The following is a 121,896-nucleotide window of genomic DNA, read 5'->3' on the forward strand; positions in this document are numbered from 1 at the left end:
TCGATTCCCCCATAAAGAAACACTCAGTCTCCCTGTCTCTCCTGCACATCAGCACCAGCCTGTTATTAGTATAAGAACCGGCTGAAACGACTGAGCAGGAAACTGTGTTTATCTAGAATAAAGAGCCAGACGGACTCAGAGGAAACTGTCTGTCTGTGTTGTTGAAGGAGAATCTCAGGCAGGGTGGTCTACGCAGCTATCGGGGGCTACATCTCCCCCCATTCAAAGAGGGCATGAAGTTTCACAGACAGTGAGAATGATGATCAAAATGATCCACGAAGAGACAGGAGTGAGTACAACTTTTTTTCTCGAAATATTACGACTTTATTCTCGAAGTCTACTATTTTTATTTTTATTAACAATGGCCCTAAAACGCCATCGTTGTATGGTGCTGATGCATTTAAAACATACAATTTTTCAGGTTGATCTGCATTGATGGTTAAAGATCCCTGTGCTGAAGAAGAGAGAACTTCCTATGTACCTACACCGGCCCGACTACTTTGGAAACAGCTTTACACTTTATTCTTAAAGATTTTATTTCGAGATCTGGTTAAAGATTTTATTTCAACATCTGGCTAGTTTCTGGGTTTTCAGACAGAATCAGCCATTCATAATTCTAATCAGCATAACCGACTGTGTATTTAGAGTGAGCACAGGGATAATAACAGGCTTTTTAAATTATGTTTACTGTGATTGACTATTACTTCTTAAGTAACTTACTGAAATGACTATCCTTATATTTTCCAGTTGGTACAGGTTTTTAGACTGTAACTTCAAAGTAAAGTATGGAGTAATGAGACCCATCAGTACTCAGTAATCAGTACTCTCATTACAGTTTGTACTGAGGTAATGGGTAACTTGTAATGGATTACTTTTCTGAGTAATTAGTTCAGCAACAAATAATAATAAATAATAAATAAAATAAAATAATGCATAAAAAACAAAACAAACAACATAAGAATGTTTAAATAGCTGGTGATTGACACTCTAGTGGGGTTCGATTCCCAACAATGGGCCAGGAACGTCTCAGCAGAGCGCCAATCACCAGCTATTTAAACACTTTTATTTTATTTGTATTTATTCATGTCTACGTATACATACAATGTAATTGTTTAAATATTGAACTGATCCTGCATACAGTTTTTTTGCTTTATTGTGTCCTTAAGCATGTGCAGCATTTAAGCTTTTTCAAGATCAAAACAAATGAATTATTAATTATGTATCATAATTACAAGCAAAATAATACGATCGGATGGGGGTGTTTGGTGAGCCCCTAAGTGGGAACTCATTCAGGGCTCAGAAACAGCTCTGCCTTTCACCTGGAATGAATGCAGCCAGAAATGCTAATATTGGTAATAATGAATGAAAGCTTTGACTTGCATTAGTTGCTAGTCACATTAGCATTTTGGGTGAAACACCCCCCACCCACACTGTTAAGTCACACTGCAGAGGACTGACACAAGAGACTAAGGCCCAGATTTAATTTATGATTACACTTATTGCTGAGCTTCTCCAGCCACCACTATTATGCTAAAGCTAGCCAGAATTAAGATTCATCCAAGCACATCACTATCAGTCATTTTCTCAGCTCCTCAAATGAATGTGGACCTGAGGGCCAGCGTTTCAGCGGTGAAGGCCTAGACTCATCTGGGAGACGTCGCCTTGGAGGCTAATTCTGCTCTGCACTCTGTCTTTCTCCATTCACCTATTAGCATGGCTGCGCTGTCGCCTTTGACAAGAGCCGGGGATGTGCTGACTAATGAATTCCTGACACATTGCCCATTTTACTCTCCAATTAGCCCCAGACCTTGGATCAGCTGTTTAAATCCAATTCTAATATGTGACTGAACCGTCTCCCCCCCCCCAACACACACATTCATGAGTCCAGTACGGTTTGAGTATCTTACAGAGTTTGATGATCAGTCGGGGCTCACGAAATGGCTGCAGTTCTTTCCTAGAAACCATTGCTGGTTATCTCCACAACGACAGAGCAGTTTTATCCCAGAATTATGTGCCTCTGTGGTGGAACAAAAGGATCAGTTCCACAGCTGTATGTCACGCTGTAGGGAGAAATATGAACCATAGGAAATATTGCCTCTTGAACCAGCTGTACAGTCTTTCCTTTAAGCATGTACATACACCATATAATTGCTACCATCAAAAAAACTTCCTTTTTTCCTGCTTTTATTTTGTACTACCTTTTACATGGTGTGAAGATTCCATGGAGGATGAACCAACAGAAATGGTCTAAAATTAATAAAATTAGAATTTCATTCGATCGAGCAGTTTTCTCTTTCAGAAAGGAGAGAGCTTGGCAAGGGCTACAAGCTTTGCTTTGGAAAAATAACCTGCATAATTACAAGAGTAAGGCTAGTAAGGCTAGGGTGACCATAGTGGGGTGGCCAGCAGCCTTGTGGAGCCAGCAACCGGAAGGTTGTGGGTTCAGATCCCGAAAATAACTGATTATTTCTGGTTGTGCCATTGGTCAAAGCCCTTGGCGACGCTGTACTGTTACCAGACTGGGCAGAGTTAGGCACCAAAATGTCAAACATATCTTATAGGGTCAATGTTGTTTACATGTGAGTTTTAAGCTGGTGTTCTTTAGCATTTATTCACTGGGTTTTTTTTTTTGCTAAGGACTTTTATTGTAGAGGGCGGGGCTGGGAGCTGCCCTGGAGTGTGCGTGAGTGGCGAGATGTGAGGACGGTAGCGAACAAGATGATAGAGAAAGAAAACTCTGCTTATGTACAGTGTAGCTGTGGCCAACAACAACTGGAAAATAAAGCACCACAACCCGTGCAAAAGCTGTGTCTCTAGCTTTTCTCTACAGGAACACTGCAGGTCAAATTCTGGCTTTCAAAATGAAGAGAAGACTGGGGGCAGGAAGGAGCAGACTGTAGAAAAAAATGTCAACTTCAAAGCAAAACCAAATCCGGGACATTTAGTCAGTCAAGTCAAATTTATTTATATAGCGCCTTTTACAACAAATGTTGTCACAAAGCAGCTTTACAGAGAATCCGGGTCCCCCAGTGAGCAAGCCTTGGCGACAGTGGCAAGGAAAAACTCCCTCAACAGGAGGAAGAAACCTTGAGAGGAACCAGACTCAAATAGGGGAACCCATCCTCCTCTGGTCAACACCGGATAACAGCACAGACACAAAACAGTATAAGTGGATAGAGTTTTACACCACTGTGCAGTGCGCCGGCCGCATCAGTCACGTCAGACCCTCTTAGGACAGGCAGCCGCTCAGCTCAGGGAAAGAGAGGGGGAGGGGGAAAGAGGGGGAGATAGGGGGTGATAAGAGGGACATAGTTAGGAAAACAAGTTAACCAAAGGCTCGACTAAACAGGTAAGTTTTTAGCCTAGACTTAAAGATACAGGCTGTGTCTGAGTCCCGAACACAGACTGGTAGGGCTATTCCAAAGCTGGGGGGCTTTGTATGAAAAGGCTCCTCCCCCTGACGTAACTTTATTTATTCTGGGTACTAATAATGAGCAGCACCTTGTGATCTAAGTGGGCGTGTCGGTCGATAATAGGAAATAAGGTCACTGAGGAACTGAGGATCAAGGCCATTCAGAGCTTTATACGTCAGTAGAAGAATTTTGTACTCAATGCGGAATTTAACTGGCAACCAATGTAAGGTACACAAAATTGGGCTAATGTGGACAAATTTCCTGGTTTTGCTGAGAACTCTGGCTGCAGCGTTCTGGACTAACTGAAGCTTGTTAAGGTTTTGGCTGGAACAACCAGAAAGCAGAGCGTTACAGTAATCTAACCTGGACGTGATGAAGGCGAGAACTAACGTTTCTGCGTCCTGTAGCGACAGTGCATTTCTTAATTTAGCGACGTTACGCAGGTGGAGGAAAGCTATTCTGGTAATATTGGTAATATGCTCATCGAAGGCCAGATCAATTTTAGGCAGTTTAGAAAGAAGAAGGAGGACATGTCCTGGAAAGAGTGAACGTATGGTCAGGATAAAGGATCACTTGACAAGTAATCTGACAAGGTCAGCTAATGTCATCTGCTAATGTTTACAAGAATATAGTTAACGTTGTGCAGTTTGGGTGTGAAGTTAACATACTCAGTTGACCTCATTGTCTTTTTGGTTTTTTGACTTTGCATATTTAAATTTTTTCCATGTCTAATGTTAATGTTATTTTGTAAAGTGTCCAGCGTTAAAGGTCAGGGCGTGGTCAGAGCTCGGTGCTTACAGATCGATTAAGCGAGAGGAGCCCCACAGCTTCAAGGGTTATTAGAAGCTCATAAGATGCAAACATTTGTCCTTGAATTTCATTTCTTTACTAACTACAGTTGCAGATTTTCTTTATTTTGTGTTTGCTGCTGTTCACAGCTGTTCTGTATCCTGTATTCAACTCTGTTGTCAACCAGCGCCAAATGTCACTGCAAGGAATTTGAACTTATCTCTAGGTCTGAGAGTTGATCCCAAAAAAACATTCCTCGATTCCAGGCATTCAGGAATTAAGAATTGACTCCAAAGTGTTGGATTTCACACATCGACATTCAGGCTTGCCTGCGCCGGCCTGCACACGATACTGAGATATTCTGCTGTCACTGTTCTAGACTGTCTGTCTGAAAAATACATCCTTCCTCAGCACAAACATCAACAATCCAGCTGTATTTTACTTTAGACACAGTGGAAAACGAAGTAAAACGTGAAACTTGTAACAGAAAATTGGCTTACCATTAAACAACACTGCCAATGCCAAAACAGCTACCCGCCTCAAGGAGCATCTGGTACAACTTAGCCAGCCCTCGTTAGGCAGCAAGTTAATTTAGCTGGCGTTAGCACACCAAATTTCCTCATTAAAGTCAAATATGATTTATATTGTTCTCTATTTTTGCCAGATGTCCTTCCTTATGTTTTGGGTTTTGGAATTGAGATTATTTTGTGGAATCAACTTGATTCCTTTCACTTAGATTTGTAGTCAGAGTTGGCAGTTCTGGAATTGAACAGCTCTTCTAATCTCTACTGACCCTACAGACTCATTAGCTGACCCACTGCAATCAGCAAACCGGGGCTGTGGCACTTGAAGAGGGGGCTGCTTTATGTGTTGTGTTATGTGTTATGGTGTAGTGGGTATCACGTCTGCCCCCTGTGCTGTAGACTGGGGTTCAATTCCCCGCCTGGGTAAGCACCCTACACTATACCAATAAGAGTCCTTGGGCAAGACTCCTAACAGTTGCCCTGGAAAGGGTGTCTGCTAAATGCTGCAAATGTAGCCCAAAATGTTACTGGCCTGACTCTCCTGATTACCAACTCTGGCACTGGTCATTCATGAACACCACCACTGATGTTTTCCCCATGATGACATCCACTGAGCTGAATATGGAGTTGTAGAAGGGTCTATTAGTTGTGGTCAAGGGTGTAACATATATTAATGATCAGCTTGGCTAAAAACAGTTGCCTCACAGTGGTTTCTGAACTTGGCGTTTGTCTGTCTGTAAACATCACTTAAAGCCTTTGATTTCGCCATTAGCCTCAAGGGCCCTTTGCACAACCCGACAATCACGACTCAGAAAACGTACTGTGTCCTTAGAAAACATGGCTAACGACCGAAGGTGCACACCCAAAAAGTTAATCAAGCTAATGAAAAACATGACTATGTTTCATTTCAGTTTAATTCCTCTGTCACTAATGGTTTTTATTATGAATTCTGGCTGCGTCAGTGTTGGGTTTGGAAGGAAAAGTGGTGTGTAAGAAGATAAACAACACTCGATTATGAAAGAACTTCAGTCACTCAAATATATAAATTGCGGTCCGCTCATAGCTCACTAACCCAGAGCAAACAAACCCAAACAAAATTAAACTTTAATTTGGTCGACATGCACTAATGAGGGTCAACGTCTGTTTGTATGATGGCTGTGTTTGTGCAACAATAATCAAACAAACATCATATTATTTTCTCGTCTACAATCTTATTGGAGTAGTTTTAAAAAGGTGCAGTTTTTCCCAGGCCATGGCTTTAGTGAAAGCTAAAAACAACAAAAAGAGAAAGATAAATAGCCAAAAAGGATCAAGCCTTCAGCAGAATGTCATTAAAATACACAAATATGCCAGGTGTGACAGGTGCCACAGGGTTGGGTGAACTCAAAAGACCCAAACATGCATGCATAATCATGCATATTAAAAAAAAACAAAACAAAACAAACAAAAAAAAAAAACAGATTAACCAACATTTGTTGATCAACAGACTCGAAAATGTGCTGTTTGCTTTGCAGGTGATCTATGATTAATCCTCCACATAAATTGAACAGCTTTGATAGCTGTATTCAGACTAAACAGAAAAAGTTAATTAGACATTCATGCGGTTCAAAGAAAAACATTTCGCTATTTTATATTGATTCCGTTGAGAGTTTTTAAGCTGTGCTCATGCCAGTTTATTTAAAGAAGCTGCTCACTTAACGCAGGATCTTTCACTGAGCCAGACAGGATGTGCCTCACTCTCTGCAAGAGATAAACTCCAGCTGATTGAAGAAACGCTGACCTCCGGAAAAAAAGAAAGTTTCTGAGCTGTTTGGATGAAGTGAATAGATCTGCTGATTTAAGGTAAGTGAGATTTATGTGGCACCCCTGCAGTTGCAGTTTCATGTTAACCCTCTTTGTAGCATTCGGAGAGACCCCCCCCCCACACACATGCCAGATTCTAATGAAAACAAACAGCCTTATAGAACAGATCAATGATGGCTGCATTACTCAGAGGATGATTAATATTCGTGTCCATCTCGACTGCACAGCCTTTTGCCACAGAACACTCGTTAGTTCTCCCAAAGCTGATGACATGAAGTCTCTTAACGATGAAGTAATCAGGATGGGTGAGAGGGCCCCAAATCTGCCCAAGTGAATTTTCATAATTTGGTAGCGACACAAATGTGCGTGTAATGTCCTGTTTATGATGGGTGTACCTCAAACATTAATTCTGCAGTAACAGCACTCAGGCTAAAGAGCACTCGGAGGAAAAAACAGGCCTGGAAATGAATGTGCTGATGGATCACAGTCTGTACTCCCTCCCAGTGACAAATGCTGAGAGCAGTAATATTCGGGATCATTGCTTTGTCTGCTCTGGGAAAACTGACAGATTCGATTAGACTTTGTATAAATCTGGACCTGAGCACACGGCCTGCCTTTCCTTTAGGTCTCTGTATAACCCACGGCTATGGATTTGCATGTGGGATGTGCTAAGTAGGGCCTGTAAGTCAGGTTTGTGACTGATATTTCTGAGAGCTAAATAATTTGCCAGTGTCTATTTACACTAAGTGAAAATAGAATTAACCACACAGCCTGGATATTAACTTCGGCTAGTAAATCATAAGACTATATGTCACCTAAATGCTTGTTTTTGCCACCATTTTATGCTTTCCATGAACAAAAATGAGGCAGGATTGCAAGAAAGTGTTCAGTCAATGCTGGACAATCCAAACTGTGGTTGAATTTGTGGTAACACACATGGCCACATTCAAATAGGCAATTCATTTAACCCCTTAAACTCTAAGGGCCTGTATGTAGAACCATACTTCTGTTCCTCACTCTGATAATAAATAACTTGCATATTAGTTTCATAGTAGTTACTGAATAATCTCCAATATACTGAAATCAAATTTGCTGAGAAATGAATAAAAAGTCCACCCAAGGGAGCCTGCAGATTGAGAGGGTTAATACAAAAATAATTGGCTACATAATAAACCTAGATAAGACAAAAACAGAGGTTTTAAAATGAGGCAGGATTGGAAGAAGCTGTGTTCAAGGGAGAAGTGAAGAGTATGGATATTTAGGATTAACCAGAAAATAAATCACTGCAGTTTTCTATTCACTACTCAATTAAAATTCAATGTAAAATATCAATCTAACAAATGCTGAAGGGTAAACAGTGGTGTCTAAGATGGTAGTGTTCTGCTAGGTGCTGTAGTGTAGTGGATAACACCACTGCTTTATACATGTGAGACTGGGGTTCAGTCCCCTGCCTAGGCAAAATGGGAGATATATATATATATATATATATATATATGTGTGTAGCTCCATATGCATATGCATAGCGTAAGGACTTCATAGGCAATGAACCAATAGAAATGATCTAAAATTACCTGGGATGATTGAAACATTTTTTACTCCTCCTACAGGTAACCATATAAATACTTGGCCAAATATATGTGGACACCCCTCCTAATTACTGAGTTCAGGTGTTTCAGCCACACCTATTTCTAACAGGTGTATAAAATCAAGCACATAACAACGCAATCTCCATTAACAAACATTGGCAGTAAAATGGTTTGTACTGAAGAACTCAGTGACTTTAAACATGGCACTGTCACAGGACGCCACTTCTGCCACAAGTTTGAAATTTCTGCCCTGCTAGATCTGCTCCTGTCAACTGTCAGTGCTTTTATTGTGAAACAGAAGCATGTAGTGGCAACAACAACTCATGTAGACCACACAAAGCGCATAAAAATCACCTGTCCTCTGTTCCATCATCAGCACAAGAATGGTCCATCAGGAGCTTCATGAAATGGGTTTCTGTGGCTGAGCAGTGGCACATAAGCCTAAGATCACTAAGCGCAATGCCAAGTGTCGGCTGGAGGAGTGTAAAGCACACTGTGGCAACAGGTTGGGGAAGTCCCTTTCCTGTTCCAGCTGGACTGTGCCCCCATGCACAAAGCGAGGGCCATAAAGACATGGTTTGACAAGTTTGGTGTGGAAAATCTCCAGCGGCCTGCACAGAGCCCTGACCTCAACCCCACTGAGCACCTTTGGGATGAACTGGAATGTTAACTGAGAGCCAGGCCCTCTCATCCAACATCAGTGCCTCACCTTACAAATGCGCTTTTGACTGAATGGGCACAAATTCCCACAGACACACTCCAAAATCTTGTGGAAAGCTTCCCAGAAGAGTGGAGGCTGTTATAGCAGGGTGGTCAACTCCATATTAATGCCCATGGTTATTGAATGGGATGTCCAACAAACTCATATAGATGTGAAGGTCAGTGTACAATATAAAGCTTAAGCCACTAAATATAAATGCTTTATTAGAGGGATTTTTGATGATACTGGTTAATCCACTGGACCTCAATATTGGCCATTTTATTGGATCATTAATATATCAGTTAAGTTCTAGTGCTAAGACATGCAAAAAAAAAAGCATAATGGCACTGACTGCGCGCTCCTGCACAACTCCCTTATCTCCATTAAGCAAAAAGCTTGATCGAGGACTGGCTTTTTTGGTGGCCCAATGTGCTGTTTTACATCTACCCAAGCAAGCCTGCGGTAAATTAGCTGTGCCATTAATGCATTTGAGGAGAAAAGCTGGAAAAAAACTGCCATTTTGACCCATTTCACTGATTAGCGACAGGCTCAGCAGGAAAGTTCATTTCATTAAGTTTTTAATAACGGGGCCTTCATGCCTATGTGTGTGGGCAAGATTAGGAACATTAAACTGGGGCAATATCCACTCACCTGTCTATTCCGTCGTCCCTATTTAATGAAGTGAGTCTGCTCGATCAGCAGTGACCCATGGGTGCATCTCTTCCAACATAATAACTACGAGGACGTGGCGGGACGTCCCTGCTGCCGCAAGGCAATCAGTCTAAATGGCACAGAAGTGTATTAGCGACATTGGGAAATCACAAGTAACTGAACGTCTCAGTATCTTGTGGAAGTTTAAGGAAGTGTTTCATCTAAAGTTTGATGGGAGATTCTATTCAGTCGATGCTGGACAATCCAAATTACGGTTGAATTTGTGGTAACGTGAGGGCATGGGCAATTAATTTAACCCTTTAAGCTCTAAGGGCCTGTATGTACTTCTGTTCCTCACTCTGATAGGTAAATAACCTGCATATTAGTTTCATAGTGTTTACTGAATAATCTGTAATATACTGAAAATAATCATTTTTGCTGAAAAATTAATAAAAAAGTCCCAAGGGAGCCTGCAGATTAATAGGTTTAATATAAAATTATAAATAATTATTTAGGTTTATGGGGCGTCACAGTGGCGCAGTGGGTAGCGCTGTCGCCTCACTGCAAGAATGGCCTGGGTTCGATTCCTGGCTGGGCGACCAGGGTCATTTCTGTGTGGAGTTTGCCTGTTCTCCCCGTGTCTGCGTGGGTTTCCTCCGGGTACTCCGGTTTCCACAGTCCAAAAACATGCAGACGTGCTAAATAGCCCCTAGGTGTGAATGTGTATGTCTGTCTGTCTGCCCTGCGATGGACTGGCGACCTGTCCAGGGTGTGTCCTGCCTTCTGCCCAATGACAGCTGGCATAGGCTCCAGCGACCCCAGAAGGATAAGCAGTTTAGATGATGATGTATTTATGTTTATTACAAATAATAAACCTAAATAAGTCAAAAGAGGCTTCAAAGGGACTGAGGTCCAGTTCTGACTTCTGTGTAGGTTTATGTACTTAAACATAATCTAAAAATTCAGGTAATTTGTTTTTGACCCTCTCTTTATCATTAGAATTAAACAGACTGTTTTTGTTACTGTGCCTTTAAGACCAATATATGCAAATAAGCTTTGTTCTGATTGACCTCATTCAAAAAGCAGTCCAGGCTGAAACACTCCTTGTAACTTCAGTGTGAATAGGTGTGGCTAAACTGATGTAGGCTAGACAGACAAATATTTGTAAACGAGTTGTTTTTCGTGACATCACGAAAAAAGACTTTAGACTAGGCTGTTTTCTGTTGTTCTGCTGTTTATTTTTGATATATGGACCGAGAAAGGAATGGTACATTTTAAAACTGGGTCAAAATCAAACTCTTTTTACTTTGCAAGGAAAATTCATTTTGTCATGGGCCTTTTAATATGTTAAATAGACCCAGCTCTACCTAATAAGCAACATAAGCAGCAAGTTAGCAACTTGTACTGTAAGTTACCATTATGTTGTCTAACAAGATGCTAGAATAAGGGAAAAAGTGACTGGCTAATCTTGTCTTAAAAAAGAGAAGATGAGGAGAGAAAGCTAAAGATGGTTTGTTTTCGTTTCATTTTGAGGTGTTAACGTTACACCGTTCTTTTTTTTTGTGGCTTTTGGTCAGAAAACAAGAAGTGGTCACTCTGGACGGAGAATGCTGAGACGCTGTTAGAACCCTGTTAGCATTCAATCATCAGCAATACACAAAATGACCATTTTTTTTCATTTGCACCACTTGTTTTAGTCCTTGTTTTTAGTTAGCCTCTAATTTCACAGCATATCAGCTAGCAAGCTAATTGATCTGCGAAATAAAGTTTGTATTTCTAACTTAGGAACATTTACTGAAGACTATATACAATATATATATATATATATATATATATATATATATATATATATATATGTATAAATATTTAGATCAGTAAGACTGATCCTTATACACAGTGATTCAGTCTTTTCCATATCAACCACATAAATGTGAAAATAAATCTGAAAATAAATAAACATGACTGGATAGTATTCAGTCAGTTTATGACCAAATACGAATAGGACACATCAAATAAGTGACTAACATTGAAAATTCAAAACGAAAGCTTGAGGCCTCAGAAGAAATATGACTCGCTCCACTTTCATATTAAACCCCTTACAAAGTATAGTTCTGGGGGAGTGCTTAGGCAGATGGGAGGGACCCCAAAAATCCTCCTTAGGGCCCCCAAAATGCTAAAACAAAAGACCCCAAACTAAACCAATATTAATATGTGTAGAAACTCTGGAATTATTTTGAACAATAATGTGTGGGAAACGTCGAACAACAGAGATCGTGAGACTGTTTGCGTTGAGTCCGTCAATAAGTCGCAAAGCAAAATGTGTAATGCCGAAAGGTCAGAAATGAATGCTGTATGAGGGGAACGTTGTCTTGTTTGAGAGTCTTGTTTGAGAGCTCGTACATCATACCATGCCTTGGGGTGTCTAAGAAATCTCTGACTCAAGCCTAGTAACCATGGGAACATGAGGAAAAGCCCTCTCGGCTCTGAGGAGACGGGGTGAAGGTAATCTGGAGATTAATACCGACTGACAGTGACGTTTAACTACTCCGCATTCGGGATTTATCTCCACAAATCTGGCCGAGCAAACCTGCCACGAAGACTGGAGCGTGGTCGGGGGGGGGGTGGAGGGGGTGGGTTCTGCAGAGGAAATTAAATAATAGATTAAAGAAAAATACCGCAAAGCCGTTGGCTCTTCTGTGACGGTTCTAGATGTTTGCTCCTTGGCAGATCTCTACATGCTCCAAACTGCCGAGTCCCTGGTGCACCTGTATCTCCCACGCGGCGTCCGGTCCCTCTGAGGTGGACTGTAGCACCTGTGGCATACCTGCAGAATGCAAAACAAAGAGGGGCTCTCTTCTGCTCCGGTGGAGCTGGAGAGTCTAGTGGGAGGCACGTTCGTTCTCAATTCAGCTTAGCTGTTGTCTTTCTCCATATGCTGGCCCAACCTCATCTGTTCCCCTGCTCATACTGAACTTGTTTTGTGCCAGAAATATCTTTTTTTTTTCCTTTTTCGTTTCTTTTTTTGCTGTTATATTGCTGCGCAGGGGCAGTGCTGCCTGTGTGAGTGTGTACCTGCGTGTGTATGTGTGTGTTCCACTCTTTCATTGCCATTGTCCCCAGAGAGGGACACCTGAATAATAGATATAGGCAGGGGCAGAGACAGGGGAGGGACAGTGGTGCTCTATCGGGCTTATTGCCTGTGTTTTTTTTCCTCCTCACACTGATTTCCAAAGGAGAAAAGAGAAAAAAAGCCCCGCAAGCATGAATCTTGAAAGCCAAGTGCCCTCACACTGAGGAAATGAAAGTATTTCAGACAATAAACCGGCACACGATGGTCGCTACTTCTGGCAATTTAGATACTCAAGCTTCTCTTTTCTCACTTTTCATGCTGATTTTTTTCTTCGTCTTCCTAAGAATGAACTTGCACATGCTTAGAAAAAGGGTTCTGTATAGCTTTGGTCAGATTACATGTTCTGTTGATTTGTGAACACATCCATCCATCATCTAAACCGCTTATCCTTCTGGGTCGCAGTGGGGTGCTGGAGCCTATCCCAGCTGTCATTGGGCAGAAGGCAGGATACACCCTGGACAGGTCGCCAGTCCATCGCACCTAGGGGCAATTTAGCACGTCCAATTGGCCTGACTGCATGTTTTCGGACAGTGGGAGGAAACCGGAGTACCTGGAGGAAACCCACACAAACTCCACACAGAAATGACCCTGGTCACCCAGCCGGGAATCGAACCCAGGCCCTTCTTGCTGTGAGGCGACAGTGCTACCCACCGCGCCACTGTGTCGCCCATTTGTGAACACATCTTCCACAGAAAGTAAATCTAAATATGGCACTTCTCCTGCAAATTTTAGTGCAAGAGTTCTATTTATTTGCTGAGTTTAACATTGCATATACATGTGTGTGTGTGTGTATACCCTGGCAGCCTGTCCAGGGTGTATCCTGCCTCATATACCTCGCATACCTCGTATCTCCATTTTTTAAGTTTGAAAATGCATGTTGCCCTTTACGTTATGTGTGAATTTCATGATGAATGGACCAAAAGAAACGACCCAAAATGACCTGGAAAAAGTCTGGTTCCACTGACTTACATTAAAAGTAAAGTAGGTTTTTCCTTCTCCTGTTACGAGGTTTTGTTCTGACAACAGTGATATACGGGTTCTGCATCGTTGCATGGTTGTACATATAAGCACAAATATTTGGCCAAATAGTAACAATATTAATATTACTACTACAATTACTTATGATGACCCTGTGGAGGGGGTATAATTATAATGGGACACAAAAAGAACCATTTTCAGAACTGCAAAAAAAAACAAGTTAACCTAAAATCAATAATGACTCTTTTCACCCTCGTTAATCACATCAATGAAAAGACAAAATGATTGGGCCTCATTCACCAATATCTTCCTAAGTTTGTTCTTAAATTTGTTCTTGATAAAGGTCCTCAGAAAAAGTCTACGTCGATTCATGACATGTTTTTGAACCACAGAATTGTTCTTACCTGTGTGTTTTTGACTGTGTGTAGATTCTGGGAAAAAATAATATTAACCAGTAACATCATGTTTCATAAGTATCATGTTTAGCAACCACCTGGGTTAGCATAGCAACGGCCTAGCAACACCTCAGCAGCCACTTTGGATAGCATAGCAACAACAATAACAGGCAAAAGCGTTCTGCAGCCGCTTTAACTGTTGGAGTGTTTTTTAACTGGCTTTGTCAACTTAAAGTTTGTTCAGAACTTTTTCCTTTCTAGTTTATTTGAGGTTTTCCATATTAAATAATTTCCTTTACTAACAAAAAACTCCTGAATAACAATGCAGGGGTCTGTGTGATCATTAGAATAGTAATCAATATCAAATAAACTGATCAGGCATAACATTCTGACCACCTCCTTGTTTCTACGCTCATTGTCCATTTTATCAGCTCCACTTACTATATAGGTGCACTTTGTAGTTCTACAGTTACAGACTGTAGTCCATCTGTTTCTCTGATACTTTGTTAGCCCCCCTTTACCCTGTTTTTCAGTGGTCAGGACCCCCATAGACCCTCACAGAGCAGGTACTATTTGGGTGGTGGATCATTCTCAGCACTGCAGTAACACTGACGTGGTGGTGGTGTGTTAGTGTGTGTTGTGGATCAGACACAGCAGTGCTGCTGGAGTTTTTAAACACTGTGTCCACTCACTGTCCACTCTATTAGACACTCCTACCTTGTTGGTCCACCTTGTAGATGTAAAGTCAGAGACGGTAGCTCATCTGCTGTTGCACAGTTTGTGTTGGTCATCCTCTAGTGCTTCATCAGTGGTCACAGGACGCTGCCCACAGGACGCTGTTGGCTGGATATTTTTGGTTGGTGGACTTTTCTCAGTCCAGCAGTGACACTGAGGTGATTAAAAACTCCAGCAGCACTGCTGTGTCTGATCCACTCAGACCAGCGCAACACACACTAACACACCACCACCACATCAGTGTTACTGCAGTGCTGAGAATGATCCACCACCCAAATAGTACCTGCTCTGTGAGGGTCCATGGGGGTCCTGACCACTGAAGAACAGGGTAAACGGGGGCCAACAAAGTATGCAGAGAAACAGATGGACTACAGTTTGTAATGCACCTATATAGTAAGTGGAGCTGATAAAATGGACAATGAGCATAGAAACAAGGAGGTGGTCATAATGTTCTGCCTGATCGGTGTAATTATATATTGATTATTAATTTACCAACATATCTTAACACTGCAATTGCAGTATGTAGTAATTTAACTGCAATAGTAGTATCTTGCCCATATTGTGCTGCCTTAACTCAGAGGGAGGCACATCAGGGTAACTTCTAGTCCAATAAGCATGCCTGCACTACAAGAGCTTACGTAGTGGAGGAGGACACTTCAGATTACAGGCTCATCTTTTTTCCACAAGGGCACTGCAAGATGAATGGCTGAATGAAATATTGATTCCACACGTCTCCTTTAAAACAAATAGTTCATAGATGACTGCTGACGCCGTTCTGCCGCCCTGGGTCGTGGCAGTAAAAACTGAAGCTTCGCGGCGCTCCTTCATCTTCAGAGCAAGATCATGAAAAATTCAATTTTTTTTTTTCTCAACGATCTTGTCTTTAACCGAAACACTTTCAAAGGCACAAAAGGGACACAAGCTAATTACGGATCAAAAGGCATATATGATTCGGTGGAGGGCCGAGCTGAGAAATAAAAGGAAGCATGTTTTTCCAGGCGCGGTTATGCTGTTTCTTGAAAATATCATTAGCCAAGCCCCAGACAAAGTTGCTAAAACTTTGAAAATCCTTCCTTTGCTAAAAAGCTACAACATAAAACAGTCGCGGATGCGTGTAGCTCCCTGACTGTTCTGGCGATGTAAGGCTGGTGGAAATGAATGTGCATGTATATTTAATGGCAAAAGTCCCACTGGCCCAGCAGGAGTGTAGATGGTAATGAGGACTGGCAAGTTGAAAACTGAAAGTGCCACTTGTCTCCTCCCTCAATACACACAAGGGAGAGAGAGAGAGAGAGAGGGAGAGAGAGTGAGAGAGTGAGAAAGAGAGAGCGAGCAAGGTTTAAGACAAACAAGAAGCTAAATCTGAGCACACTATTTGTGCCATGTAAAAGTGTGAGTGTGCTATCCGAGACAAAAGCCTGAAACATTTAAAAAATAGATGACATGTAGGAGAACATGAGAGACGGTGTAGCGACTCCACAACTGATACATCCATCTTGCATCATGCGCGTATTTCTGAGACAGAGCCGAACCTTTCCAGGCAGTACACATGCTAACATGACTGTAATAATTGCTCACCGAACTTGACTTTGAGGAGGATGATACATTATGCTAAACAGCATGGCATTTTGCCAAGTACGTAGCGAGGCACACGAGGGAGAGCGCATCTGATGGCACTGAAGTGCCGCAAAGAACTTACTCACCTTTCAGCTGCCAACTACCGTGATGAGTGTTTTTATTAAGATAACGGCTTAAGGTCGCATTCTTTACGGAATAAACAGACATGGCTTGTTTTTCTCACCACCTGTTCCTTTAATGCCATATATTATAAATACTGAGAATATTTACACGGAGATAGAAAATAGTCGATTGTATCTAGATATATTCCAACGTGTTGGCATGTCCCCAAAATGTACAGCTTGATTTCAAAATAATCTCAACCTACAAACCTGAGACACTAGAAGGAAAGGAATACAGCAAGAAACGTTGCCAAAGCTTGCTACACGGTAGCAAAAATATGGGCCGAATACATAAAAATCATTGCTATGGGCCCAATAAAACCTTCAAGTCAACACAAATCCGAGAATACCTTGCACAAAATAGAACAGTGTGGAACTTCATCGATGCACAATGCGGTATCTGCCCGACGTGGCCGACGCATATGCACACGTACAGTAGCTAGAGAAAAAATGTGTAACATTTATCATATGATGTCAAGTTCAAATACAGACATCCGGGTGCATCGTGCTCTCCTCGTCAGCCAAGCCTCGCGGCGGCATCCAGTGTACTGTAGCTTTGGCTCTTCTTCACTCCGAAGGTTCCATCACAAGGCGCTACCAGGCAGTACATTGGTGATAGTCCATTTCTGTCCAGTGCATTTTTGGAGAGCCAGCTGATATCCGAACTCATTGTCACTGCTCTCCACAAGCTCAAGGCATCGCTTTGACTTCCTGTTCTGTATGGAGCCTCCCTGGAAGGAAAAAGAAGAGAAAAGACTGAATACGTGTTTTGTTCTGGTGCTGTCTCCATCATTTCCTACTGCGCCGATTCAAAGAGTTTGAGGCTCTTGAGCTCAGATTCTCTTCGCAACTCCGGCACGCGGACTCGCTACGGGAGAACAAACATCCTTCACCAAACATCTTTCACAGTGCATTGGAAGAGGCGAGAGTCTGAGACGGGCAGTGTTCAGAAAACAATACTGACAAAAGAAATGGAAAAGTTTGGGGGAAAAATATTGCGCCAGTAGACTTTCAGACAAAACCTTCAAGGGAGGTGACATGTCTAACAAATCAAATTCATCTTCATCTCCCTTCATCTTTCGCCTGCTTTCCTTGGGGGGGGATACTGGCACTTTCTCCAAACGAGGGGTAAAGGAGAGAGAGAGAGCAGCGGTTTGAAACTCAGACATGAAAGTGAAGGCCGAGAGCCTGAGGCAGGGACAGCACAGATCTCAGGCCTGTGGAGGAGAGATTACAGAACCACAAGACACTGCCTGACTCTCTCTCTCTGCCAGTTCTCAGGTCAGGCTGTACAGTGGAGGAGGCCTACAGTGCTAACACTAGGGCTCATGACAGACACCATGACTGTTTGCTGGTGGCTAGCAGGACTTCTATAGAAATAGATCAGACAAAAAACAGATTTACACCGTTTTCCCTTTAGCCCAGATGTAGTCAATCAGCCAAGACACATTTGGCTAATACAGTGAAAAAGTAAGAGAGGCAGGCCTGTGGCAGTAACAGTAAGAGTCGTCTTATTCGCATAACTGTTCAGTTCAAGTTTAAGTGTAGCAGTACTGCTGTCTTCCTGCGCTTTATGTGAAACAAGTGACGGTAAATGAGTGCAGTATACTGTAAAAAACTTTTTGGTGTCCTAACTTAAAAAAATCAACAAAAAATCAAGTTGACAGAACATAAGATGCAGGTTTCTGTCCTATTAATTTACTATTAGAAATTCAATGAACTCAAAATTTTAATGCAGCTAGTTTATTTACTTTTTTCTGTTAAGACACCAAAACGTTTTACAGTGTAACTCGATTTACTGTCACCAGGCATTGGCCTAAATGGAAGCCTATTAATAGTGGCAAAGTTGACATGATAAATTAATAAAAGCACATTTTTTTTAATGCCATTAACACATTTTCCTAGTTTGACCCTTCAAACCATCTGTAGTTCCAGCCTGAAGTCCAGCGCACTGCACGATGCTATGATAGAATGATAGAATATTTGGAAGCCCTGTTTTTCAAATACAGTTTTCAATAGGTAAGTCCCATTGATAGCTCTCTGGATAAACAAGGCATTAGCCGGAAATTAATGCCAACAATATCAGTAATCAGTGCTTGCAGGAGAACTATTGATAAACCAACAATCAGCAAAGTAACAAAAGCTGCAGCAAAGTGGAAACCAGATGAAGTGTATGAGAACAAAAGGGCTATTATTACAGAGGGTTCATAAACACCGACTGTATTTATGATACATACAATCACTGGGTAAAACAGAGACTCACTGCTGCTCTCATGAGTTGAAAATTAAAAATGATTTATTCTAAGGAAATTGTGTGATTTAAATGTGAAACCCGCATTTACATGATGAAAGTAAAGCTACTGAATTACTGAAAGTAATAAAGTATTGAGAGTTTTGTTCTATAATGCATTTGTAGACCAGTATACATTGCTGGTAGAGGGCTTTGTACATAGAACAAATATCAATTATAACACCAGCTTTAGTGAGTAAATAAAAATGTGTTTTCTGTCATACATCAGCTGTAATTCTTCATATCCAAAATTGTTACAAATGGATGTACAGAATTTTGGAATAAAAATCTTCAAATATACTCTGATGAAACTTATTTTGACCACTTATACAGCTACAACAGAATGTTTTGCTTTTTAAAAGGAAAAATATATCTAAGGTCAAATTTAAGCAGATAAGATCAATACGATTTATCACTATTAATTACACAAAATAATGCTATTAATTCTGATTAATTCATAACTAAATGAATTATATTAATCGTTTGACAGCCCTAAATGTCGTATATAAAGTTCAGCAAAAGTAAAGACTAAATTCAGTCTTGGCGGCTACTTTTTTCTTTAGCTATGCTGATTTGGCTGATTGACTGAATTGAGTCACCTTAAAGAGCAGAAGGGGTTTTGCGTTGAGCTGAGCCTTATTTCAAGCCTCAGTTCAGACCCACAGTACACAATACACTCACAGGACGATAATGAGTGCAACGTTGCATTACAGAAACATACTGGAGGTAATTCTGTTTAGCTGCTCATTAATGCCTGTTCTAAATTGTAGAACTAGTTTACTAGTGTAGCTGTCCAAGTTCACCGCCAGGGTAATTAATTACGTTTCTGCCAAAGAAGAGGGGTTCAAAGCTTCCTGGTGAGTGGTATATACAGTAGCTGTTGTACAGTTGTACTGTTGTTTTGCATTTTATTTGTTGTTTTTATCTCTCCTTCAGGCGACTGAACAAAATAATTGCCTGCTTCAATGCATTGTATACAGCGCTAGGATGATAAAGCTCATCACGTCGATGTGTAATCTGCTCCTAATCGTCCTCACTGTGTACGTCTACACGAAGCAAGATGAATCACTCTGAGAAACAAAATGAAAGAGTCATTCATTTGAGATTTTGGGATACAGTTCAAACCCAACGTGTTTATCCGAGTAGGTTAAAAAAAAAAATAGGAGAGAAAGTATCAATAATTACTCAAAGACATCTCGACAAAGACAACAAGGATGAAACAAGAAAAACAAACACGGAACAAAGAAAATGCTTCCTGAGGCAGAGATTCTGGAGGTCTCATATGGAAATCTGTTTGTTGCCGTTTGTTTCTTTTTCTAGAAAAGACTGTTGAGCTCATCTCCTGTTAAGGATGTGTCTAGACTCATGAAATAAAAAGCAGAACAACCAAACCAGGCAGAGATGCAGTGTTCTGCGCTTTGCTATCAGCCTATTTCGCCCAAAGCAGTGTCAGAAATATTCTCTGCTCATTGCAAACACTCACAAGCACATTTATTTCCCTAGAAATACTCCTCACCTCAACCTAATTTCACTCTGATTCGCCATGCTGCACGGAACATTTCACATTATAAGCCAGGCAAAATCGCCTAAGGCGAAATGTTTCCACCTGTACACACAGTGAGCATGGATAAGAATTCTAACTTTCGGGTGTGTTGCACTGACCCTTTGAAACGGCTCCAGTCGAGCCTATAAAGAAGCTGTCTAAGAAGAGCCTATAAAAATTCTGCTTGTTGCATAACAATTGACCTATCCCTGCTCTGCCTACAAATGCAATCTTTCATAACAACTCTTGCTAAGCAGGACAAGCTTTGCAGAGCTAAGCCGAAAATTACAGTCAACAATATGAGAAACTGTGGCACCCAACTTTTGTCAAAATGAGGACAGATTACAGAACCATAAGGCGCTCCTTCACTCTCCTCCGCCAGCCTCAGATTAGGCGATGAGCCTAATGATGTGACGAGCACATCAATTTAAACTTGAATCTCAACTTTTTGTGGTGTCTCTGAATCAGAGCTTGCATATTTATCTGACTGGACTCGTTCAGGGTTTGGACATAATATCCCAAATATATGTTGGGTTTGGGTTGATTTCAAATTTCAAGTTTGCGTTCTCACCTTCCGCTTTTAACAGTTTCTACAGCGCACTCCTTTATTTTTCTTCCTTACTTCCATAACCTTAAAATATTTTTTTAATCTGGCACACCAGAGTCACCCACTTGTGTAGCACCAAGGTCCAAGAGTTGCGAGAAAACTGATGCTCGAAGAAATAACAGCAAAATACGAACTCAAGAAAATACAGTTTAGTGCAGCCAAGAGATGTTTAATTAGTTTAGATCAGAGGTTAAGAAGAGCCATTTTGTCCCTTCAACAAAAATCAAACCACTTTTGGAGTCATTTTATGTCCATTTTACCATCCTGGCTGTAAATGTTTCAGTATGTGCTGATGTCCTAGTATAGGCAAAAAATATAACCAAAACACAGACGTACTTTGCTCTGCTTTAAGCTTTAGCTCAGCTGTAGCCACATTTCTCACATCTCTGGCAGGAAACTTGTAAAATGTCTCTCAACGTTTGACTTTTTACGAGGCTGAAGTCGCTTCTTATTCACCAGTTTTTTGTTCGAATCTTCCCGTTCCACCTTAAATGGTGCCTCAGGCGGCAGAATGTAATTGCTGCACCATTTAAGGTGGAACGGGAAAAAAGAAGCTGACTTCAGCTTTGCGACTTTTTATTGTTTGACAGGTTCTCGTTGCAGATTATCAGGAAACCAGCTGGAGTGCTTATAAAAAGTCCATTCGTCTCCAAATAATCGATGTTCGACTTCTATCTTTCTCTTTGCATTTTTGTTGTCTGTGTTGCTATGGTGGGTTAAAGGTTGGTGAATAAGCAGTTACACATATAACTCCAGGGTTTCTTTAAACTGTGTTGAACGATCAGCAGAGACTTATTTTACTGCAAAGAAGGATTTATTTATTTATTTTTACGTAAAAAGTCCAATTCTGCTGTGGAAAAAGAGCTGCAGGCTCCGGAGCCGCATATTGCCGACCCCTGATATAGATAAACACTTTTTATTATGTTGTATGTTACATATGTCCTATGTAACACTGATTAGCTAGCATCTTGCTATAATAGCACCACTGTGACAGACTCTCTTTAAAGCTCAGGCTTTCCTTTTGGATCGTCACCATCCACTCCACTTCCATCAGCTATTAGATTACTTCACGCATAATGGGTTTGTGTGTGTGTGTGTGTGTGTGTGTGTTTATGTGGGCTGCACTGTATTATCTTAGTACTGTGTGTTGTACATGTTTTAAAACATTTTCTGTTGCAAATGAACTGCCTTCTGTGGATTATAATAAATTAAACTTGCAGTACGACAACCATAATGTCTGACGCTATGGCATATAAGTACAGTTTTAAGGGCTACACTCACCGCATACTTCACACCTTCCTGTAATTACATCTCGAAGTAGACACTTTCCGTTTATGAAAACTTTCACACTCTTGCAGATTCTCCTACTAGGTTAAAGAAAAACCTTTCTCCAGATTTAAGGAAATTACTGTGCTGAGTTTGGGGGTATGTAACTATTTGTTATGCTCTTTTTGGGAAATAAATAACTTGAGCAGTGCTCACTGCTGGTGTGGTACCTGAGATGGACCTTAAGTTGGCAGAACACCAGGCTCCTTTCAGCTGGCTCCTGACTGAGAGTGTGTGGGAGAGTGCCAGACCAACACATTGATTTGCTATAAAGAATCGGCCGGGTGGCTGTTATGATAATTGCTCTAGGTTCAGCTTCAGGGTCAAGGGGTGAACTAACCTGAGAGCACTCTACCGCTGCATTGATCCACTGCACTGATATATAGAGGTGTATGTGTATGCAACTGAAAAGGTGAGAGTGTGTGTGTGTGTGTGTGTGTGTGGGGACCGGTACAACACTGCAATTTATCAGCAGCAGAGGGCCAAACCTTAAGAAATAGTTAAGAGACCATAATTTCACTGAAATAAATCATCATGAAATAAAATAAAGCATTTGGCTGGGCAAAATCTAATTAATGATTTCACACAAAAAAAACAAAAAAAAACAAAGGTGCCATCATTATTCTTTCTCTTAAATAACACAAGCTTAATCAACAGGCACCAAATCCCTTGTCTAACTCATGCCAGACGGTGTAATCAATGGCGTTAAAAGTCTTTATCTTCTGTTAGTTCTATTTCCAGAATCCCTTTTCTTCATCCTCTTTTTTCTGTTTTGTAGCAAAGTCACAAACACTGGCTGTTCAAAAGCTCATTGTTTTAAAAAACTGCTTTAATTGCATCTACGCTTGGCACCTTCCTTCAGCCAACTAATTTGATGTGGCCTTCATTATACTGCAATGTTCAGGGGCCCAGGAACATAATGGGGACAGGGATACTCATTATGATGCATTTACAGTTCACAAATGAATGAAGATGAGGAATGTGTAAGTCTGTGTGCATGTGTGTGTGTGTGTGTGAAGTGGAAAGCTCTTCTGTATCCCGCTGCCCTTCGTGCGCTCTAATGAGAGGTCTGGATTAGCAAACAGAACAAAACCCCTCCCAGCGGCTACACGACCGGTCAGCCTTCTACCTCACACGATGCTCCTCTTTGCTCATTTGCAGCATTTTTTGTCCTCTCTGAGTCCTGCATCTTTTGTCCTGGTATGTGCTCTCTTATCTCTTGTTTTGCTCTAGTGCTGTCTTGCGAGGGGTCCTCACCTGAGTAAAAAGCCAGTGGAGCTTCATGCGCTTTGCCATGGCATAGCTGCACTCAATCAGCCTCGGCCGGCTGTTCACGTCCACCAGGCACTTGTTGTCATCATCATCGATGGTGGGGCTGAGAATGCCCACGTAGAGCTGCTGAGTACTGGTGTAGTACACGTTCTGAAAAGACAAGCAGCCGAGTTTAGAAACCGAGCGTGTGGCAGAGAGAATAATAAAAAGGGATTTACAGAAAGCTTGCTGCTTGTTAGGCAACCTATTCCATGGGCAAAGTGAGAAAGGAGAACCGAGAGTGCATGTTGGTGGAGATTGGATTTGCGGAGTGCTGCAAATTACAAAGGCAGAGCGGAGCAATTAGTCACTTTTATACTTTCCGCTCCAGTAAGAAACCACGTTAACAGATAAATACATCCAGTGTATGAGATGTTAAACTGCCTGTGAACGTGGTGTAGCAGCAAACTTGTCCATGTAAACGGAAGGAAACACTGGAAACAGAACATGATTACATGGAGGCTAAGAACAAAAACACTTAACAACTGGAACCTGCCATCAGTGGGCGTGCAGTCACTGAGCAACATAATATGGAGTGAATTTAAGAGCAGTAACATGCGACACAGTAAGATGTTTAAGTAATGTGACGACTTTATCCTGTCATTAACAGCCTAATGCATTACACTTCAAATTCCTGTAATCACACTAGGCCAGGGACACGTTTGGATGTTGTCAGGCCGCTCATAGCCAGAGCGCGTGTATATCATCATTGGCTGAAGTTTGTCCTTATCTGTGCTTTTTTACTGATTGAGCATGTTGAAATAGCATCTGTGGTTGGCCTTGAGAGAGGGCAAACGAGGACAGAAAGGACAGAAAGAAAAAAAGCTACCCAAGAAAACGTCACTCTCAAGAGGACCCACACAGAGAATACCTTGGTTTTTCAAAGCCAGTGTAAGCAGCAAGGTTTTTGCACTAGGAACAGGCATTTTAACAATTTTTGCTATTTGGATGTTAAAATATTTAAAAGAATAATATGTGATTATTACGGAAGCCTTGAAGGGTGAGATGAAGATAACTGAATAAAATTAATTAATAAAATAAACATTAAATGTGCATTCCTGAGTCTATTTACTTACACAGTTTCACCCATTAAAAATCTCAATTTTATCTCCTTCTTTTTTTCTCCACTTCTATGTGAAAGGAAAGTTGACGAACACTTAGCATGTTACACCAGCTTTGACCAGCAGGGGTCGACTGATTTTTTTTTCTCTTCACCTTTCATGAACCATGTGAAAACAATCCTGGAGAGCTAACTGACTAACAGTTATCATTCTAATGCCAAGGCTTTTTTCACCTGCTTCCTGAGGAGTAAGGGGAAAAAAAACGCCGTCCCCTTTAAGGCCCAGACTGGTATAACGTTAATTATTAGCAACTTTGTTTCCCAGTAATGTTCAGTTTTTTTCAGCTGTTTTTCCTACGTTACCCGTTGGCGCACCACAGTAGTGGAAAGAAAAAAACAAACAAACAAACAAACAAAAAAAATTACTTTCACTGAATAAACACATTCACAAGAGGTGAAGGTGATCTGCTAACACACTAACATAAAATAATGCAGGGGACAATCACTCATTTCATGGATTTGTTTATGTTTTGTCACATAATTATGAACATGTGACCATGCATTTTACTTTACTGCTCACTTTAATTCACAAATGTTCACTTTTAAGTAGCTTTTTTACCCACTCAGCGCAGCTAACGTTGGTTTGCTTACCTAGATTTAGCTTAAAGAAGGACATAAGAAGCTTATAACACATTTCATCTATACAGTCTTTGTTTTGTACACTGCAGTTTTACAGTTTTAGACTATTGCCAACTCCGGGGCCACAGAGAGTTGCAGGCGCATGAAATATTTGCGTGTCAGTCGTCACATACACTTCCTCTATATAGATTATTTGATAATAATTTGTGTGCTTGTGTGCTAGCTGCTGCTGCTGAATTCTCATATGCTGAATATAAGTTAGCGCAGCACAAGCGCAGGAAGCACAGTAAACTCTGTGAGCAATCTGTCAAAGCATCTAATTATGCCAATACGAAACTGATGGCTACAGATCTGACGAAAAAGAAAGCGCCCCAACTGACCAGACTTGATTTTCATCCAGGAACTACTCAATAAACTTTACATTTTATTCACAGAGACTGGGCAGCTGTTTATGAACTGTTTCTTGTGGCTCGTTTCTTCGTTTACAAACAGAAAGAGTCGTTGATGACTTTAATCAAGGATACCTTTCTGATTTGTACTGTGATTGGCTATTTCTTTCTAAATAAAATACTGATAATGACTACTGGGTATATGTGGGACAGATTTGGATGGGCTTAGACGGTGTAGTAGAAGTAAAAGAATGAGGAAAGACATTACATTTTCCAGGAATCCCATTACAGTTTAAGAGAAGTATTAAGGTAGTTTGTATTGAATTCTTTTAAATAACTACTCCAACATTGTTCAAGAGCATGCAGGACAATCATTTCTAAAGCGAGGCTATTCACATTAGAAAGCACTGCAACTGCACATTAGAAAGACACAACAGTCTGTTCTGATGACGGACTGTTGCGATACAAACAGCTCAATTCAAAGCTTAAAAATAACAGCGAAAATCTGATGCCTTTCAAGCAAAAATGTGCACAAGCTCTCACAGGTTAATTGAAGAAGCCACGTCACTGCTGCCCAAAATACAGCACCCAAAAAGTGGAGCAGATCACTCCTTAAATCTGTAACCATGACAACATCCATCAGAAAGAACAAACATTCACAGACGACACGTCCACAAACACAATCTCTCTCCCAGTTTCAGCGCCGGGCTGTGGCATGCTTCGAAAGAAGACACGAGCCAGAATTTCGTTTCTAATGCGTGACTCGCATGCTAAAAATACCAACACGTCAAAGAAAGGTAGATGTTTTATTTGTGCTCTGAATGTCTCCTTAGCAGGATTAGACATAACGGGATGTGACATCTGTGCAATGGAAGAAGAAGAATGAGTCACAAAACTGTAACTGTGTTCTTGATGTTATTTCCTGTGATTGCAGCGTTTCAAGGGCACACATTTGGGAGCAAAAAGTGCACCAGGAACACCGGCGTCGTCTGTTCAAAGCAGGCAAACACTGCAGATGGCACTGGAGTCCAACTGAAGTTGAATGGCATGCTGGAAGAACCTGAGATGCAGTGCATGTTTTTGTGTGTATGTACATGTTGAGAGGGGATGAGCATAAGGGGGCACAACCCAGAGGCTGAGTAACATCTGGCAGGCATGTCTTTCACTCTATGCCTGGGGCAAGTAACTGCTGAAGTCACGAGCACACTTGCGACATAACTGCAGAAAGAAATGTCCGTCTATTTGATCTTCAGGGTGTAGGTTTTATCTATGTAGAGCTTTAAATTAACCCTGTCAAACAGAACATCTTGTCAGCATTCAGAGACTTTGCCTGAGTTCCCTTCAATTAATCTAAATCTGCTTCCAGAGGAATTATGGTGCCTACATGTCCACTTGTCCTATTAATACATATATATATAATATATATATATAATGATATATATATAATAAAACGTGCCTACTATGTTGTCTATCACTACATAAAGACGACATCTTTATTGGTGGCACTATTGAGTTTATATGCTGGGCGTTTTAGGGCCACTAAAATAAATAAATAAAAATAAGAATAGTAGAGAATAAAGTCATAATATTTCGACAAAAAAGTCATAATATTTTGAGAAAAATAAGTAACAAAGTTGTAAGATTTCGAGAAAAAAGTCGTAGAATTATGACATTAAAGTCGCATTAATACCAGGAAAGGTCGCAATATTGCGGCCAAAGGCTTTGCAAAGGGAAGGCAGCACCTCTTCGTGTTAAATGAGGGGAGTTGAGTTGGTGGAGTTCTACTTTCATATCGATTCACCCATAAAGAAACACTCAGTCTCCCTGTCTCTCCTGCACATCAGCACCAGCCTGTTATTAGTATAAGAACCGGCTGAAACGACTGAGCAGGAAACTGTGTTTATCTAGAAAAAAGAGCCAGACGGACTCAGAGGAAACTGTCTGCCTGTGTTGTTGAAGGAGAATCGCAGGCAGGGTCGTCTACACGGCTATCGGGGGCTACATCTCTCGGGGGCATGAAGTTTCACAGACAGTGAGAATAATGATCAAAATGATCGATCCACGAAGAGACCAGGAGTGAGTGGAGCTCCGGCACCAGTACAGCAACCGAGACCCCAACGCGTTATGGCAGCTCACCTACAGTTAGCCCACGTTATCCTCCAAATATTGCGACTTTATTCTCGAAATAGTACGACTTTACTCTTGAAGTCAACTGTTTTTATTTTCATTAACAGTGGCCCTAAAACGCAGGTCGTAGGTTTATCTGAGTGTCTGTGCAGGCATATTTAGAGTGCAATTCAAATAGTTAATCACCTATTATTGATTTGTTCACTGTGAAAAAATGGTTATTTACATGCAATCTACTGTAAAATTTAGCGTCTATTTTTTTTTTTCAAATGTAACAGTGTCGTTTCTGTAAATTTACAGGTAATGACAATTCAAGTAAGCATTTTTGCATAAAATGCGAACACTACAAACCAAAAATGTAATGTACCATATAATTTTATATGTAAACACATACATCACATAACAGTTCAATGGATGTAAATTTACAGTTAATGACAATTATCGTTACGTTTTTTTCTATCAATTTATGGTTGACAGAGGTTATGTGCATGAATCCCAGAAATGCCAGCCTTGGCCAGTAGACCAACGGAGCATGTGTTAGCAGCATTGAGTATAGTATTTGTCATTATTTAAAATCTTATAAATTAGATTATTCCCATCTTTGGCCGGGTGTCCAGGAGAGCATAATTGACCTTGGTAGGTAGGATGGCCCTCCCTCAGCCAACGGACAGTTAGCGTTTTCCTCCAAGCGTGTTGAACTGTCTAATGACGCTGAGCTACCAATAGTTCAATAGCTGGCTTCACATAAAGCATGTGCTAGTCTTCACCCTCCTAGTGCTGGTAGAGTCATGATAAACGGCAGATATTAGCCATTTTGTGTGTCAACCTTAAGGAGCTGAACATATCGTCATTGACGAAAAAGACAAAGACTTTCTCTCTGAAACTATAACTTTATAGAAGAAGGACATGTTCAAATGTACTTAAATATAATTCCAAGAAACTCTGTACTAATTTTATTGGTCCATTAAGGTCCAGGTTTGAGTTTCAGCAATAATCCAAACCTGGACCTGAATGGACCAATAGAAATGGTACAAAGCCTGATCTGATACAACAGCGATGATATACACGTGAGCCAGGCTCCTGAAGCTGTTAATGAGAACAGAGCAGAGGGATCCATCAGTTTAGGATGAATAATCCTAACTTGTTTAAGGTTCTCCCCAGAGTTCTTTGACAAGCTTCGGTTTTCGAGATCATTTCGATCATCAAAAGGCTGCTATGCATGCAAAACATCTTTAGATGACTATTTGGATGGAGAGCAGTACACATGCCTTCCAAACTAGTCTCTGGACAATGCAGGAATCCTAATTCTACAGCAAGCAACAAATTTTAAAAAGAGTTCAAGCTGAACGGAACGAGGTCAGAGCTAAAGCACTTGATCACTTCAAAGCCTCTGAAGAAAACAACACCTGTTTTTGAGTTAGAAATGCAGTTTGATCAGGGAGACTCTGCTATTTTTATATCAAAACAATCAAAAAGAAAAGTGCTTCTAGAACTTGCGAGTAGAAACCAAGCACGTCTTCCACATTATTTTGTGCATCAGCTTAGAATCGATACGTAAGTTAGAGCGTATTTTGAAGGAGGTCAGTAAATGACAAAGTCTATTCCTGACCCTCAACAATCACAATGAAGATTCACAAGGACGATCACAGAACCCTTGGCATCGCAAGTTCACACTATGCATTGTAAAAAACTGCTTTATTTTGTCTCCTCTCCCATAGATGCCACTGATTGTAGCCAGCACAGCAGTCCTTCTCAGGTAGGCATGAGCCTGCACTGCAGTCTGACCCAGGTTAAGGCAATGTCGAGGAGGGCCCTCCAGCAGAAACAGTTATCAGCTACCGTCTGCCCAGAGACGGCTAAAACATATCAGCTCTGAACAGTTCCAGCTATCGTTCCTCCTCCACACAACAAATGGCAAGTGGAAAGAGAGAGAGAGAGAAAAAGAAAGATCGAGAGACAGGAATTAATCTCCTTGGGAACGGTGCTGTCTCCATATATTCGCAGCTCTCGGCGTGCTCCAGTGTACAGCTTGAGACCAGCTCAGCAAAAACTTCCACATTTATTTTTTTTTTCAAGGTGCTTTTCCCTTCCCTGCTGTTTACGTGAAAAAAATCTTGCTTTTTGTATTTTGAGATATGTTTTATTTTTACACAGCTTCTCACCTCTCCTTTTCACTCGCGACCTCTGGATAGGGCAGTGGATGTTTTGCAGCCAGTGGAGTCGACGCTGAAGTGGGTTCTAAAAAAAACTACTCAAATATAAATGAGCGTCCTTTGTGAGAGAGATGAGAGGCGAGGGAGACAGTTCAGCTCCTCAGCTGGCAGCTCTCCACCTTTTTAATAACTCCACCAGCTCGACGAGGACTCGCCGCACACACTCCATGACTTTATGCTGTGAGTCATGGTGTTTATGTGGAGCACACACAAAACAAAGACAAAAGCTTTGTTCACTCAGCAGGCCCCGGTGCCAAAGTTTCAGACGTACTATTAGCAAGTGGAAATGGCTGAATGAGCTCTGAACTGGATTTCCAAATTGTGGTTTCTGTCTGATTTTTTGCCTATTAAAAATTATCAGAAAATTATCAGAAAAATTATCAGATGTGAATATGTGAAATTAAAAGCCTCACATTAGACTGCTTAACTCTCATAAGTCTTGGAATAAGCTTAATTTTTTAATGCTTAAAAGTCTTAAGTTATTGTTAATTAGCTGTCCATTTAACTTGCATTGCAAAGTGAATTATATGTAACTGCATTCTTTGCAGCATCACTGAGAATGTTTACACAAAGAACTGCATTGTACAAGACAGACTCTTATTAATCTGACAACAAAACTCTTAATATCTTGAATTAGGGCTGCAACTAACAGTAGTTTCCATAACTGATTAATTGGTTTATAACAGCTCCATTACTTAATCCATTAATCAGGAAAAGAAAAATTGAGACCAGAAATTGGTCGATGACTAAATGCTTCATATCATGAACATAAACAATACATGAACAAATCGTACATGTCAGTCAAAGCATTACTATGTAGGCAGTCTGATTTTACAAGAACTCTGTATTTCTACTTTAATTATTTCTCTTCTAATGATAAAGCAAAGACATGTTAATTAGTTTGTGTGGCCAGTAACATCATAATCAAATCTAAAATTAGGGGCTGTCTGGTTATCAGCCAAGTCAGCCATGCAGTGTTAACAGCGTGTTAATCCCACATGACACAGCTATAACCATGAGCGTGATGACAATGCTTTTAAAACATAAAAACACAGAAAACAGAGCTTTTCAGAAGTTTCCACCCTGTAAAGCTTGGTTTTCGGTGACCTAAAGCACCATTTTCAAGCAGACAAGAGGTCAAAACATGGGGAAAGGAAGTATGTTTTCAAAAAATATCCATGTGAATGAGTAGGTCTGTGTGCATAAGTGCACTAGCAATGAATAAGTATAATTCAGCCATGCATTTTAAATTAAAACGCAGCTCATCCTCTCAGCCAATGCTGTTTATTTTGCTAAACCAAAACACAGCTTGCAGAAAAGCAGACAACAACCCACTGTTTTAAACTTCCGACCATTTTTATTATGGTTTATTCACATGCTGAGCTTTTGTCATTTTCTGCCGTGAATGTGTTTTCTCTAGATCCTTATGAGTTGCCATATTTTCAACTTTATGCGTTGTGCGTAACCTTGTACTGCTGACTGTTTTCCCTTTTTCATTCAAGTGATGTAAATGCGGAGCGCAAACATCATCATGGCAACTAAGCAATAACAAGGTTTGTTGGCAATGATTTTTCATTACTGACATTATCAATAATGATAATTAGTTGTTGCAGCACAAAATGACTTACATAATTATTATACAGTTAGTTATGTAATAAATTACACTGACTTTTGATTTACATTCTGTATCAACAGGTACGGGTCTCCACTTTCAGCTTTTTTGTTTCATACTGTAAACATATAAATAAATAACAAAAACAAGGAAATAAATTACACACAAAAAATGGAAATTTATCGCTGTGTGTCACACAAAACAACACATGACACTAAATTTTTTATTGGGCCTGGGCGATACCTTGTTTTATATATCAGGATTATCTATTTCGTCTCCCTATATCAAGCCCCCTGCACACACATACACTTAATGTGTTGCAGCTTAAACCTACCGTCTATACTATTTTTCATACTCTTTTGCATAATATATTGAGTAACTTAATCTTTTTGGTAATAAATTATTTCACCTCTAATTTTGAAAGAAGATTTAACTGCAAACATGCACATTTGTGAACTCCTGCTGGTGTGGGTTCATGTGTGAGACTGCTAACCGAGCGTGAGTGAATGTGTGGTCTGTTATTGCAGAGCCACTTTGGAATTCAGCAATAGATGCCTGATAGGAAACCATGTAGTATTATATTTCTCAACACATATAAAAGCCACAGACAGTGGGGATTTTGTACTATCTAATGGCTTATTAATGCCCCATAATAAAAAATCATCAGTAAAAGAAAATAAAACATTAGATGAACATACTGTTTAATATTATTTATCAAGCTGTTTGAAATTAAAATAGCCTTCTCTAGTTCTCTATAAATTCTGCTTCCTAAAATGTTTAAACTTCCCGAAGCATTCTCATCAAGTTCCATGCCAATCATCACTGATATCCGATTACACCACACTATTGCCCAGGTCTGTGTTTCATCATATTCAAATCATAACATGATGCCCCTACTTAATCTTATGAACAATTTAATCTTATTTAATCTTATGGTGTCGATTTACAATTTAGAATCTGGACTTTCTTCTCTTATTTCAATGACCTATGAGTATGAAATGATCACAAAATTCATGGTGTTCAAGGCATACACACCAAGAGGGCCCCTGCAAGATTACATGAGAAAAAATAAAAATTCCCTTTTGAAATTCTGGGTTATAACAGCCCTAAAGTGTGACTTAGTGAGCAGATAAGTGGTCTCATTTAAAGGAAGGACAGTTCTCAAATGAGCAGAGTCCTGATTACAAACTCCTGCGGGGCCCTCTGTTAACAGGACCACATGCAGGCATTCAGGGCAGGATTAAAGAAACAGGACTGGCCAGGGCCAGAATGCATGTGCTAGATCAACAGAGAAATTTTTTCAGGGTCACTGGAGTAGAGAAATAGAGAGGGAGAGGTTAGCACGGCTGCCCACCTGAGGGGTCATCCCATGGCAGAGGTACAGGATTGGAACGTTGTCCGTGTCTGGGCCCTGATCCAAACACAGCTCACTCTTCAGAGAGTTCTTCAGCTGCAAAACAAAACACAGTCACAGTTAGAAAATCAGGCCCTTTTCAGATAAATACCAATATAGATTTCTTTACACTGCATTTCAATCCTTTTATACTTTTTTCTGTAAAAGCAAGCCAAAGATGAATTTAGGGCTCAAGGCTGTTTCTTTGTTAGCAACCACTGTGTCACTTCTGTCCCTCAAGCAGCCAGGATCATATGCTATTTTGCCTGAGGCTACACAACAGCATTTCCTCTACACTACGACATCGACTTAATCTCTCAGAAGACAAGAAATTTTTCATATGAAGAAAGTAAAACTCCCACACAGTTCCGGCCTACGCCTCTTTAATAAAAATGCCTTTTAATGGTATATGTGGCCTACTTATATGATTTCTAAGGTATTTGAAATATCTTTGTTATGCACGACATACAGCTGTATGCAAAGATTTGGGTACAAATTACAAATTTATTTGATTTTTCGAGTGAAAAGAAGAACTAAAACCTCTGAAACAAACTATAGTTACTTTATTATTTCAATAACTTAAAAAACAGAAAAAAATAAAATAGTAATTGTGGCCTGTGCAAATGTGTGGACGCCATTCCAGCTGTGAAGTCTCAGAACTTCATTCTGGTCAGGCAGGTCAAGAGCTGTCTGATGAGGAACTGTCTGCTGATGTCAATTCCAGAGCATATTAAATTATCAGACTTTTCAAATCTTGTGCTAACACTCCGCAACCTCTAAGCAACTGGCTGAAGATCTCAAAATCAAGTTAACTAATGCCTACAATGCAGGGAAAATCTACGATACGATATAAAAGCATGCAATTTCCACTGTACGAAATGTCAATAAGAAAGCCAGAGGATCATTTTGGAAACAAGTGCGGTGGACTGATCAAGTAAAGATATAACTCTTCACAATCACCAAAGGAACGTTTGGAGAAAAAATGAGCAGCATTTGATGATAAGAACACCTTGCCAACTGTTAAGCATTAGAGTGGATCTACTATGTTTTAGGCTTGTGTGGTAGTTAGAGGCACAGGAAACCTTACACGGTTAGATGGAAGAATGGATTCACTAAATAGTAGCAAATTGTAGAACCAAATGTGACATATATCTTACAATATATCTTAAAATCTACCATAAACTACTTCAGGAAATGCAAGTTGAAGCTGTTAGAATGGCCCTTACACTTCCCTGACTTTAACATCATTGAAAATCTGTTATTAGATTTTCAATTTTTAGGATAGATCTCAACCCTTGTGTGGTGTTGATGTGTTTGTTACTCAGTGGTCTGGTGGACCCACTGCATTAGTATTTTTAAATCAATACAGCCACAACAATTTACTTAAAAATACCAGATGTTTAAAATATCACAAATGTCCAGCGTAGGGTTCTCCTTTAGCAGCAGTAGCCAGTCAGCAGCCTGTCCATGTTGTGCACACACACACACATATATACAAACACAGACACACACACTAACAGCAGGCCATGTAGGAGGAGAACAGAGTGAAGGACACAGCACCTCCACACTTTTACTCCCTGCAGGTTCACCCAACACCACGTGTAATATAAATGTGTAGGGGGTGAACAGAGTGAAGGCACTGAAAATGGGTTATTTTATATGTTCTTCACAAAAATGAGCAAAGGACAAGAAATCTGAGGTTAAAATAATAATAAATCACATAATTTTTTATTTTGGTAAACACTGAAAATGGGTCCCACAGACCCCAATACCACACAAGGGTCAAACATGCTGTGTATGCAAGAAGAATACCGCAAAACTAGAAGTGTTCTGTAAGGAAGAGTGGGTGAAAATTCCTAAAGAAGAGAACAATTCCTTTTGCTAGCTTTTTGTAGCCAGCTGTGATATTTTATGATGATAGTTATTTGTTTAAGTTAATCAAATATAAGACAACTGTGCATCGCAAGAAAATGTTTTTTAACAGTTCGCTGAAGAAAATATGTTTGCTTCTTTTCAACAAAATATGTAATTTGAATGTGCATAATACTTAATATATATGTCTTTGGAAAACAGTTTATAAACCAGGACACAGCAGTGTAAACGAGGGCTACACAATATGGAAAAAATACTAATAAAATACTAGCATCGTCAAAATGGTGTTACCTGAATGTACTGATTCACTGACACCCACAGAAACAGAATAAATAAAAGCTGTTATTGGTCAAAATGCTCATAGCACACTGTAAAAAAATGTAAGATGGGTCAGAGAGCTTGTTTACACATCTTTCTGCAACATCAGTATTGCTAAAGCCAATATTGCAAATTTGAAAGTGTGCAGCCTTGGTGGGAAAACACTCCGGTACTGCACATTCCTGTATCTTATTCTTTTCTTCTGGCTTCTGACAAAGAATTCTGTGGATTCTGACTTTGCATTTTAGTGCTCTGTGTTCAGCTTCCAGACCCCAGTTTGATTGGCAGGCTGTAGAGTAATGAGGGCAAGAGTTATTTCTGAACCCTTTACTCCCAGAATTAATTTTAATAAGGCTGACCTATTTTCCACAGTCTCCACCTTTTCATTTCTGCTAGGAAAACACATAAGATGAAATCAAGCAGAAAATGAACAGCTCACCTTCATGAAGTAAAGTGGAGTGTTTGTTTGTGGAGAGGAAAAACTACACAAGACGATTTGTAGGGATTTGACATGAATGGCAAATCAGAACTAGTGAAGGTACGCTTCAATGGCCCAGCGCTGAAAATGCACACAGCGTTTTGTCAAGCAATTCAGGAAATCCCATTCAGTCGCCTCAGATAGAACAGGGAGTGGATGTCACACGTGGCAAGCACAGCTCCCGAATTCCACCTCTGAGGGACAATGCTGTGCATAGACAAAGAGCCGGAGCTGCAGCTTATTCAGCAGCCAGAGGAGCGGCTTTCGTGGCGGCGAGCGACACGTTTCAGCACTGTCCATCAGTGCCGCTGCTCCGAACTGGATTTACTTTTGTCTCTGGGGTTTTAACGTATCACACTGGCACACATACGCTAGTCTCGCACACAAATCTGGTGGGACAGGCAGGGTGCAAACATGGCTCAGTGTTTTCACTGCTTTATGTTGAGCCTAACGATTTTATACGGGGTGAATAAGCTTTTAGGTTCGGACTACATTGAAAAATAATTATCATTATACACCGTTCAGGCATAACATTATGACCACCTCCTTGTTTCTACGCTCATTGTCCATTTTATCAGCTCCACTTACTATATAGGTGCACTTTGTAGTTCTACAGTTACAGACTGTAGTCCATCTGTTTCTCTGATACTTTGTTAGCCCCTTTTTACCCTGTTCTTCAACGGTCAGGACCCCCATGGACCCTCACAGAGCAGGTACTATTTAGGTGGTGGATCATTCTCAGCACTGCAGTAGCACTGACGTGGTGGTGGTGTGCTAGTGTGTGTTGTGCTGGTCTGAGTGGATCAGACACAGCAGTGCTGCTGGAGTTTTTAAACACCTCAGTGTCGCTGCTGGACTGAGAATAGTCCACCAACCAAAAATATCCAGCCAACAGTGTTCTGCGGGCAGCGCCCTGTGACCACTGACGAAGGACTAGAGGTTGACCAACACAAACTGTGCAGCAGCAGATGAGCTATCGTCTCTGACTTCACATCTACAAGGTGGACTGACAAGGTAGGAGTGTCTAATAGAGTGGTCAGTGAGTGGACACAGTGTTTAAAAACTCCAGCAGCACTGCTGTGTCTGATCCACTCACACACACTAACACACCACCACCACATCAGTGTTACTGCAGTGCTGAGAATGAGCCACCACCCAAATAGTACCTGCTCTGGTACTATTGTTTGAGCCCATAGCCAGATAAAGTGGATGATCTGCTCTTCTTTGCCAAAATAATCACAGTTTAAATTACAGTCACAATATTAGTCAGAAAAATCGCAATTCAATATAATCCCTAAATTGTTCAGCCTTAAAACAGCCGTGGGAAACCAAGAAATATTGTATTTTCATTATGCTACATGATGTAATGGCTTAGTAATGCCCTGTAAATGCCCTGTAGCCCTGTTTTACCACCCCTTGATCAACAACAGTAAAATAAAATCAAACATTACACACAGATTTTACTTTGACATTAATTGCCAAGCTGTTTGAAATTAAATTAGGTTCACCATTAATTCTCTTTCACAACAAAGATGACTTTCCCCTGTCAAGCATCAGAATCAAGTTAATTGATGCAGGTACGCGATTACACTGCTCTACTGTCCAACCCAGCTTTGTCTGGTCGTCTTACTGAATAAAATAGGAGAAAGCTCACCACTCCATAGGCGATGGTGTCTGTATACATTCTCATCTCAGGGTAGATGTTTACCAGATACCACCGGAACGTCTTACACTGCAGTCTTTTCCTCAGTGCTTTCCTTTCCGAGATGTCCCCAATGTCGATGCCTGAATCCTGCCAACACACAACCACACAGACACAAAGGTAAAGAGAGATGGTGATAAGTCTCCTTTTTAATGCAATTCCATTAACTGCACCTTTCTAATGACAGAAGAACAGTGCAATCTAAATGAACGTAAATAGCAGCCTGGCCCTCCAGAAAAAGACGTGTAATGGAGTTCCTAATGAAGGTTAAGGAAGAAACCACCTGGAACTGAAATCAGACTGCATCGTAGGTCATGATCAAGATCAAGCACATCTCCTTACATTCTTGTCACCTGATTCAGAGCTTCTCTTTTTCCTCTGGTAGCTTCTCATTTGCTAAGCTTCTGTTGTCGTTACTTTACCCACCTGTTGTGACGTCCATATGGCCAGCTGGCCGAGCAGACTGACCTTCTGCCCATGCCTTCTATAAGCATTCCAAGCCACATTACAGTGACCAAGCACTGGAACACAATTCATCCATTTCATCTCCACCAATCAATTTCCATAAGTGAAGTTGGCATGGCTGAACTCATGAACCTCCTTATGCTATGCCAGCTCTCAGTGCCGTGACCTGCTTCAGCAAAGAACAACGACCTTCACGCCGCTGGAGCTGAAATACGAGGCCTCGTCTCAGCTCATGTAATTCAAAGCACAGATAGCCGCCGAGCTGCATGGCCCCGGCATCCCCTGCCATATCCTTTCTCCTCTTCTCCCCGCAAAGCTCCAGCCAGGCAATCCGCAGCAATCTGACTGTGCCTTCCGTTCCGCCCCAAATTATCTTAATTGCCGTCTGGATGATAAACGCGTGATATGGGCCGAAGCTCCTGAATACGGGATGAGTGGCTTGAGGACACGCGCAGGGCTGGGGAACTATAAATGAGGTAATGGCTGCTTAACAGACAATAACAACACGTGTATTGCTCCACGCAGCCTAATTGTTTCTCCGCACACTTTTCTAATCAGATCTGTCCCTGCAGTGCACAATGACGCAGGAGATTAAAGAGTTTGAGGATGGATTAGACAGAACAGAATTCTATGTTACAGCACAACACAAACCAGGAGAAAACAAACATCTGCTTGGAACTGATTACACAGATCAAATCAACTACAGCAAACCTTTAAACTCAATGTAGATTCAATTTGCATCAGACAGCTGTCTGAAAGCCTGACACAGCACTATGTATACACACACACACACACACACACACACACATACATACACTGATCAGACATAACATTATGACCACCTCCTTGTTTCTACACTCATTGTCCATTTTATCAGCTCCACTTACTATATAGGTGCACTTTGTAGTTCTACAGTTACAGACTGTAGTCCATCTGTTTCTCTGCATACTTTGTTAGCCCCCTTTCACCCTGTTCTTCAGTGGTCAGGACCCCAATAGACCCTCACAGAGCAGGTGCTATTTGGGTGGTGGATCATTCTCAGCACTGCAGTAACACTGATGTGGTGGTGGTGTGTTAGTGTGTGTTGCGCTGGTACGAGTGGATCAGACAGTTTCTAAACATCTCAGTGTCGCTGCTGGACTGAGAATAGTCCACCAACCAAAAATATCCAGCCAACAGCGTCCTGTGGGCAGCGTCCTGTGACCACTGATGAAGGACTAGAGGATGACCAACACAAACTGTGCAGCAGCAGATGAGCTATCGTCTCTGACTTCACATCTACAAAGTGGACTGACAAGGTAGGAGTGTCTAATAGAGTGGACAGTGAGTGGACACAGTGTTTAAAAACTCCAGCAGCACTGCTGTGTCTGATCCACTCGTACCAGCGTAACACACACTAACACACCACCACCACGTCAGTGTTACTGCAGTGCTGAGAATGATCCACCACCCAAATACTACCTGCTCTGTGAGGGTCCATGGGGGTCCTGACCACTGAAGAACAGGGTAAAAGGGGGCTAACAAAGTATGCAGAGAAACAGATGGACTACAGTCTGTAACTGTAGAACTACAAAGTGCACCTATATAGTAAGTGGAGCTGATAAAATGGACAATGAGTGAAGAAACAAGGAGGTGGTCATAATGTTATGCCTAATCGGTGTATATACACACACATATGTAAATAATATCAGTAGATATCAAATGAGGGAAGGTTCAATGGGGTCGTTGGGGCTACAGTAGTTCTAAAGAAACACAAGTGACCAGAGCCTGTTCCAGGCATGAACAAAGTATTAACAGGCTAAAACACTGTACAACCACCAACAACGTGCCCTTATTAAGTTATAACATTACTGCATTTGTAACTTGGAGATGAAAACTAATGCTGGGTCTCACCTCCTGTGGAATGTTCCAGGCCATGTAGACGTGACTCTTGAACTCGTCCATCCACACCTCAGCCATTCTGAGGGCATTGCGGCGCACGTGTGAAGTTAAGTCCTCTGTGTAGGGCTTATGAGCACGCTCAATATGGGCGATTCGGGCACAAGGCAACACCTCCACGCTGCCACCACACTGCCACACCTACATGAACAACAATAATAACAAGCTGAGTGGTCTTTAGCCTGGAGGACACAGTGTCCATGATTTCCAAAAAGAATTTCAAATGAATTTCAAATGTCGGACCACTTTTCCACTTCACCTCAGTCCATTTTAAACAAGCTCAGGCCCAGAGAAGGTGGCAGCATCTCTGGATCCTGTTTATATATGATTTCTTCTTTGCATTTTAGACTTTTAACTTGTATTTGTGGAGGCAGCGACAAACTGTTTGAAGATAGTGGTTTTCAGACGTGTTTCTGAGCCATGCAGTGATTTCCACTACAGAATCATGTCTGTTTTTAATGTAGTGCCGCCTGAGGGCCCAAAGATCACGGCCAGCATATACTGGTTTTTGACCTTGTCCCTTACATACAAAGATTTCTCCAGATTCTCTGAATCTTTTAAAGATATTATTTACGGTAGATGGTGCAAAGCAAAAGGTCTTTGCCATTTTATGTTGAGAAACTTTATTCTTGAATTGTTGCACTATTTGATTGTGCAGTCTTTCACAGAGTGGTGAACCCCTCCTCATCTTTACTTCTGAAAGGCTCTTTTTATACCCAGTCATGTTACTGACTGGTTGCCAATCAACCACCAGGTGTTTTTAGCATTACACTACTTTACCAGCCTTTTGTTGCCCCCATCGCTACTTTTTTGGAATGTGTTGTTGGCATCAAATTCAAAATGGGCATCTATTTTTCAAAAAACAATCAAATTTCTCAGTTTCAACATTTGATATGTTGTCTTTGTACTATTTTCAATTACATATAGGGTTTAAATGATTTGCACATCATTGCTTTTTTTTTTTATTTACATTTTTGCACAGCGTCCCAACTTTTTGGGAAATGGGGTTGTATATTTTAACAAAAAATTACACAGAAGCCTAAATAACTAAATATAACATCAAAATTGTCAAGTTTGTTCACCTAACCAGTTCCAAATACATTCACTGACGTTGAGGTCTGGACTCCGGGGTGTCCAGTCCACTGTTTTTAGAACACCATCAGTTCTTTATTTAGTTGTGCAAATTCTCTTCTTCTTCACCTGTTTCCTTTTCTCAATATCATCTTCCTAACAGCTACATATCTTTTCAGACCCATAGGACTGAGTTGTCTTCTCACAGTGGATGGATGGACATAAGCACCTGTACATTGTTTCAGATCTGAAGCAAAAGTGGAGCTTGATTTTGTGCTATTTCTCAAATATGAAAGCTTTAAGTATTTTACTTTCTTTACCAGGTCTATCACGGTTGTTAGGAGTCCCATTGTCTCTGTCTAGTATATGGAAACCTCTGTTTTTTCCCCTTTTTTCTTCCTTTAACTTTTTCCTTCCTCATGCAAGTGGATCTCTCTTGCACTGATGGCCATTTTAACTGGAAATTAAACACATGAAGTGTGGTCTCTGACTTTTGCACAGCAATATATATAACTTATATGGCTTTCATAAAAGTAAGAGAAAGAACGTGTGTCTTCTGAGTTAACTTCCGGAGAATGGATGATGGACTTTTCAGACAGATATAATCCAGTCTCTAGGGAATGTACACTACGAGCTATACTCTATGCGGTATTCCTTTAATCTAACGCAGTCCTCAGTAGGACAATGCTAAAAAGCTGACGTCCAGTTTGAAAGTTAACTTTGTAAGTATATATAACACAGCAAATGCACTCTTAATGAGATATCCCTATACACTGCATTACCAGCATCTGACATACACAGGCTGAATTTCACAAGGGTTCACTGTAGGGGGCTCTTAATCTTCAGCCTTTCTGTTTCATAATGTGGAGAGCAGAACTGCTGGGTCAGCTACAATAGGCTGGGACTGGACTTGAGAGCAGAGAAGTGGAGTGTGTATGAGGTTGAATGTGACAGGGTTGCCGGATTCACAGAGCCGCTGCACTGACTCATACATCTCTCATGTTCACAGCCTGAAAGAGGCTAAGACAGAGATTTAAGGCGAAACTGTCGCCGCAGTCTCCACTCCACCATGAAGTCTTTGTCAGATGGAAAGCAATAATCAAACAACCATGGCTTTTGCACTGTGAGAAGCTGTAAAAAGACCAGTAAATGCACTTTTTCTGCCATCAAGCTGCTGAACACCTCAGAACATGGAGGCGGGGGGTACAGGTAGGTAAAGCTAAATGGCTCCAGCAGTGCAAATATAAGCAATACAGTCCATTTCCACATGACAGCATTACATGCAATGGAATCTCAGCAAGGCATAATGTTTCAAACTAGTAAATCACACTGTTTTAGAGCCTTAACCCCTTAAACAAAGGTGTAAGCGTCCTTCAATTCCTCCCCCTCCATAAGAGCGCCACACTTTCCACACTTATAAATAACTCTGTAATTTATATATTAGTTTCACAGTATTGACTAAAGCTACACAATCTATCTTTTTAACCCTATTGAACAGAGTGTCTCGCCAGTGACTCATTCTGAGAACTTGGTGGTGGCGACGCATGCATGTCTGCACCAGCAGTAGTGAAGAATCAGAGCTTTCTGAGTTTTCTATCGCTATATAAACAATGCATAAGGCTTCCTGACTTCCTGCGTCAAAAGACAATAGTTGAGAGTTGATTCTGGAAGATGTGTAGCTGTCAGTAAGCTGCTACTGAGAAAAGGAAATAGACAAAAAAGAAAACCTGCAAATCAAACAAAGAAGCTGCTGGTGTTCTCAGAACAATGGACTGACCTCTCAAGAGCCCAGACCTTAACATCACTGAATGTGTTGGGGATTACTTGGCTTCTGTGTATATTTTGTCTCTGCTTTTTTCCCGATACTGTACAATTAATAGCTCATATTTAACGGCCGTTTTGTCTGGGATTTAAATAAAAAAGAGTGGTCTCTGTCTTTTGCACGGTACTATTCACAGTTTCTATTTGTGTGTTTTGTTGTTCTAAAATGTCAGTAGCGAAACAAATTAAATAAAGATCTCCGAGTTTTTAGCTTCGTTAGATCAGGTTCTTTACATACCGAATAAACACAAGAACGGTATGAAGACTGTTTTGTTAATAAAGAAGAGCTGATTTAAAAGCAGAAATGGCCACATTTTTGACAAGCCTTAAAGGGTCAGTTGTTATCACAATAAGTTGATTCTATATGCAAATGTTAACAATTTTAGGCAAAACAATGCAGGCCAGTCTTTAACAATGTAGTGAATATCAACTGTTCACCGCAGTGTATTTATTTAAGGCATATCACAACCATAACATAGACACAACAACAATCGCAATATGGGGTTTAGTTCATATCATGGACCCCCAGTAATGACAAAATCACTTACAGCAGTTACTGAATAAGTCTTATGATTAATAACTAAGTAACATACTTGTGATTTAAGGGTTTAGAAAATAGCAAAGACAAAAAACAAAGCCGGATTTATTGGGACCAGAGTACCGCTGGAGACACAGGAGTGCCCGGAGCTAGCTCCATGCATGAAGAAGGTCAACATCTTGTAAGACCCACCACCATCATTGTGTCCTTGAGCAAACCGGCTCAGCTCCACGAATACCTGAGTGTCCCTACACCCTTAATGTCCGACAGTGGGAGGTACACTGACAAACAGTAGCAAGTGACAGCAGGATCGGCAAATAAAAGCTTAAACTTTCTGCTGTTCAGTCCTGCAGGGCTCTGAAGTCTCTGTGTGTGTGGATTACCTGCTGCTCGCCTCCCACTGACATCACGTCACTGTTCAAGACTAACAAACAGCACATTAACTTTTCCTCATGCACTTAACTGAACTAAATATCTGTCTTACTTTTTCCACAGCTGTAATCTGTACATTTCAAAAGCATATATTCAACAGCGTGTGCTTGTATATACAGGCGTATGCAAACGTTCAAACACCTCCAGCCAAATTACATTTTGTTGATTTTTTTTAAAATGTGCAAATAAATTAACATATCCTTTACAAGAAAGAAACTCTTCTGTAAATTTTAGTGTGCAATTATATTTGCTTTAACAAATTGGCAAAAAAAAAATATATATAAAATGTGCAACTTTTTTACAAGCCACATTTAATTTTTTTCCAATATATAAATTCAGCAAACAGACAGTAATTGTGCATTAAGATATGTGTTTTCTGTAGAAACCTTATGTTCACATCAAAATCAACAAAACGTGTAATTTGACAGGGGCGCACAATCTTAAGCACACAACTGTATACTGTGTGTGCTACTGTGTGTGTGGCTGCCTGCTTTTATCTCCCGGCTCCTCCCTCCAGTATTCGGCCGGCGGCCAGGCTCGCTCTGTCTAAAGAGACAGCTGCTCCACCGCTTGCCTAAATGTGCCGACTTCTGTCGTACAACATTTACTCCCCAAACGTTGACTTACCTGTACTCGAGTTTATTCCACCATGCTAATACTGACTCCAAAGAGGAACATTGGTTCAAATGAAGTGAACTATTATTCATACTTTTCAGCAAATATTTATACAAGAAAGCTCCATTCCAGCCATTCCAGCACAAAAGAGCTCCATTCATTCTTCAGCTCAGGGAGATGTCTGGGCTCGCGCGAGCAGAACACACAGGCTTGCCAAGTGCCCCAACTCCCTCTAATCTGTCTGTCCAGAGCAGAGAAAGCCAGTCACAGAGAGCTCAGAGATCTGGCAGCAAGATCAGACTGAGGGAGCCTGGCTGTCCGACAGAGAAGGACATGTGCACACACACGCACACGCACACACACACACACACACTAACACACACACACATACACACACACACTAACACACATGCTTGTTTTTATGTAATATTAGGACATGGGGTCATAAACACATATGTCCCACACATCAGTGTGCAAAATTCACAGACCACTCATTTATTTACAGACCTCAACTGCAAAAAGCAGTGTTTTGTGAATCCACTGTGATCTGTATTTAACAGAAAATATTACAGAGACGGGATATTTAATGTTATCCATGAACTAGCTTGAGGTTTTGCAGTATATTTAACATATTTAATGTCTACAACATGTTCCAAAAAAATTGGGACAGGGCAATTAAAGAATAGGACCATTGTGAAAATTATTAAAAAAATACTGTAACACTACCATAGGTGATGTAATGATGCTTGGGTATAGTCATCTATGAGCAAGGAAGGGTCAAGGCAATAGATTAAGAACAACGTTCCTCAATAAACAACTGCATAATATCATCAAAAAAGATTCAGAGAATCCATCACAATGCTTTAAAAACTGGCATACTTCTGTGATCGACACTGTTGACTTCTCTGGGCTTGATCTCATCTGAAATGGACTGATGCACAGTGAAAACATGAATTGTGTTCTGACTTTCAGACTATTTATGGAAATAATGGAGGTAATGTTAATAATAATGAAACTAAGGTAGGTAAAACCTTCATACTGTTGGCAGCTTAAAGTTCAAAAGTCAGGGTCTGTAACTGTTTGGGGGTGTATTAGTTTGCAAGGGTAAAAACACCCATGCCAAGCCACATTCTGCTTGGCTGTGTAATCAGAGAGTATGGGTACTCTCTACTCTCTTGCACTCAAGACATGTCTCCAATCAAAGAAGTATGCCACATTAAGAAGCACAAAATACAAATACGAAGACCCCTTACGGCTGTAAAGCTGAAGACCTGTATGATGCAAGAATGATTAAAATTTCTGCTTTAAAACGCCATTAATCAATCTGTGTCTTTTAGTGCTGAGTTTTGTTCTAACATGGACAGAAACACCTGTGGGTTTTTCAGATCTGAAGCAAGAGTGGAGCTCGTCTCTCAAAGATGAAATCTTTAAGCACTGTTCATCCAGTAGTGAAAGTTTTGGTGTTCCACCAGGTCTTGCGCGGCTGTTAGGAGTCCCATTTTCTCTGCATGTTTTAATCATTTTATAGTTTTGAAAACTCCTGTTTTCCTTTGACTTTTTATTTTACTTGTGCAAATGGATTATCTTACATCTAGTCACCTCAAAAATATTCAATAACTTCTACTTAATAAACATTTGTTACTGAAAATTAAACAAAAACGTGGTCTCTGACTTTTGCAAAGGACTGTATGTATTATATTTAAGAAAGTGCCTGCTGTCGCCATCATATCAAAACTTCATATGACGGCATAATAATATTAGATTTTCTGATTTTTGAATATTCCAAGTTTTCTTGCAAGTTTTCAGGCCTTTCTGACCCGTCAGTGTTCTACTATTCTGTCAGGAACTATCACAGCTTGGGAAATTTAAAACTTGTTGGTCAGCATACTTTTGGGATGCCCCATTCATTCACCCTTGCACAGATTCTCTGTTTTTTATCAGTGTTTTCAGTCATTTAGGCCCACTGCATCATCCTGTTATTCATTTTTGCTGTGTGTGACTTTTCAGGCACAGTAGGCTCAGCTATTTTTTTTATTTACACTGCTTGATAACATCAGCTGCCCTTTACACATTGTGGGAACATTTCATGACAAATGGACCCACAGAAAAGGCCAAACTTTTTGGAATAAAATCCTGTTAGATTGACATACATCAGAGTTCAGTGTTGCTTCCATTTTCTGTAAGTTTACATTTCAAAGATAGAAGATTTTATAACAATAACAATACCATATATATAACAATCTTACAGGCTTAACCCTAAACCGTCAACCTCAGTAACCAGTGATGGTTTTGTTATTTTAAAAATGTAGATTTTGTGGAAAAAAGAGGACAGTGGCAATGCATACAATGTATTTTCCCTGTGATGTTTTACACATTGCTGGTGTTTGTGGCCACATGATAAAAAGGCCTTCTGAGAATAGCTTCTCTATAAACACCTTCCAAATCACATCCCTGCCATTCCAAACATCTGCAGCTTTGCTCTCTGATCACGTCTCCACAGCTTTGTCAACACTCCACATCTAAAAACTTCTACCTTTTTCTCTCCAGAGTGCAGAGCAATCCAAGGGTGGAACAGCAATGTAGGAGAAGCCTCGTTAGTCAATATTGCCCTGGCGGCCTGGGCCGCAGGGGGAGGTGGCGAGAGCAGCCTCATCTGTCCCTGATTGGAGAGAAGCTCTAAGTCATTCCCATCAACCTCCCACCATCCTCTACCACACAGCGCTGCTTCATCAGCAATCAGCAATCCTGTCCCCCTCAGAGAGGCAGGGGACGTGGTAAGAACAAGAGAGAAAGACAGATAGAAGGACAAATTAAGAGAGGGAAAGGAAAATAAAATGAAAGCAGAGGTGGCTGGTGTAGTCTAAACCAGAGGTACGGAGTCATAGGACTTAAGCCCTGAGTCAGACTCCAGTCACAAAGTTGATGACTTGAGCCTTATGACTTAAAAAGTCTGGAGATCTTAAGTAGAAGAAACATAGGGAGTGATCTGGCTGCATATGGATCTCTCTACAGTTGGTTACTTTTCATGTGAATGGATTTGTTTCCTGGCCAGAACTGCATCACATGTAAATCTGGTATACAGCAACACCATCATGTGTTACTATGCCTATTATTTTCTCTCTGTTTGAAAGGTTTTAATGGCTTTTGCACCTAAAAGAAGCACAACATTCACCGCGACGCTGAAGTTAACTTTTTATCGATTCATAAGGTGCAGCAGTTACATTCTGGTGCCTAAGGTTGAATGGAAAATTCGAAGCCCACTTCAGCTTCGCACACTGACCATCATTTCGCTGTCTTTTCTCTAAACTTTACTCAGCTTGGTCATTTGGATTTCTGTTGTTTGCAGTTGTTTTATTTTAATATTAGGCTCCAAAAATGATTAAAAATTAACATTTTTTTTCCTTAATTACATTCTATAATGGACCAAAATAGAAATCTATCTCCAAAATGGAAACTTTACAGGAGAATGAAAAATGATCTTAATCTTAAGTTTCAATGTAAGATAAAGATATTTTATTACAAGTCGTTTTGGACCATTTTTATTGGTCCAATCATCAAGAAATTTTAAAGGACACCTAGTATTCTGTCAAAAAAAATTATATATATATATATATATATATATATATATATATATATATATATATATATATATATAGATAGATAGATAGATAGGTAGATAGATAGATAGATAGATAGATAGATACAAGGCTGTGTTGGAACAGTGTCGATAAGTAAAAGAATTACCATTCAAATATACTCACCGAACAAATCCATCACAATTTTACTTTGTGTACATGCAACCGAGTAAATGCAAGCAGTTCCTACTCATCTCTGAAGAACAGAATGATAAGGACAGCGATAAGGTGAAAGAGAAAAGGAAAAAAAGAATGAGTGTAGGAGGAGAGGGCCGCTTGCTGTCCTTCAGACTTTGGCCGTGATACAAAAATACCTCTGACCCTCTATTCTCTTTATCCTTCCCAAGACAGAGTCCAAGCTAAATAAGCCCTGCGACTTTTCTCTAACACCATGGAACAATCAATGGCACCTGATTTATTTAGAGTATAAAAGTTACTGCAAAATCTCAAGCCAGGTCATGGATTATTCATAGGTGAAACTAACTTGTTACAAGGGAAAAAGGCCTGAAACACCTAGAAGCTAACAAGGAATTCAGCAAAAAACTCCTACAGAAATCTGAGACCCTGCAGGACAGAGAAATTGTTGCTGTTCTCACCCTCTGTTTGACTTTCCCATGTCGAACTGGCACACTTTATCATGTCTCATCCAGGGTGCATTCCGCCTTTGATACATCTTGTGCTTGGTCATTTTTTATGTATTGCAGTTTCAAACATTTGCATAAATGCTTTATAAGCCTCACCACTGTGCTATATTTTTCACCTCGGCTGGCTTGGCAGTGAGAGCCTGTCCCACATGTGATTCATCACCACAGACTTACTACCAGCCAGAAAGCAGATTTCTTCAAAAAATGTTCAAATGAAAGACACGCAATACTTCTGCTTCTATAAAGGCTAGGAAACTGATGCATACAGAAACTGCCCTATGAGCTTAAATGGGGATACTAGTTTAACGCTTTTTGGCAGATTTTATGGGAATGTGAAGGTCTTTAAAACACAAAGCAAATGCTTCAGTTTGCTATCACCAATAAAGGTCAACACTACAAAATGTTCCTGTTAAGAGTCTGAAATATTTGTACAAACCAATTCATGTTGGGTTTGATCAAGTTCAGGTGTCATTTCTAAAACATCTGTTGACCTCAGGCAGGTTTGTGTTTCTTTTAGCTCATCTCCCAACTAGGGGTGGGCAATATGATGATATTTTATAATTACTGTGATAAATTATGTCACATAACGCTTTTCTGAGCATATTGTGGATATCGTCAGTATATAAAGAACACTAAAGAACACTGACTAACTACATGTTTCATTACAAAGTGAGCATAATTAAGCCTGTTTAATTGGATTTAGTGCAGAGCAGTTTGTAAAATATTGAATAACAATGTAGTTATAAGTTTAATAAATATATATGTGGTGCTACAGGTTCTATTTCCAATTTATTACATCTGTCCCAATTTATTAAATCTCACAAAAAACTAAAAATGAAAATGTCTTGAAGTATCGTGATAGGCTATTTTTGCCATGCCTGCCCCTTCTCCTAACTTTGAAAGAATATGTCCTGCAATTACTTTAGTTTCTCCCTACTTTATTCCTCCTCCATACTTTTAGATCTTGATGGCAGAGAGGTTCACCTAAGTCCATAAAGCCAGCATGAGAACAGTGTATTAGCCTATGTAGGCTAAATTTTCTTTCAGACTAAAAACTTCTGGGAGGCTGCTTGAAGGCCCACTTAAAGCTCTAGTTCCTGTCTCTTGCAAAGCTGCAGCCAATATAGCAGCTATATTCAGATATGGACCAAAACTTTCAGGCCCGATTAAAACTCTAGTTCCTGTCAACAGAAATACAGCAGCCAAGATTGTAGCAAAATTCAAATTTGGATCAGAAATTCCAGGCTAGATTAAAGTTCTAGTTCCTGTTTATGTAAAACAGCCACCAAAATAGCAGCAAATTTCACCTTTGGACCAAAAATTTCAGGCTAGATTAAAGTTCTAGTTCCTGTCTCTTGTAAAACAGCTGCCAAAATAGCAGCAAAATTCACCTTTGGACCAAAAATTTCACACCAGATTGAAGTTCTAGTTCCTATTTTTTGTAAAATAGCAGCCAAAATAGCAACAAAATTCACATCTGGACCAAAAATTTCACACCAAAAATTATAGCTCTTGGTCCTGTCTCATGCAAAATAGCTGCCAAAATGGCAACTATACTCAGATCCAGACCAAAATTTCAGACCTGATTAAAACGCTATTTCCTGTCAACAGAAATACAGCAGCCAAAATAGCAGCTTAATTCACCTTCGCATCAAAAATTTCAGGATTAAAGCTTCCTGTCTCCTGCAAAATAGCAGCCATGGCAGGAAGTGACAGAGCAGGTGGTCACCAGCCAGTCCCAATATGTTGGCTGCAGCTGGGCTCTGCTGGGGCTGAAGTGGAGCTCCTGTTCTGGGGTCAATGCCAGGATCTCTGTGGCTCTGGTCCTGCAGCTTTCCTCTCCCTCCCCCACCTTCTGCTCTGCCCAGCAGGTCATCACAAAGGGACACAATTAACCCCCAAGACTAAGGGCATCTCCTATGGAGAAGCCACTACCTACTGCTGCTTTTAACCTGGGACAAGCAAGGAACTGGTGTCTGAGTAAAAATCTGCCAGGCTGGGCCTCTTTTGTGATTGCTAATGCAATCGGAATGACTCGCCTTTCTTATATACACTACATGGCTAAGGATGTTGAGGAACAAAATAGTGCTTGTTCCCACAGAAAAGCAATCAGTAGACCATTATCAAGAATGCAAATCTTAAAAGCATGTCATTCAGGGAGGGTAAATGACTTGGGAGGGCCATATCCCTCTCCCTGCTCAGCATGCTCCTTTTAGTGTGATTAGTGATTGACGATTGTATTATTGCATGTGCTGTAAACGTCCTGTAGGTAACACAGTGAGTGCTTGGTCACTCCATGACTGCACAGGGATCAGCAGAGGACAAGCTGTTTTTTAATGGGATCTGAAAGCTGTGTTTGTAGTGCTCCTGCCCTTAATGCATGCCCTGCTTGTTGGCTCTCTATTATTAGCTTTCCTCAGGGACCATAAGACATTCTCTGGACCATCTGATAACGTGCTCAGCTCATACTCAGACTTCCAAGATGTCCTGCAGCTGAAGAACGTACTGCAAGATGAATACAATTCAGTTTATAGAATGAAAAACTAGGGCTAGATATCCCAATGCAATACGAACTACTTCGGCACCACCAGGTATAAGGATTCTGTGATTCAACACCAAATTTTAATAGCAGTAGTACTGTTCAAATATCAGAGACCACTCTTCATTTATTTCATTACCAGTCAAAAAGTCCATTACGTACAAGTTATTAATTTTTCACATATATTTAACTGAAAATTACACAGAAGCAAAGACACATATACATATAACAAGAAACATATCCATATACATATAATACCATAATTGTCAGTATTTAGTGTGTCCACCCTTTATTACAGCTTCTATTCATTTTGGAAAGAAATTTGCTGGGGAATTTTTTCACAACGCCAATATTTAGTCTAGAAGTTGGTTCCATTTTCTGCTTCTCACATTCCATTCATCCATCCATCATCTAAACCGCTTATCCTTCTGGGTCACGGTGGGGTGCTGGAGTCTATCCCAGCTGTCATTGGGCAGAAGGCAGGATACACCCTGGACAGGTCACCAATCCATCGCAGGGCAGTCAGACAGACATATACAATTACACACACACACTCACACCTAGGGGCAATTTTAGCATGTCCAATCAGCCTGACTGCATGTCTTTGGACTGTGGGAGGAAACCAGAGTACCCGGAGGAAACCCACGCAGACACAGGGAGAACAGGCAAACTCCACACAGAAACGACCCTGGTCGCCCCGGCCAGGGAATCAAACCCAGGCCATTCTTGCTGTGAGGCAACAGCACTACCCACTGTGCCACTGTGCTGCCCCTTCTCACATTCCAGTGAACCCAAACAAATTCAGTACTGATGTTAAGGTCTGGGCTTTAGTGGCCAGTCCATTGTTCTGTGGGCACCAGTATCTTCTTTGTTTGTCTATTTCCTCTGTAATGGCTTCTTGATACCTACACATCCTTTCAGACCCATACGTTGTCTTCTCACTTAACATCCTGACTAATGTTGATATTAGAGCAGATATGAAGCAAGAGTGGAGCTTGATCTCTCAAAGATGAAAGTAAGTACTGTTTATCTGATGCTGACAGTTTTGGCGGTCTACTAGGTCTTGCAGGGAGTCGCGCATCATTTTTCATAATTTTTTATTTTGGAAACTCCTGTTTGGGTAGTCCTCTTTCTCATGAAAGTGAATTATCATATATCTAATCTCCTGAAAAATAAATAACTTGTACTTAATAACTGTTTTGACCGGAAATTAAGTAACTCAAAGATGGTCTCTGAATTTTGCACAGTACTGTATGTAGCCTGAGTTACAAAAAAACCTTAAAAAGAAGAAGACATAAAGATGTAAAGATATGTGTGTATGTCTGTATATATAATACGTTTTTATATTAAAATGAAAGTACACGCAAACTGTCACGCAGAAATGGGTATCAGTATTGCTATTCAAAGATTCTGAACGATACGCTGCTCTATGCGGAACACAATACACTGAAACAGGTAAAGACAAGATGCTGAAACTGAACTGAAAACAGAGGGAAATTCTAATTCTGGAATTTCAGCTGGATTTCATGAAACCCATACTGATATTTAATACTGAATGAGTTTCATTTTGGATGACTTTCAAAGCACTCAGTTAAAAACAAGAACACACCAAAGCACTGATACACAATCCCCACATACCAAGCCACCTGTGCACCCACACACATACACACACAAGTGCAAAAGCACCACTTGAAACACCCATCCTTTCTCTTTTAGGAGACAAATAATATAATTATTTATACCAACATTTAAATCCACATTGCGCTAGATATTACATCGGATATATTAAAGATAAATATACACTACTACACTGTAAAAATGTGTTTAAACTAACTGGGTTAGTTTAAAATTTTGAGGTTATTGAACTTTTCAAAAAAGTTTCAAAAGTTAACAGAATGTAAGCTATTTTTGTTTTTTTTTACTGTGTTCATTTAACTCAAAATCAAAGGGAAAGTGGTTACTTACTTAAGTTGAAACTCCTTTTTTAGTGTACAGATTCAATTTGACATTTAAACTCATCAACTGCAGGGCGCCTCAACAGAATTTAGAGATCAATGGCTATAATTTTTGGCCCACCTTGCTTACACACCCCAATCCTAGCCAGGCAAGGAAAAAAAGATCACTTTGATCAGCGTATATATGAATACAGTGACAGAGCTTCTATGGGTCCTGCCAAAAGCAGGGGAAGTCATTATTGTTGTTAATCCTTCAGGACGGAGGCCATTATCTTCATTAGCTGTGGCCTGTGGAGAGCACGCTCATCACTCACCCTCACACCCAGCTCCACGTTCTCCCCGCCGTAGATCTCCATGCCTTCGTCAAGCAGCCCAATTTCTGCAAAGTACTGCCTGTCCACCACAAAGCAACCAATCAGAGCGGGACTCCTGTAGAGACAAACACAGCAGCAGAGCCAGAAACGTGACTAATTTGACATTCGCTGTGCGAGAGAAATCAGAGGTGTTTTTCAAAAGGAATAACTGTTAGGCTTTGATGAGAAGAACAGTCAGTACAACTAGTCCTACTTCTTCTTATGACCTATTTCACTCTACGTTAAACGAGACCGCTCAAATAAAATCAATACAATTTGGCATGGTGTAATTACTTAATGCTTCATTATCACTTAAGAGTCAAGAATTATTACTTTTATTTTCCTATACCATTCAAATGTAGTTATGTAATTACATTTTAATTACATAGTAAGTTATGCAATGTATATATTAACATTCAATTTACATTCTGTGTTGACAGGTTTGAATCTGCAGATTCACCTTTTTTTAGAAAGGAAAGACAAAAATGTGGCAAAAATAAAGAAATAAATCTACAAATATACAAACTATACAAATATAATTCAAAATATACAAATATACAAACTTCTAATACTCACTTCTAATACTTATAATACTACTACAACATAGAAACACAAATGTACTGAAGACATTCTTGCCAGGTAGAGGAGAAAAAATCACCTGTTTCTCTACTTCTTCCCTGTTTGTAGGAGCAATATGTCAAAATTGACATTATGTTTAAAGAAAACAGTCATTATTTTGAGATACAGAAGTCTAAATTTAGAGAAAATAAGTAATTATTCAGAGACACCAATTCCTAACATAAAAAATACCTTGAGATTTTAAGATAAGATAAAATAAGATATTAAGATAAATTACTAAATAAAATTATTAAGAAAATAATTACCCTAAAATAACTTATTGATATACTATACCACTATTTTGAGATACTAAGTCAAAATTTTGACATACTGTTGTCAAAAACAGAGAAGAAGTAAAAAGAGTCATTTTTTTTCTACTTTACCCACCAGGAATGGGCTTCTATACAAATATGACATCCATTAAAAGTTTAGAATCTGCACTTCTGACAGAACTGAGAATTTCAACAGAAATGATTAAGAAATAATTAGCATCAAATCACACCTGGCTTTTGTTGTTGTCTGTGATATTGTCACTTTCAAAGGGTTACTCGAACCTACTGTAAATGTGAATGTCCTTAGGTACAGAGTAAATTAAGCCACGCTACCTGATTGGAGCAGTGTTGTTGTTCAGATTCCACCAGGACTTGGGTGGGTTCAGGTATCGACACCACAGCTCCCAGTCGAAGCCCTGAGCAGAGAGCGGGTACTCCTCCACCTCAAACGTATCATATTTAATGTTATCAAACGATGGTGATATGATCCGGGTTCTGTCCTCCTTGATTCTCTGGAGAATGGGCTCGGCCCTGAAGCCAAAGGCAAAACGCAATTGGAGAAGTCGTTCTATTATAAATGCATGTCGATGCATTAAATTTAGACATGTTTATTAAATATAAGACGTGTCAGCTAAATGTCTGAATAAGCTCACAAGCTAGTGAAGGAATTCAGTCCTAAACTCTAACTTTTAGGCTTGGGGACGCATGTGGAGTTGAGCTATGAAGTGTGTAGTGTCAGGGTTCAGATTTACGTAAAAGCCGATTAAAGTCAGGGCGATTCTGGATGTTGTTGAAACTGCACTGACATATCTGGGTCAAGTCATTAAGAGTAACTATAGTGGCCCATGTGAGCTATGGAATGTGGTATGTGATTCAGATAGTCTGTAATGATGAGGAACATTGGACGGGGGGCGGGAAAGGACTGAACTGTGCTTTGTCTTCAAAGGGGAACACCTGGATGCAATCCTTGGATCAGAGGGAGTGCTTTGATTGTAAGTGTCAGCTCAGATGTTTCATCTCTTCGGGCTTCAGCTCACCCAACATAACGCAAGTGCAATCTAACAATGAATATCAACATCAATGCACATTTGAAGGACGTTCATTCATTATGAATTTAATATTTGTCCCCTGCGCCTTCTCAAGTACAAATGACTTGTCAGAGCGTAACCTCACTCACCAGCCAGTGTTGAACTCTACATGGGCGTCAAACAGGGCCACCACGGGGGCGGTGGCGGCCCTCCAGCCGCTCACGCGGGAGCGAATCAGGCCTTCCTGCTTACTGTGGCGCACTACCTTGATGAAGCCTGGATGCTTCGCATTCGTCTCCTCTACAAACTCCTGCAGCTTCTCCTTCAATTCTTCTAGAGAGACAGAGAGAGAGAGAGAGAGAGAGAGAGAGCTACATCAGTTCCCGGAGCTCTATCCTCATTATCCTTTTGGTTAAACGATGAGGATGTGGTGGTCTCTGATTGAGTTAATACTGCCTCTGAGACCTGCCACTGTCTCCACTTAAAAAGCAGAAGTCTACTGAAACAGGACGCTGTGCTGGCAGCACACCTTTAATTATTCAATTAAACTCAATTATTCATTGATTCAAGCTTACCTTACTGATGAACCAGCAATGCTCGGTTAACAGCTTGTGTCATGCTTATGCATATTTTTAATTGTCTTAATAGTCTCTTTTACAGTAAAAAAACAGAACCTCATGGACTGGAATATTTGAAAAGGTACACAAAGTGTGGTATTACAGCTTGAAATATGTGTAGGAAGCTTAAGGGACCTGACTACTCACATATTAGTGTCAGGAGTGGGTTGGATTCATATTTCAGGTTTGGATTCTCACAGCCTGCCTTCCACTTTCAAAATATTTCACCCTGCATTTTTCCCTGCTTTGGTTTTCTCACCATTTTCATTATCTTAAAGTACCTTAAAGGATTTTCATCTGGAGTCCCACACTTGTATTACTGACAAAAATAGGTCCACAAATAAGTCCAAGAAAATGGCTAGAAACTGAACTGATATAAGAGAGTATAGTTCAGTGCAGCCGAAAGGACACTTACACGTTGGCCATTTGTTTTTTTATTGATGTTCAAAGTGTAGTGCTGCATGTAAAGAAAGAGTTTTAGGATTTAACAGGTGTAGGCTATTCCACTATATCAACACCAGGCAGTGTGTTGGATAGTTTATCCAGGCTAAAACATTCAGAATTTTGTTTTACTTAATTAATAAATTCATGAAAGTGGAACTTAATTTTAGACCGACATTTATTTTATTACGCCATTATTTTATATATTTTTGTCAGTTTATTTATCTATGATCTTATGACGGATATAACTGTCGCTATATGCTAATTTAACTGGCTGTTGTAACAAATATCAGGTTTTATTCTACATTTTGGGTGATGACGGGCTGGTTTGGGTAAGTTTTAGACACAAATTTGACTCAAAACTTGACAGTTCAGGTTGACTTAGATCACAAAATTTTGTAAGGCTCGGTTCCGGATTGCATTCAAAACATGATGAGGTCAGTCAGGTTGGGGTCGGACAGAGAATTTTAGGCTAAATCTGCAATTTCAGGCCCAAATAGAGGTTAAAACTCTGATAACTTAATAAACCATCAAAATATTTGTTACATTACTCAATTACTAACATAATTCAATATGACAACCCTACCTTGTAGTGTTGCTCATTCAGGCTGCAGGAAATATTGTTTATTAACTGATTTTGTGATATTGGTCTTTGTAAAACTGATATCACCAAAGACTATAATATGCAAAAAAGCTTCTAACCAGTCACTAAATGTTTATCATGTGTCCGTCTATCCTGACTAACTGTGATTTTGTGGGTGTCTGGATGAACCAAGGCATTTTTGAGCAAACATTAATTAATTTGCTCAAAAATAACTGGCCAATCTCTAACCACAACACATCAAAGGGTCACTAATGCATGTTTAATATATTGTAAGTAATCACTGTAATTGCAATATGTAGCACTAAAATCATAATAAGGACTTTTGTCTATATGGTGTAGGCTTAGTGCTCAAGCTCTGTTGCTCAAGCAGCCAGGCAGCCTGCGACTCACAGAACCTTCACGATGTCCATTTAAGCCTCTGTTTATGTCCCCCACCCAAACGGAGACACTAAACAACAGAATACCTCCTGTACATTACTGTACATACTGAAGTACATTCGCTATATTCAGGAAACAGCTACATGAAATACACATCCATACCCTGTTGCAGGTTTATCATTATTTTTGGACACACAGCAAAATGCCAGCCTAAGAGGAACTTTTGCAGAGGTCATTCTGCATATTTTGTGCAGCCCTCGAAAATGAACTCTGCAGGAGTTCTCTTGCCCCTAGTGGAATTAATTTGCCATTGGAGAATTTATTCTGTGTGGTTGGCAGCACAGTTGTCAAACCAAGGCACTGCTAATAGCTGTTCTGCATGAATATGTTATATGCATCACATGAACGTGCTGATTATTAAGTCTTATTAGCACTCCTGTCTATTTCTGTTTCCTAGTTAATTTTACTTCGCTTTTTTCCTTAAAGATGAGTAATAGGAGAACTCATTTGGAGTGGCTTCTCTGAAATAGGGAGATGAAAAAAATATATATGAATTTGCTGTTAGTGTAAACCTTAACTGTCCACCACACAGAAGCCTCTTACAGCATTCAATTTCACATCTATACTCAACCTCATTTCTTATGAGCTATTAACTTCAATCCAGTAACCAGGGGTTGACATTGCCTATTGTCCAGTGCCCCTGGCCACAACATTTGCTAAAATGCAGAATCTGCGGTTTAAATCAAAGTGAACTTTATTGTCATTCAGACTATACAACAAGGAGTGCACAGCTGAACGAGATTGTGTTTCTCCAGCTCTGATGTATATATATATATATATATATATATATATATATATATATATTTATATTGCTTGTTGTATAGAGAAATATTATTATTAATATTATTGCACACTGTAACAGGAAATGCAACTTGACACTGGTGAATAAAGTGCTCAAGTGATGAGAACATTGAAAATATTGCACAGAAAACAGCTGCATTTTTAAGATAGATGTAAGTTCCAATAAATGTGTTAAGACAGTCTGTATGTTGTGTTGTGTATTGTCAGAGGGAGTTGATTGGTCTGATGGCCTGTGGAAGAAGATATGTGTTTAAGTATATGTGCTTAGAGCGTCTTTGTTTCCAGACTTGAAGGCAGCATTATGTGCTCTCAGAAGCGCATGTACCGCTCTGGTGAGCCAGGGCTTCTGGTTGACACATGTGGTGATATTCTTGATGACGGTCACATTTTCCACACACTTGGATATGAATCCGATCACAGACTCAGCATACTTCCCCAGACTGAGGAAGGTTTGCGTGACCTCTTGCCTTGGAGATGGCGTAACAATCCACTACACCCTCCCATACAAGATCTAGAGCCTGTTTGTTCAAACATGGAACTAACTGTGCCAAATCAGATGATAATGTTAACATTCCTACCATAAGTGACACCTTCTAGAGCACAGAGCATAACCCGCGATTGCTGGGTTATTAAAATATAGATTTATTGTTACTGGCAGCGCTGATAATAATAAAGAATTGGATAATCAAGCAATAGAACACGAGAGGTGTGTTATTCGCGAGTGTTCTATGGCTTTTATACAACAGTTAAATAAATAAAGTAATAAATTAATAAACTGGGTCGTGAACGCGGAATTTAATATGTTTTAATGTTCGCGGTTCCTTCCGCCAAATTATCGTTCCTTAACAAGCAGCTTGTTGCTACGTCAGAGTAACGAGCTCCGCTCGCCGGCAGTTCGTTCTCCAGCTCCTTGTTTTGTTCCAGCCAGACTTTACAGCCCATTTTGTTTGGCGAACGGTATTGGGTTCATTTCTGGCTGATTCCAGGTTGTTTAGCTGTTCTTCTGTCACAGCTGCCGACTGAAAAGCTGCTCAGTGGTGATGACAGTTTGGGAATTTAGTGTCGTCTCATCTTCAGAGTCTGACCAAATTGGCTGTCGGTCAAATGTGATCATGAATATGATGAGCATCTCCTACAGCTGTCAAAGTCGTTGCTTAGCAACGGCGTCTCAGTGGAGTGATACAGTGATTAGAACGCTTCTCAAACAATCAGCTTGCGTGGCCGGAACTAACTTTTGTATAATGATGAATATGAAGCAGTTAAAAAAATAATTAGAAAGTCCAGTTGCACAACGAATTTCTGTGGCTGAAGTACGGTTTTAAGAAGAATGTGATGTTTTGTTCAGCATCACCAAAAGCTCATTCTTTACTGGGAATGACTTGCTTAGAAAACACAATATTCAAAAGCACAGTAGCAGCTTTCAACCAGAGCGCTGTTACAGCACAATCATCTTCAGCGACCCCAAAAACAAACCTGCAGGAGTGGCTGTTTAATGATGAACATGGATATGGGTCAGTGGGATCGAATGATAAAATCTTTCATTTGGCTAAATATACTGTGATAAAAGAGGATCAATTCACATCAGTCACTGGTTTAACTGGTATAATAAAAAAGGGAATGATGTAGGGACTCATATCAACACACACCATCTGACTGGTGTTTAGTTAGTACTTAAGTATGCTTGTTAATTGTAAACACCATGTATATACAATAAATGTTTTATGTTTCTACCATAATGTTTCTACCAGATTTAAGAATTTCTGGCCAAGAATTCTTAAATCTGTCCACAAGATTCATTGGCTTGGTGTCCAGAGTGGTCAGTGCACATTATTATATCTGTCTACACCTGCCAGTAACATATTAGTGCTGATACATTAATAAGCAAAACGTGTCATGCTGTATTTAAGCAATGCATTATTTACAGACCAAATGCTGACAAATAAGTTTCAAATTATGTTTAAATCAGAGAAATCCAAGGTTTGATACACTTTCCAAATTGATGCTGTATGAGTGTGAGTGTGCATGTGTGTGTGCACGGATCACTTCCAATATCTCTGCATGACAAACATTTAGTTTCTTATGATAACAAGCAGATGGTGTGGCCAAAGGCCACATAGTAATCCAATCCTACCAGCACAATTATGCATATGTTGCTGCTAAAACAAACAAATGATCAAAGGCTTTGCGAATATAACACTACTGGATAAGGCATGGTGGCTCACAATGGCTTCCAAGCACCAAAGGCAACAGAAAGACATGAACAGAATAATATGTGGAAACGGCTCTTCCTGCTGTGTACAGAGAGAATGAGGTTGTCCAGCCTGTGGGCTCTCTTGTCTGGTTCCCTACAGCTTCACTGCCCAGTGTCATCACATATTAGCACCAGCTAATGAATGGATTCTCAGTCAATGGCCTCATGGGATGAGAGAAGACAGAGGGGCAGGCTGGCACATGCCAGCCTTTTATATCTCCACAACACCACTATTAGTGAGACCTGAGTGGACCTAGACTGTAGATTCTATAGAAATATAAATAAACCCTTGAGTAATTGCCATGTCTGTTCCAGGGACAAAGACCAAAAAAAAGCAAAACATTGATGTTATAGTTATTAATGGTGATGACAGCAAACATTGTGTGTTAAGGTAAACGTTGCTTTGGAAACCCTTGCCTCCCCAGCACAAAGCAATTCACCTTCCCCTTGAGTAGGTTGTTCGGTTCAGCCGAGCAAACTCCTCTATGGTTCATCCTTGAGCAAACAGCGGCCCTCATCGATCACTGAGAAGGTGGAATTGCATGAGGGAACGTGAAGAGAATTGCTGGGTGATATTTTTTCCTTTCACACAAAGTTTGATGCATGCTTTGCTGCTCCTCAAATTGCGTTAATGCTCTCCCTCCTCTTGTGACTTCGGTTTTATGATGGAATGAATTCCACTGTGATATATATAATGGCAAAGTCTTCCTCCATATTTGCAGTTTTGTGTGGAAAGGAAAAAATTTCCTCAGTGTGCATTAGACCATCACTTTTATCATATTTTTCCTCCTCCCTCCAGATTAATAATTAACAAATTCAAATGAAAGTGCATTGATTAGAATGAAGAATAATGACCAGTAATGGTTTAGCATGAATCACAATAAAGCGCAGGGCATAACAGGTCCATTATCTCCAGGCTGCTTGTGTCATGACCCGCGATATCAATCTTTCATAAAGCATTACCTCCAATGCACTTATTATATTAGACCATGCAGGAGCAGGAATGACGGCACCATCACTTTTTCTGAAGTACGTTCAGCTATTTGTTAAGCCGCAGAACATGATTGTCACAAGGCATCGTAGACAGCGTTATACGATATTCAAACTTTTGAAAATGACATTCATTCACGTCTAACTCTGACATTTAGAGCTCTCTCTGTGGCGTTTTCTATTCCCTTAGGTGCTGTCTGTCAGTGAAGAAGAGAATGTCCATCACTCGGCTAGTGTGGAGGTGAAAAAACCTGCCAGGTGAGAAAATATTAGACATAACCAAGCACAGATTAACAGCTCAGAGGCCTGTGGGCTGACATACTATGGAGCCTAGTCTTTTACATCCTAAGCACGTATAAGTGATGCCAGGTCCAGTAATACTCTCCTTATAAATATGCTAAGACAGTGTTTATTTATGAATTGCTATTCAGGTATATAGCAATATAACAGAGATATGCTCACTGGCTTTAAAAAGAAATCTTAAAAACAGGGGGAGAAGATCCAGCGTGAACTTGAACAAATATTGAAGCTTCACCCAGTCCTCTCTCCTGCTTTGTTCCTATTAAACTTTGATATGCAATCTGTACAGTACTGCTAGTATCTTTGGCCAAGAAATGTATTTTACTTTTGTGGTCGACTCTTCAGGTTCCATCTGTTGATCTCTGGTTGTCCCAAGTTACAACAGTGCTTCCATTAGAGCAACTGACCTACAACTTAAATCAGAACACGTATAAGTTCTGGCAAATTTGGCAATTGTTAATATCTTACCTTGAGGCACGGTCCTAATCAGTCAATTCCTTCCCTTTTTTTTTCTTCCCTCCCTCCTTTAGTCTATCATGTCCACTGTTAACCATGAGTATGTATGTCCTAAGGTAAGTGTATCTGCGAACCTGATTGTGAGTGCAGATTAAATGTCAATTAGAAAAAAAAAAATAGGGGGACAAAAACCTACAGCTTAAGGTTTATAACTACTAGCAGTGCAGGTAAAGCGATTGCATTGGGGCTAAACATCTTCATAGGACCTTTAATATAACTACATACCAATTTTACAATCATGGACACATGGAGATTCTAGCCCAATCGGCCGTTACATACAAGTTATTCATTTTTCACTGTTAGAATAAAAGCAGAAAATTACACAGAAACCTCAACAACTACTTTTTCTTTCGGTATAGCTTTATTTGGAGTGGTCCTTCGTAGATGATTAATAAACTCTTAACAAAGTATCAGTAACACATGAATAACATATCAGTGAAGCAGCAGTAGTGAAGTATCTGAATACATTGAAGTAAATATCTTGTAGACTGTTCTGTTGTTAATGGACTTACATTAAGTAGATGCATTGTTAATATGTTACTTCCATTACACCAAACCTAACCCTACCCAAGCTTACCCAAAACCCAACCTTCACCTTGGCCATAATTCTAATCCTAACCTTAACCTCAACCCAAAACCTAATTCTAACCCTGGCCCTAATCCTAACCTTAACCTCAACCCAAAACCTAATTCTAACCCTGGCCCTAATCCTAACCTTAACCTCAACCCAAAACCTAATCCTAACCCTAATATGTTTTTGACATGTTAGTGAGAGGCTGTTGAGTGCTTGTTTCATCTAAAAGGACCAGTCAAAATAAAGCGTCACCTTTCTTTCAGTATTAAACGTGTCCACATTTCGCCATTTCTACAGCTTCTATTCTTTTCAGGGGACTTGCTTTCAGTTTTCAAAGAAATCTGCAGGTATGTTTTTTTTCCACAGTTCAAAAGGTCTGTCTTAGGAATTGGTTGCATTTTTTCTGCTTTTCACAAACACATTCAGTGATGTTGAGGTCTGCACTCAGAGGTGGTCAGGCCATTGTTCTGTGAAACACCAGAAGCTTCTTTGTTTGATTTGACAATTTTCTTTTTTGCTTTTCCTTTTCTCAGTAATGGCTTCTTTTAGCACTGAAATATCTTCTCACAGTGCAAAGATGGACTAAAACGCTTTCAGATTTTCTGATTTTTTCAGATCAGAAGCAAAAGTGGAGCTTGATTTTTTTTGCAATGGGACCTGTAAGATTGTAGTGTTTCCACTGGCCCTCGGGTACAAACTCAATCAGCCTGGTTCACAATTCATGTTCAGCTTTAGAGTCAGAGTGACCTGCCGATGTATCTGCACAGTCAATTCACCGAGACCACCAGAATGAAGTCGCATACATACTCCATGCAGTCTCTCTGGTTGTTTACATATATAGCTTTTTTTTTTAATTAACCAAACTGAGTTCTGTTAAAGAGAACCTGAACGGGAACCAACTTTAAAAGACACCTAAGAATTCTAAAACGGACCACTTCTTGTTTAGACCACAACTCCATTAGAACTCTTTCACACCAGTGATGCTGTGCGCAAAGCTTGCGAAGTGGGCAGCTTCCTTTCCTAAAACTAACCTTGGTGAGAGGATCTACCGGACATGCCTGCTGCCCACCTACTGACCCTGCAGAAATGATTGGCCCAGGTGCATCGCATAATATTGGAAAAACAACCCTGGGTGTCTGCTGCGGTGGGTTCTGTTTTCTGCTGTGCTCCTCACTGAGCTCCACCCAGTGAAAATCTGTGTCTGCAATGAAAACAATGTATTTGAAAGAGCAGCAGTGAACTGTCATTCATTCAGCGTTCAGTGTGAAAGCAGCTTAAAACTCTGTGCTGCGTGCTTGTCTAGCATTAGCCCTTAACACGGTAAAATCACTCAGGCTCTCACATCTTAATGTATTAATATGTCAGCGCTGCTGTCATGAGATCACAGACCGGCTTTATCCTGAGTAGAACCTTATAAATGATCCTTGGTGGTCTGTTTTGCCCAGTGAAGTTGCTGTGAGTGTACAGTTTGCCTCGGGTTGTTGCCATAAATCACAAGAGGACTGAGGCTGTTTTGCTTTCATAATGCACAAATCAATCGGACCACAAAACGAACTGCAAATGAACCACCTGAGACCCCCGCGAGAGATGGTCTCAAGTCAGTTATTTATTGGGGCCGTTTGAGTTCTTTTGGCGTGTTCACATATGCCCAGAAAGCCATGATTCAGTGGTCTGAGTCCACTTCAGACACCGAAACGGTCCAAGTGAAAACAGGATGGGAGCCTTGAGAAGAAGAGGCGAAGGACAGGAGGCTAAGGGAGTGGATTAAGATGCCAAATCCCACTTCATATCCTGCAGATATTTTTGGAGAGAAAAGAGACAGCCTGTTTTCATGTTTTCAAAGGAGGCAGGGGATTACTGTTACTGCCACTGCTTTTCCCACGCTCAATTCATTTTCTGCACCTCTGCGTCTGAGCGAAACCTGACAGAGACCGGTCTTGCGGTTACGGTCCCATTGTTGACTTGCGTTCGAGTGGATACTTCACGCCGCACGGTTTGGCTGCGTGTATGAAGAGACGCTGCTGTCAGAGTTTGGAGACACAGAGTGATCCTTTGTGCCCTCCGAACAGTCCGCAGGTCCACAAAATCATCCAATTAGCGAGGACTCAGCCAGGTCGCCTTGACCTTCCTCCCATAGTGGTCACTCTGCCAGCAGCATGCTAATGAAGCGCACAATGAACTCAGCCCATTATGCAGTCCTGATGGCAGGCGGATCACGCCGCCGCCGCCTGAAAGGTCCAGGGTGGCTCCACTGAGCTGCCCAGGTGACAACAGTTAGCAGAGATAAGATTAGCAATCATAACTGTGATGATAAAGGTAAATCTATCAGCGGCACCGTCTGACACAATGCTCTGGCGCACACGCCGGAATGCCATTAGCGAAATGTCAGCACTTGTCAGTGACCTGGCTTTCTGACAAGGCGCAAAATTAAACAATAAAAAAATCCAAACCGGTCAGATGCACTGTAAACCACAGAAAAACAGACAACAGCACGGTGCACCTGGAGTTTTTCTCTGCTTGAGGAAAATAAATAAGAAGTCCCGGTAGAGGTCACGTCCCCCTCCCATGTCCCCCGTGAGGTTATGGCGAAGGGTCCTGGCGCAGGGATTAGCAGTAGGTTCAGGAGATGAGGCACGGCAGGATGGGTCCGACGTGTGTGAGATGAATCTAACGTGAGCCGTGTGTGCGGCGGATCTCTCTCGCTACCACCTCTCAGCGGGAGCACCATATGTTCTGGCTGACCCACTAGCAAAAGCCATCAGTTGGTTATGGTGTATGAGGAGACAAAACGGTTCTCTCTCCATTAACACAGCCTGCAGGCAGTCGCACCGGCCGGCACAATAAAACGGGATATCAGGCAAACGCTGTCAGGGCAACCTCAAAGCTCAGCAGTAGCTCTCTCAGTCATAATCTTCTCTAGGCAAATATTTCCACTTTTGCTGCTAATTAGTATTCTTACACCTATCGCTTTAATCCAACATGCATAGCCTCTAATTAGGCACATTAAAGGGTTAGATTAGAGAAAGAAAGTCGATAAGATGTACATGGGGTTATTATTAAGACTATAAGCATTAGCATGGAGAAAAAGTGGAACATGGGGGATGACAAAAAGGAGGTACATGCTCCTGCTAAGGTTTTGCTCCATATTTACTTGAGTCAGTGTCTCAGAAAATTATACTCTCTTAAAAAAGATACCACAGAATGAAGATTTTAGGTTCTTAAAATAGTCCTTAACGGCCCCCCAGACGACAGAGAACTAACAGAGGCGATTTGTGGTCTGTCTTCATGTGTTCAGAGTTGGGTTTAAAGTGGAGTAGGTGAATTATTTTAGAAATATTCTTTGTAAGTTTTCTTGGAATACTCTTTACATCCTGATAGCAATTAATAAATCACATGCTTTGACAATAAAAAGAAAAAAATGGGGGCCACAGGACTGTAAAACCCCATCTGATCATTTCATTTGGACCAGGCAGATAGGCCGCCTGTCTACCCACCTACCTTACAACCTGCCCACCTGTATTCATTTGCACATGTGCAGAGTCCATCTTACTTTCTCACGCTAAACACTGATAAAACTGAAGTCTTACTAGTTGGCCCTAAATCTTTACTAACAAAATCATCCAATTTTTCTGTTAGTATTGATGGCCTGCTTGTTAAGCCTGCACCTGTTGCTGGAAACCTTGGTGTTTTACTCGACCCATCACTTAATTTTAATCTGCATATCAAGTTCCTTACGAAGACTGCATTCTTTCACCTACGTAACATTACTCATCTTCGCCCGTTTCTGACCGATAACGATACACAAACTTTGGTTCATGCCTTCATTATGCTCCGTATTGATTACTGTAACTCCCTCTTGGTCTCCCTGTAAAGTCTATACAAAAGCTACAGTACATTTAGAGCTCTGCAGCTAGAGTTCTCACTCAAACTAAGCGTTCCGCTCACATTACTCCCATTCTCTCTCAGCTACACTGGCTACCGGTCCCGTCCTGTATAGTTTAAAATTTTACTACTCACTTTCAAAGCCCTGCATAACTTTGCTCCCCCCTACCTCAGAGAACTGCTGACCTCTTACTCTCCCTCTCGCTCTCTCAGGTCTTCTTCTAATAACTTACTTGCTGTCCCATGCACCAGACTTTCCACTTTGGGAGGGAGGTCCTTCAGTGCCATGTTATACATAATTACTGTGCAATAACTGTGTTGTAACAAGGTAACCTAATCACATCACATTAATTACCATTCTATAATTACCACTTTGTAATTGCATTGTACCTATATAACAACTGAAGTTGATACACATGTTTAATTACATAAGGTGTACTTCTGTAATACATCTGCAACAGTGACTAAATCATTAGTAATTACATAGTTATTGCATATGTTGTTCACATGTAACTACACAGTTATTAGAGACAATATAAAGTGGGACCGAACCTTTTAATGGATGGTTTCGCAAACAATTATTTTTGCAATTCAAGTCAAGTCAAAGTTTATTTATATAGCGCTTTTTACAACAGGTGTTGTCACAAAGCAGCTTTACAGAAAAATCCGGGTCGGAGCCCCCATGAGCATCGCCAATGGCGACAGTGGCAAGGAAAAACTCCCTAAGAGCAAGAGGAAGAAGCACTGAAAGGAACCAAGACTCAAAAGGGGAACCCATCCTCCTCTGGTCGACACCAGATAGCAAACAGAATTAGTATAAAATATTAGTATAAAATATAAAATTGAGATGTGAGTGTGAAGAACCTGGTCCTGGGGATCTACCACCCTGACGAATATTAGAGCAACACACCTGGCTCTAACATTCAGATGTCACCTAAGGACTTCATTACCTAGATCAGGTGTGTTAGATTAGGGTTAAAGCTAAACTCGGCAGGACTGGACACCTCTGTTGTGTACAAATGAAAGGTTTTTCATAGAACCTTAGATTCAGATCAAGGGCCATTTAGAAACCTTTATATAAGCTTCATAAACTACATTCAAATATCACTGCTTAGACTATTTCTAAACAGTGGCTTAGACAAAAGACAAGCAGTACACAGCTACATCATTTGCTTTGAGTGCAGGTTGTAGACCTACCACTGTTGCTGTTGTCATCCACCAATATGATCTCTTTGAGAAGGTGGCTTGGAGTTCTGTGCATCGCGGAGTGGATGGAGCGTAGGATGACAGAGAGCGCCTCGTTCACAAAGATGAACACAATGCTGACCTGGGGGAGGTTGGATGGGTAGGAGATGTTCTTACACCTGCAAAAAGAGTGGGAGGTAAGAGAGAAAGAGAGGAAGAAAAGGGGCCATTGAAGAACAAGTAGTCAGAAAATCAGAAAAGCACCTCCTCAAATGTCGGCATCTAAATGTTATTTTTCTCCCGGTGTTATTTCAGTCAACATTTTGATGTCTCTGACAGGCACAGAGATGAGTGTTGGTTGAGTCAAACGCTCTGATGTTCCTGACAGGGTTACAGACTTGAGTGTATAATAAGCCGCTGAAAACCAGATCGATGTGGGAGTTTTTCAAGTTGTTCAAAGTGCCTGTGAGATCCGTGAACAGACCGGCTGTGACATTCACTGGAATTTTACTCCATTCAGAAGAAGAAGAAAAAAAAAGAAAAGAACGAACGCAAGCAAGTCTCTCTGGAAGGAAGACACGTTCAGTAATTACAGGTCAGAGAACAGTGCTTTTCTTTTCAAACCTAACACTCCGCTTTCAATGCTTGTCAAAATAGTGCTGGTCTGAGTAAGATACAGAGCTGGGTACTCAACAGGGCAAACAAGAAGTAAAAATTTAGAAACAAAACACTGACTTGTTTGAACTTTGTGCATACTATACCATCTAAAATGAGCAGCCAATCACATCTCAACACTTTAAAGGTACATATAGAGAAGAGCCTTCCAGGCAGGGCTGTACAATAAGCCCTAAATACCATATTTAGATAATATTGCTATACACTTGCCTTGCCTTGCAATATAATAACACTGATGAATCCTTACTGTTCTGTTAAAGATCTGCATTATTTTGACCAAAATGATTTATAATATCAAATCGTATCCAAAGAACATTTGTGATTGGCCAAGATGCTCACAATAGAGCATTCAGTAATTGGTTAGAGGCTTTTTTAGGCATTTCTTTGTAATTCGTGTTTATTGTATGTAACTATTAAAGCACAAGCTTTAAAGTGTGTTTACATGCACTTAATAATCCGATAACTGCAGAAAATCAGATTTTGTCAGTAACCCAATCAACGTGTTTACATGCTCTTGAGTAATCAGATAATGGAGAAACTCCAGGTCTACATGAGTGAGACAGTAATCAGATTTTGGCTTTACAACAAGACAATAATCTCACAGAGGAAGACGAGACGTAAACGTAACGTAAGCTCAAACTTCATGCTGCAGCTTTTTTTCAAAACATCACGCCACTTTACCTGAAAATATGAACGTACATCATCTAGAAGATGAAGAACATTTAAATCTTTCATTTCGTGTTTGGTTTCAGCACCTCTCCAAAAGTGTACTGCTGTCTGATCTCGCGCATGCGCAAACTGAGAAACCCAACATAAAATCCGAGTACGAGTTTACATGCGCTGAGAAATCTGATTACTGAGCTAAATGCAGCTCTTTTTATCGGATTTCTTAATCAGATTTCTAGATCGGAGGGAGGATGTTTACATGATCATTTGAATAATCGGATAACTGCAGAAATCTGATTATGATCGGATTACTGAGTGCATGGAAACGCACTCAATACTTGGTAGCTCCAAACTAACGAGACACAGCTCAAGCTCAAGTAAATAAACATTAGTGTTGTAGTGTCAAATCTGGTCTTGATCTCAAAACCAATTAACAGCCTCCATTTGGACACAGCCTTATTTTGGTCTCAGGGTAAAGAGGACTCAGAAACAGCCGAGTGTGATGTCTCCACCTGAGGTCATTAGAAATGGAACTTCTTTCTATCATTATTAAATATCAACAAAATCTTCAAACAGAATAAAACGGTTCATTTTCTACATCAGGAGTCTCAAAGTTCTGCCTGCGGTGCTCTGTGCCTGATCCATTCATGACACAATGGTAGATTTAACCTGTCAAAATTAAGAAATGAACAGAACAGGTGATCCTGAGAAAATTTTATAGAAGAAGGACAGAGAATAACCTCATCATAAGTTGCAAAGTTAGACTAAGACTGTAACATAATAATTAACATTTTAGACTATATATTACTGAATTTTATGTGTTGCAAAATCCACTATAAAATATAATATTATATATTTATCACATAATTAATGATAAAGTATTTACAATGAGCCACAAACAAATACAATTTTTTGCCTCTTTCATCTTTTTACTTTTATATTCTGAAAAAAAAGCTTAATCTGGTCTTGGTTTTGTCTCAATCTCTGCCACTCCTGGCCTCAATCCTGACATGGACTCAACTACTACAAAGTCTTGGTCATGACTCGAACTCGATGTGTTCAGGTCTTGGTCTTGACTCTGACTCGCCTCTAATGGTCTTGACTACAACACTAACAAACAGTGGTGTTTGTATTAGTCTGAACTCAGAACATCTGTTGTTTCCATGAGACCCATGATGTGATTTAATAAATGCATTTTCTCCTTTCTTTTATTTACATTTTTTCCTCAACCCAACAGATAAAAATGCACCCAACTGAAATGTATATGTTGCAACGTAAACATATGACTGTGAAAGCTAACAACAACAACTCTGGTCATCTTAAATAACTGCAATCAGCTTAAATAATTGACACTATGTAATAACTGTGACAATGTGGGACATTGTAGATTAGACTTCTGCAATAACGGCACTGTGAAAGCTGCAATAACGATTGACAAAACAATATATTTCTTGGTTACAGCGAACTAAACGCTGGAGACTTCCAGAGACGTTTTAAAGGCATCCTAATCAAAATCTACCATGAGGTCAATTAGCTCAAGGGCACTACAAGTCTAATTCTAGTGAAGATTTAAATATCAAATCATGTAAAAGCCCTCAAACCAAAGAGCTATCTTACCCTTCAGGTCTATAGTCCGGGATGGATCTGTCCATGGACAGCCGGTCGCTGAGGTAGCCGTTGTAGCCATAGTACTGGAACATCTTGAGGGCCACTCTCCTGCTCTCGGGACTCAGCTCTTGACCCCAGTGGCTGAACAGGGAGGAGTCAGCAAAAGATCTTTCTGCCTGATTGTCATCTCCTTTCAGCGGGGTCTCTGTCAGGGCCAGAAGAAAAGAGACGACACATTGATACACACGGCTGTTTAAGAGATTGCCTGCACAAAAATAATCCTCCTGACAGGGACAGAATGAGAGAAGTGGCACTGAGGAGGTGAAAGCAACTTGTAACATCAATCAATCATCAACAGTGATTCATGTCACTTCAGCTGTATTTTCCTACATTCATCCAGAGTTTCATAGCCATCAAATTCATACTGTATAATCTGGAATAATGTAGATCAGTCTCATAATAAAGCAGAGGACCCTGCATCGGTTTCAATATGATACTGTGATAAAAAAAAATCATCTTCTTGTTTAAAAAGAGATTTACAGTCACGACAAACCTTATGCAATGCGAATGGAACTTAAAAGCTCTAGCGAATATGATAAGAAGCAAGAAAATAATGAACATTTTAGATTATATATTATTAATTGTTATGTGTTGTAAAATACACTATAAAATATAATATTATTTATTAATCACATAATTAATGATAAAGTATTTACAATGAGCCACAAACAAATTAAATTTTTTCCCTTTTTCATCTTTTTACTTTCATATTCTGAAAAAAAAAAGAAGCTTAATCTGGTCTTGGTCTTGTCTCGGACTCGATGTGTTCAGGTCTTGGTCTTGACTCTGACTCGCCTCTAATGGTCTTGACTACAACACTAACAAACAGTGGTGTTTGTATTAGTCTGAACTCAGAACATCTGCTGTTTCCATGAGACCCTTGACGTGACTCAATAAATGCATTTTCTTCTTTCTTTTATTTACATTTCTTCCTCAACCCAACAGATAATAATGCACCCAATTGAAATGTGTATTATGTCTCTGCTATTATGAAAGCAACTTGTAAGATCGATCAATCATCAACAGTGATTCATGTCACTTCAGCTGTATTTTCCTACATTCATCCAGAGTTTCATGGCCATCAAATTCATACTGTATAATCTGGAATAATGTAGATCAGTCTCATAATAAAGCAGAGGACCCTGCATCAGTTTCAATATGATACTGTGATAAAAAAAAATCATCTTCTTGTTTAAAAAGAGATTTACAGTCATGACAAACCTTACGCAATGCGAATGGAACTTAAAAGCTCTAGCGAATATGATGAGAAGCAAGAAAATAACATCTGAGTTACCAAAACGCTGGAGCATTCTGCAGGAGATTGTTTACCTCTTAAAAGATTGGATTTAAACAGACTTCATTTTATGGCCCAAATAAAGCCTTCCACTATAACTCCCATAGGTCCACATTACATCTTGGGGCTATTATGTAATGGGAGCAGTCAAACTCCACAGTATACTGCGATATTAAACAAAGCTGCAAGTGAAATGATTACGATGGGGCAGGCTTGTATTTCACACACATGGCCGCATAATGATGAGTGCTCTCGTATCAGCTGTACTACACAGCTGCAGTCTCATCCCAAAGTACTGGAATGGCAAGGCCAATTCTTCTGTTTTTACTATACACTGCAGATATTTATTTGGGTTTGAGATCAAAGATGAATATGAGATGATAGATCAGAATTTCAGCTGTTATTTCCTGATATTTACAGCTGTGGTCCCACTTTAAAAAAAAAAAAAAACTATAAAAAAAAAACTATTCAGACATTAGATATTCACAAAGATGAATTTTATGATTTAAATCATAATCATACTTAAACCAAGACATTGATTGAGATAGCAATAAGCTAAACATATGGCTGTTGTCGGAAGAAAACCTCGTATCTCCAAAATGGTAACTTTACAGGAGAAGGAAAAAACATCCTTTACTTTTAATGTAAGTCAATGGAACCAGACTTTTTTCCGAGTCATTTTGGGCCGTTTCTTTGGGTCCATTCATCATGGAATTTACATACAATGTAAAGGGTAACAGGCATTTTCAAATTATGTCAAAAATTGAGAAACGACAAAAATGGAGATACAAGGTTTTCTTCCGACGGCAGCGATATACAAATCATCATTTAGAGTACTTTCTATTGGGAGGTGGAAATTCTGGGAAGTCTTTTGTTTTCAATGTTGTTCTTTAAAAGACCTTTTTGATTTCTTTTAAAGTGAATCTAAAAGATTTAGATTTATTATAAGTTTAATTTTTAAAAAGAAAAACACTACAGAAACACAAACAGTTCATAAGTGGAGACTTATTTCAGTCACAGAAGTACAGGCAGATGTAATGCAAACTAAGAAGCCTCAGTCCTCACACTGTTTTTCTCACATGCGCACTAAGCTCACTCTCACCAAAGTGAGACAGCATCCCTGTCCATCATGGCCACAGGGTGAGCAGTCAGATCACATTGTTTTGAAGTAAATATGTCCCAAAGAAAGAAAATCCGTTTGTAACTTTAATACTTGTCACTACTGAAACACATATTTCTGCAATTAAGTAAAAGTTTTGTGTTTGAATTAAAAATATCATGATTTTATAACTGTTCAAAGCTGTGTCTGCCAGTCATGTACTGGCTAGCGTTTCTGTCTTATGTTTAAAATTGTCACTACTGGAACAGTCAATACGGAAACATTTGGTAAAGTTTTGGTACCATTATGACTGTTTCAGTAGTGACAAACTGGAATGTTCAATCATCATATTAACACTCAAAGTAAAGGGATTTTAGTCTAAAGTCCAACTCTATAAAAAGTCTAAAAATTTCATAGAATGATCTATATGGACTTTTATTTTATATTATATTCATTGGCTGTAAATTTCAAAGTTATAGTGTAAAAAACGTAGAGGAATGCAATTCCTACACAAAACAGAAAGTGAAAATGTTTAATGCAGCACTTAACCTTTTTAACTCCTTGGAACGCACTTCATCATATTCTTTACTTCATAACTGTCATATTTTATAAGCTTCATTCAAAAGGTGGTATTAGATGAGAACTTTGTCTTCTTTCCAGTCAAATAGATGGGTGATGTAATTTTAAACCCTTATAATAAAAGAAGCCGAACTCATAACTTTTTATTTCTACTGAAAGTCGACACATTTTTTCATAAATCTGAGATATAAACTGGACCTCAGATGGCGTCTCTTCAGTGATCTGCACTGTAAAAATTCCTTTTATAAAAAAATACAAAGAGCATCTAAGATGTTTGGCTTTCAGCAGGAAATTGTAAGCATATAGCAATATGTGTATGATTATAAAACACATGTTCTGTTAATTTGAGGGGAACTTTTACAAAAAAAAAGTACAGTTATTTCATGCAGTTACAGAATAATTTGCCTTACGATTTGGGCATGTAAATTCAGGTGAAAACACCAAAATATACCTACAAGCATAAGTGGTAACTTATTGCTTCTCTTATTATGATCATACATTATTATTGCAGAGGTTTCTTTCAGTTATCATAAAGACAGGTTTATTAAGTCTTCAGTCCGTTTCTTTGTGGCTATAATGTTAGTAGTTATAAAGCAAACACACAAGCTATCGTTCTAACGAAAGTCTAAAGGCTGAAAAATCCAAATTTCTTATGACGTTAATTACAGATAGACGCGAACAAGCGAAGAAGCTCAAGTCTGCTGTTTTCTCACAAGAGCACTTAGCTTACGGCCTGAAGTTTCAGGCTGGTTTTGAGCTGCAGAGTCACATTCATTCTGCAACAAAAGGATATTAGACAACAAACGTGCAGACTTGAAAATTTACCGATGAAGCTGTATGTGCAAGACTGAGTGAGTGAAGCTGTGTTGCTTAATGAGTTGTGCTTTTTGCCAAACTACTGTGCTGTTCATCCGCAGCACGTCCTCATTGCTCTGTGCAATATAGAAGAAAATACACACACAGCTTGTTTCCAAACGCAGAGGCAACAAGCGTAAAGAGTGTTTGATTGCGTTTACTCGACACGGAGTCCAGGTCTCTACCAATGCATAACATCGAGACAGGGTACTGAGGATTTGACAGGTTGTGCTCAATACGTCATACTGAATTTGGCCAATCCACTAAGGCTGTGGGTGGGACACTGAGCTAGAAGCAGGTGTGCAGTTGTAAGATGTACATACAACTTAAACATAAGCTTTTTATCGTCAAGAACACAAGTTGAATAGCTGACTCTGATGATCAGAAAACATGACAAATACCAGGCTGATAATCAGTCGACCGTTATACAAAAGAGCCCGAAGCAGGAGCTGAAGCACCTGCCACTTTGCTTCTATTCTGAGTCAACAGGTTCTCTATTCTTTTCTAAGTACAAGGAAATTATTGTCTGTCAAAGTGATTGTATTGACTAGGTGCTACACGTGTGGCAAGCAGACATTAGGATGAAAAATGCCGGAGTGAGTGTGGCACTTACATTTCCAGAGAGGACTGAGAGAATATTGCACACTACAATGGGAAACTACTCACTCGAAAAATTTGGAGGGAATTCTGTTGAAATTTCATTAGTTTTTAGAACAGAAGATCATTAGGTCATTATGTTGGAGGCAAAGTGGATCACAAAATGGCAATCACTATCACGTATTTTGGGAATGCCCTATTGAAAAATACAGGCAGTGTATGCACAATGATGTGATGATTTTAGATACCCGTCCTTTCTTCAGAGTTGATATTGTATATCTATTCATGCATGTAGATGCATTCGTGACTATAGCTGCCAACACCTCCCTCAAACATTGTGATCGGTTTTACATAAATACATGTCAGGTTAAGGTCCTGCTTTTTAAGCATTTTTTACTTTGATGATTATATGAATGGACAGACCAATTGTGGCCATGTTGACTTCACTAAAACCTCCCACCATTCTTAAAGACCCAAATGTAAAGTCATGGTAATCGGTAATGTCCAAAAAAAAGAAAAAGAAAAAATGCTGTGTATTCCTTTATATAGAACCTCCTTGCCAAAAAAAAAACCGATCCTTTGGGCCACAAGAACCAATAATGGTACTATTATTTCTATTACAGCGAATACAACCTCTTTTTGTCTGTTTGCGCTGACAATATTTCATTTTGTTCGACCTTTCTGTTTGAACGTCTGCTGTGACCTTTCCTGTTCGGATAGCTTGGGACACTCGGCTGTGGAGGATGTGGATACAATAGCGTATCCTCCACCGTGCACCAGAAGGCTCTCAGCTAAGGGAAATCACATTCTTCTGGACCCCTGATACTTGAACATCAAACATATCTGCGGTAATGTATCCACATACTTCAGGTAGCAGACAAAAGAGAAGCTGGCATGTCCAAAATGGCTACATTCACTATCACCTGTATCACAAAAGCCAGCCAGGCTTCTTATTACAATGCAGGTGCGTATCCCACAAGAGAGCGTCACGCAGCAGCCAGAGCTTTCTTAAAAGCTACTGTTTATTTGAGCCGAGCACTTGATACCCTGCACAATGCAAGGCTGAAGGAGCTGATGGAGGGCAGATAGGCAACATGAGGAAGTGGCATTGTGGACAGCCAGTGAGCGGACATGGCCAAACAGTCAGCAGCGGGGAAAGTGAGAGCGCGCAGGTCAGCCACGGAGCACAAGCTGAATCAAAGAAGGCTCTGTTGGGTCCAGGATGCTGGAATGGGGTGCACTCCTTGCGTCGGCTCTGGATAAACACTGTCCCTTCCAGCACGGCTTCAGATTTATACAGCAGAAATGGGCTCCGTCAAGCTGCGCGCCCCTATGTCCTGCTACGCAGACTGGATAAAATGTAATTTCAGTATGTAAAGGGTTATGTGCCCTCTAACTAGCGCAAAAATAATCCTCCCTCATGCGTGAAGCTGTGTGTGTGATTTCATTACTTCTCATTTTATTCCCTCTAGTCTAAGGGGAGCTGGATAGCGCTTTCTAAGCAGTAATACCGCCACAAACCTGACCAGCGACCAGCAACACCGACAGCATGCAGTATGATGCTGAAAAATATCCGTAGGAAAGAAAAATGTGTAAACCATGCCCTTAATCATTTACAAACATGCTGCAATTAAATCAACGTCACCACTACGCTGCGTAGGGCTGTTGTGGAGCTAATTTGTCATGCGCCGAAAAACATTCGCAGTAGCCAGTGCAAAAAGTAACACAGCTGAGTAATTAAACATGTAAATGTTGGGGAGTGGTGCTCAGCAAATCTACGCCCTTAAAGCTATTCACACATTTAGCCTCTGTAAAATAATTGTTCTGACAGGAAGAGCAAAAAAAAAAAACATAATGACCGAGGGCAAAAGTGACCTTCAGCTTCTGTTAAAGACATAGTGACCTTCGTAAAACAGAGCTCAGCCAGTGCTGAAGGAGGGTCATATGTTTTACGATGTTTTCATATAAGCTCTCCTTCCTTTTTAGTCTCAGTGCTCTGAGGAGAGAAAACTCTTCCAAATGGTTTACTCCTAAATTGTTCAAGTATTTACTGCATGAAAACATCCATTACATCCTGATTCTGCCTACATTCATTTAAAAGAACTAGAACTAAACATTCTATTCTTGATTTAATTCAAATACAGTACTGTGCAGAAGCAGAAACCACGCTTTCATTTATTTCATTTCCAGTTGAAGAAGCCATTAAGTACAAGACAGCGTCAGGAAACAGTAGGAAACTTATATTTGACAGAAAATTACACAGAAGCCTCAATAACATATAAATATAACAGTATTTTTACAGTATTCAGTGTATCCGCCCTTCGCTTCTAGTCTTTTTGGGAGACTTGCCTCCAAAGTTGGTAATATTTTCTGCTCCTTATGATCTCAGTAATCCCAATTTCAAATTTAGACCGATCAGTTCATAAAGATAAGCTGACAGAAAGGATTGGCAGAAACACTTGTGGATGGTTTTTAGATCTGTAGCAAGAGTGGAGCTTGATTTTCTCTCAAAGATGAAAACAACTGGTGACAGTTTGGTGGTCTACCAGGTCTTGCGCGGTTGCTAGGAGCTCAAGTTTCTCTACATCATTTAAATGGTGCTATGGAACAACTGAAATTTGCGAGGAGGACCATGCCTGAAAATTCTCCTCATTCCAATCTAACACAAATAAATTCCCACTGAACATGTTTATGAGAAAACTGAAACATCTAAACATTAAGAAATAGCACAATAACAAGTTGTATAAAGCGAACAATTTATGGTAACTGTATCCAAGTCCAAGCACAACTTTCAAAGCCATAAAAATATCCAGTACGCCTGTCCTTCAAACTGTGTGCAGCATACTGCTGTCAAACGATTACCAAATTAGTCCAAAAGATCGTGACGACGATATGAAAACAAAACGAATAGTCTATTAATTGCAGAGCTTTTTCAGATTAGCACAGTCACATGCATTAGAGCTGAGCTGAGGCCTGACTGAGCCACACTGTAAATAAAGGTTTTTATTAATAAACTAGGTTTACTTTATTAATACAAATACAGGGTTCTTTATGACTGTATACATACATATACAGTCTTATTCTTACTGTATGACCCTTAAAAAATATGCAAGAATATTTTCCATAGACATAATTAAGCAATAAGCCGCGAGAGGCTGTGCGTTACTGCAATTCAATCATGGGGAAGAGGGTCATCATTGTATATTGTGGTCATTTCATGAACTTTTTAACTTTTTTTGTACAATAATGAACATATTATAACAGCATTGCTTAAGACAGAAACCTTCACTTTATAAGTACTTTTTGGTCACCAAATCACCAGCGTGAGTCTTACTTAGCACCAAAATAACACCCTTTTTCCCAATCCCAGCTCAAATGGTTCCCTACTCCCTACATAGTGCACTACATAGGATTTAAATACTGACTCCTGCACTCCAACAGTGCATAAAAAATAGTAATTTGGGATTCAGCCACATCCATACTCGACAAAGAGTGCACTATCTGGCTGTAGATACTCGAATTTCAAAAGTTCCATACCACACTAATGAATACAGAGCCGTTTGAGATTCAGCCTGGGTCTGGCAGATCTGACTGAAACAGACATTTGAAGCATGTAAGCAACTCAAGTGACATTCTTTAGCATTTATATTGTTGTTTTACAGTGAATCATATCATAAGCACTTTAATTAAAGCCGGTAATATTAATGCTAGCATGTTTGCTATCTTTTAGCCAGTTAGCTAGGTGACCAGCCTAGTTCTGGTTAAGAAAATAAGTTGTCAGCCCCGGAAAAACAGGTTCTTACTTCATCAGTACACTCAGTGGTTCCTGCGAGCAGCATGAGAGTCAAAGATCATTACATTAACAGCACAAGAATCGTTTGTGACGCCGCAGTGATGCAGAGTTCAGCTGCTGTGAGGTGGTCATAGGTGCGTGTACATCAAGCATTTACAATGGCTTTCGAATGAAGCTAAGCCAATCAGATTTTAGGACCAGAACTATCCGTTTTATAATTATCCATTTTTTAATCTAAAATCTCGACCTCACAGTGCCGGAGAACTTTAAGCCATGCATACATGCTGAAGTCACGGTCCGAACTCACAAATAAGTTATTCAACTGTTTTTTTCACTTATTTTCCTTTGACTTTCCCCCACTTCATGCAAGTGGATTATCTTATATCTAATCTCCTCAGAAATATCTCCTGAAAAATGAATAATTTATACTCTCCTAAAAAATAAATAACTCATATGGCCGTTTTGACTGGAAATTAAATAAAGAAAGAGCTGGCACTGTACAGTATTTCACCTTCTCTCATTGTGCCTCTCCACATTTCGTAGGGTCATTAACCAAGCTAGAGTGGCATATATCTTAGATGTAAAAGGTGATATGGGATAACAAGGACAAATCCATAGACTCCAATGACCCCCATTAGCCTTAAAGGCCTGCCTGCAGCCAACCATGATAATTTTAGGAATTACTACTATGTTCATTTGTATTCATCTGAGCAATCTTAGAGATGATCATTCATAAATGTAGTGTTGACGTTAAGTAATTAATTTGATGAATAATCTAAGAATTTAAGAACATATTAACTTAAGTCATAGCAACCAATACAGAGCCTGATATTTAAGTTCACAAAAAGTGCAGAATCCATTGAAGTAAGCATTACGCCAAAGGCACTTTTCAGCATTGGGGAAAATGTCTTTGGCTGGAGAGAAGAAAGGAAGGCACCACTCTTGAGCGGGAACACGTTAATTATGACAGAAATATAAGTCTTAAAGTTTTGAAATCTGTGCCTGAAGGCTTATTCGTATGACTGGTTGGAATGGTGATTAATTAGGTCTACAGAGACTGCTTCCTCAGGAGGAAGAGGAGACTCGGCTGTTTCGGTCAGGGGTTGCTTTTGTAGACTCTGTAACCTAGGCAGCGTGCCAGCGTGTTGTCCCAGAGGTTCTTTGTTGGTAAAGGAATTCCGTGCTTCCACAAGCATGTAGGCCAGCTATTACACACGTTCAGGAGCACAAAAGAGACACGTGAAGAGATTGTGAAGCGTTAGGAACACTTCAGTAGACACGGGAAACCATTATGACATGCAGTGAAATTTGTAAACGGACTGTCTATCAGTGCGTGTGATCATCACGTCTAAAACCATGTGACGTTCCAGTAGCACACGTTGCGTCGTAAAGTAGTTAAGGTATTAATCCAGCCTGATCCAGTACGCTTACAGCTGTATAGAAAAGCTTGAACACCTCAAATTACATGTTTTGTTGATTGTCTAAGTGAAAAAGTGCCACTCACAGTCCTGGTGCTGCTGCCCTGCACAGACACTATTTAATCACTGACAATGTTTCACCTGCCTCACTGTACACTGAGCTCTTCTTATCTTCATACTAACAGATCATCATTACAGGCTTCTAACTGTGGTTACTGATGTTCATGGATTTAACTTTTTAATTTAATTTAATTTAATTTTCTCTGTGATACGCTACTAACAGTAGTCGCTGGTTTTTACTGGTACATGAATTGTAAAATCATATTCTCTATTCACCCTTGTGTGGTGTTCAGGTCTGTGGGACCCATTTTAAATGTTTACCAAAAGAAAAAATGATGTGATTTATTATTATTTCACCCTCATATTTCATGTCCTTTGCTCATTTTATGTGAAAAACATATGAAATAACACATATTCAGTGTCTTCACTCTGTTCACCCCCACACATTTATATTACACATGCGGTGTTGGGTGAACCTGCGGGGAATAAAAGTGTGGAGGTGCTGTGTCCTTCACTCTGTTCTCCTCCTACATGGCCTGCTGTTAGTGTGTGTGTGTTTGTGTGTATCTGTGTGTATATGTATGTGTGTGTGTCTGTGAGGGTGGACAACATGGACAGGCTGCTGACTGGCTACAGCTGCTAAAGGAGAACCCTACGCTGGACACTTGTGATATTTTAAATCTGGTGTTTTTACATAAATTGTTGTGGCTGTATTGATGTAAAAACACAGTGTGGTGGGTCCACCAGACCACTGAGTAACAAACACATCAACACCACACAAGGGTTAATATTGCTCTTGTTGTGTTATTGTTTTGCTATCCAATGTCATCCAGAAGAGGATGTGTCCCCCTTTTGAGCTTATCTCAAGGTTTCTTCCTCTTGCTCTTGGAGAGTTTTTCCTTGCCATTGTAGCACTCGGCTTACTGGGTCTTGGACTGGATTTTCTTTATAGCTGTTTTGTGAAAATGCCTGTTGTAAAAAGCGCTATATAAATAAACTAAACTTGACTAAGCACACATTCTCTAAAGGGAACAAATTTTTTTTCTGTTAATTTTAGTGAACAATTAATGGTTTTTATGGTGAGTTTAACATATTCGAAAAAAATAAAACACTAAATATAAAATATGACATAACTTTTGCACAGACCAATTTTATGTTTTGTTTCTTCCCCAATATGATAATCATACCTAAGATCAACAAAGCACAATTTGACCAGGAGCAGCCAAACTTTTGCCTATGACTGTACGTGAGGATATCCTGTGTGCAGCACAGACCCCGTTAACAGAAAAATGTATTGCATCTTGTAACAAACATGTTTCCATGACAACATAAAACTAGCCTGTGAGGATGAACAAGGTGCAGTAATAAGAGGCCAGCTCTGCAAATGCACCGGGATTGGAACCAAACAAGAATAGTTTCAGAGATTCAGACAAAAGTTCATGCTACATACTTCAAACAATACATGCTCATACAAACAATACATACCGCAAAGAAAGGCAAGGTTAAAGTTTTCACAGATTTGCAGACTTTCACACAAACAAAAGCATGCACTCTTCTTGCTCAGAGGGTACGCTGATCAGAAAAGGCATGGAAGCTATGTGACAATGGAGAGCAAGAGATAGGAAAGAGGGCGAGAAAGGGCACTAAAGACGGCATCATACTCCTTATTCTTTTAGGATAAGGATACGGAAACCTGAGTACTGGCTGATATTTGATGGCCAACTATGCTATGCGTACTTCAGGCACTTCACGTCAACCAGCAAATTAAAGGTACCTAAACTGTTCAAACAAACGTTTTCCTACTCTACGAGAAGAAATTAATAGCCATCAACAAAACTTTTTTATTCAATTACAAAAAAGTGGGTGCAAAATTAGACTATTTAAAATAAAGGATTTAAAATAAAGGAACTGTAATTCAAGCTAATACTTAACTAGTTCTATGTTTACATTTAGCTACATGTGGCTTCTGTTGTTCAGCAAGGCACCAATTATTAACTTGTATAAAGTTGCTGTACTATTATGGTCCTTATAGCCTTTATAAATGTGGATCACAGTAGGGGTAACTTTTTGACTGAGCTGTCAAAAATAAAAACAGTTTATCTCCAAAACAGTAATTTTACAGGAGAAGGAAAAACCTTCTTAACTTAAAGTAAAGCAATTTTACTCCAAATCATTTTGGAGCATTTCTACTGGTCCATTCATTATGTAATTTTGGCACAATGTAAAGGACTGCTGCTGTGCTGAAAAAATTGAAATACACTTTTTTTTTGTTTGTTTTTTGTTTTGGGTTTTAGATATGAAGATATGAAGTAATCAGCCCAAACCTATAGAAAACAAACCTTACAAATGAATGTGACAACAAGCTTAAAAGACTGCTAACAGGCTGACAGTTTCCTCCACTAGTATTCAGATAAAGGCTTTAAGCTGAAATATCTACAGACTGATTAGTGTAAAACTATAATATACTGAGTGAAGAGTATGTTTCATGTACATCTTACAAGCTTCAAATATTAAAACTGTCATAAGTAATATTAAGCAATATATATCGACACCAGTGTAAATTAGCATTATGCAAGCAGACACAAGGGCTGCTTACAAAGTGAATACTTCTACATAAAATGCTGCAATTTAATAAAATGTTTAATATTATATGACAAAAAATACGAATTCATGAACTTCCTGGAATATTTCATGCTTTATGCTAGCTGTGCTAGTAGGATGTGGAGGGGACTGCAGTGGAAAAGTGCTGCTTCTTATGATATAAAACAGTTTCTAGTTGGGACAGGTGAATATTATTCATTTAAAGATACATATTACTACAGTGGCAAATACAGCTAAAGTCGCATCTTTAATTTTTAAGTTCTTTTTTTAGTCATCCAAAATAGCAAGAGCTAAAAAAAATGCATCCAGCAGGCTCGCAGTATGTACGTCATAAAATCACTACACCAATCAGCTACAGGGATCTAAATAAATCCAAACTTCAACCAGATGATTCCAATTCTGGCTGATTCCTATCATGCGCTCCTCGTTATCACATCACCTTCTTTACTGTTACAAGCAATTCTGTTATATTTTAGGCTGGTTAGTAGCTTTGCTACAGTCCATTTTGTCCATCTGAGATCTGATACAGCATTTTCGGCAGCTAACGGACCGATACCGATACTGGCTAGCAGATAGGTGCCATCTCTAAATCTCTAAAAGGTCACAAGATCACATTACACCCATTAATATTAAGAGCGGGTCATTTCTCATAGCCCTTCCATCAGTCTGCCTACTCCGCTTCCTTATCTGATAAATGTCTCTTCTTCTACCAGGTAATTAAGGCTCAAAACCCTCCCCACTCACTCACAGCACGTCGCTCTAGCAAACACAGGTGTGGTGCAGCATGGACTGCAGCTGATCATTAGGCTGCACTAACCAAGGCATACTCTGAATGGAAGCAAGTAAAAGCTAAAAGAACACAGCCATGTTAGTGTGGGGCTCACTAAGTGCTACGTTTTCTATTCTGAAATGGTCCCTAATGCAGATTCAGTCCATCGCAGTAAACAATCAGTGTCATTCTTGTCCTTTGAAATTTGTCCCGTGTGCAAAATGGTGCAAGCCTTTATTAGATTTTCTTTTCCCTTTCTCCCCTCTTTCTCCGAGCTGCAACCTTTAAATTGCTCAATATGTAGTCCATATCCTCAGTAATCCACAGAAGAGCCTGCAGACAAGCTGAGAAAATTCAAAGCATTACAAATGCGCCGTCTCACTTTTGGCACCAGGCTGGTATTTATCCAGAGAGCACTAACAGGTCTGAGACGGCTCCAGACACGTGTAGCTTTGTCGTGGTAGAGGTCGGGGTGTTTCAGGCAGGTGCAGGCTGGGTGGGCGCGCTGAACAGACACTAGCTTGGTGGGCTCGGCGGCTGCTCCGCTCAACACCACCAGCCAGCCTGGCTGTGAGCATGGCAGGAACATGCTGTTGGCTGCAAGTGGCCAAGAATGATCAAAATAGCCCTGTATGGTGCTAAATCACCTCCTACATGATCATATTAATAGCCTGAGCACAGTAACCCTTCCTTTTTCTGCTGTTCAGCACAAGGCACGGCAAGGGTACTGGCATTTTTCAAGTGTGCTGACAACTAATCATACCCTTTAATAGAAAGCTGTAAGGGGAATTTTAGGCCACTTTTTTTTCTAACGTTCTCTTCCTCGCTTCACCCTCAATCCTTGTATCTTCAAGACGTCTGAATTGTGAGTCATTTGATTAACTGTCACCTACCGGCTTGGGTTAAAAACAGCAACAGTGCTGACCCTCTCAGCTAAACCCCCCTGCTTACACTGCATAAGAGTTTCATTATCAGTTAGTCAGCACTACGAGAGAACAGCACTACAAATGGCTGCATGTATTGTATCATAAAAAAATTCAGTTAGGCTGATAAGTGGAAAATATGAGGGCTGTCACAAATATTCAATTATAAAAAAAACACTGATTACTAGTTACTTCTCAAATAATCAACAGTGATTAGGTAGTAATGTGTATGATGATACTGCAAATTTGAAAAATCGTAGTGGTCCTTCATACAGCAATGCTGCGTTCACATGTTGGCCGATGGCACCACAAGGCCACGCAAACGTTGGCACAGTATAAGAGTGGCAGACAACAATGGATGATTATCAGAGGCTGGCTTTGGCAGTGCATTTACCATATTGCTGTTTTGGATGAAAACCTTGTATCTCCAAGTTTTTCAGTTTCTGACATAAATTCAAAGTGCCTGTCGTCCTTTATACTGTGTGCAAATTTCATGATGAATGGACTAAAAGAAATGACCCAAAATGACTTAGAAGTAAAGTAAAGTAGGTTTTTTCCTCTTCCTGTAGTTACCATTTTGGAAATACAAGGTTTTCTTCTGACAACAGCGATATATTGTTTATTTAAGGTGGAAAAAGGTAGGAGAACGCTCTGTACTCTTTATATATTTATATTTCTAAGTTTGTCTGGAATTCAACAACAAGATATCTGGCATTCATGGCTCCCAAAAAATATTTACATCCAGCTCACTGCACCACTACTCTTGATGGAACATTCTGCCTATCAGTGCAGTTTGTGGAACGCCGTCACTGGCGGTGCCAGAATTTTGCATTGCAGCTCCATTGAAAACAATGAAATACCTGGTTTGCCATCACCCACTTACCACCAACATGTGAACATGGCATAACCCATTTATGAGTTTCTACTTCATTTTTTTACTACAAAATTAAGCTTTTTCTAATTTCTTTCCCCAATAATGTATTTTGGAATCTTTGAAAATCAATGCATGGTTTGTTACTGCTTAAAAATGGCTACAGTTTTTTTAAACTGTGATTACTCATGAAAGTGACAAAGTAATTGGGTTTTCAAATCCTCTAAATAATAAATGTTTCAGCGTCTAACACCTGATAATGACTCTGCAGCCAAACTACAAAGGCTCCACTCTGCATCGCTACATGTCAGTTCAGCTGTTGCGAATGAGCTCTGCAGCGTGCCGACACACGTATGCACGAGAGCACACACTGCACAACAGTTAACGGCCAATTAGCCTGTTTGGGGGTTGGGGAGGAGCGCATTCTCTCATAGCAGGCCGAGCAGTGAGGGGCTGAGTAGTGGGCCAGTCTTTAAGGCAGGCATTCTCTCATTAGAGCACATCAGTGGCTGACACATCTTCCTGACATTGTTCTCCATAAGCACATGTCTGGGACATGGGGTAGGCAAAGGGCTCTCTGGGCGGCTCTGAGTTGTATGTCCTACTGTATGAGTTTTTTCCTGAGGAGGGAAATGTGTAGTGGCAGAAGCTGGGAGTAACTCAGGACTTTGGTCCAGTTTCTTCTTATTAAAACAATAAAATCATAAATTCCTCTAAGATGATGGAGATTAAGGGCCCAATCCCATTTCACCCCTCGCCCCTACCACTTAGCCTTTAGCCCTCTGTTTTGCGCGTTCACGTCTAGGGGTAGGGTGTCCCAATTTTTGTTGAGATAGAGGGGGAGGGTGAAGTGTTAGGGCTACATGGCCTCCAAACGGAGGTTTTTCAGAGACTCCAACGGAGTGATATGAGAAAAAAAGAAAAACCGGCAAGATGACTGCGTGAGCTACCAAAGAAACCCACAAATGTGAGAATTTTCTCTGTTAAAAAATTACAATAACCACTGTACTATCTTAGTTTAATGTCGTTTCAATGTATCATGGTCGTTTTCTTCATAACAAGCATAAAAATCGCTAATAGCATGCTAATGTCTCGGTAGCTAGCTAGCTAACTTTCCCGTTCCACCTTAAATAGTCCAGAAAGTTTGATGGCTGAAGTGCCAGAATGTAACTGCTGCACCATTTAAGGTGAAATGGGGAAATTCGAACAAGAAGCTGGTGAATATCTGACTTCAGCTTCGTACCACCACAGAATTAGGGGTGGGCGATAATAAATAATTGTCCCCCTCTTTGAAGGCATATGATGCCCTAAATGTAACTAAAGCCCAGCAGCGAGGAGCTGAACTTTACCCTCCTCTGCTATCACTGAAGACGGGCCGGGTCGCCTACAGAGCAGCGCTAGTAGCTGTTTATGAAGTAATGTTTATTTATTTATTTATTTATTTATTTTTGAAGGTCCCATTTCGTAGGGCAAGATTTCAACCACTACCCCTTGTAACTTCTGAGGGATTAGGGTGACACTCGAAAACAAGGGGTTGGGGTTAAAAGAAGAAATGGGATTGGGCCTAAGTATCAAATATTTTCACCTCTCCTATCCTGAAAAAAAAATAATAATTAAATAAATAAATTAGAAAATGCTGGACTATATCAGTAGGTGGATCACGTATTTGCACACTGGTCAAAACAGCCTGGGCCAGATTCTTCCCTCATAAAACACTGGCAAGTCACTTAGGCCACTCTTTTTACTGCTTTACCGCTGTTGTTGTTATTTTTCTCTCCATTGACAACTGTGTTTCAGAGAGCTGTGCATCAATGCCTTGGGCTGAAGCTGTTCACAGCTTATAAAGGCACCACCTCCCCCTGATGATTTTTAGGATGTTATTCTTTAGTTTCATACGCTTTGAATATAATTTCTCCTGCAGGAGTTTTCTGCTTTCTGTGGAAATGGGGCAGCGGATGTGGCCTTTGTGTGGAGGGAAGAACCGACTGTAGGAAACAAATCAAAACATTTCAGCCAAGCCCTGCAGAGAGGCAACTCGCACAATGCACTCGCATATGAGAAGATGACAAAGAGAAAACACGGATGATAACGAACGCTATTTCTCACAGGCTCTTATACAAAACAGAAACGAGTTAAAAAATGTGTTGACATTTTGAAGTTCCTGCCTTCCAAACTGTGCTGCAGACCATCTAAATCTTCAGGGTATAAAATAAGACATATTGCCAATACAATTTTTTATCCAATGATTGTGACTGGGTGAATGTGTTCTGATTAGTGCCTGGATGTTCAATTTATTATGTCCGGTAGGCCTCTGTTCATCCATCATGTTTAATGTGTGCAGAGGCCAGCAAAACTGACCCGCTATGCATCAACAAATAGCAGGGAGCCTGTCAACCTGCAGTGGACAGAACATATTTAGTTCAATGAACTGAAAAAATACCAAGCCAAGATCCTTATGGCTCAACTACACTGATCAGGCATAACATTATGACCACCTCCTTTTTTCTGCGCTCATTGTCCATTTTATCAGCTCCACTTACTATATAGGTGCACTTTGTAGTTCTACAGTTACAGACTGTAGTCCATCTGTTTCTCTGCATACTTTGTTAGCCCCCTTTTACCCTGTTCTTCAGTGGTCAGGACCCCCACGGACCCTCACAGAGCAGGTACTATTTGGGTGGTGGATCATTCTCAGCACTGCAATAACACTGACGTGGTGGTGGTGTGTTAAGTGTGTGATGTGCTGGTACGAGTGGATCAGTCACATCAATGCTGCTGGAGTTTTTAAACACTGTGTCCACTCACTGTCCACTCTGTTAGACACTCCTACCCTGCCAGTCCACCTTGTAGATGTAAAGTCAGAGACGATAGCTCATCTGCTGCTGCACAGTTTGTGTTGGTCATCCTCTAGTCCTTCATCAGTGGTCACAGGACGCTGCCCACAGGACACTGTTGGCTGGATATTTTTGGTTGGTGGACTATTCTCAGTCCAGCAGTGACACTGAGGTTTTTAAAAACTCCAGCAGCACTGCTGTGTCTGATCCACTCAGACCAGCGCAACACACTAACACACCACCACCACGTCAGTGTTACTGCAGTGCTGAGAATGATCCACCACCCAAATAGTACCTGCTCTGTGAGGGTCCATGGGGGTCCTGACCACTGAAGAACAGGGTAAAAGGGGGCTAACAAAGTATGCAGAAAAACAGATGGACTACAGTCTGTAACTGTAGAACTACAAAGTGCACCTATATAGTAAGTGGAGCTGATAAAATGGACAATGAGCGCAGAAACAAGGAGGTGGTCATAATGTTATGCCTGATCGGTGTGCTCCTTTTCAGTTTAAAGACTAGCCTACAAAAGAAGCTGGAAATTCCTCAAAGCGTTCAGTTTGTGATTAAAGCTTTGATTACTCTGATAAGACGTACACGCCATGACCATTTCTTTCATTCCATTTCATTTGTTTTAAAAATGCCATCCATCTCAATCTCTCCGAATGAGACACTGCTGAGCCAAGCGACATTCTATCCGTGCAATTTAAAGCCGACCAGACAGAAATATCTGACAATAATGTGGACGTCAGTATAAGTGTCGCCTAAAGGTAAGTTATTCAGCGCTGTATAATTGTGCACGAAGGATGGTCCAGACTCATAAAACCCTACTGTTCTTTCCCTGCTTTTTAAATTAGATTACTGATTTGGTAAACAGATATTTCGCTCAAATTAGATCAAAAGACCCAAAGCAGTGTGATATTAAAACTCTCATTCTCACCCATTAGAGGAATAAACGGCCTTAAAAAGATGGGATTTGGGCTTGTGCCATTACAGCTGAACACGAGTTTTCACTGCAGCCTCTGCAAGGTGGATGATAATCGCATTATCTTGTATCATCATAACACCAAGGATAATATGAGCACAGGAGAACAGGAATAGGAAAGGGCTCTCTGCGTGGATAGTTTTTAGAGCTTAATGCCGTGCAGCCAGTCATAAAATCTTATAAGAAAGTAGGAGTATATGACTGTATACTTGAATAAACTGTATTGTTTAACTTCTGCCTCACTGTAGTTTTAGTTTCATGTTCTATTTTTATTTTAAAATTCCAGTCTTTTCTATTTTTTTTCTTCTTTCATATTTAATTTCATTAAAAACTGTATGAAAAAAATGCTGTGTGTTTGTAGACAGACCAGTCAGGTTAAACATTAGTTTCTGAATGCTGGATATTGGATGGATCTATGTGTGACAGAGCATGGAGGGTAATGACATTTTATTTAAAGCATGGTTCAAATATCGCCTTAGGAAAAACATCCAACTGATGATACGAATGATTAGATTTAATAACTGTCAGAGGAAACCATAAAATAACACTGAATGCCAATTTGTAAAATCATTAGTTAAACAGAGGAATGTACAGAGAATATTTCTGCTGCAGGCAATACCACTTCCAGCATACCAGCGTTTGGTAATTGGGTGGTCTACACAATCAATAATAACAGACAAAGCCTATTCCTTTCTTACTAAATATATCTTATTGAAGCCAGAAGGAAATGAGTCTCTTTAAATGAGGAATGCAAGACATGAGAGACGATAAATGAGACTGCATCAAGCTAATTTTGAAACTGAAGTCATAGGAAACATGCCGAAATATATAAGGTCAAAATCTAATTCTGAGCAGATCCTGATAATTCAAACTTCTGCCAGCTTCTCGCTTTCGGGGGGTCATATGTCATAACTTCCAAATGAATGTGAACCGCAGGGCCAAGAATGGGGCCTCTCATCACAGCAGTTATTTCAACCACCGCTGCTGTTCATAAATAATGCAAGACCAGGGACCATTTCTCCCTCTAGCAGAGAGGGGTGGTGGAAATCTGGTACAGGTCAGTCAGAGCTCTGAGATCGAGGCATCATCATATCTATGAAGAAAGCTTCTCGCTGAGCGCTGGGCTTTTGGCAATAGGTCACTTCAAAAGAAGTAGATTTGACTTGAGCTGCAGTCAGTCCTGTGCTTGAACTTGAGGAGAAGTACTTCCATAAAGTTTGGAGTAACACATTTTTCTTATCTGACACTAGTGGCAGATATACATACCCACCTACATGACCCACCTACATGACCACCTCCTTGTTTCTATGCTCATTGTCCATTTTATCAGCTCCACTTACTATATAGGTGCACTTTGTAGTTCTACAGTTACAGACTGTAGTCCATCTTTTTCTCTGCATACTTTGTTAGCCCCCTTTTACCCTGTTCTTCAGTGGTCAGGACCCCCATGGACCCTCACAGAGCAGCTATTATTTGGGTGGTGGATCATTCTCAGCACTGTAGTGACACTGATGTGGTGGTGGTGTGTTAGTGTCTGTTGTGCTGGTACAAGTGGATCAGACACAGCAGTGCTGCTGGAGTTTTTAAGCACTGTGTCCACTCACTGTCCACTCTATTAGACACACCTGCATTGTTGGTCCACCCTGTAGATGTAAAACCAGAGACCGTAGCTCATCTGCTGCTGCACAGTTTGTGTTGGTCATCCTCTAGTCCTTTATTGGTGGTCACAGGACGCTGCCCACAGGACACTGTTGGCTGGATATTTTTGGTTGGTGGACTATTCTCAGTCCAGCAGTGACACTGAGGTACTTAAAAACTCCAGCAGCACTGCTGTGTCTGATCCACTCAGACCAGCGCAACACACACTAACACACCACCACCACGTCAGTGTTACTGCAGTGCTGAGAATGATCCACCACCCAAATAGTACCTGCTCTGTGAGGGTCCATGGGGGTCCTGACCACTGAAGAACAGGGTAAAAGGGGGCTAACAAAGTATGCAGAGAAACAGATGGACTACAGTCTGTAACTGTAGAACTACAAAGTGCACCTATATAGTAAGTGGAGCTGATAAAATGGACAATGAGCGTAGAAACAAGGAGGTGGTCATAATGCTATGCCTGATCGGTGTATAGTTGACTATCCTAGGCCTGGAAGTGATAATTCCCTTCACTTCAATAGGCTATTTTCCAATCTTCTATAATTTCCCCTAGGGCTGGGCGATAAAACGATAATGATAATTATCGCGATTTAACTTTTCCTCCATAGAGCGATACGACATGTTCGATAAATGTTCAATATAATATACCATTCTCACACTCCCACGTTCAGCGAAAGCCTTGGAGGCGTTTTCGACTGCAAGGAAAGCGACACTACTCTGCTGTCGCCAGGAGAGGGCGAGTTTTTCTACATGATTAGAGAGGGGGCCACTATGGCAGGCAAATCCAGCCAAAAAAGAAATGAAAATTAAAACCATAAAAATGAAAATGCAAACCTCTTTTTGCCATTTCTTTTTCCAAACATCTGCGCAAATATCCTGCCAAAATTGAAAATGAAATGAAATGCCTACATTTGCATTTTCATTTTTCACATGAGCACGAGCCATTTGTGACAAAAATAAAAATAAATGCAAAACAGCTATTTGTCATTTCATTTTAGTCGTTATTCTGGTTTTTCATGGCCAAATCTAAAATGAAAAAGCTAATAGAGAAAAGAAAATCCAAGCTTCACTTTGGCTTTGGCTTTTCTTCATGAAATGCAGAATACGAGTCAAAACTGAAATCAAAATGCAGTGTTTACATTCTTATTTCTTTATCATAGCAATCGGCTGCATATCTGACAAAATGAAAATGAAAATGCAAAACTGATCAATCAACTGCAGAGTGACAGTTTGTGATTCAGTTTTCGGGGTGGACGCGCTTTAGGTGTCAGAATGAAAAGGCAAATGCAAACGAACATCAGCGCCACCTGCTGGACATTTACTTTTCATTTTCCACTTTTCGATTTCGTTTTCAAACTGACCAACATGCAAATATATGTTAATTAGCACTGGGCGGGGCTACGGGGTACATTTTAGGACATCCTCAGACCTCCGAGTCAGAACAGCATCATTCCTCAAGCTAAACGACTTTGAGTCTCGAGAAAAACCATCGTCATGACTCAGATCTGGTGAAACTGAACGTCAGCACAAACACCGTCAGACCAAACGGCCTCAGAGAAAAGGTATCAGACCAAACGCAGGCCTGGTCGAGCACATAGTGGTTTATATAACTTAGAAAACTATTATGTATCTCGATATAAATGCCAGCATAACATTTCCAGTTTTTTCTGACGTTCAGTTTCACCAGATCTGAGTCATGACGATGGTTTTTCTCGAGACTCAAAGTCGTTTAGCTTGAGGAATGATGCTGTTCTGACTCGGAGGTCTGAGGATGTCCTAAAATGTACCCCGTAGCCCCGCCTAGTGCTAATTAACATATATTTGCATGTTGGTCGGTTTGAAAACGAAATCGAAAAGTGGAAAATGAAAAGTAAATGTCCAGCAGGTGGCGCTGATGTTCGTTTGCATGTGCCTTTTCATTCTGACACCTAAAGCGCGTCCACCCCGAAAACTGAATCACAAACTGTCACTCTGCAGTTGATTGATCAGTTTTGCATTTTCATTTTCATTTTGTCAGATATGCAGCCGATTGCTATGATAAAGAAATAAGAATGTGAACACTGCATTTTGATTTCAGTTTTGACTCGTATTCTGCACTTCATGGAGAAAAGCCAAAGCCAAAGTGAAGCTTGGATTTTCTTTTCTCTATTAGCTTTTTCATTTTAGATTTGGCCATGAAAAACCAGAATAACGACTAAAATGAAATGACAAATAGCTGTTTTGCATTTATTTTTATTTTTGTCACAAATGGCTCGTGCTCATGTGAAAAATGAAAATGCAAATGTAGGCATTTCATTTCATTTTCAATTTTGGCAGGATATTTGCGCAGATGTTTGGAAAAAGAAATGGCAAAAAGAGGTTTGCATTTTCATTTTTATGGTTTTAATTTTCATTTCTTTTTTGGCTGGATTTGCCTCCCATAGGGCCACGAGTAAGATGAGTCTTTAGCAACGGCTGAAACGCAGAGTTATACATTCCCCGTTTGAGTGGAGCGACCGGCGACCTGTTCTCCTGTGACCGAGTGTGAGTGACGAGGTCAGTGGTGTAACTGTACTGTCCTACAGCGAACTCACCTCTTTCTGTACATCCTAACAAGCTTTAGCAGCGTTAAATCACAATCCTCACAACTACAGCGCTGTTACAGAGCTCGGACAGTCATATTTTAATACTAGTGCATTCCCAAGCAACGAAAGTGAAAGAAAGAAGTGGGTTCATGTAAATTACAGCCCTGATTTAAAGAAAGTAAACTGAGGAAGCTGTGAGGCACTGAAGAGCAGGAGAGCGCTATCTTTCCAGGCTAGCTGTTTTTAGCAGCTGGCTAACTTGAAGCAGCGCTCTGTCACTCCAAAACACGGAGAATTGATGATACTGTAGATCAAACACGACACAAAAGCACCGCTTTCAGTTTAAACGTTCCTAAAAGGAGGACTCTGTTTGTCTAGTGTTGATATTTTGCGGTTCACCACTTAAACTAGTACAATTGAATATCCAGTCGTCGCTAGCTGGTGTCTGAATACTGTGATGTCGTTTGTAGCGGGGTAGCCGAGCGCTCGGCACCAGCTAAAAATAATCTGTTTTCTTTCTTAAATTATGACTATTACAAAATAGCCGTGCTTTTCCAGCTCACCAGACACTCTCTCCCACTCTCCCATGACAGATCTGTGAAATGTTCCACTGTTTGAGTGTTTGTCGTGTTCCGACCATAAAGGATGGTTTAAAACAGCAATTAACCACCCAGGAGCAAAAATCAGCCTTCAAACTTGAAAGAAATAATGATTTGACATTTATTATGGTATGTATCGATATCGAACGATATGAATTTTGTTTATCGTGATAACATTTTTGGCCATATCGCCCAGCTCTAATTTCCCCATAACTTAAATGAGCGGGCTAGAAGGTCTCAGGCTTCCAGGCTGACCTTCAGAAGGAGTAGAGGGCCTATTCTAGTAAAAGCTATTCTTTCACCTCAAACAGTCTATCTAAGTCAAACTTGAAAAGAGCAGGAAATCACAGCCATCTAAATGAGCCTTCCACCTCTATCCCAATTGCACATGGGACTTGAAAGAAACGCCCTGGTGGCTCTGGAAATTCTTGTGATGAGACCCAACAGAGCTCCCATTTTCCCAGATGAAAACTCCCGCCTTCACCAATGAGTCCTGGATCTCCACTTTGGGAGGCTATTAGCTCTGTAATCAGATGTGACGGTGGCTTCGACAGATGAGTGGTCACAGATAGGCAAGGCTGAGGTTTTTTTGTAGGCTGAGGCCTCTTCTGAGATTGGGTTCTTTAGGAATCCCCCTCAACACAGACAAGCTGCTTAGCCTTGTCCACATGAACAACAAACAGCCAGCATCTCAGTCCGTTAACAAACAGAAGCAGCGGGCTCTTACTGCAGCACGAGACTGCTTTAGGTGTAAGTCACATTCGGTCTGCATAGATTGTTCATACAAATGCTCTTCCCTCCACAGTGTTTTCACCCCTAAAATATTTATGACAGGATAAAAGCTTGTGAGCTTATGATAAATAGGCTTCCCATCATTTTGGCGAGAGCTTTTCTTTTTTTTCTTTCCTGCAGAAAAGTTCCTCCGGCAGCCCTGTGACAGTTTCAGCAGCACCTGCGCATGTTTCATTTCAGCACATCACAAAGGCTGCCTCTGCTGATGGCACAACAGATTGGTTGCCTATTAGCACACATGAAAGCGGCTGCGTTAGCTTGGGTGTGGAGGTGTCTCATAAACAGGATTATTATAGGAGAACAAAGACTTCGTGTTTATGCTAAATTACCCCTGTGTGTCGGAAAAGAAAAACAGGGGTCTCAGCATAAAGATTGAGGAATCACTCATTCCAGTAAACGTTTAATGAAGAAGCACTAGAGTCAGAGAAAGAGAAAAATCCATGTGACACAAATTAAATGTGAAATGGACTGACTGAACAGGAGCGGCGGAGGATCAGCAGGCTAAGTTCCAATCGTGAGCTTGCGGGCAAGCAATTACAAATGGGCTCGAAACACTATGTGGCAACAATTTAGGACAGTGATACAGCTGGATGGCTTAAGTGCTGAAGGAAGAAACTGAGTTTCAACACTGTCTTAATGGCCATAATATATAGCATGCACCATGCATCACACACCAGTCATGCCCCGGCCCAGACCACATCAATCAAACAGCTAGAGAGTCTAATTAATAACATCACCTGGCTAAGATTAACTGACTGCCACGCTGAAAGAGATGAACAGGAGTTTGGGCCTTATCATCAGCTTGCAGATGCAACGTGAGCGTACATGAAAGAGGAGTTCATACAGCCTCTATTCACCAATGATTCGGGTCGTTTGGGGGTCAGGAAGGGACGGCTCCTGCTGCTCCATATGCCAGAGTGACAAAAACCTCTGCCTGCTGGCTACATTTTCACAGCTCTGTGCTTTCTTATCCGGCCTGTTTCCCAGATATCGTACATTGTCTCCATGAAAGATGTCTCACAAACCAGCCATTTAGCACTTTGAAAAGTAAATGTACAGTGTGCCTTTGAGCTTTTCAGTCCACCAAGGCTCTGCACAATGCTTTCAACGCTGCTCACAGCTGAGCCTTTTTTGTTCTATTCTGTATACACAGTGGAGGAGATAGGAGATGGCACAGTTATGACATCTGACACGTTGTCATTAGAGATGTACCGATCCCAGTTTTGCTCTTCTGATACCGATTCCGATACCTGAACTCTGGGTGTCGAGTACTGATCCGATATCAGTGCTTTTTTTTATTTTATTTAAACTCTGTACACCTCATTGTGTCTAACACAAAGAGATGTAACTAGAGCTAAAGAGTAATGAAAATGAAAACATAAGAAAATTCATAAGAAAAACAGGAATGGAGTTTTACAAAAAAAATGTATTATGCTTCTGGACTATATGACAGCAAAATAAACAGTAATTATAATTACAGTTTAAACCTTTCTGCGCAACAATAAAGTTGTAAAACCTAAACTTTCAATGAAAGTGTAAGTTTACCCCCTGAAACTTTAGCTCTGCAAATATTACAAGTTGCTGTGCTACTTGCAGCTGTATCAAGAGTAAAATACCCCCAAATTGCAGGCGTTTGTAATTAGCCAGCATGACTTGTTCTGCATATCTTCTGTGCTGATGTTTAAATTGAGGATTTTTAAAATGAAGCATATATTGTTACCCTTATTAAAATGAAGCCCTTATTGTTCATTTCATATTTAACCACATTATTTATTTAACTACAATTTTTTAGCCTACATGAAATTGAAATTGATTTTTTTAATAAGGTCAGTATCGGTGCCCATCTGATCCACAGTATCAGATCAGTGTATCACCAATTTTCATATTGTTAAAGTTCAAAATGCAACTCCTACAGGTTTTCACAAAGCCCTTCATTACCCTGGAGAAAATCATAAAAGCCCCAGGCTCATCATTAAAACTTTCAAAGCATAAAGCAGAGGGGAGACCATTGTGGTGCACAGGGTTTATTTGTTGGAAAAACTTTGGATAATTTACGGTTTTAAGGCTTGACAAACAAACTTATTGACTTACTGAGTCCAAACAAATGTACACAAAAGACCATAGATGCTCTCCTCTTAGAGGTTCCTTTCTGCATAATGCGTACATGCACATGCAAATGCACCACAAGTATCCAGATATGAGCATCCCAACTGTGAGGGTTACGCAAAGCAGCAGAGATGCTCTGATGCAAATACCAACAGCGTTTAAGAATCTTTTGGGTGAATGCTTAATGACCTTATACTGTAACTCCCGGCATCACCAACATAAAACAGAGTCTATTTTTGCACTTTGGATTTGCATTCCGAAGGCTGCAGTGCATATTTGATGCCCTGCACTTGTACAGGAAAAACGGCGAGAGGGGTGCGTGTGGGCAGATTGCTGAAAGCGTACACTTCACAAGTACCCACAGTCCAACACTGCGGGCTTTGACTGGAGTGGGCTGGATCTCTCAAAGTCTTTCTCCTTGATGGAGAACAAACGCACTCCTGAATCAATAGACCAGGCAGCAGCTGAAGCGGGTCCAAAAATCAAGCTCGGTTTTGAGGGGCCACCGGCAAAACTCAACATGTGTGACCAAGACAGAACAAAAGGAGAAGAGACTGAATAGAAAGTCAAATTTTCACAGATCCGCTCTTGCTTGAATTTCTGTTTTGCTGTTTCAAGTTTGAAGATCTTGTGGGTGCCTTTTGTTTCCAGTACAAACAGGAAAAAACTGTTGACAATATTTTGTATAAAAAGAGACATTTTCCCATCAAAAACTAACTATCTTCAGACTAAACCCCGCCCTCCCAGCAACCCAGAAAAAAGCTATTGCTGACAACCCCAGTGAGCATATACCTGTGACCCGTGTCTGTCAGCAGGTCTTACAGGAATAGGTAGGTCACTTGGACACGTGTCCTGGAAGATATCATTATTTTCACAGTCAAACCAGCTGCAACTCTTGGATGGCCCCTTGGGTGCAGCCTGCAGCTACGATGGGCTGACAATCCTCACTTCAGCATTGAGGTGTAGAAGAGTTCTCACACTTGTGGACAAATGGTCCACTTCTGAAGAAAAGCCACAGAAATCCATTAACAAAAAACAGCGTGCTTCTAGTACACATACTACAGTATACACAAGACCCACACCGATCAGGCATAACATTATGACCACCTCCTTGTTTCTACACTCATTGTCCATTTTATCAGCTCCACTTACTATATAGGTGCACTTTGTAGTTCTACAGTTACAGACTGTAGTCCATCTGTTTCTCTGCATACTTTGTTAGCCCCCTTTTACCCTGTTCTTCAGTGGTCAGGACCCCCATGGACCCTCACAGAGCAGGTACTATTTGGGTGGTGGATCATTCTCAGCACTGCAGTAACACTGACGTGGTGGTGGTGTGTTAGTGTGTGTTGCGCTGGTCTGAGCTGATCAGACACAGCAGTGCTGCTGGAGTTTTTAAACACCTCAGTGTCACTGCTGGACTGAGAATAGTCCACCAACCAAAAATATCCAGTGTCCTGTGACTACTAATGGAGGACTAGAGGTTGACCAACACAAACTGTGCAGCAGCAGATGAGCTATCGTCTCTGATTTACATCTACAAGGTGGACTGATAAGGTAGGAGTGTCTAATAGAGTGGACAGTGAGTGGACACAGTGTTTAAAACTTCAGCAGCACTGCTGTGCTTGATCCACTCAGACCAGCACAACACACACTAACACACCACCACCACGTCAGTGTTATTGCAGTGCTGAGAATGATCCACCACCCAAATAGTACCTGCTCTGTGAGGGTCCATGGACTACAGTCTGTAACTGTAGAACTACAAAGTGCACCTATATAGTAAGTGGAGCTGATAAAATGGACAATGAGTGTAGAAACGAGCGTAGAGGTGGTCATAATGTTATGCCTGATCAGTGTATATGACTTGATATACAAACGTAAGTGGTTCATAATAATTATCGTCAACAATTATCCTTGTATTCATCATACATCACAGTACAAAAAAAAGATTTGTAAAGTAAGCAAGATGTTTTTTTTTCAGATTAGCTGTGCTCAGCAAATAGCTGAGGTTTTTCTCTATAAAAAAACGCTCTGTGACACAGTAATACCGATGCAATCTTTCAGCCAAATCTCCTCCTAGCAAATTAGATCATACAAACGAGCATGCAACACAAGTGCCACTGATGCAATTCAAGTGAAACCCCTAAACTTCAAAGAAGCATTTATCAGTACCTTTACTGTATGAGATACCTCCTAAGAAGCTATTGAATAATTGCATCTCTGTTCCATAACAATTTTTCTTCTTTTTCTTTTCGTGCAGCCTCCCCATTGTGACACAGCCAGCGTGTGCAGTCATCAACATAAAGCATCTGACACAGACCCTGGAGATCTGAATGCTCAGAGGGGGCGGACTGCTAAAACCAGGAGCACTGCAGCACCAGGCATAAAGACCTGTGCTGGTTTTTTCTTATAAATGTCAAAGTCAGTGCCATACTAGAAGCTAAACAGAGTGCAAAGAGAGCCTGCATTCATGTGTGTAGCAATGAAATTAGCCAGCGTGAGGGTAACTCTGTACACTCCTGGCAAAAACGGGACAATATATAATGGTTTTTAATGATGGTTTTGGGCTGGTCAGTCCAAAAAATATTTTGTCTCATATTAAACACAAACTAGCTGTTTGAACTGTTTGAAGTCATCAGGGCTGAGTGGAAAAATATTGACTGTACAAAGTAATGTTACCGTAACGTGATTACTTTTTCCTGTTCTTTCAATTCTTATAATCATATTACAGTTACTGACTTTTGTTCCTTGTGTTAGTCCTATTTTTCTATCAGAGTAATATTAATGCTTAGTACATTTGAAACATACATTTAAAATCTATACAGATTATCCATGCATGTCCTTGTACGTAATTTGTGCGTATACGTGCTGCAACAGCTGACTGTGTGATTTTGACTGAAGACTAAATCTTATCATGCTTATCATCGCATCTAATCATGCAAATGTCAAACTGATGGATAAAGATCCCTGAAAAGAGACTTAACCTCACTTAAAAAGGCCAGATGCAATTTTCATTCAGAAGCATCACTAAAGGCAGGAAAAGGGACATTCCTTCTTATTAATGCTTATTGTGATTGGCTGTTTCTTTCTAAATAAAGTGCTGAAAAGGACATCTCAGTTTCCCCTTGTACTTTCCAGCTGGTACAGACTTGTATGGCTTTTACAGAGTGGCGTAAATGTAAATTAATGCAAAGTGAGATTACCAAAGTAATCTCATTTCAGTTTGGCGGAAAAAATTAGTAATCTGTAATGGATTACTTTCTTGAGTAACTACCAGAACACTGCAGTTAGCAAGGTTGTTTTTGCTTTTTGACTAAACTCTAAATCTGAATTCTGGCCAAAATGAGCAAAATCTGTTTGTAGCTTGTCTTTTGTTTTAATTTTAACTTTCATATTCCAGTAGATTCAATCACAAACAGCTGTAATGAGGCTGGGAAATGTTCAAATGAGGCAATTCCCCCAATTCCCTCACTTGCAGCTCAGAGCACTTCTTATCATGCCGCTTAGAGAACACACCTTGTGGAAGACTGGATAAGACATCTTGAGCGATTAGGTTGTTTGCTCTGTACTGAGTGAACATCCCTATCTCAAACACTCTTTTTCTGTTTAGGTGCCAATCGATAGACAAAGCATTTTTTTGGTGATCTTCTCTGCTCGATGTGACGGTCAGATACATCGACACAATTACCTCCACTTTCTTTTACCATCAGTCCTGATTGTTCTGCAGCTACACTGATAATCGGTCAATGCACCACAACTGGTATTCAAACATAATCTGTTAAAAACCAAATGCAGAGGATGGGAAAAAAAGAGAGTTCTTTGTTAGCAACGAGATAAAATCAATTATCTGATTTAAGGTCTGATCTCTAACATTTCAAGCCCCATTATAGTTTTGCTACAGCTCTGTTTTCCCCCTTAAGAAGTTCTTTAGACACAACCAGGGCATAATTTCACTGCACCTGCAAATAACTTCTACAGTCTTCAGACAAATAGTGCGTGTTTCTATCAGCACTTCATTTCTTCCGCTGTTCTGTTTGGGCTGTGCAATGTGTTTGTCTATTTTATTTATCCCTTTTCAGTTCAGAAAATCATGAAACCAGCAAATCCTGCCTGATCTGGCAACCCTGATTGAGTTGCTGACTCTGTTTGAACAGCAGCGAGCGGTGCAGGAAAGCAGAGGAAACAGCATCTTTTTAACAATCATGATAAAAAAACCAAACCTTTATTCCCCACAGAAGTGTGAGGGCTTATAAAAGTGTGTGCAAGTTATTGAAATAGCTTTTTCCTTTTTTCAATTTTTTAATTATTATTGAATTTAGCAGATATTATCAAATATTTGTTGCAGCCCTATTTATAGGGAACGTATTGTAAAAACATTGGTCTTCATCATGAGTTACGCTTCTCCTGTATTTTGCAACACACTGCAATCATCATAACATTTCTCAGAGCAATGAAAGTGTGGAACACATTTCCTTCATTAAAATGCCACGCACATAAATTAACAGCTCATCTACTCTCTGCTACAGTGTGTGCCACCTTGCACTATACTTAAAGTCCTCTTCCCAGTACAACCAGATCAGCTTGTTGTTAAACAATATAAGCCTCTATAAGCAGCCATCATGGGCATTCACAGCTTGCACTGTGATTTGATATGAATCCCCAGGACTGGATAATGAGACGGCCCTACACTTCATTTAATGGGATAAGCAGCAAAACAGCCAGAAAGTGATATGCCTTGAGGGGGAGAGATGTAATAACACACCACAACAGTTTTGACAGCGATTGCAAATGACAAGACGATGACACTGCCCAGTAGACAAGGGCAACGTCCCTGGTTGCTATGGAGAGTCTATGGTCTACAAACACCCATGTGAGTAAGTTTGCATGCGGGATAGCAGCAAAACCACAGATTTGCTGGTAATTAAATCCCTGGATAGAAGTAATAAAAAGAGATAAGGTGATAATTATGTCACGGGCCTTAATTCTCCTCGAGCCGTGTAGCAGACAACAACGGTGTGTGGTGGTCTCTTGTCTGGGATGGTGTTCTACTTCCTAGTGCATGCTCTAACATTCTCGGAACAAGCATCTCTCTTTGGCTGCACCTCCTTAATGGTGCACGGCTGACGTATTAATTTATGAGTAATTATTTACTGTTGCTTCTAATTAAAATCCCAAATTCAAGCATGGTTGTATCAATAAGGAAAAAGTGTATGCTGGGGGAGCATCCGCTGTTTTAGCTTTAATATTTACTCACTAGCTACAGTAAAGGCAGCTTACTGAAGAAAACTTCACTAGTAAAGGCAGCCTGATGTTTATCTTTCCTTTTTCTTACTGACTGTGCTCATTTCTTACTCCTTCAAATACAACCCCATTTCCAAAACGCTGTGCAAAATGTAAATAAGAACAAAATGCAATGATGTGCAAATCATTTAAACCCTATATTTCATTGAAAATAGTACAAACACAACAAACTAAATGTTGAAACTGAGAAATTTTGAATTTGATACCAACAACACGTTCCAAAAAAGTTGGGACGGGGGCAACAAAAGGCTGGTAAAGTTGTGTAATGCTAAAAAGACACCTGGTGGTTGATTGGCAACAGGTTAGTAACATGATTCAAAGATGAGGAGGGGTTCACCACTCTGTAAAAGACTATGCGGGCAAATAGAGCAACAATTCAAGAATAACGTTTCTCAAGGTAAAAAAAGCAAAGAACTTTTGCTTTTCATCATCTACGGTACATAATAACATTAGAAGATTCCGAGAATCTGGAGAAATCTCTGTGTGCAAGGGACAAGACCAAAAACCAGTATATGCTGACTGTGATCTTTGGGCCCTCAGGCAGCGCAGCATTAAAAACAGACATGATTCTGTAGTGGAAATCACTGCATGGGCTCAGGAACACTTCTGAAAAACACTGCCTATGAAAACAGCTTGTTGCTGCATCCACAAATGCAAGTTAAAACTCTAAAACACAAAGAAGAAACTGTACACAAACGGGATCCAGAAATGCTGCCACCTTCTCTGGGCCCGAGCTCATTTAAAATGGACTGAGGCGAAGTGGAAAAGTGTCCTGTGGTCCGAAGAATCAACATTTGAAATTCTTTTTGGAAATCATGGACACCATGTCCTCCGGGCTAAAGACCACTCAGCTTGTTATCAGTGCACAGCACATGGCACGGGTGAAGTGCGCATCTGTGAGGGCACCATTAATGCTGAACGATATATACATGTTTTGGCAACATATGCTGCCATCCAGACAACGTCTTTTTCAGGGAACGCCTTGATTATTTCAACAGGACAATGTCAAACCACATTCTGCCTGTATTACAGCAGCATTGCACCATATTAAATAAGTCCGGGTGCTAAACTGACCTGCCTGCAGTCCAGACCTGTCACAACTGATAACATCTGGCACATTATGAAATGAAACATATAACAAAGGAGACCCCGAACTGATGAGCAGCTGAAATTCTTTGTTAAGCAAAAACAGGAAAAAATTTCACTTTCAAAACTACAGCAGTGTCTTCTCAGTTCCCAAACGCTTACAGAGTGTTGATAAAAGAAGAGGTGATGAAACACAGTGGTAAACAGGCCCCCGTCACAACTTTTTTGGAACGTGTTGTTGGCATTTAATTCAAAATGAGCATATTTTATTTAAAAAAAAAATAACATTTCTCAGTTTGAACATTTAAATAGTTGTCTTTGTTGTTTTTTCCTTTAAAAATATGGTTTACACGATTTGCAAATCATTGCATTCTATTTCTATTGACATTCTGCACAGCGTCCAAACATTTTGGAAATGGGGTTGTAAATGTGACTAAACCGCTATTTCGCTCTTCATTAATGAGGTAGAATCGGTCCTTCAAAGTGATGTAAAGTATGATAATTAGTGGTTGAATAACTTATGGTATGAACACTTAGAAAGAAGGCAGTGAAAGGAGATGAGAAATTTGGACGAACTGGTCATCTTGATTAAAGATAAACCTCAAAGCCAGCGATGCTTCATCAGATTGCAAAGATTCTAGACGTCCCCATTAAACTTTAAAGTCTTTAATCTCTCCCTCCACCTGAGATAATCACGGTTTATCATTCCCGATACATTTGTTATCAGTTAACAATATAGAAATTTAGCTTTGATAAAATCAATTGTAGATGAAAGATGAAGAAAAAGCTTTCAACCAAACACTGTCACAAGCGAAAGACTTTGATACATCAGATGCATTGATTAAAGAGCTCCGGCTGGCGTTCTCAAATGCAGGCACAGCGCTATGTGCTCTACTGTAGCATGACCTCGATTTGCACCAGCGTGCCAACTGTTCCTCCTCCTGTTCCTCAGGGAGTTTGAATATGAATTCCTAAATAAGAAAAATTTATGTGTGTGCATTTCTCAGTGCACCTCTGCCTGAGATCAGCAGGTTAGTGTCTCCATTAAGAATACAGCAGACACTGCAAAATAAGGTTGAACTGCAGTGATATATTCGTATGTCTCTAAAGTACAACAGAGCAAGTTTGGTTTTACAGCTGCGTGGAAAGAATACTTTGTAGTGAATCAGCACTAGTAAGCTATTATTGGCTTTTCAGAGTAACCATAATAAAGCTGATTTTGGTCATTTAAGCTCATTCATAACTATCCTGAATTACTTGTAACTAACTAAACCAGTATGGTGACACAGCGATTTTGTCTCCGCAACATCTGCAGTGTTAGCTTGGCAGGAAAAAGGGCACTTCAGTTTGTAATTGGAGCCTATTCAGATCCTCAGCCTCCAAAGTGCTTGCTAGATAGAATAACCTCTCCCTGTGCCCTACCATGCACTCAGCAAATAGAGTAAGCAGATATGAGTGACTGCAACAAATTGCCCTGAAAGAAGTTGTAGAGTAGAGAAGCATCTATGAGGTGAGACAGCAAACGGAGAAACAATACTGCCTAATGTCTCTGCTTTTATTGAGGCCTTTGGTTCTTCAGTACGCCAGTGGACATTTAAGATGCTGAGGTAAAGCTTAAGTTTCTGATAAAGTGATTTGACTTCTACTGTCTTCTTAAAGGCAAATATCAAAAATACAGGAGAAAGCTGTTCCCTCGACAAGCTCCTCATCTGCGAACGGTCAATAAACAAGTCCTTGATTCTTCAAACTATTATAAAGGGATCACATCCATTTAAACAGGAAGGTATTTATTTCTCTGTGCTTTGCGGTAGCACATACACTGATCAGGCAAAACATTCTGACCACCTCCTTGTTTCTACACTCATTGTCCATTTTATCAGCTCCACTTACTATATAGGTGCACTTTGTAGTTCTACAGTTACAGACTGTAGTCCATCTGTTTCTCTGCATACTTTGTTAGCCTCCTTTTACCCTGTTCTTCAGTGGTCAGGACCCCCATGGACCCTCACAGAGCAGGTACTATTTGGGTGGTGGATCATTCTCAACACTGCAGTAACACTGACGTGGTGGTGGTGTGTTAGTGTGTGTTGTGCTGGTACGAGTGGATCAGACACAGCAGTGCTGCTGGAGTTTTTAAACACTGTGTCCACTCACTGTCCACTCTATTAGACGTAACTGCGTTGTTGGTCCACCCTCTAGATGTAAAGTCAGAGACGATAGCTCATCTGCTGCTGCACAGTTTGTGTTGGTCATCCTCTAGTCCTTCATCAGTGGTCACAGGACGCTGCCCACAGGACGCTGTTGGCTGGATATTTTTGGTTGGTGGACTATTCTCAGTCCAGCAGCGACACTGAGGTGTTTAAAAACTCCAGCAGCACTGCTGTGTCTGATCCACTCAGACCAGCACAACACACACTAACACACCACCACCACGTCAGTGTTACTGCAGTGCTGAGAATGATCCACCACCCAAATAGTACCTGCTCTGTGAGGGTCCATGGGGGTCCTGACCACTGAAGAACAGGGTAAAAGGGGGCTAACAAAGTATGCAGAGAAACAGATGGACTACAGTCTGTAACTGTAGAACTACAAAGAGCACCTATATAGTAAGTGGAGCTGATAAAATGGACAATGAGCGTAGAAACAAGGAGGTGGTCAGAACGTTATACCTGATTGGTGTGTATCACTGACATATGGGTACATAAATGTGCTCAAAAGCTCACTCCAAGGTACTAATACGATTTTTAGCTTTTATTCATTTTAATAGGTGGATCAGTTGTAACACAGACTGTACCGCCTCAGTGAAGTACTTTTAAAAACACCTTTAAAAGCACAATTCTGTACTCTCCTTTTTCCGAGAGTGTACCGATTGAGCCTATTGATCTACGTCTCAAGAGGGACTTCTCCTCTACCTGTTTATAAACTCTCACATGCTCTCCCTCAAGCTCTGTCTTAGCCCTGGCATTCTGTACAATCACTTATTGGCAAAGTGCTCTGAAAAAGAAGTCACTGTTCTTTTAAAAACTTAGGTTACTGATGTGCCTCTGCCATTAGCATTCCCAAGAGAGTCATCTGACTCTCAGCAACAACTCCAATGCTCAGCATAATCTTCACAGACATTTCTCCAATTAAACAGCATGAAGCAAGTGTGATTAAGGCCGTGTTCAAAAATATAGACACAGCGATATATTATGGAAAAGCCTCTGATGACTGTATTCTTACAGTAATGGATGTATGGATATTTCAGTACCACTTTACAGTATGGCAGGGTTCATAATGACAACAACATAAGCCCTTTATGACAACTGACACAGACCTACATAAACATTTATAATAGGTGACATTGGCTTTTTTCTGACATTATGTTGTGTCATGACACTTTCTGGCATGAAATGACATCAATGACTTCAAAATCAGCATTAGGTCACTGTAATATACACCACAGTCAGCTGTTATAATGTCTCATTGCACAAAAAAGTGTTATGACACAACCCAATGTCATAAAAAATCAATGTCACATGATATATATGAGATACGTGTTATGTCAACATTAAAGTTGCCAAATGCTATCATATTGACAAATAACACCTACTGGAATAGGCCTTTATAAATATTTACGTAAGTCTATGTCAGTTGTCATGAAGAGCTTATGTAGGTGTTATGCAGCCTTATGAACACCGCCCTACAGTAAAGTGCTACAGACACTTCTAAATTTACTTTTACATGGCTTGTGCATGCGTAAGTGGAACAGATACTTCATTATAGTCTGAGAGCGGGCCATTTTATGAAATCTAGCATGTGGTAAACGTTCTCTAAAATATTTTGCTCTTTATATATTATTATTTGTATATAAGTCTGCATTGGAGAAAATAGCACCATCTCTTCTGAGCAAGAGAAATGGAGCATCATTCATTATCGCCTGCTGTTGTGTGCCTGAAAGTGAGGATGATTTCTTAGCTGTTGTTAAGGCCTGCTTGTTTTTTGTTAGCTACACTTTCACAGACATGCTTTAGTTCACAAATGTGGAGCTATTAGTTTGTAGCTTGCTGTGACCAGCGCTTAGCCATAACCTGTTTGTTTACACGTCTGTAGAGCAGCTCACGTTGATGTTACTCTGCTGTATGTGATCTGGAACGCGTGTTAGTTAACATTCAATCGGTCACCGAGTTTTACAGTGACAGACTCTCCCACACACATGCGTGTCCACTAACACGGACTACTACTGTGCTGCTGCCCCTGTGATTAAAAGTGCAGAAAGGCAGAAAGCTCAATTCTCTGCCCAGTTGCTCAGACCAGCAACTCGAAGTGAACAACATCTGTAATACAGTCCTTAGAAGCTCCCCCAGTTTTTTTTAAACTTCCCTTAAAAAATGTAGGTAAGCATTAATATAAAAAATGTTCTTTATCATTCTTCCCAACCGTATTTATTTATTAATTTATTACTGCTGTACGGATTTTAAGTAAAACATTGAAAAAAAATCAACATATCATACTGTGTTGTGATGCTTGCATAGTGATATCAGGTTATGAAGTTGCTGACGGTGCCCAGCATTTAATATGATGCTCCATTTGCTGGTCTGGAGCAGATTTTAATCTGTTAGCCCAAGAACCCCCATCCTATCTGATGATATGGTTAAGAGAACAGAGCAAATCTGATGAGCTTTTTGGGGAAAGTGGCATGCAGTACTGCGCAAAATACTGCATAAGTGGCCCCAGTTCGATACAGTAATGTAACATGCATAAAATATAACAAAGTTATGTTGGAATCCATAATTTCAAACTTGCTCCTGTCATAGTGGCTTTGCCCTCCAGCCTCAAAATAACTAATTGTTTTCGTTATCAGTTCTCCTGCGCTCCATTTACGGTAATTAAATGCTCATTCCATTTCGCTGAGACAAAAATCAACATGCTCGAGTCTTACTCAAACACACCCACTCTGTGCTTCTGCTTCAGCAGGGGAGTACTCCACTGATGCAAATTTCTTCTCCACTTGCATAAATTTAGATGTTCATAAGCTTATAAGAAATGTTACTTATCTCTGATAAATGTTTGGGAGTTGTTACAATGTTCACCGCAAATCATATTCAATTAAACATAAGACTCACAGACCAAATCCAGTGTTAGTTGCTGCAGAGGCAAATATCGCGTTCAATCCAAGTCCTGGTTAATTACTCACTGCGGTTAACTGAGCCTATTCTCAAGCCAAACACAGTTAACATGCTTTGTGCAATAAAGGCCAAGCTCTAAAAATACGCCTCTTTGTAGTGCTGTGTGAGCTTCCCTGATTAATAGCCCCTGTCTCGCTGGCTGGGGGACTTTGCAATGTCTTAGGCTAACAGAGCTCATTGAGATTATCACAAGATAACCTGCGCGCCATGGCCATAAATCAGGCTGCGAAAAGAATCCTCACTCAAGCCAAACTGGACACATGACTGGCACGGCTATTTGTAAGTCACTCTTTCAGTTAGAACCCGGTTAGGAAGTTCAGGAGAGCTTCCTAGCAGATACGAAACACAACACGTCGTTTACATTTCCATGACGAAAAGTTACTTCTTCCAACTTCCTTCTTCATTCTTGACTACCGAGGTGATTAACCTTGACCTACTGCTTATTAGAGAGAAGCTACAGGGAGCGGAGGATGAGACGGAAATCAGGAATCACAGCTTCTTCTTCCGACTGCTAAGCTCTCAGGAGACTCTGCCCTGCTCCTAAGGTCATGCTGTCACCACGCAACACAACACATTTGAGAATTACTACAGTATCTACTCAGGCAGTTCATAGCAAACATCCAAATATCAAAGTCCCAAATGTCAAAGTCCCAACGCAGACGCAATGGTAGAAAAAGCGTTCTTAAAAAAGACCATAAACAAAAGAGGAAGTAGTTCACCTTCCAAAATTCCACTAAAGTGAGTTTACAGTTAATTGACTTAAGTATCTAAAGCTAAATGTAACATACATAGGCAAATACTATAATAAGAAGCCTAATTTTGATGACTTACAAGTAGACAAACAACCGCAGCTGGTGTGCTGACACAACTGCTGCACACTACTAAAACCTCGCATCTAATTATACCAGTTACAATAACATTAGATTTCTCTTAAAAGCCGCAGCAGTTTGCTTGATAATTAAGTATATTAAGAATATGCTTTCATCCTCTGAACTTTTGAGGATCTTTTACTTTAACTAACTCCCTCAGAGTTTAACTTAAGGATGTGGGCACTTTATTTGCTTCTGTCTCTTTGTAATTTGTATCCTCATTAGAAATCAATGCACAGAGGGCTTTCTAGTTTGTTTAATGGCTTAATTTGACATCGACTGACAAACAAATTAACATCATCTTCCCTCACTCACTGGAAGCCATTTATTCCGTTTTACTCAATGGATCCATTTCTTCATTCATCAAACCGCAGACTTTGTGGGATAAACATAGACAACTACACATTTTCCATTGCTTTTACATGCTGCAGCTCAGCGGCAGTAAAAACAGGGACATGAATTAAAAGATAAGTGTAAATAGGGCCAGTTTTAGTACTATTTTAAATGACTACAAAATATCATTGAGCTTGTTTACATGCTCTCAGTAATTCGATCATAATCGTATTTTTGTGGTTATCTGATTATTCAAATGGTCACATAAACAGCAACTCTGATTTCTTAGATTGGAGTAAGGTTTAGAAAACCGATTATGAAATACGATAAAGAAGCTGGATTTTAGCTCAGTAAAACTCTTTCGGGTTTCTCAGTCCGTGCATGTGCGAAAACAGATCGTGGTACCAGAAATAAGCAAGCAGCGTTCAACAGAGCATCCAGATGGCAACAAAAAGACTTTTGGAGCGACGCTAAAACCGACTACATACTTGACGAAATGAAGGATTTAAATATTCTTCATCTTTTAGATCAGGGGTCTTTAATTAAAATTCAATAAGGTCCAGTTAGAGAAAATATCCTCAAGCAAAGGTCCGGAACATCATATTGTCTGACTTGCATCATGATTCAGTGCCATATACTGTAAACTGAAGTAGCCTAGTAGTTATATCAACATCTTATGTAGTCAACAACACAATGTCAAATCAAATAAAGTACAATTCAGTCATATTTCAACAATATTTACTGTCAGTTTTCTCTTTTTAGAGTGCGTCATGTGAAATAACTTCTCTCTGACTCACTTTCTTCTCTGACTTCTCGCCCCATCCCTCCCCGGTGTGTGCGTCACTCACTCGAGTCTCAGTGCTCAACGTAATGCACAGATCTGATTGGCTGAGTAGTGTCACGTGTGATTCTCCCGGGCCGCTAAAGCTACCGTAATGGCTACAAACGTTACGCCGATTAAAATAGGACCACCCCGTCGAAATGAAATAATTAACCATAGTTACAGTTACCATAGTTACCATATCGGTTACAGGTCCAGGTCCGCATAGGACAGCGTCTGGGTCCGGACTCGGACTGCAGTCCACCTGTTAGTGACCACTGTTCTAGATGATGTGTGTTTTCAGGTAAATAGGCGTGATGTTTTTTTTAAAAAGCTGTATCATGATGTTTGAGTTTTACATTACATTTACATCCCGTCTTCTTCTGTGGGTTTAATGGCTGGTTGCAAAGCAGAAATCTCATTATCACTTGACTCACAGAGACCCAGAGTCTCCCTATTATCTGATTACCCAAGTGCATGTAAATGTGCTGATCGGATTACTGACAGAATTAGATTTTCCACAGTTATCAGATTATTAAGTCCATGTAAACGCACTCAGTGTTTTCCCTACACATCACCTGCCACCTGAAAAAAATGTAGGTGCAGTGGGGAGCACATGAATATTAGTTTTATATATATATATATATAATAGTATAATAATAACTGTGCTTCTTTAAGAAAATACTGTGTCATGCTGATGTTGTATTTGATGTAAAAGGCCCGAAACCACACAGAACATACCTTACTTAAGGGACTGGTTTTGTGAGGCTAACAAACACTGTGAATCTGCAACATGCAAAATAAAAAATAACACAAGCTTCAAATGCTGCCATAAGTAGTATTAAACTCAGAGTGGGAAAATAAATGTACGCCACTGTTAGCTTTGATAACATAACGCTGAAATCCAATGGGGCACTAGCGAAAATGAGCATTATTACAGCAGCAGTACAAGAGAATTCTACTTACAGTAGTTGAACACTTACCATAGTAGAAAATTAATGATATTAATGGAATATTCATTGTTTTATTTTATGCTTTTACAGCTTTTATTGGTCTGAGCATCTTCGCAGCTCTAACTAAAGGCCATGGTGATCTATAGCACAGGTTCTCAACTCCAGTCCTAACTGCAAACAGACCATTATAATAATTACAAGCACAGTTACAATCATTACTTGGAATTTTTCACTATAAATAATGTTAAATGTAAATATTCTTGATTTTTCATTTGATGCTACAATACAAAGGTGTCAGTGCAACTTCTACTCTTATCACTGTATTACCAATGTGCTCAATTACTAAGGGTCTACCATCTGGCCTGAAATAAAAATCTTGTGGAAGGACTGCATATCATTATCATTATCATAATACAATATGTCAAACAGAATTACGTAATAAAATAACAGTCACTGGGTACTACTGAAATGTAATGAGTAAGAAAAAAGACTTGTCAGCCATTTGTGCCAACTAAGTGCGGTGTACGTTGCCAAGTTAATTTATTTTAATAACAACTGGATGCAAAAGATCTAATCAGCCACTTAGACAGAGTAGCCTCCTCCAGACTGGAGGCTCGAAACTGAATGCAACATGAGACTAGAAACGTCCTGAGCTTTAAAGGTGCGTGCTGTATAGTGGTTAGGAGGAAATCCACACAAAGGCCTGAAACCTAATAAGACTTCCTCAAGTAAGCAGACCGAGCTGCATATTCAGTCATTTCAGTGCACCACTTCCCACATACATTGTGAGCAGCATCTCAAAGTGTTTTCCACAATAAGCTTGAAATATGTTGAAAGACGTTAAACAAATAGCCGCTGTTTTTATGGCGGCGGCGTACTGCTACTTTTAAGAAGCAGATGAGGTCAAGAACCAAGTAAGAGCGGTTTTTAAATTGCACTTTAGCAGTTTATGTTAACCAGTCAAGTCTGCTCCCCTGACGCAGCCATTCAGCTGGAAAGTACACAGTGTCAGAGGTGTTCCACTGTGTCATCTCTGAGTTTTAATGGGAAACGGCTTCGCGGTAGTAGAGACACACTTAGAAAAGCACCTTGCTTTTTCTACCTGACAAAGAGACCAGACAGATCGTCCTCACAGCTGGTGGAGCCAGCTGGTAAAGCCACATCTGGCATGTACCTCCACCATGTGAATTACTCATTCCAACAAGGGCTTGCAGGCACTGCAGAGAGAGATGCTGTGCAAGGTATTAATACGGCATGCTGGATTATAGCTCATGCTCAATCAGTCATTGTTTGATAGTAGGACTTGAAGGTGAGTAGGAATGGCTATTGAGAACCGCTGCTAAATCGATACTGGTCAGTACTGAAATATCGATAAGCTCCTGGACAATCCGTGCTGCTATCGGTATTTAAGTAACGTTAATTCATTCTACATTGTTGGCATTTTCAAATGGCTGGTGCTAGACTGGATGAGCAGGAGAAGCGCCCTGCTCCACATGACGGAAGCATTCGATGCCTCTGACTGCCTTAACCTTTTGGAATGCCGAGTGTTTTATTCTGTGATCCGGTCGTTGCTGAAAGGTTAAGACATCCAAAAGTTTGAGCTCACTTTACTAAATTGAATGATAATGCAGCTAAATACAATATATCGCTGCTGTCGGTAGAAAACCTCGTGCATTTTTGTCGTTTTTCAGTTTTTCACATAATGTGAAAGTGCCTGTTGTCCTTTCCATTACACACATAAATGGCCTAATATGACTTGGAAAAAAGTCTGGTTCCACTGACTTACATTAAAAGTAAAGTATGTTTTTTTCTTCTCCTGTAAAGTTACCATTTTTGAGATACGAGGTTTTTTTTTCCAACAACAGTGATATGTAAAGCAGTGATTGTGTATAAAGGCATAAAAGCTTCATATCTGCCAGCTTCTTGCTCGAATTTTCCCATTCCACCTTTCTGATAGGGACATTTAGAATCAAACTATCCTACCTGTAGTTTTAACACAAGGCTGAAGTTGGCTACCTTTTCACCATCTTGTTTGAATTTCCCCATTCCACCTTAAATGGTAAAGCAGTTGCATGCTGGCCCCTCAGGCTTTAAAATAATAACTGCTCCACCATTTAAGGTGGAACAGGAAAATTTAAACAAGAAGATGCCGAACAGGTAACCAACTTCAGCTCTAATGTTAAAACTACAGGTAGGATAGTTTGATAGTCTAAATGTCCTAATCAGAAAATGTTTCCAGTATTAAAAGAATTATTAGGATATTTTAAGAGCCTAAGTCAGTTCATCAGGGAGAAGTAGTAATATTAAGCTCAGCAGTCTGTCCTGACAACCAGGGGTAAGTAATTTATGTAATGTTTTGCTTATGGTTGTTAATATTTTCAACTGTAGAAAGATGCCCACAGCCCTTTCACATCTTTTCATGTCTTTGTTTCCTGTACCAAATTATGGAGAGTAGTATCAATAAGAGTATCAGTAAGGATTGGTATTGATAAGCAGTATCAGCATCAATCAATCAATCAATATCCATCCCTAAAGGCAAGTCCTTGAACCAATCAGTGCACTAATGTCCTTTTTTCACGAGAAAACCACAGGAATTTGCATCCACACTTGCCTACTTAATACAATTAATTATTAAATAGTCTATTCTTGTTTATATGTTTCACCTGAAAGCAGAGTTACTAATATTAAGACTACTGTAAGCATTTTAGAGCAGATTTGAGAAATAAATCTAAATATTTCTCTTTTTATTTTCACAGTCACATTCACTATATATTTATTATGTAACACTATGGAAATGCAGTGTAAATCTCATACAGCAGGTACACTGCTGATACACGGTCACTGGGACGAGAATCACACGTATAGTCTGAACACTTAGAGCCTACAGTAAACTACTGAACTAACCTGGACTGTTTAAGCAGCCCAAATGTTCTGGTATAACGTTTTTAGTTCAAGAGGTGAACCTTGTTACGTTTCGGTTCTTATGTACCACATATTTGCCTCAAAAATTAAATCAGAAATGTAGCAGCTGGTCAGAAAAACATTACCTAAAAAAATGTTTGCTAATAAACGCAGATTAAACTGAATTTCGGCTTCTTATTCACCAGCTTCTTGTTTGAATTTTCACGTTCCACCTTAAATGGCCTCAGCCGTAACTGCTGCAGCATTTAAGGCGGAACGGGACAATCTGAACAAGAAACTGGCGAATAGGAAGCCTTGTAAAACGCAACCCAGTCCTCGTCTCCCTTCCTGTCCGTATCCCAGTCTTCCAGAAAGTGCCCTACCTTGTATGTGCTGGCTGACGACATTCTCCAGCCGGGTCGGGTCTTTAAGTGCGGGGAGGCTCAAAGAAGGCTGTGCTAAAAATCCGGTGCATGATATTTTGCTGGACCCCTACAGCTTATCTACAAACACTTAACCTGTTAAGAAACCATTTGGTGAAACTGTCGGTTTTGAACAGCATTAGGGTCAGGGCTAAGATACGTTTTAGGTGCTGGGATGAGACTAAGGTAAGGGTTAGACTAAGTGCTAGCTTTAGGGTAAAGGAAAAGTTAAGCTAAGTGTTGGACAGTCACAAGTGTTGCTGAAAGTCTTTGCCAAAGATAAAAAAAGAAGCAATCAGAAAGAGCAAAGGTGTGCTCGGGAAGACGTTCAAAAGCCCTCATTGAGCTGTAAGCATCCTCCCTGAAGTGTTGAGACTAGAGAAATCTGTCCCTAATGCACTCAGTTTGCCTGAAAGCCTTCCAGCAACCGCCCGCCTGTGCCAAACAGTAAAATGTGTCTGTGACTGCGGCGAGGGAATGTTTGCTTAAGTAATCAGCCGAGCGTAGCTGCCTCTCGGCTCAGTGGGGTCCATTTGTGCCTGGATTCGGCAGTGGGTGCCACCCTGTCTGTCTGAAAGCTCACAGTCAAAACAGATTCATCTAACTTCTTACACAGGTGTCTAGACTCTACGAGTCATGTTGGAAAAACTGTGTAATTGCTGGCTCATTTTTCTAGCTGGAATAAGTACACATGCAAAGATTCTGTGAGCAGTGAAAGAACCAACTGGGCATTGTTGGATTATGGTTAATTGTATAACTCTTATAATGCTTATTCAGAATTGTTGTTCTGTCTCTAAGGGGCTGATCCTTTTAGGTCATCTTAGAATGTCCTGTATTTTTCCATGCATCTCTACTACGGGTACACAACCTTGATATTTAGGGAGGGGAAGATTGTTTGGGCCAGTTGAGGATGATAACACTTTGAACAATTGGTGTTTTCTCCTGCTCTTCTGTGGGAGACGGAACCAGCCGGTCATCTGTGAACATCTCTGTATGAAGACACCTTGAAACAAATTTAATCTTCTCCTCAAAAGTGCACGACTCTGTCTAGTTTAATCTCACTTCTATAACGACTTCACAAATCAACGGCATGCTGGACTGTTTGAAAAAAATATAAATGTTTATATTTATATTCCTCTCAAGTCCACCACTCAAGTATGGACCATTAGTAAAAGGCGACAGATTTGAGACCAAACACTGCGGCAGCGGCTAATTTGGTGAAATAAAAAGGCTTTTTGTCACAGTTTTAAAGTCACCGTCGGGGATTTCTGAAGAACAAAGTGGCATCCCCAGGACCCCCTTTCTCAAATCACAGAAGGAGGAGGTTTGGGGCCCATTGCCCTCCTCAAGTTCATAGACAGAGCTCTGAAAAGCACCAAGAGTCACTTACATAAAGGTTTATATCACACGGCAAGACTTACGCTTACATAAATCTCTAACTGACTTGGTACAGTTTAATTATGTACTCAATATATCCAAAATAAATAAAATCCATTTACAACATAACCACTTGCCAGTTAGTTAAACCAGACTTTAAAACCCAACTACAGTCGCCAATAATGAGCCTTTCGCTGTCTTTTCGTCAAATTAAAACTGGGTTCATCTCTGAGTCTGTGCCGACAGTACGTTACAGAACTTCACAGTTCATCTCAAAGTGCTGGTAGCTTTTTACACTCTGCTGGGCTGCAACCGTAGCTAACAGTTTTTAGTATAAAAATGACTACAGCAGAAAAGACTGTGCAATGAGGATTTGCAAGGAAAAGCTTCAAGCTGTGGTTTTCACTCGCCTCAACTGGAAACCGTGCTTTTATGATCATCTGAAATGTGCAATATTGGATAATCATTGGGGAAAGGATATAAATTTAGAGTGAACATTTCCTTTATATCTCCTTCACTGAGTTTGTAATGGTTCATACATATTGAAAGTACTTTGTGTAAGCAAAGGAGTCTAAACTACCACTACCCAGCAGGCACAAAGTACATCTGCCCTACTTTAATAATAGCTCAGGTTGTGGAAATCGGGCTGCTTTATGTAAAGTCTGCATAAGTCAAACATTGTTTTTGGAACAAAGAACTACAAACGCGCACACCACGGAAATTCAATTAAAGCGCTTGGCTCTGAAAGGAGAACCGCATCACGATTCAGGACCTCTGCTATACTTTTTCCTATGAAAATGCAACAATCAGAACTTAATGTTAATTATCACTTCAAATGATAACATTTGGACATAGTATGTATTTTTAAAGCATGTCTAGGTTAATCAGCTTTTAGTTAGAAAAAGAAATTAATACTATGTCCAGGTATTATTATAATAAATCATATGAATATCATAACATAATAAATACTCTGTCTTCTCACTAAGTGGCATCAAAAATCATTCTGCTCACAGCCACAGGCGCAACATCCCATCTAGATCTTGGCTAATGAAGTCTTCACCATATCGGCACTGAATATCTGCTGAATCGTGATATCAGTAAAATAAGATAAGACGACTTGGGTCACCATAATTAGACCATCTGCTATAGGTGACATTGGTGGCTTGTTTTCTGGGTTTGTTAATCTGTGATATGTGACATGCGATACCAGTAATATTGCGCATTTGGCTGCTGTCAGAAGAAAACTCTGTTTTTTGTCGTTTTTCAGTTTTTGGCATAATTTGAAAATGCCTGTTGTTCTTTACATTGTGTGTAAATTTCATGATGAACGGACCAAAAGAAACGACTCAAAATTACTTGGAAAAAAGTCTGGTTCCATTGACTTACATTAAAAGTAGAGTAGGTTTTTTCCTTCTCCTGTAAAATGATCATTTCGGAGTTATGAGGTTTTCTTCCGACAACAGCGATATTTACCATCATCCCCGAATATGTTAGATGGCTTTACGATATATCTAACTCTGAGATTGAAACTGTGAAGGATGCTCAAGAGAAAGCTGACCTCACAACAACTTCTGAAAACTAATGTTCAATTAACATTTTCATTTCCATGAGAGAACCACAGAATCTTGCATCCACTTAAGTCTATTTAATACAAGTAATTATTAAATAGTCTACTTTTGGTTAAATTTCACCTGAACACAAAGTTACTAATATTAAGACTACGGTAAGCATTTTAGAGCAGATTTAAGACATAAATCTAAATATTTCTCTAAGACCAACGCTCATTTTCACAGTCACATTCACTTTATATTTATTATGTAACACTATGGAAATGCAGACCTCCTATACAGCAGGTACACTGCTGATACCCGGTCACTGGGATGAGAATCACTCGTATAGTCTGAACACTTAGAGCCTACAGTAAACTACTGAACTAACCTGGACTGTTTAAGCAGCCCAAATGTTCTGGTATGACGTTCTGAGTTCAAGAGGTGACGTTTTGGTTATTATGTAAAACATATTTGCCTCAAAAAATGAGTCAGAAATGCAGCAGCTGCTCAGAGAAACATTGCCTAAAGGAATGTTCGCTAATAAACGCGGATTAAACTGAAGTGAGCTTGTTATTCGAATTGTCCCGTTCCACCTTAAATGCTGCAGCACTTATGGCTGAGGTCATTTAAGGTGGAACGGGAAAATTCGAACAAGAAACTGGCGAATAGGAAGCCAACTTCAGCCTCGTAAAACGCAGCCCAGTCCTCGCCTCCCTTCCTATCCGTATCCCAGTCTTCCAGAAAGTGCCCTACCTTGTATGTGCTGGTTGACGACATTCTCCAGCCGGTCGAGTCGCTCTATAATCCGCAGGGTTTCCCCCTTTTTGTCGCCCTCCAACTTTCTCGCCGGGACAGGCACGGGAACTTTGATGTAGACGCTGGCGATGTAATTGGTGACCCAGCCGACGTACAGCAGGCACACGATGTTGGTCATGCCGCTCAGGATCACACACGTCGACACCAAAGTTTTAGTTCTCCTGGTGCACGCCATGCCGACATGCCTGCCCGCAGCACCCCTCCACCAGACGGCCGGTGCTCGGCGGACAAGCGCGGCAGCCTCGCAGCTGAAGGAGTCGCCTCGCTCGCCTCAGCGTGCGCGTGAATTTCTCGTCAGCTCCAGATAAATTCCTCCAACGGTCAAACAGCGCATTCCATTCCGCGAGGACGGCGCGCGACCTGTCGACACTTTTTCGCGGAGGTTTTTTTTTTCCCCAAATCTTTCCCAAAAATGAGTTACCGTCGCCTCGCTCGCCTCACCGCGCGCGTAAATGTCTCGTCAGCTTTTTTCCCCTCCGACCTACTTAAATTCCTCCAGCGCGCTCCATTCCCGCCTCACACTTCCGCGCGCGGAGATTTCTAAATTATCGCCGTCAAAATAAAACGACCGTTACCTCCAACACCTCCTCACCTCCTCGCGCCTTCCATCGCCAACACTCAGCAACGTGTTATAGGAAAGGGGAGGGGTCGGTGGGCGGGGCGTAGGGTAATGCGCCTGTGACCGAGCTGCGATTTTCGCTTCCGATTGGACGAGGAGCCAAGCGCGGTGAGGGAGGGGGCGTGTCCCGCTATAATCCCCAGAAAAACTCAGTTTCCAAACACGGCAATGGCTGCATTGTTTCCTTAACAAGCACAGCTTTGCTCTGACTCTGACTCCGCGTTCTGTTCTTCCTCCAAAGGTATTCGAGTAAGCAGATTAAGTCAGTGGTGAAATTTTCCTGGATAAAGTCCTGGTTCGAATAACACTGAGTTTTTATAGCCTTGACACCTGATAGCTGGTGTAACGTCTTACGAGCCAATACTCAGAGTCCCCAAAAAAGAACCAGGAGCAGGTCTTTAAATGCAGGCTAAGGTTGTAGAACTGTTTATGTAGTGATTCTGAGTTTAACACATAGTGAAGAACATGATTCTTTGTAAAGTGGTCAGCAAAGTGGCCTCCAACGAGGGACACGATTAATGGCGTCCATTAACACTGTGAACTTGTGTTTCCATTTGTGGCCAGAGACACGGACAAACCTGTACAGGCCTTTCTTAGTCCTGTACTTTTACATACTCTGCCTTTTATGACCTGCGGCCTTCGTGATTGTCATCATTAATGTTGAACTGCTCATACTTACAAGTGATGAGACCGCACTGTACCACAACGCCAAAAAGTGATGATGTAGTAGTTTCCCACTCAGCATACTAGAGATGCCAAATGCTCAATCAGCAAGCAATTAGGCCTATTTATACACACACACACACACACACACACACACACACACATCATCTAAACCACTTATCCTTCAGGGTCGCGGCAGGGTGCTGGAGCCTATCCCAGCTGTCATTGGGCGGAAGGCAGGATACACCCTGGACAGGTGGCCTATTTATAAAGCAAAAAATATATAAATAAGTTTATAATTACTTGTTAGTCAGTGGTGAAATTTTCCTGGATAAGAGTTTATAGCCTTGACACCTGATAGCTGGTGTAACGTCTTACGAGCCAATACTTAGAGTCCCCAAAAAAGAACCAGGAGCAGGTCTTTAAAGGCAGGCTATGGTTTTAGAACTGTTCATGTAGTGATTCTGAGTTTAACACATAGTAAAGAACGCGATCCTTTGTAAAGTGGTCAGCAAAGTGGTCTCCAACGAGGGACACAGGTTTCAACCCATCAACAGCGTCCATTAACACGGAACTTGTGTTTCCATCTGTGGACAGAGACATGGACAAACCTGTACAGGCCTTTCTTAGTCCTGTACTTTTATATACACTGCCTTTTATGACCTGCGGCCTTCGTGATTGTCATCATCATTAATGTTGAACTGCTCATACTTACAAGTGATGAGACCGCACTGTACCACAACGCCAAAAAATGATGATGTAGCAGTTTCCCACTCAGCATACTAGATATACCAAATGCTTAATCAGCAAGTAATTAGGCCTATTTATAAAGCAAAAAATAGAAAAATAAGTTTATAATTGCTTCTTTAGCCAAATTCATTCGTCAGTCCGGCTTGTGTTGTCGCTCAAACTGCTTGACCAGAGCAAGTCCAGATAAATCAGATTAATAAACCAAACTGAAATGTTCCATTATGCTAAGTGTTGGTCATAATGCATCAGTACACTGCGCCACTATATGAATAAGAGGGCCTGAGGTATTTCTTAAAGCTGCCATATTTGCAAAATACACATGATTGCACATGAGAGAGAGGAAGAGAGAGAGAGAGTTGCATCATAGTTTGTCTAACTGTATTACAAATTCTGCAGTTCCTCCGACACAATGAAGATTACTTGTAATTCTTTTCTAAACCACAAGATAGAGACAGAAGAATCTTTTAATGATCATAATTTTCTCAAAGAGAAAAGGGTCATTTTCAGAAAGAACATCTGAAAAATAATAACTGAATAGTAGTTACAAGAGCACATCAGTGGTGCAGTAGATATCATATCATTATGACATCTGTAGGCATCTAATGACCAATAAAGAAAATTACAACTAACCCGCTATTATTGTGAATTGCTCCTGGCTATTAGAAAAAAAACAAACGGGTAGATTCAGACTGAATACTATTACAAGCAGATAAAATTGTCCACGAAAAAGAACACACAGTAGTTTTTTTATTATCATCATCATCTAATACACTATTATCCAGAGTGCTGTATTGAGCCAGGGACTCAGAGGACGAGACCAACTAGTGGCAAAACTAGATTCTGTAACACTTTACTTGGACCCTGCTGTATAACCTCGACATTAGCATGCCATAAACATGTCATGGCAGATGTCACATGCTGTTAAGACAGATTGCATCCAGTAATCAATCCTTATGCCATCGGTCATGACTATGAACAGTAATGGTAATATGACTCTGCTATATTACTGAACCGA

General features: G+C 40.3%; 1 protein-coding gene across 1 annotated transcript; it reads right to left on the reverse strand.

Annotated features, from left to right (window-relative positions):
* Positions 1-16,196: 16,196 nt before the first annotated feature.
* Positions 16,197-119,045, reverse strand: galnt18b (UDP-N-acetyl-alpha-D-galactosamine:polypeptide N-acetylgalactosaminyltransferase 18b). The gene is made up of 11 exons (XM_036587242.1): positions 118,787-119,045; positions 70,805-71,000; positions 67,859-68,025; positions 55,397-55,580; positions 54,553-54,750; positions 53,291-53,405; positions 39,682-39,867; positions 37,276-37,413; positions 32,915-33,010; positions 23,467-23,631; positions 16,197-17,174 (listed from the first exon to the last, which is right to left on the reverse strand). Exons 1-11 carry the CDS (start codon positions 119,022-119,024, stop codon positions 17,028-17,030), a joined length of 1,830 nt encoding a protein of 609 aa, XP_036443135.1. The 5' UTR covers positions 119,025-119,045; the 3' UTR covers positions 16,197-17,027.
* Positions 119,046-121,896: the final 2,851 nt, after the last annotated feature.

The sequence above is a fragment of the Colossoma macropomum genome, unplaced genomic scaffold (genome assembly GCF_904425465.1).
Source record: "Colossoma macropomum unplaced genomic scaffold, Colossoma_macropomum, whole genome shotgun sequence".
Classification (NCBI taxonomy): Eukaryota; Metazoa; Chordata; class Actinopteri; order Characiformes; family Serrasalmidae; genus Colossoma; species Colossoma macropomum.

Excerpts from the sequence above, each read along its gene's own strand:
- galnt18b (XM_036587242.1), bottom strand. The coding sequence starts at position 119,024 with ATGGCGTGCACCAGGAGAACTAAAACTTTGGTGTCGACGTGTGTGATC. Across the intron at positions 39,868-53,290 it reads ACGTGGAGCTGGGTGTGAGG|GTGTGGCAGTGTGGTGGCAG; the intron begins GTGAGTGATGAG and ends TTGTTCATGTAG. Across the intron at positions 37,414-39,681 it reads CCTGGAACATTCCACAGGAG|GATTCAGGCATCGACATTGG; the intron begins GTGAGACCCAGC and ends GTGTGTTGGCAG.